The 143112-nt window shown below is 41.4% G+C and overlaps 26 protein-coding genes across 30 annotated transcripts in view; 11 read left to right on the top strand and 15 right to left on the bottom strand.

Moving 5' to 3' along the window:
• igf2bp1 (insulin-like growth factor 2 mRNA binding protein 1) overlaps positions 1–4522 on the bottom strand; it is a 27665-nt gene extending 23143 nt beyond the window's left edge. The window contains exons 1-2 of the mRNA XM_080447223.1: positions 3821–4522; positions 2332–2392 (exon numbers count right to left, since the gene is read on the bottom strand). Coding sequence (XP_080303349.1) covers positions 2332–2392; positions 3821–3995 — 236 coding nt within the window. The 5' untranslated portion in view covers positions 3996–4522. The remainder of the gene's footprint in view (positions 1–2331; positions 2393–3820) is intronic.
• A 16920-nt stretch (positions 4523–21442) lies between these two features.
• Positions 21443–34390, bottom strand: LOC308098720 (uncharacterized protein). 5 transcript variants are annotated; one of them, XM_080447141.1, is made up of 7 exons: positions 34161–34390; positions 32312–32604; positions 30923–31166; positions 29467–29556; positions 27237–27452; positions 26157–26333; positions 21443–24961 (listed from the first exon to the last, which is right to left on the bottom strand). In XM_080447141.1, the coding sequence occupies exons 1-7, from the start codon at positions 34293–34295 to the stop codon at positions 24797–24799; spliced, it is 1320 nt and encodes a 439-aa protein (XP_080303267.1). In that variant the 5' UTR covers positions 34296–34390; the 3' UTR covers positions 21443–24796. The 5 variants fall into 5 exon arrangements, with proteins under 5 accessions (XP_080303267.1, XP_080303268.1, XP_080303269.1 ...); XM_080447142.1 differs by having other exon boundaries at positions 26205–26333; XM_080447143.1 differs by having other exon boundaries at positions 32312–32532.
• A 10916-nt stretch (positions 34391–45306) lies between these two features.
• Positions 45307–45618, top strand: LOC308098784 (histone H4; the record flags this gene model as incomplete). Its single annotated transcript, XM_080447215.1, has 1 exon — positions 45307–45618. The coding sequence occupies one exon, from the start codon at positions 45307–45309 to the stop codon at positions 45616–45618; it is 312 nt and encodes a 103-aa protein (XP_080303341.1).
• Positions 45619–48161: 2543 nt separating this feature from the next.
• On the top strand, positions 48162–50042 carry LOC308098716 (transketolase-like protein 2; the record flags this gene model as incomplete). Its single annotated transcript, XM_080447136.1, has 1 exon — positions 48162–50042. The coding sequence occupies one exon, from the start codon at positions 48162–48164 to the stop codon at positions 50040–50042; it is 1881 nt and encodes a 626-aa protein (XP_080303262.1).
• A 1310-nt stretch (positions 50043–51352) lies between these two features.
• On the bottom strand, positions 51353–51763 carry LOC308098758 (histone H3.2; the record flags this gene model as incomplete). The annotated part of the gene is made up of 1 exon (XM_080447189.1): positions 51353–51763. One exon carries the CDS (start codon positions 51761–51763, stop codon positions 51353–51355), a length of 411 nt encoding a protein of 136 aa, XP_080303315.1.
• Positions 51764–52613: 850 nt separating this feature from the next.
• On the bottom strand, positions 52614–52997 carry LOC308098763 (histone H2A-like; the record flags this gene model as incomplete). The annotated part of the gene is made up of 1 exon (XM_080447194.1): positions 52614–52997. One exon carries the CDS (start codon positions 52995–52997, stop codon positions 52614–52616), a length of 384 nt encoding a protein of 127 aa, XP_080303320.1.
• Positions 52998–54448: 1451 nt separating this feature from the next.
• LOC308098747 (histone H1-like) lies at positions 54449–55060 on the bottom strand (the record flags this gene model as incomplete). Its single annotated transcript, XM_080447178.1, has 1 exon — positions 54449–55060. One exon carries the CDS (start codon positions 55058–55060, stop codon positions 54449–54451), a length of 612 nt encoding a protein of 203 aa, XP_080303304.1.
• A 1934-nt stretch (positions 55061–56994) lies between these two features.
• LOC308098775 (histone H2B-like) lies at positions 56995–57369 on the bottom strand (the record flags this gene model as incomplete). Its single annotated transcript, XM_080447206.1, has 1 exon — positions 56995–57369. The coding sequence occupies one exon, from the start codon at positions 57367–57369 to the stop codon at positions 56995–56997; it is 375 nt and encodes a 124-aa protein (XP_080303332.1).
• A 13790-nt stretch (positions 57370–71159) lies between these two features.
• LOC308098755 (histone H3.2) lies at positions 71160–71570 on the bottom strand (the record flags this gene model as incomplete). The annotated part of the gene is made up of 1 exon (XM_080447186.1): positions 71160–71570. One exon carries the CDS (start codon positions 71568–71570, stop codon positions 71160–71162), a length of 411 nt encoding a protein of 136 aa, XP_080303312.1.
• A 1244-nt stretch (positions 71571–72814) lies between these two features.
• Positions 72815–73198, bottom strand: LOC308098762 (histone H2A-like; the record flags this gene model as incomplete). Its single annotated transcript, XM_080447193.1, has 1 exon — positions 72815–73198. One exon carries the CDS (start codon positions 73196–73198, stop codon positions 72815–72817), a length of 384 nt encoding a protein of 127 aa, XP_080303319.1.
• A 1185-nt stretch (positions 73199–74383) lies between these two features.
• On the bottom strand, positions 74384–74995 carry LOC308098746 (histone H1-like; the record flags this gene model as incomplete). The annotated part of the gene is made up of 1 exon (XM_080447177.1): positions 74384–74995. One exon carries the CDS (start codon positions 74993–74995, stop codon positions 74384–74386), a length of 612 nt encoding a protein of 203 aa, XP_080303303.1.
• A 1654-nt stretch (positions 74996–76649) lies between these two features.
• LOC308098768 (histone H2B-like) lies at positions 76650–77024 on the bottom strand (the record flags this gene model as incomplete). The annotated part of the gene is made up of 1 exon (XM_080447199.1): positions 76650–77024. One exon carries the CDS (start codon positions 77022–77024, stop codon positions 76650–76652), a length of 375 nt encoding a protein of 124 aa, XP_080303325.1.
• An 18833-nt stretch (positions 77025–95857) lies between these two features.
• Positions 95858–96232, top strand: LOC308098772 (histone H2B-like; the record flags this gene model as incomplete). Its single annotated transcript, XM_080447203.1, has 1 exon — positions 95858–96232. One exon carries the CDS (start codon positions 95858–95860, stop codon positions 96230–96232), a length of 375 nt encoding a protein of 124 aa, XP_080303329.1.
• A 1677-nt stretch (positions 96233–97909) lies between these two features.
• On the top strand, positions 97910–98542 carry LOC308098741 (histone H1-like; the record flags this gene model as incomplete). The annotated part of the gene is made up of 1 exon (XM_080447172.1): positions 97910–98542. One exon carries the CDS (start codon positions 97910–97912, stop codon positions 98540–98542), a length of 633 nt encoding a protein of 210 aa, XP_080303298.1.
• Positions 98543–99723: 1181 nt separating this feature from the next.
• Positions 99724–100107, top strand: LOC308098761 (histone H2A-like; the record flags this gene model as incomplete). Its single annotated transcript, XM_080447192.1, has 1 exon — positions 99724–100107. One exon carries the CDS (start codon positions 99724–99726, stop codon positions 100105–100107), a length of 384 nt encoding a protein of 127 aa, XP_080303318.1.
• Positions 100108–100978: 871 nt separating this feature from the next.
• LOC308098791 (histone H3.2) lies at positions 100979–101392 on the top strand (the record flags this gene model as incomplete). Its single annotated transcript, XM_080447222.1, has 1 exon — positions 100979–101392. Exon 1 carries the CDS (start codon positions 100982–100984, stop codon positions 101390–101392), a length of 411 nt encoding a protein of 136 aa, XP_080303348.1. The 5' UTR covers positions 100979–100981.
• A 14400-nt stretch (positions 101393–115792) lies between these two features.
• On the top strand, positions 115793–116104 carry LOC308099387 (histone H4; the record flags this gene model as incomplete). Its single annotated transcript, XM_080448129.1, has 1 exon — positions 115793–116104. One exon carries the CDS (start codon positions 115793–115795, stop codon positions 116102–116104), a length of 312 nt encoding a protein of 103 aa, XP_080304255.1.
• Positions 116105–118112: 2008 nt separating this feature from the next.
• Positions 118113–118487, top strand: LOC308098771 (histone H2B-like; the record flags this gene model as incomplete). The annotated part of the gene is made up of 1 exon (XM_080447202.1): positions 118113–118487. One exon carries the CDS (start codon positions 118113–118115, stop codon positions 118485–118487), a length of 375 nt encoding a protein of 124 aa, XP_080303328.1.
• A 6217-nt stretch (positions 118488–124704) lies between these two features.
• LOC308098748 (histone H1-like) lies at positions 124705–125316 on the top strand (the record flags this gene model as incomplete). The annotated part of the gene is made up of 1 exon (XM_080447179.1): positions 124705–125316. One exon carries the CDS (start codon positions 124705–124707, stop codon positions 125314–125316), a length of 612 nt encoding a protein of 203 aa, XP_080303305.1.
• Positions 125317–126755: 1439 nt separating this feature from the next.
• Positions 126756–127139, top strand: LOC308098404 (histone H2A-like; the record flags this gene model as incomplete). The annotated part of the gene is made up of 1 exon (XM_080446740.1): positions 126756–127139. The coding sequence occupies one exon, from the start codon at positions 126756–126758 to the stop codon at positions 127137–127139; it is 384 nt and encodes a 127-aa protein (XP_080302866.1).
• A 904-nt stretch (positions 127140–128043) lies between these two features.
• LOC308099030 (histone H3.2) lies at positions 128044–128454 on the top strand (the record flags this gene model as incomplete). The annotated part of the gene is made up of 1 exon (XM_080447567.1): positions 128044–128454. The coding sequence occupies one exon, from the start codon at positions 128044–128046 to the stop codon at positions 128452–128454; it is 411 nt and encodes a 136-aa protein (XP_080303693.1).
• A 6161-nt stretch (positions 128455–134615) lies between these two features.
• Positions 134616–135033, bottom strand: LOC308098788 (histone H3.2; the record flags this gene model as incomplete). The annotated part of the gene is made up of 1 exon (XM_080447219.1): positions 134616–135033. Exon 1 carries the CDS (start codon positions 135024–135026, stop codon positions 134616–134618), a length of 411 nt encoding a protein of 136 aa, XP_080303345.1. The 5' UTR covers positions 135027–135033.
• Positions 135034–136245: 1212 nt separating this feature from the next.
• Positions 136246–136629, bottom strand: LOC308098341 (histone H2A-like; the record flags this gene model as incomplete). The annotated part of the gene is made up of 1 exon (XM_080446651.1): positions 136246–136629. The coding sequence occupies one exon, from the start codon at positions 136627–136629 to the stop codon at positions 136246–136248; it is 384 nt and encodes a 127-aa protein (XP_080302777.1).
• Positions 136630–138116: 1487 nt separating this feature from the next.
• Positions 138117–138728, bottom strand: LOC308098750 (histone H1-like; the record flags this gene model as incomplete). Its single annotated transcript, XM_080447181.1, has 1 exon — positions 138117–138728. The coding sequence occupies one exon, from the start codon at positions 138726–138728 to the stop codon at positions 138117–138119; it is 612 nt and encodes a 203-aa protein (XP_080303307.1).
• Positions 138729–140554: 1826 nt separating this feature from the next.
• LOC308098774 (histone H2B-like) lies at positions 140555–140929 on the bottom strand (the record flags this gene model as incomplete). Its single annotated transcript, XM_080447205.1, has 1 exon — positions 140555–140929. The coding sequence occupies one exon, from the start codon at positions 140927–140929 to the stop codon at positions 140555–140557; it is 375 nt and encodes a 124-aa protein (XP_080303331.1).
• Positions 140930–142578: 1649 nt separating this feature from the next.
• On the bottom strand, positions 142579–142890 carry LOC308098779 (histone H4; the record flags this gene model as incomplete). The annotated part of the gene is made up of 1 exon (XM_080447210.1): positions 142579–142890. One exon carries the CDS (start codon positions 142888–142890, stop codon positions 142579–142581), a length of 312 nt encoding a protein of 103 aa, XP_080303336.1.
• Positions 142891–143112: the final 222 nt, after the last annotated feature.

Genomic DNA, 143112 nt, shown 5'->3' with positions numbered 1-143112 from the left:
TAATTTGCATACTGGGCATTATTAAGGCACACGTCACACAACAATCACTGACAGCGCATTATTTCTCGCTCGGCGTTGACGCAGCGAGGAAGCCTGAAAATTAACCACTTTTTATCCACATATATGGTCAAATTCATTTAAATCCCCACTACTGCGTAATGACTGTAATCCACGATATACTGCGAATTATTCAAAGGCAAAACACGAGTTCGTATGGAGGGAATACGTGTTCATTTCAGCCTTTACGTTGATCACTATTAGGCTACTATGGCGGACACGCATGTTGTGCCCCAATGGCGGCATAATGGAGACGTGTGCACAAGACTGACTCCCCCTCGTATCTGTGCCAAAGGTTAAAGACATGGATGCTTTTCCATAGGTTGAGACTGAAACAGATCAGGTCTAACTACCTTTAGAAGTGAACAACAGAGATAGCAGTGGTTCTCAACCTGTGGGTCAGGAACCCCCCCCCCCCCACACACACACACACACAACATGATTGTGTTTCTTTGGGAGGGGTGGGGGGGTGTCTCCAGATGATAGTTAAGCGACAATTTAAGGACTTTTAAGACCTTTAATACTTCCAAAAAAGAAAGAAAGAAGACCATTACCTACCGCATCAGAAGTAATCAACAAACTGGTCAAGCATTGGCCAAATTGCCAAATGATACAAGGAAGAAGCAAACAGAGGCAGATCTACAAGCTCGTTGTGAGCTTATCAGCTATTTTCACAATATTTATCTGTGGAACCAAGTCAAATAAAAATCTAAGCCTCAACTCATACAATTCCAAGTGCTTGTCAGGGTGGGGGGGTCCCCAGTTCAAAATGATTATTTGTGGGGGTGGGGCGTCCCCAGTTCAAATTTGATTATTTTGGGGGTCGCTGCCTGAAAAGGTTGAGAACCACCGAGCTATAGGACTGTGTCGATGAGGTAGGCCTACTCCTTCACTCTCGTGGCTCAAATTAAATTGGACAAAAAAGTCACCCTCTGAAGCCTCAATTACCTCGTCAATCAACATGACGTTGGAAAAGAGTAGCCCTACATAACACGATAGATGCAATCTCATATAAGCAAGTGTTAGGCTATAATGTAGGCCTGATATTTATACATGAGGCCCCCAGTGTAGGCTATTCTACGATTATTGGTATCCTGATATATATAAATAATGGCTATAATTATATAACCACAATAGGCTTATTTGTTTATTTAAAAACGTAGTCTAAGATGATAATGATAAAAATAATAATTCAAATTAAATTAAATTAAATACACTCCTGGCCTTTTACAATCAATTGCTTGAAGATTTGAAACTCGTGTGTTTTATCTCAACATTTCAGATGACACCACTACCAGGTTTACATTGCGACCACATATATTTAACCAAAGCAAGAGAAAAATAGGCCTATATACAATTAATTGAAATACCACATTAGGATCAGTGTTCATTTAAAAAATATATATATAAATACATATATACGTTCATAATCCAACAATAGACCAAACACATGCAATGGAGTCAGGAGCGGTAGAATGGAAACGCAACGTGTCTTAACAAAATGTAAACGTAGCTACTAGCTAGGCCTACTGGTAGTTTTAGACCACACAGATACTCCTATCAAAATCACACAATTTGTATTGTTGTTTCAACGCAACTATGAAACCCCACGATGTTAAAGAACGTGGAGATTTTCAAATCACAGAAACAAACAAACAAATAAAATTTAAAAAAAGGCAGCAAGGATAAGGGACATAATGGGGACTTACAGGCCTGCACATTTAGCATGTGCTAATCATGTGCATAAGTTACAATGAACATTATTAAGGCCCATATCTCCTTGGCAAATGGATGAAAAAAATGTATTTTGTGATTAGGCCTTATAATACGAGGAAAGCTGAAAGCTATACAAGCAGTATCAAAAGGCACGTGACGTGCCATTTGTGACACAACTCAGCACACTTTGGAGTCGACAAAAGTTGAGGGCCACACACACACACACACACACACACACACACACACACACACACACACACACACACACACACACAAAGAGAGAGAGAGAGAGAGAGAGAGAGAGAGAGAGAGAGAGAGAGAGAGACCAGCAACACTGGAATCCCAAACTATTTCGAATAAAACGTTAAAGCACCAACAGGACACGATCCACACATTATACAGTATAGCTCAGTGTTAACAACACTGAGGATTTTTAATGTGTGATATATTTGCACAGTGAAACATTCATTGCTCTATTAGCTCCATACGTGGAGGGTCGATAGATTATTGAGATGCAACAACTAGCCTACATAGGGGTGGTTGGAGGGGTTTAAGTACCTTTGCTTCTTGGGAACCGAGTGCTCAACTTCAATGCGTTTCCCGTGGAGCTCCACTTTACCTGAAAATAATTTTAAATAAATAAATAAAATGGGCAAAAACAAAAGAGACATTCATCAGACTGTTATGCTATTACATAGCATATACATGCTATAACTATGTTATAACTATTCACCAGCTAAAGGCCCTCAAGCTGAAGGTATAGGCTATTTGTTTTTGAATTCTCATATCGATTAACTGTTGAGGATCATATCTTTAACTTTGTCGTGTATAAATACACTGTTTAACCATGAAGAGACATGGGAATAAAAGCAGACCAAAACACTATAGATTAGCCGAATCCAGTCCAGGGAGGCCTAACTGGGGGAAAAAAGTAACCAAACTGGGCAACAAACTCCTGAAAATAGCATACACCCATCCCTACAACAGCTCATGTGCCATATCTGCAACAGTTATACCAAATAGCCTATCTTTCCAACTTGCATGCCATATCGACTTTGTTATAACGTTGACCTATGTTTATTGTAAACACTTATAAATTATTTGTAAACCACTCGTCATGGAGGAGCTGTGAGATGTGTGTGTTGAGTGCTTGTTAGAGTGAAAGCCTTGGGATCCTGAAAGCAGAAAGCAGCTAGAGGAGGCCAGCATGGCGACCTTGTCTCTGTGTGTAGGAGCACACACATCACATGTAGCATGTGTGTGAAATCAGGAAAGTAGCTACACCACCAACACATTATTCACACGGTGGAAATGTAGGCCTACTGGGGGTGGGGTGTCTTATTATAAAGCTTGTGACCTGCGTGCTTCGGGGGTCGAGGAGGCCTGGCTTTTGTAAACTGTACAGTGTGAAATATCTATATTTATATCCATAACGTATATCTTTGTCATAGTGGACTGCCGGTTGAAAGGGGGAGGGGTACCGAGATTCATACATCACTGGGTTGCTTGCAAAGCCTTCTCTCCACCTAAAGACAGTGTGGGGCTGATTCGATTAGCAGCAATAACACTTTATGTGCCCATTCTATAGACAGGGATTAATCTGCATTATACAGTTGCAAATGCACCAGGCACGTCTGTTTGAATCGAACGTGTGTAGGCTATAGATGTTAGGAATATTGAACCGTTTTTGTCACTAACGTGGCTTGCTTACAGTCAGTGTGCTATACGTTTATACACTATCTCTGTCCCTCCCCCCTGCAAAAGTTGAGTAGATCTCTCTCTCCCCCACTCTCTCTCTTGGGCGTGTAGCTCTACACATATCTACCGATTCATACCGTTTGAATTAATCATGGGATAATCATTTGATTGTCCATAGACTGAGAAGGACACATAGCCTGCTCATGTCCTGCACTAGGCTACAGCACACAGCTCCACCGGCATGTGAATGTTAGGCTACTTCCCCCCAAATGAATGAAAGTATAGCTGGAGGTTGAGGGGGCTCGCCTCGCCTCGCCTCGGTTCTGTTCTGTTCAACAACTTCACTCACCAGAAATCGCCTCAATAGCCTTCATCGCCCATTGATCGTCCGGACAATCCACAAACGCATAGCCTGTTTTGATGAGAAATTGTCCGGAGAATGGGATGTTATGTTCCTCAAAGGTTTTGCATAAGTCCTCGTTAGTCACGCCAACGTGCAGGTTCCCAATGTATAGCTTGTTCATGGTGAAAAATAATGAAAATGTGTTTTTTAGTCCAAGCCCAGAAAGGAGGAAAAAAAAAAAGACTGAAGGAGAAAATCAAAGCCAAAGAACAAACTTTCCTGTCCTGGTTTCGTTAATAAATGCAACAAGATGTTGTCACTATGAAGCCCCAAAGACAAGATCTAGTAAAATCACGCTTCAGATATTATCCACAGAGCGAGAAAATAAATGTAAAAAATGTAAATAAAATAAACGAAAAAGAAAAAAAAACGAAACGAAAAGTAAGTGACTGATCCTCGAAATCAAAACTGCAAACCCAAAACAATATTTAAAAACTGTTAAAAGAAAAGCCCGATGGGGGGGAAGAAAGGAAAAAAAATAATGTATTTTTTCAATAAATCCAGTAAGTTCGGAGGCTGATGAGCAGAATAAGAAATTAAAAGATCCGTGGCTTGCTTGCAGCTTGTCCCCAGCAGACGGGAAGAGAAGCCTGCCTTGCTGGTCTAACTGTATCGCACTGTGGCGGTGGAAGGTGTGGGTCTGACTGGGCGGACTGGGTTGTGACTGGGCTGACTGGGCTGGGGGTGGATCTGATCTGACGGCGGTGAGTCTGCTGGAAGAGTGGGAATAACTATGGCGGGATCGGGGTCGGGACGGGTCGGGAGAAATGTCTCTCTCTCTCTCTCTCTCTCTCTCTCTCTCTCAGTGCTTGACGCCGCCCCTCAACCGACTAAAATTCACGTTTTTTTGTTTGCAAAGAGGAAACCACGTGGTCTATATAGAGTAGGTTAGAGAGAGGAGGAGGAGGGCAGCCCCCTCTTATTCGAGGGTATTCACCAGATGAGTGTGTGTGTGTGTGTGTGTGTGTGTGTGTGTGTGTGTGTGTGTGTGTGTGTGTGTGTGTGTGTGTGTGTGTGTGTGCATGCGTGCGCGCGTGAGTATGTGTGTGAGGGTGCGCGCATGCATGTTTACGTGCGTTTGCGCGCGCGCGCACACACGCACGCGCAAGGCGAGCCCCCCATTCCGTGGCCGAGCTATACGCGCGCCCTACTGTAGTACTGACTGTACTCGTGCATGGTGGGTGTGCAGTTCAGTGTGCCGTGCGCGCTCCACCGTGGCTTTTATGCAACACGACGTAGAACCACACATGCGCCGAACTCCTTTCTTGCTCGTGCTTGGTGGTGGTGAAGATCGGTCATTTATTTGAAGAAGAAGTGGTTTCCTTGATTTTGAAGCCGTGCAGTGACATGCATTTTGTATTATATATATATATATATATATATATATATATATATATATATATATATATATATATATATATATATATATATATATATATATATATATATATATATATATATATATATATATATATGGCTTGATTAGAGGCTCAAACCAATAGCCCACCACACTGGACCCACAACAAGTCCCATGTCGACGGGCGTATACGGTATTTTTGGGGCCGTATAGGCGGGGCAAATACGCCATACATTCAAATGACACCATATGCCTTCGTAGGCGTATAAGCACAGCACACCACCCACCCCCACCCAGCCGAGCCTTCCCCGCCCCCAGCGATGAATATACATGAATGTATCAAAGAATGTATCCGTCATGATGTTACATAAATGACCTGGTGAACCTGTGACAGTTTAGAACGCTGGAACAAAGGTTCAGGGGCCGTGTACGATATATTATAACTCTATGGCCGTTTACCACTCATTAAGGCTATATCGTAGCCCCGACACAGACACCACAACACTCTGTAAACCAGTGGTTCCCAAACTTTTTAGCTCGAGACCCAAACTAGTGAAAATAGCAGATCTACAAGCTCACTACTTCCTATAACATGTGTTATCAATCATTAAAACAAATGTGTTTTAATGTATTCTTGGAATTCTTTGGAAAATTCATTGCTTTGTTTTTTTTATTCATAAAAAAAAAAAAACATATATATAATTTTAATGTTTTGACATTTACTCGTGACCCATAACAATTGGTCCGCGACCCAAAGATGGCTCCCGACCCAGTGTTTGGGAAACAGTGGCCTTTAAAGTTTTTGGGTGCAGCAGCGGGCTCTGCTCTGCCATGCTGGGTGGGAGACTATAGGCTATATAATATGGGCCCCACCCGGTAAACAGAACCTCTCGTTTCTTCTGTTTCATCATATTTCTCTGTCTCCAGTGCAGAGGAAATGACAGCATGGCGCAGTCGCTAGGTTACTGCACAACACAGGCAGGCAGACAGACAGACAGACAGACAGGCAGGCAGGCAGAACATTCTCAAAATGGAGGCAGTGCAGTCAGTGCACAGGCCGCTGTCTGTCTGCATGCTTCTCCCACACAGTATGGAAGTACTGCGGATCTTTGCACCACCATGTGTGCCCATATATACGCCTTTGTGGTTTGAAATACGTGCGGGGATTTCTTTCTTTTAGCACAGTTCTCTCCGCTTATGACTGTCAAGGTTTTGTAGCCTGGTTGAACCCGCCTGTTGGGAACGTGGCAACTCTGGTTGCGCCCGCCATGGTGCACAAAATGTCTCCTGCACTCAAAATGGAGCCAAACAACCACTTGTCAACCCGCTCACAGTGCTTTGTGCTCCTCATTCAGGAAATGTGGAAATATGTGTATGCGTGTCTTTGGGAGCGCGTTGTTTGTAATAAACTCACTCTGTGACCATAATCCCTTGTTCATAAGCCTTTAGGGTCATCCACAACATGCGCAATTAACTTTTTTGAATCATTATGATTTTTGGTAAATTGCTCACATGACATGTTCCTCAAGAGATGACAAAAACATGATTTTTTTGTATTATTTTTTATTGGGCCCCACTCCTTGGGGGTATTTTTTGTCACTGTATATTTGCACATACGTGACTAATACCCTATACATACAGTTTATTGGCTGGTCTATCTAAATGCAACATTGGATATATTGAGCGGATTCTATAGGAGCCCAAATATAGGCCTACTAAGCTGACAGCAAGGCCCTCATGAGATTATTGAAACTATAGTCAATTAGTGACTATATAACTTACTGCCTTCTGGTTATAGTGTCACAAAGTTGACAACATATTTATGTTATTACATCCTTATGTCAGACTTGTGAAATAAATAAATACATGTTATGGTAATGCAATGTGCAATGATATGCAAGTTTAATTGTACCCATATCATATTTCAACAAGGTAATTCAAAGTGCCTTATATTAAATATTAAGCATTAAGACATGACAAACATATTACTATGCAAGAGGCAAGAAGACCCCCCCCTTCCCTCTCTCTCTCTCTCTCTCTCCCTCCCTCCCTCTCTGACCTCTTGCACACTTACACATACATTAAACTTTAGGGAGCTGGTGAGGTCATAGGGTCAAGTGACCACATACATTGCAACACATCTTTACAAATATTAGAATATGATACAATTCCCAGAATCTCTCCCTCTCTCTCTCTCTCTCTCTCTCTCTCTCTCTCTCTCTCTCTCTCTCTCTCTCTCTCTCTCTCTCTCTCTCTCTCTCTCTATTATAGCACCCCACATAACAAGACTAGAGTCTAAAAGATTTGCTATGAGGGAGCATTAATGGCAGAATTGGTGGTGTTCGTAGCATTATTGTATAGAATCACATGAAGGAGGCACTGCAGGAAAGGCCATGGAGTCAGAATCAGCAGGTTTCCATCTACCTAAGAAGAAAAACAAATACATTATGAGATACCCTGTGTACAAAGTTGACATTTTAAGCTGAGGGTGCGGTGCTATAGAGGAGCGGCCATTTGGTCATTAAAGGCTTCATCCTCCGGGGAGCATGAATGTGCTTGACAAGTTAACAAGTTGTTAAGCACATGAAACTTGTTTGTCTCATCCTCGAAAATGAGATGGTGCATCTCAAGGGGTTCATCCTTCTAATAAATGTATTATATATCATATATATGTCAATCAGCCAATTAGATTTGGGTCACCAAAATCTCTAGGGTTCATCTTCTGCGGATCAGAATTGGTGTCACTATTCGGGAAAAGAGAAAAAATAGGAACCTAAGTTCCAAAGTTATTATTTTGTTTACAAACTCTTATTAATACTTTTAATAGGTTAAATATTTTTCTACAACCTCAAAACGCATTGCAATGTTGACATGCTGTGAGCTTGTAGATCTGCAATCTTTGCTACTTGTGTGCAACACTATCAAAATACAAAGTATTAAACATTGCATTCATTCATGGAAAAACATTTAAAAAAAAGATGAAATATGGAGGTAGCCTACAAGGTTTCTGCCTGACATAAATGTGTAGCTCATTTATTCAAGAAGTGTTGTCAGGTCACCAAACTCTTGAAGTCCTTTTCGTATGTCTCTGTAACAGACATAATTATTATTATTCTAAAATTCATTTTTCACTTGATTTCAACAAAGGATCAGTTGGAAATCTTTATGAGGGGAGGTTAGAGATGTTAACAAAATGTGTGGCTAATAGCGCTAAAAGTGGTTATTTGGCTCATCATAGGGGAATATATTTGGTGCTATTAGTAGGCCTATCCTATCTTAAAGATGTTATAAATCAAAATTTGTCCAATGGTGCTATATTAGTGGTTCTCAAACATTTCAAGGACCCACAAATTCATATTTTCTTTGGCCACGGCCGGGATCCCCATCTGAAAATGTGTTTTTGCTGGAGAACCTCATACGTAAGCGAAGCTATTCTTAAGTCAGTGCTTGATTTGATGGACCTGAAGCGTCTCCCAGAGGGGCAGCAGGTCAAACACATGATGTCCAGGGTTGTCTGCTGGCTGGGTCTTTCAGTTTATGATGGCTACTCTACTGAGGCAGCGAGAGCTGAGGATGTCCTCCAAAGAGGGCAGCGAGCAGCTTCTGGGGCGGCATTGAGGACCCTCTGGAGGACTCTCCTGTCTGCTGCCGAGCAGCCGGCAGAGATGCAGTCGTACGGCAGATAACTCTCGATGGAACAGCAGTAGAAGGACACCAGTGGAATCAGAATCAGTCACATCACAGGTTTACAGGTGTAAAACAGTGGGTGAAATCGATTTTTTGTGCAAGCTCCAGCTTTTTGGGGCGGCAGTGGCTCAGGGGTAGAGTGGCCGGGTAGAGTGAACTGGAAAACCGCAAGGTTCCCGGTTCGATCCCGGGGTGGGGCGCTCCCCTAGAGTTAGTGTCGAAGTGTCCTTGAGCAAGACGCTGAACCCCTAATTGCTCCCGATGAGCAGGTTGGTGCCTTGCATGGTTTCCTCCGCCATCGGTGTATGAATGTGTGTGTGAATGGGTTAATGGCACAATCAATGTAAAGCGCTTTGGATAAAAGCGCTATATAAATGCACCATTTATAACAGAAACGATGGAGCTTCTCCTCTAGGTTGTTTTTTCCGTAGGATCCTCAGGAAGAATAGTGTCACTACTGAGGTGGTGCTGAGATCTTCCATGATGTGTGCTTCCCCAGGATTCTGACATCAGCGACCCATTCCACACAGTCCCAGTTGTTGTGCCGTGGGTCTGTTCTTCTGGAAGTCTATTATGAGTTATTTTGTTTTTGTGGAGTTCAGTTCATATTTTAGTACATGTTTTTAGTTTTGGGCCTTTTTGAGTTATGGCCTCTTGACAAGCTATGTTTCTTTTCTTAAACAAACCCTTTCCAGGATTTTTGACAAAAGTTCAAATGACTTCCTCCTGGATGATAGTTAGCTGCCTGAAATGTATTTGAGTTAAATTAGTTATGTAATATGATGAATTATCATGGTTCAGAGAATACATCAAGACCTGGAATAATGACTTCCATGTGTAATGGATATCTCTCTCTCTCTCTCTCTCTCTCTCTCTCTCTCTCTCTCTTCATTTTCCTACCACACTTCCTAAAAAACACTACACTACACTGTGTGTGTGTGTGTGTGTGTGTGTGTGTGTGTGTGTGTGTGTGTGTGTGTGTGTGTGTGTGTGTGCGTGTGCGCACGTGTGTGTGTGTGTGTGTGTGTGTGTGTGTGTGTGTGTGTGTGTGTGTGTGTGTTGGGGGAAGGGTGATGGCAGTAGGTCAGAGGTTGAAGGGGGGGTTGGGGTTAACCTGGGCGGGAACGCAGACAGAAGGGAGTGCTGTGAGTTTTCTCGGAATCCCAATGTTTCTCCTTCCAATTTCTATTGTTGAAACTTTCCGGGCTATTCTATCACTTGCCGCTTCACAGGTGATGCTTGAGGGATTTTGTTTCAATTAGTTGTCGAGGACACTGCGAGCATTATACAGTGGTGGGAAAAGTACTCAAATTTTTTACTTAAGTAAAAGCATCAATACTGCAATGTAGAAATACTCTGTTACAAGTAAAAGTCCGGAATTCTAAATTTACTTGAGTAAAAGTACAAAAGTATTGGTATCAAAATGTACTTAAAGTACCAAAAGTAGAAAGTACTCATTATGCAGAATGTCCCATTTCACAAGTTTCCAAATAAAATGTATACAATTTTTTAAATATTTGGAAAATAGCAGATCTACAAGCTCATGCGACGCATTGTGAGCTTGTAGATCGGCTATTTTCAAATGGCCCAAATATATATATGGCTGAAGTGGGTAATGTATGTTTTGTAATATTAATCCAAATCTACAAAGTTTTCAAAGAAATGTAGAGGAGTAAAGGTACAATATTTGGATCCGAGATGTAGTGGAGTATAAGAAAAAGTATTGGAAATTGGAAATACTCAAGTAAAGTACAATTATCTCAAAATGTACTTAGTTACTTTACACCACTGGCATTATATACAGCAAAATAGAAGTTGAATACATGAGCTCATGGGAAAAGTATAGGTTGGTGGGAAGTTAGTTCTCTGAGGAAAGCAGGAAGAAAGCAAAGCTACACACAAAGATAAGAGAGGAGCTGTTTGTGTCACTGGACCAAACTGTACCCAACACAATAACCTGGCCTGTGCCATGGGCCTGTGCCACACACACACACGCACGCACGCACACACGCACGCACGCATGCACGCACGCACGCACACACGCACACACACGCACACACGCACACACCCATCCGAAACATCCCAAAAAACATCCAACATGAAAGTGACTTCTTGCAACAATAAAGAACAATTAACCATTGTTAGAAAACCACCAAACCCCTAGAGCTGAAGTCTCTTTTGTTGTGTAAACAAGAAGCAGCAACACTGCATGAGGTGTCAGTTGTACTGTTACTGTTATATTGTAATAGGACTCCACCCCACACAGACAACACACAGCTGGACGACTGCAGAGGCCATCTTGTAACAACCACCTGTGTTTTAATATTGTCTGTCGTCTCTCGTTTGTCTGGTGTGTGTGTGTGTGATGGCTCATATCACTCCACGGGCAGTTATATTTACATTTTGTGATTCATTCATTATTTTAATTCATTCTTTCATTATTTTTTGCCATATAGCTTTTTAATCCCTTTGACGCAGTTTTCTAGGTATGAAACTTTCTCTACAAAGTACTCTACTAAGCAAATAAATACAACTCATATAAAATGATCTGTGATCTAACCGTGATGCTCTTGAGGTTCTGATTCTGATTTAACTTAAAAGTGTTTGTGGATTCTATATACACATCATAGCAGTGCTGAGGTTTGTATTGTTATGGAATTGATATTCTTATTATTTTTAAGATTTACATTCCAACAATGACATCAGATCAGAATAAGCAGAGTAAGCTTCAGTGGTTTTACTTAAGTAAAAGTATCAGTACTGCAATGTAAAAAATACTCTGTTACAAGTGAGAGTTCGGTATTCAAAATTGACTTGAGTAAAAAGTGCAAAAGTATTGGCATCAAAATGTACTTGAGGTACCAAAAGTAGAAAGTACTCATTATGCAGAGACATTTTCAATTAGCCAAAGTTTAAATAGTTTGTTTTATAATAATAATCCAAATCTACAAACTAACTAGTAGTAACTATAACGTTTTCAAATAATTGTAGTGGAATAAAAGTACAATAACATTGGAAACACTAAAAGTACCTCAAAATTGTAGGCCTAAACGTAATTAGTTACTTTCCACCACTGGTAAGCTTTGACTGTAATCATCATACAACAAGGTAAATAGTCACATTATCACATGATTTAATGCAACTAAATCAGACAGCATTTTAAATGATGTAAGCCAGAGGTATAATGCCTCCTATTGAACTCCACTGTTGGTTTGTTCAGATTGAATTCCATTTGTTGAGCTGCATTTGACCGAGTGCACTTTTGACAAAAGGATTCTTTTCATGCAACAGTAAATAAATACAATTAAACTCTGGGTCAACTTTGAAAAGTAGATTTCAAGTATCTGAGAAATGTTATGTGCAAAACAAATATAAATTATGATTAATCAGAACTTCATCAGTCATCTAGACTAATTTAGCATGCAACATCACATGTGCGACAATATTACCACTGATGGAGGAAATGTGGGAAGTGAAATACCAGTACCTTCTAAACCGGGGTTTCTCAAAGTGGGTGCTGTGACGCACGTCCAGGGGTGCCGCAGAATACTTTGATAATATTTGTAATTCATCAATCATTTCAATCTAACCCTCTAGTAAAACAGACCTGAGTTGCACTGAACTTGGTGCATTCTTTTTCGATCTACACCAAATCTCTATCACCTAAAATAGTCGATCTAGATATTGTTGGAAAATGTTCCCCCCAGAATAGGGATGCTGGGGTTCAAGTTGTTAAACGTCTAGTATAAATTACTTTCAATCCGTCCTAATGGAAATGGATATTCTCTCAAGTTTTCCTTATGACATACAGTACTGTATCTTAGGTGGAAAGACGTATACATTTACATACCATAGTATGACATAAATGTAAGGTGCTATGAGGTAACAATGTAATTCAAAACAAATGTGACAATGTAAGTCAAAGCAACACATTCAGTATTACATTTTAACACAACAATGTGCTACTAAGTTAATCAAGAATGGGCAGATTAGAAACCACAAGTGCATTGGCCTACAAGTTCAGGAGAGCAAACACACCAACGAAACACATGACAAACATAGATCATTATGGATCTGAAGTTAGAGAGGAAACAAGCTGAACCTGATTTCAACACATCCTGAATCAGCTCTTTTAGTGTCAGAGGGAGAATGTGTTTATTCTGCCTGTTTCTCAATCATATTCATGGCCAGAGAGGTGTCACTAAAAACAAGAAAGGGTCTTGCAACTCAACAGCATGCAGCAACAGAACAAAGTTTTCTGTCTGCTGCTAAGTTGGAGCATTTTAAAAGTGAGCTGTGAGACCCCTTCTTGTTTTTCATGATTCTACTGTCATACAGTTTGGCTCAGCACCAAAAATGGAGGATGTGCTTATGTTTGTCAGAGAGACATCACTGCCATTATGTGCCTATGTCTCTCTCTCTCTCTCTCTCTCTCTCTCTCTCTCTCTCTCTCTCTCTCTCTCTCTCTCTCTCTCTCTCTCTCTCTCTCTCTCTCTGTGTGTGTGTGTGTGTGTGTGTGTGTGTGTGTGTGTGTGTGTGTGTGTGTGTGTGTGTGTGTGTGTGTGTGTGTGTGTGTGTGTGTGTGTGTGTGTGTGTGTGTGTGTGTGAAATACAATCAATGTGATCAGACCATTGCTCTAATGTAACATTGGCAGTGTTTTTCGTTGTTGTGTAGCATTGTATTGCATTGTGTGTTTGTTAATTTAATTGTATAGTTATATAAGTTAACCTTGTGTGCAGTCCATTGACATGCAGTGCCACTCTAAAGCAAATGTCCACTTTGAATCTTAAAATATAATAAACATCATTCTGGGCTTATTAGCACACCCGAGTTAAAAACTACATGAACAGCTTTCTGGCTAAAAATATCTGTTTTATTTACTCTATACCACTGAAAATTTGACACACACACACACACACACACATTTGAAGCAAACTTCTTAGTGTCCTCTGCCTCTAGTTTCTGGTGAGACTGTAACAATAGATTTGAGATGCATGAAAACCCCTTATGTGATTCAAATCTGACACATAGTGCACAGAATTGATTAGTAAAAATAAATAAAAAAAAGTCAGAAATTACCAAAAGGCTGCAACTTTATAATTCTGTAAAAGTGATGTTCACTGAAAACAAAACTATTAGAAAAGCTTTCAATATGATGAAGTGAGAAGATTATGTATATATTTTTTAGGTTAACAACTGTCCCATTTAGTGGTTATAAGGCAGAGAGAGATGGAACACAAACTCCCCAAAAACAATGATAAAGATTTTTAGACTTGCATGATGCATTATTTTCTTTTATTCACCCATTTATTCTCATAAAGCTCTCTCCAATCACTTTTGTCCACCAGGAATTTTCTTTAGAACCATTTTCTTTTTGAGAAAACACTCTTTACTCACTCATAAGGGTTTTGCAGAAACACAATTGAGGTTAAATCTAACAACTGTCTTTCAAACTGATTCAACTGAAATGGAGAAAAAAGTCAAAAGACAAATCATTGCAGGAGTCAGATGGAATTAACCCTATTCAATGAAAACTTTAGGTCTTTAACATTGCTGATTACACTAAACACATGTGAACATGTCAACTCTATTCATTTACGTATGCAACTTCAAAACATTTTTACAATAGGAAGATGTATAAAAACACACATAGGCCTATCAAAAAACAGGCCAGCTGAAAAGAAACAGAACAATATAAACAAAAGACAGTCATGTGTTATTAAAACGAGCAAGCATGTAGCATGTTAATGTTTTGAAGTTTGTTTAGATAATGAATTTAACTTAATTTGATCGGGTTACAATAGCCTACTGGGGTCTAGCAAGCAGGCATTAATTACAACAGTTGAATTTGGAGCGGGTGTGTGGGAAAAAAAAAAAAAACAGGCAATCATTTGAAAAGAATCTACTCGTTTGTGAATCGGGCGATGTTTGAAACTCACCAACGGAAGAGAGAGAGAGAGAGAGAGAGAGAGAGAGAGAGAGAGAGAGAGAGAGAGAGAGAGATATGAAGAGTGGGGGGATTTCCCTTTAGAAACACTGCCTGTGTGTGTGTGTGTGTGTGTGTGTGTGTGTGTGTGTGTGTGTGTGTGTGTGTGTGTGTGTGTGTGTGTGTGTGTGTGTGTGTGTGTGTGTGTGTGTGTGCACGCGCGCGCGCGCGTGCCTGTGTTAATGAGCAGCCTACCATTTCAATGAGTGTCAGTAACAAGAAATAAATACATAACCGAGTTCATGCAGAGTTCCAATCGGCAGAGGTTTCATGCAGGGTTCTATAAGGATACACACACACACATATACATACAGCTGTGTGTGGGTGCATTTAAATGTGTATTAATGTGTCATTATGGTGTGCTTAAGGACAGTGTGGTGTATTAATGTGTCATTATGGTGTGGTTAAGGACAGTGTGGTGTTCATCAGCTCCGTGTATCTCTCCTCCACGCCCTACTCTCTCTCTCTTTACTGTCTGAGCCACTACCGCCTCCAAGTGGTAAAGAGCTGTTATTGCACCACGTCCCCAAAGTCCGATGTATAGCGGAATACTGACCTGTGTATAACATAACCGGATATTATAATGCTACACTGGACACGTATATTTTAACCATTTTAGAATCAAAATAACCTTTCCTTTTTGGACAAAGTTTGTCTGGATGTTGTGAGCTATTTCATAGAGAAGCTCAAAATGACCTCGGCTTGCGGCTCAAATGATTTCTAATGTGGCCTGTATAGGCTTATTTTATATAACACTCAAACATGGTTATGAAGTGTTATGATTTTTCACTGGGAGATGTATTCGTTTTTTTATCCATAAAAAAAACGATATTTAACTATATTTAGTATCATAATTAATAATTAGTCTCATTATAGCCTATAATAAGACTAACGATTAATTATGATAGGCCAGCTAGGCCATAATAATTATTTTTTTGTTGGACGTATATAATTGGAACAAATCAAAGGCTCTCAAACCCATGCACCGTGCTTCGTTTTCCACGGAGGCCCAAAACATCAGCGCCATCGAAAAGGCGAATGATTTTATATCAGTATTCTGTACAGATTCTGGTCAAATGACGCAACAGCATTGTTGTGCATATTAATTGCCTTTGATTGGTTTCCATCTGAAGAGCGGTGCGCGTCGCCACGTGTTTACAGATGACCGGACAGAATGTGAAGAAATGGCCCTTTCATTTCCTTTACAGTTGGATTTCCCAAAGCGCGCACGACACGAGCACGCTGTTCCGGGGATTTTATGATAGGATCGGGATAAATGGATTTTACTTATTAATTAATGTGCAATTTAGCCTGGAAAAAAACGGGATATGATACTCATACCCTTTGGATTCATTGATAAATAGGCCTAATTGGATAATTTGTCCCAAAATAACTTTTTATTTCTATGGTTATTTTTTTTAATCGTATAATAATAATGTAATATTAATAATATCACCAAGCACAAACAAAAAAACTATTCTGAGCATATAAATATTTATTTCCCTTTCGTCAGAGCCTGAGGGTTAAGGTTGGGTTAGGTTATTGACGGGTCATTTGCTTCTCCTTTTAACGATTATAAACGTCAAAGCTAAAATACAATCAATGCACGTAAAATTGAAGACCTAGCCTAATAGTCTAAGACACATTCTCAAAGGTTTGGTCTGCATTTATAAAGACACATATTTAGCCTGCCTGATTAATTCCATTAGCTCGGAGAAATGTGCTTAAAAGCTAACAGAAAAGGTGGAGACATTATGCAGGCCATCGAATCGATCACTCACCAAGTTAAAATTTAAACTTGGTGAAAGATAATATTATTGTATGTCTTTAAATAGAATAGAAATAAGCCCTCACGGCTTTTTGTGTTATCCTTTTAGCAGCACCATTGTATAATCGTACCCCTGACTGTATTCAAAATCTGTCAATAAAGTATTCAATCAATCAATCAATCAATCAATCAATCAATCAATCAATCAATCAATCAATCAATCAATCAATCAGTCAATCAATCAGTCAATACATAGGACCGTGGGAAGACGGTGGGGGTTGACCACTGCACTCCATTACTGCAGGCACCCACGGTCAGCAACACTGCTCTTAAATTAAATTATCCATGCCGAGATCAGAAACATCTATCAATCAAAATCAGCGGAGATTAAAACGGCTGCTATCTAGAAAGATTAAACATTTAGGCCATAGGGTAGGCTATACTCTTCATTTGGCATTAAGACAGATACAATTGCATATCTCTAATAGTCAGGCTGCATAAACACTATTCACCCCACGCACAGGTAGGTTTACCATAACTGATCCACAAAACAAAGTACTGAAATTATAATTTCACAAACGATCAAAACATGCTACTGCACAATTGCAAAAGAATGCCATGACATGGCAATTAAGTTTAATCAAATGACACAAAACAGGCAACTGCACTCATCACATGTCTGGCTATTGCAACAAACAGCTCCAAAGGCCATTGCACAGTGCGCACAATGATCCAAGGCTTGCAAATAGACACATGACAAGTTCTACAAATGAGTGTCATTAAGATGAATATTTAATTTATCTGACTGCTGCATAATTAACCATTACTGTAAGACCTGCCGCGGGGCGAGTTGTTCAATCATAGAGCCAAACATGGGGATGAAAGCACTCATTGTCGTATCATGTATGTCCAATGAGTTCAACATGTACATGTCAGATGAGATGTCACTGTGGCAGTGGTGGGAAAAGTACTCACATGTTGTATCAATACTGCAATAGAAGAAGAAATACTATGTTACAAGTAAAAGTCTGGAATTCAAAATCTACTTGAGTAAAAGTACAAAAGTATATTGGTATCAAAATGTAGCCTACTTAAAGTACAAAAGTGGAAATTATGTCCCGTTTCACAAGTTTTCAAATGTATACAATTATTTTGAAAATAGCAGATATACAAATGGCCGAAATATATATAGGGCTGAAATGGGTAATGTATGTTTTGCATTAATAATCGAAATCTACAAGTAATTAGTAACTAAAGTAGAAGTATTGAAAATTGGAAATACTCCAAGTAAAAATGCCTCAAAATTGTACGTACAGTACTTGAGTAAATGTAGGCCTACTTAGTTACTTTACACCACTGCACTGTGGACAGGTGACCGTGAGTCAGTGAAGTTTCCAGGCTACGCAAAGCAGAAAAAGGTTCGCTCGGCGTCAGATAAGACGACAGAGATGGGTAGCATTGTTGCCATGTCGGCTTATTATAAGCGACTTTGGGCTTATTTTTCTGTAAAGTTGCTTGTAAATATTGGTAGTTGAAGGGTTGCGTTTTTGGGGGCTTGTTTCTAAAGTGTTCTTGCTTATTAAGGCTTGCTTCCAACATTTTTAATTATTTAAACCAGTGGTTCTCAAATATTTTCATGAAAATGTGCTAGGGAGCATTTGTGTTGTTAGAATGTTTCAAAACATATTCCAAATGTCTAGGAATACAAGCCCAAAATGAAGCAACTTGCTTCTTTTTGGGCTTGTCTTCCTAGACCTGGTTGCTTATTTCTCTCACAAAATATGGCAACACTGATGGGTAGATTGAGCACATTACGCTCCAAGCGCACTTGGGGCCGAGTTGCCATTCAATGCCCATGTAAACAGGAAATGCACCTGATCCGACATGCATTGGGTGGGTTAGTGCATTATTATTCACATTGCACTAAATCCTCCCCAAACAAACCATTTTTAGATCAACAACAACAGACACATTGTGCAAAAAACTGTGTGAGCAAGACAAACATGGTTATTTACAGATGAGTGCAGTGATTGATTGATTGATTGATTGTACATTTGTTTTTAGTTGTCCGTGTTCATGGCTCTGACAGGCTGCAGGGAAAAGGCTCTTCCTAAGCCTCAAGGTTTCGAGACACCTCAAGTGAGAGTGAGACACCTCAAACGCTTACCAGTATGCATCATCACAAACAGTCCTACTGGGGTGCTCTTTGTCCTTCATAATCCTTTTAGCCCTATCCAAGCAACTTATACTGCCATGTGTCCTGCAGGAACTAGAGGGAGTTCACTGTGGTGTGCAGGGCTGACCTCACCACCTTCCACAGATCCTCAGAGGCAGAGCAGCTATGATGATGATGGCCCCAGGATGCTCTGGTGGTAGTGGAGTAGCAGTCTTTTAGGACCTTCTGTGTGGACTTGAATTTCTCATCTGCCTGAGGCCGGCACAGGCATTGTATCGCCTTCTTTGCCACAGCCTCAGTCTGTGTGTATTCTGCAGGTCAGGTCTTCAGTGATGTGCACCCAGAGAGGTTGTTGAAGCTGCTCACCCTTTCCACTAGTTGCCTGTTGATCAGGAGGGGCATGTAAGACCTCTGCCTTTGTGCACAGAAGTCCACAATCATCTCCTTGGTCTTGACGATGATCAGGAAGAAGCTGTTTTCCTGGCACCAACACGACAGCCCTGCCACCCCACCTCCTCCAGATAATATGCTACCCTGTCATCGTTTAAGTTTGGGCCCATGTGTCGTCAGCAAACTTGACGATGGTGTTTGAACTGTTTCTGGTCACACAGTTGTGGGTGTAGTACAGCAGAGGACTTGGGCAATCTGTGGGGGCTCCTTTGCTAAGGGTGTGGGTGGCAGAGGTGTGGCTGCCCACCGTTTACAGTAGCACCTGGAGTCTGGCAGATAAGAAGTCCAAGACCCAGTAACACTGCAGGGTGTCCCAGATCAGCCAGTTTGCTAGCCAGTCTAGTGAGTGATAAAGGCAGAGTTCCCTGTTGTTGTCGAGGTGGGAGAGAGTGGGATGCAGGACCTGGAAGATGGCGTTGTCGGTGGATCTGATGGTAGGCAAACTGCATTAGGGATGCTGGGGAGAGAGGAGCAGATGTGGTCTTTTACTATGCCTCTCAAAGCATTTCATGACCACCGAGGTCAGCCCAACCGGGGAACAGCTGGGGAGGTGATCTTTGTAGCCTTTGTAGCCAAAACCTTTTTGGCTCAGGCCACCCCTATACATAACGTTTTCATCCATGGCACCCCTGAATTACATTGATAGTAGCACCTTACATGCATGCTCAAGTCCGCTCAAGTCCGTTTTACTCAGTATAGAGAGTCTAAGTGGTATTGATAAATTCCAACTTAGTATTCTGCGGCACCCCATGACTTGCGTCACGGCACCCACTTTGAGGAACCCTGGTCTAGAATGATAGTTTGTGAAAATCCGTGAAAGTGCAACACCGTATGATAATTTGTATTACATTATAACATGATAGTTCATGATAGTCTGATAGCTTAAAGGGGTATTTCACTTTAAAACACCACTTGCTTTTTTTTGGGACAGTTTTTAAGTTTTTTTTTAAATATATTGATATATTTGATGTTCATTTTTAGATTAGATAGATTATGATGGTCTATGATAGTCTATCATCAGTGATATTCTATTATAATCTATGAAAATGTTAATCCAATAAGACATCACAACTTGAAAGTGTTTTGAGTTAATATAGCAGTTGCGACCCATGAACCTATGTGTCTCTGCAGACCATGGGATCAGATCCATCTCAGAGAAGATCCTTCAGAGCATAATCAATTCTGTTAAAAAACAGCATGGATTATGCTGTTTTCAGAAGCTATGACGCTCACATTGTCAGATGTTTATGCTCTATAAAGAACAACAGTAGAATTTATTCTGGATGGCTTTTGAATTCAAAGTTCAAGGTACTGCACAAGGAATTATCATGTAATAAACTATATTAGTAGTTTATTACATGAGATTATGGGCGAAGTACATTAAGCACACAGGTTGGTGGTCAAATAGTTAATTACTTGGTGAAAGCATGCAGGCATCTCTCTCTCTATATATTTTTTTTAAATACAGTAGATACGGTAAGAAGAAAGCTTTTGCCAGAGCCAAGCTGTACTAAAAAAATAAATAATTACCAGGCCTGCATGATGTGGCATCTCATTCTATAACATTCAAATTGATACAACAGATAAGGCCAAGGGGTGAACAGCATACTCATGTCAATGTAACATGATGACATATCACAATGCAGGTCATTGAAGTGCACATAACAGGACTTTTAACAGTGAAATAGAAATGATTCTACAACACTGTCACATAGCACATGCACATTAAGACAAGTAGTAGCAACATTGATAACAGTGGAATTATGGTACTCAAAGTTTTCTTTCCAGGATCCTGATTACCAGTGGTGGACGAAGTACTGAGATATAGTACTTGAGTACAAGTAGAAATACTCCTTACCAAGTAAAATATTGCACCAAAAGTAATGTATAAGCACAGAGTACTAAGAATGGCCCATTTCAGAATACATATTTGTATGTGTAGCTAATGTTGCAGCTGGTAACGGAGGTGCTGGGAAGTATAGATGTATTTTCTAAGATGATTCAAGTTTACAGAAAGGACAGAAATAAATGATCTCTGTAAGGAATCCAAAACACTGGAGAGTTCATGAACTAATTTTAATGTAAAATTGATATCCTATTACAGAATAAACTGAATTGATGAGACAAAAACCAACACCAGTAGTGATAATAATAAAACATTTTATTCGTATAGCACTTTTCTAAATACTCAAAGACACTTTACAAGGAGAAAGAAAGCAAAAAAAAACAAAAACAAATAAAACATGTGAATAAAAATAGAAACGACTTTAAAAAGAGAATACAATGTCAGTAGAACTGGGGGTGTTTCAAGAAACAGGGCTGCCAAAGTTAGCAAGATACATTTTCATAACAATTCTTAACTCGTGAAACGTAACATCATCTTTCTTTTGGATTTCATAATACACCGTTTCCTCTTCATATAGACAAAAATGTTTTTTTCCCCTCCCCCCTTTTTTTTCTTAAAGGATTATCAAGCTAACGATGTATACCTGCTTGGTGAATCTGTCAGGTGTGAACTAAAATCATCCAGGCCAGGGAGCAGTGACACAGGCAAGAGGTTTCTACAAGGGGGTATCGGGGCGAGGGAACCCAGAGCCATGGACAGGAATTGGCCATAAGAAGATTCAGGAAGCAGCCATGTTGTCACCTGGCTCACAGTGGTTGCTAAGCAATGTGTGGTTCCCGTTTGTAGAGCCCGATTCAAACTTTGTCGCATATCGAAAACAGCCGACCTACGAGCTCACAACGCGTTGTGAGCTCGTAAGTCAGATGTTTTCGGCGTACGATGGAGCTTTTATTAGGCTCAAGTCAGAATGTTGTACATGTGACCATACTCACCCTGCAAATATCATTCACAATTTCACCAATGCTGCTCTGAAGAAAATTGCTGCAGTTTTTCAGAACAAGAGGATGGAATTTGGTTGGTTTTAATATGAAATGTTATGACTAGTTGTGACTTGACCAGGCTTGACTTTTTAAATGCATTAAAAGCATTCACTGCAGTTTGTGTTTGTAAGGCAGTACCGTGTTGATATGAAGGGGCATCGCCAACAGAGCCTGACCAATAATGTTTGGCCAAAAAAATGTCTTTTTTTTAAAGACATCACTATCAGCGACTATGAAGCCAATGTGCCCCAGTTTTAAGCACTTTCAACCAGGTGCCCGTATTTTGGGCATGTCATTATAGGCTAGGGCCTAAGTGGTAAAAAATAAAAATAAAGTTCTGTGATGAACTGTTTCACATTTACTCGTTTGCTTGTTCATTGTGTAATTAAAGTTAAATGTTCTTTTCATATACTGAAGTTTAATAATATATGTACATAATTTAAAAGTTGTATCAAAAAGTTATTTGTCTATTTTTATTTGTTTGCTTATAAGTTAAATGTTCTCAAAGAGAAACTTTAATCAAATCAACATTTTTCAAATTGCCATAAAGATTTTGCACTTTAACAAAATATCAGTCGACATATCATAATCAATGGTTTAGGACTCTAAAATTGGGACTGGACCAAAAAAGAAAGGATTGACGTCGGTCGGCTCTAGTAGCCAATATGATATGGAATTTTTGGGCACATTTCTTGACGAAAAGTACTGTGAAATAATATGGAACACAACAATTATTGACACTCAGCTCCAGTAAGGCTTATACTGGACTCCAAATAAACTACTAACAGCAATAACAAGCTATAGGTGAAATGACGGTTAAACAAGCTGTGTTTTAACAACATGGCAGCTGCTGTACAACCTGACCACTCTGACCAGCGGCTCTGGGGCGGCTTGACTTGGTTTTAAAGATGTCCTTTTTTTTTTTAAATATTGGAAAAAAAATAAGCAGGGATTTAGTCTAGTAGCTCATCTGTGTTTTGAGAACGCACTTAAACCAAACAGTGCTGAACATATATTTAGAACGGTTAAATAAAATTAAAAAAATAAACCAGAGAGAATGAGTTATTTCCATTGTGGTCCTTTGTGTTGTCATGAGGGGAGGCTGGGTGGAGGCAGAGAGAGACAGAGAGAAAGAGGATAGTGTGTCAACCATATAGTCGCAACATTCCTGGTTTGATTCCAACAAGAGACCTGTGTTGTATGTCCTTCCCCTTCTAAATGAATCAAAAATGGTCAAACATATTCACAATGTCCATTCTGGAACTGGTTTAACGATGTCCATTCTGGAACTGGTTTAACGGAGGAAGCGAGAGCAGGGACCCAAAAAACAACAACCTACAGTTCTTTCCTTACTAAGATCGAGCTATCTGTCTCGAGGAGTTTCTTCTTGCTTCCTAAACCAGAGAGGGAATTTAAGGCATAATCTCACAGGATGCTTCTTTATCATAATCAAACGCTAGGAGTGACTGGGTGTCAGTAATGTAGAGGACAAGAGCGTAAGGCTCATTACATTAACAGTAATTCTCTTTGCTTGTCAATACCAACTGTGTAACACAATGTAAAGTCTCTCCTCTGTAGCGATTTGATAGGTCGGTTGATCTGAGGGTGACAATGTTCTAATTGAGTGCACCTAGAACACTTAGCCTTATAAACTTGAGACGTGTTGTTTGGATACGAAACCGCTGGGGGTAAAAAAAGATCAATTCAAAGAAGTGCCCTAAGTGATTGTGAGCTACAAGAGTTTCAGTTGCTGCTTGTTGTCTGAAACAGACCGTCAAGCTACCTCTTCACCATCTCCCCACAGAATCCCCCCCCAAGGAGACGAGGTCTCACGGACAGAAAGACAAGTTTAGGGGACATACATGTTTTAACTTATGTTCAGTACAGTACATGGCATAGATCATACATGAGGATCAAGGCAACGCTTTGTTTTTTTTTGTTTTTTCCTTTTTTAACCTAACTACTCAGTTACTCAAAGTCAACTATTTTGTCAACGGTTCTGTCTCTGTTAAACAACTCTCTACAGATGAAACTTTCAAAAAGGAGGAAAAGAAAACAAAGAATGCAACATGTCATGGAGGAATCCCAGGATGTTAGCGCTAGGTTGAACGACAGGAAGAGTGTGTGTGTGTGTGTGTGAGGGGGCAGAACTGTTATAGCCTAGCTTTCTGAAAGCAGTTTCAGATGCGGCCTTTTATGACATGACCAGCAAGTCCAACTGAAAGCAAAGGTACTGGGATTTAACTCGACTCCCACCAAGGAACTGGGGGCTACGGCTCCTCTACGGCACTGGTTTCCAACAGCCGGTCCACTGGGTATTGCTGGCTTTCTACACTATGAGTTCCATAGCATTTAGCTGGGTTTCTAGTCATACCAGCTGTCCAATCTGGACTGAGGACAGAGGGTCAAATGGTACACTTCCTGAGAGGACTGAAAACGAGTAATACCAGTGGTACCTGAGCCACAGGACTGGGACACGACTGCTCTAAGGTGGTGGGTGTTATGAGGGGTGGAGGACTAGAAGAGGTGAAGATGATGATGGTGTTGGTGGTTTACAAGGTTCAGGGTAGAGGTGGGGTTGGTGGGCGGGACTTGGGGCTCATCGAGGACCTCATTGGTTGTAGAGGGAGCGTTCCCAGGGCATTCCCTGGATGGTGCGAGGCACCGGAGACGGCTTGAGCGTGGGCGCCCCGTTGGGGTGCAGCGAGTGGCTGATGGGGTTGATGGAGGTCAGAGGTCGCTGCGGGGCCAGAGAGAAGGTGTCCTGGTGTTTAGGCTGGAGAGAGAGAGAGAGAAAGATTGTATACTAGGAGCAGGTATATTCAGGTGTGATAATGAAGTGGGACATAAGGAGGGAATTGGAGTAAAGCAACAGGAGTGAGATGAAAAGAGTTTCAATGAGAAACAGAAAGAGGGAAAGAGGAAGTGAATGAAAGAAGAACGCAAAGTGGTAGGCGTCAGTTTAAATTGTATTATTGATGAGAATATTGCTTATTGTATTTAGATATGGGAAGAGAGCGCAGAAAATGAGTAAAACAGTACAGAGCGAGAATGACTCTTAAGGGAGAAAGTAGTAGAAAAGACACCAAAGAAAACAGAAAGGAGTAGTAGCGACTAGGGGTGCAAACGTGTAGTCAAGTAAAACGTTCAAATTAATCACTTAAACTTTAAGCCTTATTTTATATTTTGTCGTATGGTGATGTCATGTGGCAAACCTAGCTGACAAGCCAACATCATGTCACAATGCGTTTTGGGGGGGAATGTATTGTCTAATCAATTCATCCATTGTTTCTGACCTGACTGACATACTGCATGTATCTTTATCGCCTCACTTCTCTGAAAGTCTATAGTCTAAATTCTAAAATGCCATGACCACTTTCCCTTGGCTGAAGATATATGTAATCTGTGCCAGGTAAAATATAAGTGTTTCCTACAATTACGTGGGCCGATTTCTTGCATCCCTAGTAACAGAGAAAAAGAGAGATGGGGCAAGACAGAAAGTGCATGATGCTAGATTAAGGTCAAAGACTAGCAGATGTTTGAGTAGGAGAGGTTAGGTTTAAGTATAGTCTGAAAGCCAGCAGCACTATGCAGGGTTACACAATTCCGAGGCAACTGTAATTTATTCTAGCTTTTACAATACTGATCCCATAGACATTCCCATGTCACTGTTCCACTTTGACAGCTTTTTTATAAACGAAAAGGCCGGATTTTGATGCTGTGAACCATGTGTTCACACTATTTGAGGAAGAATCAATGAGTGATGAATGTCTCTGAGCTCCTACCATTAGCATCCAGACAGACAGGAATACAGAGGGAGAAGCAGCTAGGAGTTAGTTCGCTAGTCAGGAGATAGCTAGCTAGTTAGGAGTTAGTTACGATAACTAACTCCAAACCAGCTAGATAACTCCCATCTGAATCCATCTAAGGCGGCGGGTTGCATGTGAGGTGAGGGTTTCCCCTCTTCCTACCATGGGGTTGCTGGCGTTCAGCCTAGTGTAAGGCGACATCTCCTTTACCTCAGGAACCAACGGTTGCAGGAGGGAGTAGGAGGAACCAGAGGAGGAAGAGGAGTGTTTATTGGATGAAGAGGAGCTCCTCATGCTCTGCTGGCTGGCCTGGCTCTGAGAGGAGGAGCTAGAACGGCCCTGAGTGCAGAGAGAGAGAGAAGAGATTCAGTCACTTCAGAAGCTGAAGAACAGTAGAACATCAACTACTGACATACACAGCCAGTGCCGAATCCCACTTTCATTCACTTTATTTAGATGGCAATACAAATTAAATGTTTTTAAAGACATTTTTAATAACATTCTTTGATCATTATTTCAACATTTGTAAACACTGCTAACAAGAGATCTCCGCTTTTTCATATATTTGTCATTACTCAAATAACCTTGTAAGTAATATTGTCCAATAAGCTGCAAATATATTTTCTGCATTGCATTTGTGTCAATAGAGTACAGAAGTCCTGACGTCACTCGTTCATCCCCCGGTTCGTAAAGTAATTTCTCTATGGAGAATAACATTGGGTCATCTTAGAATCGTCTCATAAGAATTGTGGTCCAAAAATAAACAAACTGTCTCTGCGATATTGTCAGGGAGCTGGCTCTGTATCGTTTATGATAGTCAGTCACTTATTTGATACAGTCTGTTTCTGGCAAAAAATTAACTAATTCGGTGGAAGTAACATTAGCGTTTTCTCACCGTCATTTGATGCTTCATATCCATAAGAGCCAAACCGCCGGGGTCATTTGTTTATTTTTGCAACACAGTTCTTATTTGATGCGATATTAAAGACGTCTATGGGGATTCAGAACGGGGGTGGAAAACCGCGAACCAGGTAGGATGTGTAAATTACGTCAGACTTGGGTGCTCTATAAAAACTTCAATCAATCAATGCACACTTGTGAGTCTGTATGTGTGTGGGGTGTTTGTTTGTACTTTGTATGTGTCATCTGTGTGTACTTATGCAATTGCTCTACCCCCCTTAGGTACCATGACCTTCAGTTACAACATGTAAAACCACCTTAAAACAACCTTCCGTTCTGTACCTGGTGGGGGTCAGGGATGGTGTTACTAGCCACGCCCCCTCCCTGGGACATTGGGGACACACAGTGAGGGGGCAGGGGGTCCTGCTGGCCATGGCCTCCGTGTGACTGCTGTTGCATCATGGGCGCTGTAGTGTTGTTCTGTTGCTGTTGCTGCTGCTGCTGTTGTTGTTGTTGATGTTGGCGGCGATGACCGTAGTTGGCGCGACGACTGCCAGACTGATAGAGTATGGTGGGTTGGAGGGCATAGGAGTGCAGTGATATAGTTCAGAGAAAAGAGATGGGGGGAAAAGGTATGCCAGAGAAGGAAGGAGAAGAGGGCAGTAGGACAGGGAGGAGAGAAGGGCATACGATAAAAAAGGACAGAAGGAGAGAGGGGAAGGGAAGGAGGGAAAGAGATAAGTTATATATATGATATATTCCGACACTCGTAGCAACAACACTGCTAATAAAGCATGCTGAGCTGAACAGTGGACAGAAGAACAGGAAGTGACAGATGACAGACGAGGAGTCCTCAGGAGCTCTGGTTGGTTCACTTATTGGACGTCTGGATGATAATAGCCAATTACGCAGACCATTTAATTAATTATAGCTGGAATGGGAACAATTATAAGGACTCGCTGTCCTGTCTTCCTCACTACCGCCTCTCCGTCATGGTGGATGGACTGAGTAAGCTGTGCAAACACACACATACGCACACACACACACACTTTTGTTTTTAACCCACAATTTGTTTATTCTTTCTCAATTTGTTTATTCTGTGTCGCTCCCTAACAAGCTTATCACATAAACTTAATCTGAACCTACTGGTAGGCCTAACCTTCACCTAGTCCAAAATAAAAATGAAATCCTTGTTCAGCTCTCATCACCCAGACAGTGCTGGGTGATATGACTTCACTAGAACATATTAATATTTACAGACGATTGCCGACGTTCACGTTTTTAATTATTAGCATACAATGTAGCTCATATATATATATATATATATATATATATATATATATATATATATATATATATATATATATATATATATGACACACTGATTAAAGGCGAAGCAACAAAAAGATAATTTTTTTAATCGCTTTCCATGTTAGGAAAAGGTGAAAATTATAAGAGAAAATATTGGATTGTTCATCTAGCTCAAACATATACTAAACATCAATGACATTAGAGAACTACTGGACTGATGCTCAGACATATATTAAAGTGGCCTTAGTTTTTAAGTACCTCTACCTTACATCCACGTATATTGCTGGTATTAAATATATCAACATCAAGAAACATTGATTATAGTTTGGTTGATGTATAAATACATCCAACAGCCTGAGTTTTGTTTGCCATTATCACCATTTTCGTTTAAATACTTGGGCAACAAGTACTGATAGAAGCAGCTATTTAGACATATGCTGGCTAGAAATGTACGTATATTCGTTACTTGTTCACATATAGTACACTATTACCTAGATGCATGCTGTTTGCTTGCCCATAGATGCTAAGTATGTTATTTAGATAGCATGTAATTAATTTATGTTAGGTTTGATGTTTGCATGGTATCCTAGTTACTTTGTAGAACTGAATTGTTTTCTTGGCACTCCATTTACTTGACCACTTACCCTGTAGTTTGTTGACTAGATTACATGCCGTTTACTCCAAATCTTGTTCCAGTCACTCTGGATAAAAGCATCTGCTAAATGCCTTAATTGTTTCTATAAAGGCTGAACCTGAGAGAGATACCAGGAAGTGACAAACAGTCATGATTGGAGCCACAAGTCAAAGTCTGTCACTTAATGATTGGAAAGCCGGGGTACACACCACCATGTTGGTGGAGTGGAGACAGAAGGTAGAATTTCTTTAAATCATAGTTATCTGTTCCTTGTTTATTTTCACTAACAGCTCTATAAAATCTCCCAGCACACAATAGAGTCATCTCATCCGACTCATTATATCGATAGAACTTAAAGATTACTAGTATTACAAACTGTACCGAGGAGGGAAACAAAAATCACTTTAGACTCTTGTCCTGTAGGACCAGAGGAGGATAAAGGAAAGTTTTAATAGAACTATCTCTTAAATCTCATCTCTAAACCCTAGTCCATAAGAAAAATGAATGTAGTGAACACGTTACTGTCCCCTACATTCACAACTACTGTTTGATCTGCTGACGGAGTCACAGACATACACACAAACAACCACACACATCCACCAGTGGGTCAGCCGTGCTCACACCAACCTGGTTCTTTATGGCGGCGGGGCAGCGATGCTGAGCTAGATCCAGCATGGTTCTGTAGCTCTTAAAGCAGGACGGACAGCTGAACCGGTTCTTATGAACCCAGCACACACAAACGCACAAACACACACACACAGGCACACACACAAAGTTTGAGTTACTATACTTGCGAGTACAATTCCACGGGGGTTGTATATGTATTTATTCCCTAACCTCTAAACCCTGACACTTGCCCTAAACTTAGCCTAACCCTAATTCTAACCCTGACCTCCTAAACCATGTTTACTTCGAGGAACAGCCCTCTCACAGATGGAGGATTGTGGATGGACTGTCCTCGTGAGGACGGAGGGTACAGTGGTTGAGGAGATAGAATTATAAGATTAAGTGTGATATTATGTGCACGTGCTTCCACAGAGACACTGCCCCACTCTCACACAACCCCACAAACTTTTGGTTGGAACTCAACCTTTTCGCACCCTCGTCACATCAAGTGGTGATTTTCAAGTCTCCAATCAGATTTCAGTGATGCCAAATCAAAATTTTAGAACAGATATTTTTCTCGGACTGACAAATGTACAAGCCGCATATTATATTGGCCAAAAACACAACTCTGTGCACCCATACCAACAATTCCATTGCATTACCTCACTCATTCACACACTCAACCAGCCTGAACGACTAAGTATGCATAAATATTGAATTTCCACAATAAACAGAATTAAAGAACGATAACATGCTGTCGATACTGAAACACTTAATTGCATTTCATTTAGCATGCACATGGTGCTGAAAAGCATCATCAGTCTGATAGAAACACCAAGAGTTAAACCATTATAATACATCTGATAATTAGGGTTGGGTGCTGAAATTGTCCAGTACCTACCGGACCAAATAACAACGCATATTTCATTTGCTTCATTTCGGGGCTACTTAAATGCCTGAAGTGTCAATTTGCACCCCGCTTCAAACAGACATAACAGGCAACAGAAGCATCACCGCACATGCAACTAATAAACAAAATAAACTTGCTCTGCCTCTGACAGCAGCATGAAGGCTACCATTACTCAAACACGGTAAAAAATAAAATCAACTCAAGAAATTCCAATACCAGGACGTGCGTCGTGCAATGTGTAAAGGGGGGAACATCCAATTTAGTCTTGTGGCATCAAACACAGGCACAAAGTATCTGGGTCAGCCCTGTAGATAGGTAGATAGATTGCTAAATAGATAGAAGTTAATAAAGAGTGTTAACAGTTAATATAAATAGCATTAACTTATCGGTTCCAGGCACCATTTGAAAGTACGGGTTTAGCGCTTGCATTCGGATGAAACCCAAATGATCGAATGAACCCAACCCTATCTTATAATGATCATTTTCATCATAGACCAGCAGTTAACAGACAGACAAAGGACACCAATATAAAAACATCGCGAATACACCCACCTTCACTCTTCTCACCTGGCTGGAAACATTATTACAGCGGTGCTGGGCCAGCTCCAACATGGTGCGGAAGCTCTTGCAGCAGTTGGGGCAGTCAAAGCGGTTGGGCCCATCATCGTGGATCTTCTGGTGGTTGCGCAGGTAACGAGCAAGCCGGAAGGCCTTGCCACACAGATCACACATGTAGCGCTTCGACCCGTGGATGCGCATGTGGTTACGCAGGGACATGTAGTTTGTGTACGGCTTGGCACAGAAGTCACATCTGTTGGGGAATGGGGATGTGTGTGGTGTGTGTGGTGAAGGGATGTTGGGAGTGTGTTAATGTATGCATGTGTGGATGTGCGGTCAGAAATGGGGGAAGAGAGATCAGAGCAGACAGAATAAGGGGTAAGTCTTAGGGTTACATTTTTCCATTTCAGTAAACTAAGTACTGTACAGCAGTGGTTCTCAAAGTGGAGTCCGGGGACCCCCAGTGGTCCTTAAGGGGGTTTCAGTGGGCCCCCAGCAAAATGAACACTTATTCCCCATTTAATTAAAAATAGCCTATCTACAAGGTTACAATGCATTGCTACAGGAGCTTGCAGACCTGATTTTATTCTTTTTTCACATATCTTTTCTTATGGGGGTTCGTGGCACAACAACTTTTCAAATGGGGGTCTGCAACCAAATGCATACAGGATACATTATTCCTGGTTGTACACTTCCAAATAAAACCCACCTTCACACAATTCACATCATGAATGTCTTACACATTTCAAATTAAGGGCATGCATTAAACCGATTCATGGCATGTATTAAACCATGAATTTAAACAGCTCTAATTCTTACATTGAAACTAGCCACCTTTGTCATTGGTTGAGAAGGTCCATTGGACACAGACACATACTGTACACAGACGTACAGAGATGCGAACATGAATGGATATATATACATGGAGGGATATAAAATGATAAAATGGAGTTGTGAGTGGAATTGCACTGTGCATTATTTTACTTGCGCATAAACCTACAGTGAGTGGGCACGGAAATTCGTATGGAATCAATACTGTGGTTGCCTGATGCCGCGGTATAACTTTACATCCCTAATACAGAGTCTGACAGAGGAAGAGAAGACTGTCACCCTCGTGGTCTATTACATTTTCCGGTTTGGTCTTAGCTCGTCATAACTTTGATAGTCCGTTTTTGTAGTTTTGTGTGTGCGTGTGCGCAGAATGGGCTATTTCTCGTGGAAAAGAACAAGCAATAATTGTAACCCTTTTGTTCTACCAGACTAGAACCTTTTTGTAACAATTTTGATTAGAATGTTCAGTTCTAAAAACTGTAATCTCATGCAAGAGAACATACAACTGTCAGACACGTCCTGTCTATGACAGATCACACAGTCGTCATAGTACCCCTACCCACACACCTGAAATCTCCGGTCCTGTGGGTGAGTTTGTGATTGAGCAGTGAGCTGGCATGCTTGTAGGCGCAGGTACAAAGGTCGCAGGCATACGGCCTCTCATCTGCCTCCATGTCGGCAACGACCGCAGCGGCAGCTGCTGCGGCTGCCCGGGTCTCCAGGCTGAGGCTGGACAGAGTCCCTGACGAGGTGGGCAGCTGGTCGCACCAACTGATGGTTGACGTCGGCTGTCGCAGAGGAGGAAAGGTTGTGTCAATGGAGTGACAGTGTTGCAGTGCGGGAGGTTTTAACAGCATACCCTTGAGACAGGCGGAGGATGAGAATGTGTGAGTCACATATGAGAAACCATAAAAGGAAGACAAAAGGTTCAAATAGTTTCCATAATCACTAAAACCATATATAAATGGTTGCATGTCAAATTGCCTAAATAGCCGATCTAGCAAGTCTGTAGATCAGATATTTTTACCTATTTAGACTTGCCCCAAATAGGGAAGCTAGGGTTCAAGTGGTTAAACTTTACATCTTAGAATAAACAAATGAAGCGCACTACAAAATGGCCTAGTTTTTAAATTCATTGTTCATTTCGAGTGTTCTGCCAACTTAACCAAACAAAACAAAACTTGACTGATGGTTGAACAAAAAACAAACAATTAAATGACGGGCAGCAGGACAGAGCATGAGAGTCACGTCACATTCAAAAAAGGTGACTAGAAAGTAGTGTGTTTGACGCATAATGTCGCAGGCAGTTAATGTTACGGCTGTATAATGATGATGAATATAATGATGAAAGGAGCTCACAGTCTACTGAGCCACAAAGAGCTCTTTCAAAGTGCGGGGCGGCTTCCGCTCCGGTTTCCGGTGAGACAGCCTCATCATGTTTACTTTTCTCCCACTCACTAAAACATCTTCCAGGCCGAACACATTTAAAACACAAAGTTCTGCTTCCACTAATAAAAAATAAATACAAAATAATACCCCCCACCATAAAATAAACATGTTGCATTTTGTGACTTTCCGAGTGGTTTTGAATAACCAGCTCATATAAAATATACATCCTCTGGCCGGTTTGGAGGAGAAGAAAAAAAAAAGCTCGCGTGAGAGCCTGGTCCTCGAGCTAACGTCAAGCTAACGGCTGCATTGTTACCGTTATGAAACAATATTACGTGCTTTTAATTTCCAAACGCGCAGCTCGCGTGTTTTAAACCGGTTCCGACCATAACTAAACCAGAGTGATTGAACAACACTCCGTTTGTGTGACGTGAGAAGCGGTGAATTAACGCAAAGGAACAGAACAAACACAGCCGATTAGCCAACTAGCCAGCCAGGCTAAAGTAGGCCGTGACGACGTTAGCTCGATGCTAACAATGTTGTTCATCGAAAATAACGGCCAGGGGGGTGGAGGAGAGGAAAAAAAACAGCTAACGTTCTTATAGCTGCAAGCTAACATTAACAGAATGATGTTCACACAAACAGATTATTTTCCTTTTTTTTTTTAAAGCGTGCGTTTACATAAACAAATATATATACACAATGGAAGAGGGGGCTTTTAGCTCGGGCTTCATTTATACATCACCGCTGGACAAAACAAAATGACAAAATCTTCCCAACATAAGACGAACGTTGTTTGAAAACTGAGTAAAAGTGTCGACGTTTGCCGCGTCGACACTTTTTTTTCTCCATTAGATAATAACGTCATTTTTAGTCTCGAGCGGAACGAAAGGCGCTCGCTCGCGCGGCGGCGGCTCAATATTTTTAACGGAGGGTTTAGTGTGTTCTCGCAGCGAGGCGGAGCGGCTCGGGGAGAGAGAGAGGAGATGAGGAGGCTGCAGCCTGAGCCAGCAGGAGGTTTTCTTACTCCGGAGTCATTGGGATCCTTCTTCCAGAACAGCTGGGAACAGTGTCCAAAAGATTCCGCCGAGGTCACATAATTCACGCCATTCCTGTCCTGAAAGTCTCCGTGCGCGCCGCCCGCGGTCGTCCTGGCGTACATGTTCGCTTCTTTTGTTGTTTGTGTTCGACTTTATTTTTTTCCCCTCTCCCTCTCTTGGTTGAAAAGAAACAGGGCCGCTTTTGTCGGATACCTCCTCCTCCTTCTTCCGAAAAGAAGAAAAAAAAAAACGTTCTTCTGTTGTTGTGAGTATTTTTGGCGGCTGACAACTCCACCGGGTTAGTTCATTGGCGCCGCCTACTGGATTGGAGTGTGAACTGTGCCCTAACAACAACATAATGTATTGTTATTATATAGTATTATTATCATACGTCATATTATTATGATTATTGTGATATTAATATTAATATCTTGGAAAATAGATCTTAATATACTCAGTGAGTATTTTAAACTTGTTAAATGAAAGAAAGCAAAGTTGACATGTCATGACACCGTCCTATGATGATGTGTATAGATCAGGCTTAAGACACACTAAACTAAATGCTCACTTAAATGTATCATGCTGGTTTGTTTCTTGTTATATCTTCAAAGCGAATGTTTAGGCTATTCCTTCACCTTTTCAGTGGGGTTTTGGGGCTGTTATTGACATGCCCTTTGGCATAGCCATTACATGGCATAGCCATTACATTTCATAACCACAACAAACATCCATATGATGGTCCGCGGCCAAATAGATATTAATTTGGGGGTCCTTGACATGAAAAAGTTTGAGAACTGCACTGCATTATCAGTGGGTAAAGTAAGTACATTTACTTTAAGTAATTTGAGGTACTTTTACTTTACTGGAATATTTCCAATTGTCTATACTTTTACTTCTACTCCACTACATCTCAGAGGCAAATATTGTACTTTTACTCCACTACAATAATTTGAAAACTTTAGTTACTAGTTACTTTGTAGATATAAATTATTACATTATAAAACATACATTAACCACTTTAGCCCTATTTTATTCCTAGGCTATTTGAAAATAGCAGATCTACAAGCTCACAGCGTGTCGTGTTGTGAGCTTGTAGATCTGCTATTTTCAAACATTTAGTACTTTTACTTTTGGTACTTTAAGTACATTTTGATACCAATACTTTTGTACTTTTACCCAAGTGAATTTTGAAATTTTCCGGACTTTTACTTGTAACGGAGTACTTCTACTTTGCAGTATTGATACTTTTACTTAAGTAAAACATTTGTGTACTTTTTCCACCACTGTGCATTATTCAACCCAACCTTGAAGTCAGAACATCTACTCAGCCTGTACCTCGGTTTTACCTACATGCAGGGAGAGCATGTTGTCCAAAAGCCAGGTGCTAATCATTGTGAGCTCTGAACTAAGAGAGCTCTCCAAGGTGGCTTGCTGTTTATATGAGACATCAAGACAGCTGAGTCATATAGGTATATATTGGTACCCTTATAACCCTGCTTTATTACATTTTAACGCTAAGAGCCACTTTTTGCGTGCGTGTGTGCGTGTGTGCGTGTGTGTGTGTGTGTGTGTGTGTGTGAGAGTGAGAGAGAGGGGGGGGCATTGTCTTCCCCATGTGTTTAATTTTTTACTATACAGTGTACTACTGTAGTAAAAGTGTAAGGCACTGTAATGTTGGCATCAAGTCAAACTCCTGAACATCTAGATGCCGGAGATGTTTAGGAGTTTTGACTTGATGCCAACATCCTGTTGTAGTTGTACATCCATCAAACTTTCACAAAGTAGCAGGGAAAACATGACCTGACATCCATCAGAAAGGGTCAATTCAAGACCTCAGTCGCAATAGAATCAGTAGCCAAAACTATGCAGATAACTCTATGAGCATATCGCCTACAAGCAATTGCAATTCATCAGCATGACATACAGACTTATAGAACAGGGGTGGACAACCTTTTTGGGCACATGATCACTTCACCATTCTCCAAGGTGGGGGTGAATACCCATGGTGATAGACGTTAAAAACAACCACTGCTTCTACATCTTATTATAGCTGCTATAGAATATGCTTGCTTTATTAGAATAATACAAGCATAGGATAAGTTTGATTGATTGAATACTTTATTAGTAACACTGAGAATGCATATAATAACACCTAGCAAATAATGAGTCAATTTAAAATGAATAATTAACGGAAAGATACATTCTGACTGCATGGGATTAAAGTTGTTTACACATCGAACAATAATGTATTTGATCAACTCAGTAGCCCAAACGGATCACCTGGTAGATCAAAACGAGGTGTTTGCCCACCATTCAATTTCTGTCTATGAAATTGGTTCTCAAAGTTGGGCCCGGAGACCCTCGAGGTTCCTTGAGGGGGTTCCAGGGGGTTTTGGGATATTTGAAAATAGCCGATCTACAAGCTCACAACGTACCGATTCGCAACGTGTTGTGGGCTTCTAGAGCTGCTATTTTGTATGTCCCTGCATGGCACAAAATCTAATCTTGACATGAACATGTTTGAGAATCACTGGTCTCTGTGGCATCAGCTCTGCAGGCGCTTCCATAATGTTGCTTGACAGAATGCTAAAGCATTACTGAATAATCAACTATATGAATATGAATCAACTACAAACATATCTTCCTGGTAGGTGCAAACATACCTACATTACGACATTCAATTGGCCTACAATGAAGGCATGTGTAGCATTCTTATCTAGAGCTAATAACAAAGGGCAAGATTGGAGAAAACAGCAACAGTGGTCAGCCAACAACATCATCAAAGGTATGAGATGTGTTTACAATGAGCTATGGACTTCAATTCCCATCAGCCTGTTCAACAAGCCTGCACTGCCACCTTGTGGTCATACCACCACACCTTCTCCCGAAGGTTACTGGTTCATTCTACTCTGACACACTTGTTGGGTTAAGGCTACCCTCTTTTGATGAGACTTTAGCCTGCATTACCCCAGTTGTAAGGATGATAACCAGTGTTCTACATTGATTTGTAATAAAGGGAATAACACAAATAATACTTTAACAATGTTTATTCAGGCCTGGGGAGCTTTTACAAATCATGCATGTTTGTAGCTGCTACTACCAAATGCCATTATATAGGACTGGTAAGCAAACCCAGCCTTACACATTACATATTCACGGTGTCCTGTGTCTAACATCTGTTTCTCTCATTGACCAGGCTATATGCGATTCTATCTAACTACTGACTAAGACTTGAGAGCCTTTAATGGCCCGATAAAGAATGATATAATAAACATACAATAAACTATATAGTATGATATATTATGAAAAATCATATTATCACCAATGGACTTGATTTAGTAGTAGATGTGATATTGGTCTGTGTACCACCATCAATATGAAAGAAATATGTAATGTTCATAATAATTGACAGTGTAAAGGTTTCACTAGACTAACTATGGTATATTAGGCTATTCATTCTATTGCAGTACTGTACTCTTAACTCCCTACATATATCCCACAATGATAGTAGCCTAAACGATCCTATATTTTCAGATGTTTTATGTCATGAAATGTTCCATTTAATTGTGTTTAATTGTGTATTTTCCATTGTTATTCTATCTAATATCCACTCAATATCCACCAGTAGTATAGGTTAACAAAGGGTTATTTAATCAATGCAATAGAATAATCACCTTGGCATGTACGGTACACACAAGTTACATAGTCAGGGTATATCATAAATAAATACCTCACAGCAATAAATAAATACAGAGGCCTAAACTATAGGCTAATCCCTTTCACTCACGTATGTGCCTTTCACATGTATTATAATGTCAGCCAATAATATTAACAGTAATCCTTAAAAGTTATATTTGATACATTATATTCAAATTCAAAGTTTTACTTGCAATTTATGCACTGACAACTGGACTGAAACAGACACAGCTGATTAGAACAGTGGTTCTCAACCTTTTCAGGCTGTGACCCCCTTAAATAATCATATTTGAACAGGGGATCCCCACCCTGACAAGCACTAGGAGTTGAAGCATTTTGTTTGACTCTATTCCACAGATAAATATTGGGAACAATAGCAGATCTACTCAAGATGTGAGCTTGTAGATCAGCTATTTTCATAAATGTTTGCCTCTTTCTTATATGATTTGACAATTTGGCCAATGTTTGACCAGTTTTTATAGTATAGTTACACTCTCAGCTGGGTGGGACTACTTTTTTACCTTTAAAAATCTCTTTCCAAAGGGAGGGAGCCCTGGGACACAACAGGCAGCAGTGAAATGTAAAACTCACAAGAATGAAGCAACTCAATAAAACTAAGAATAAATAAAATAAAACAAACCAAAAAAAACATAGCAGATATCAAATAAAAACTATTACCATTACCTGGCAAATATAGTGAGTTTATGTTGTGCATCAATCAATTCAATGCATAGGATAAAGTTTTATGGTACCTGCTCTTGTTTGAATTTTATGACTGTGTGGTGAGACTAGTGACAACTATTATTACTACTGATTGTCTATTGAAACAGTTTGAACACTTTGAAATGGTTTTCCTCATCACCTTAATAGTGTCATTGTCATGATGGCTAAACCAATCAAGTGTTGTTTCTTGAGCTAACTCTGTCTGTCTGTCTTACAACCACTGTTGGATATAAGGGGAAATTTACATCCAATATTTTGCTGAACAAAATCTTTTTATCCTCTTGGCAATGCCACAGTTGATGTATACACGAGCCAATCTTCATCATGCCAGCACATATCATAAACATTACATTTATTTCTATGGTGATGTTTTCCCCATCTGTCATGTTGGGTTGTCCTGCTACACCAGTGGTTCTCAAACCTTTTCATGCCCCCAACTAAATATGTATTTGGCCACGGACCCCCATCTGAATATATTTTCTGCCAACCCCCAAACTACAATACATTTGTGTTGGATTGTTTTGGGGAATAGGCGATCTACAAGCTCACAACACGCCTCATCGCGACACATTGTGAGCTTGTAGATCAGCTATTTTCCAATATATAGGTTTAAAGTGGTTAAGCTTTGATGATATATGAACTCATTTTGCTGGAGACCCCCTGTAACCCCCGCAAGAACCCCTGGGGGTCCCCACGCCCCACTTTGAGAATCAATATGTCCTATACATTTCTATTTAAGGACCTGAAACAAATTACAGTATCAATGTACATACTGCCATTGAACATGCAGTGTGGTCACACCTTTAGCAGCGGAATATACAGTTTAAAACTAGTAAAAAAAACATTATGCAGATGATGCACATCATAACATCCACATCCATTTGTCAAAGAGTTTCATCTTAGGCAGGTTCATTCGTTCTTGACGATTCTGTGAGTAAAACATGAGTTGAAAGATAATTAGAATCTTTGCAAAATGTGCCCAATATTTGAACAGTTTGATGAATACATGTTGGTGTATTAACTTCTCGGGCGTCTATTTGTTTTTAATTCTAGCTTAATAAATGTATCTATTTATCTAAATACATTTTCTGCTTACTGGACATTTACTCAAAAATGGCTTGACCTCAAGATATGAATTACAGTATGGAATAATAATAATAATAATAATAATACATTTTATTTGTAACACTCTTTATATTTGAACCAAATCTCAAAGTGCTACTTTTCAAGAAAAACAAGATTTAAAGATAATTAAAAACAATAATAATTACATTAAAATTCAGATCAATGTCAACTATACACAGCTAGTTTAAAGTTTAAAACAACACACATGGCATCAATATGTCCATCTAGGCAAATGCCTTGTTAAAAAGAAAGGTTTAAGTATTATATAAACAGACAGTATACTTTATACAGCACCATTTTCATAGTCAGTAGATCGCCTGATTACTTCATAGATGCTTGTGTTGCCTAAAGGTAAATAAATACACATTAAAGTGGACAATTATTTTTGTTTTAATTATGCTAATTGTTATCAACGGATGGACTTTAATGGACTTAATTCCAGCTATAAAGTTATAAATTCATGTAGATTCAATTAAATGAGACACGGTTTCCGTTGTCAGAAGACCTTGTGAGAAGTGTCCTTAACCAACATGATTGGTTCAGATTTTATATACTATACCGGTATATGTTAACACAGTCAGATCAAGTACAGATGGCTAGGGTCAAACAATCTATTTATTTGATGTATATTATTTGTTTATATTAAAAAATATATAAAACATTCCACATTCACATCCAGGATATTCATCTCTTTATGAGTTCAGAACCATCATTAAAACAATTAAAAAGGAGTAACTGAGAAATACAACACCAACTTTGTCAACTCTGTAGTAGGCTACCAGTCACTCTGCTGTCCCTCTTTCATATCAAACATTTCATAACAAACTCTCCCGTAAATATCTAGTACCTGTTGGGTTCCAGGGTCAGAATTGCTTGTCTCTCTATATACAAACACATTGAACACAAACACACAAGTAGAATAAAACGAATGTTTGACATTTAACATAACATGTCTGTCGCTAAATCTGAGTAACAAGCAAATTGAATAGATAAAACACGACTACCGTAATTGGTTATATATACACACACACAGTATAATAATATTAAACTGACAGAAATATAATCCTTGTATCTCTATATTTCTTAGCCTTTTTTCATAAATGAATGCACGCTCATTCATGCACAGTGACAGTGTTGCACAAAAGTAATGAAAATAGTAACTACATTGGATCGATTGGAATACAGGTTATTTTAGCTATATCATAAAAAAGAATGGTTTTGGACATATATTATTTTTACTGTGATTTAAAAAAAGAGAATAGATAGAAAATCAATCTTCACCTTGACTGTGTGCATAGGAGAAGCTACTCAGCACTGAAAAAATATTTCATGAGGCAATATCAAGTTAAACATAAATATATGCATTTTAATTATTCAAAAATGTATAAAACATCATAGTCATCTATAGTTGACACAAGTTAAATGATATATCTACAGCATGGTCAAGATCCTACATAAAAAAATACTTCAACATTGATTCAATTTACATGGTTTACAGACTCAGCAGTTTAACACAATTATGTTTTTTGAGTATAACCAAGTATCCCTTCATTGAAAAGGTTCACATAGGCCTATAGAGCCATAAACCTATTCATATCAATAGTGATATACTCGCAGAGGAGCATGCAGGGCAAGATATGACCCATCCTCTCCTGTCATGAAGGACTCTGAGAGAGAGAGAGAGAGAGATGACATTCAATATTTACAATGGGTTTGTATAGGAAAGGGGCGTGTCTGATAGAATGAATATCAAATATCTAAATACTGAATCAAGCAACTTAAAAACTGTCTGGGGGGCTCACAAAAGCCTGAGTAGACGATAAAATCACCTAAAAATGTTTTGAGAGTGAAATATCGCTTTAACTCATGGTTCTTAACCTTTTCAGGCCGTGACCCCCCCAAATATATATATATATATATATATATATATATATATATATATATATTTATATTTATATTTATATTTATATTTATATTTATATTTATATTTATATTTATATTTATATATATATATATTTGTATAGTTTGTTGATCACCTTTGATGCAGTAATGGTCTTTTTTAATTGTCTCCGCCGGAGGCGGAGAGTATGTTTTTGCTTCTTCCCGCTGTGTGTCCCCCCCCCTAGCCAAGCTAACATTGGTCAAACTTCACGTGACACGTGACAATATGTTGTCACCAATGCTTTTGATTGGCTAGCGAGACGCATGACGAAATAAAATCCTATAAATAGGTGTGTCACTTCAAAAAGCCATTTATGATTTTTGAAGTGAGGTAATAATAATAATAATAATAATAAACTTTATTTGTATAGCACCTTTCATGACATGAAATGCAGCTCAAAGTGCTTTACAGAGCAAGAATACAATTACAGTTAGAACCAATTCAACAATAAAGCAAACAAAAATAAAATAAAATAAAATAAAAGCAGTAAAATGCAGTAAAATGCAGTGGCCCTCGCCACTACACAACTACAACACAAATGGATATAACTTAAATGTAGTGACCACTGTCCTCTACAACACAGCTAAAGAAATATCCACACTTCACACAATTGCCAATATTACATGTGTACCTTGTGTACCTTAGTAATATATCTTCACACAATTGTCAATATTACACCTTAGTAATATATTTTCACTTAGTAATATTACACCTTAGTAATATATTTTCACTTATTAATATTACACCTTAGTAATATATTTTCACCAGGTAAGACAGGATCAATCAGTCTTGATTGGAACAGTACCTTCCAGTACAAATCACCCGTCCGTGCGTGTGTGTGTCCCTCTGAGAACACCTAACATTGGTCAAGTTTCACGTGACATCACAATATGTAATATAAATATATAAATAGCTTAGACAGGAACAGTACTTTCCAGTACAAACAGAGATCACAGCTGAGATCACACAATGAAACTAACTCCCATTACGCAAACTGAAGAAGCAGCAAATCATCGTCTGAAACCTGATGAAGAAGCAAAGGCGCAGAAGGCCAAAGCTAAGAAAGCATATTCATCTACAACAGTAACACAGAAGAGGACTATAGAGTTGAATTGATCCCACAACAAGGCCGAAGTCTTAATACTGTAACAATTGGCCACCTTGATCAAATACATTATGTAGCACTAGAGAAAACTGACATAGATCAAATACACCAATCAACTGCTGAAACTGTTCAAGACAATGAAGATGAAGAAGACAGACAAGCATTTGAACAAATCAGTCAATTACGAGGACTCCCATATGACACATTGCTTCAAGAAGAACATTTTTTAGATGCAGACACTACATATTCAGTCGCCCCTGCAGAACACCAAAAACCACGCGCATTCTACCAAGACGACAAGTTTGAAGAGTTGGCAAACCCATCAAAGTAGGCTACCCTTATGGCCGCGGTGGTTTAAAAACAGAAAGAGCAAAAAACATCACACACAGAAAATATTTTAACCAACGCCTTTTGCATTGTGATGGCCGTTTTGCTAAAGACATAGACTATCTCCTGGCAACTCATGGTGGAAGCACAACAAGTCAAAGATCAAATTCAGATATCCCTACGGCAAAGCCGTTTGATTAAAATAGCACGGGTCTGCTGGCGGAGACTTGTGCTCCGAGGAGCACATTTTCTAGTTTTCTTTCTTTCTTTTTTTTCTTTTTCTTTTTGGGCGGTGAAACCGAATAGCCCTATAAATAGGACTATGCACTTAAAAAAACACATTTATGTTTTTTTTAAAGTGAATCACACTCCATTCAGTATTGTGATTAGCTAGCAAGACACCGCCCACTTCACACTGGGTGTGATTTTTGGGCGGTGAAACCGCCCCTATAAGTGAGGTTTGGATATTTGTACAACAAATCCTGCGCTGTGATTGGCCAAAAATGTACCCCGCCTAACCCTGCACCGTGATTGGCCAATCACAGTCTATCACTAGACTAGTCAATCACTAGTCAGGACTGTGATTGGCCAGTGTCACATGACACATGTGCATCCATAACTTTAAAAAAAACATAAATTTGTTTTTTTTAAAGTTATGGTTTCTTCCATCATAAAGAGTGTTTCAATAAATGTATTTATTCTTTGTACATGATTGGTTGACTCCATTCAGTATTGTGATTAGCTAGCAAGACACCGCCCACTTCACACAGGGTGTGATTTTTTATAAGGTATGTGAAATTAGAGAAAAAAAAACTTTATTCAAAATAGACCTGGAAACCTAGCTTGACTGTTTTAATTCAGAGTGTGTTATTCAGAGTAGCCAGTGGGGGTCAGTGTAGGACCAGGGAAAGGTAGACTAGCGTAACCATGATTCAATATCAGTCATCATTGTTTATAACAGTCACCATCATCATGCTGAGTGTTTTTCTAACTATCAAAAACGATGGACTGCTTTTAGACCTGTAAACTGTGTGACAAATAAAACTTACTTTGATCCTGTCAACTTCAGCAGCCAGTGAGTTGCACCTGTAAGCTGTAAGCTGATTGTATGACATTCTGTATAGTAGTGTGTATATCTGTCTGTCTCTTATATGTCATCATGATTTGTGTGCATGGGGATCTCATCTTAAACAAGCTCAGTGCTTAATGAGTCTCCCAGTTTAGTAGACCTTGTATTGTGAATTTGTACTTCCATGCACTGATGTTCTCATGTCTTACTAAATAAAGTACATCAATCAATCAATCAATTGCCTTGATTTTGTCTATTGTGTCATGATCTCTATTGATTTGATTAGGCCTACAGGATAGGATCACAATGCTCTGTGCATTGGCCAGTTCCATAGTTAAACAGACTCTTGAACTCTCTTGACAGGCATTTCAGTTCTGTTGTGGACCTCTTAGAAATGCCTAATAATTCCACAACATTTTCCTACAGAGCCATGTCAAATTATAGGACTGTGGGGTGATCTTAACCAAATGTCAGACTCCTGAGCTGATTCACTTGCATGATGATGGTGTCTAGGGTTGACCACTCATGTGCCACGTCCTCTGGGAGGAGTGGGAAAGCTCCAACTTCGGTCAAAGGGGCCTGTGTATAAGTTGTTGTCAGTGCAAATAAAGTAGTACCGCCTGAATACAAGCACCCACACATCAAATAAAGTAGTAATGTCTGAATACCAGTGCCCACACATCAAATAGAGTAGTACTGTCTAAATACCAGCGCCCACACATAAAAAATAGAGTAGTACTGTGAATCCTAACTGATAGACCATATAGGACTGTAGAATAAAGTTCAATACATTTTATGTCACAAAATAACGCACATTTTTAAGTTGGTGTTTGAAGTCAGAGACCCCAGCTATAATAAACCTGATTAAATTGTGTGGTTCTTCAACCTATAATTTAATATCATATTAGGCGTGTAAACGTTTCAGCTACAACCATGCTCATCAATGTGCAAAATAAGACCGTTGGTGAGAACAAAGAGAGCAGATGGCTGCTATTTTGTAACTGTGTAAATGGGGGAGGGGGTCTGCAGCTTTGGCACCGCCCAGTGCAGAGCAGTCTGCCTGTCTTCCTACACGTCCTCAGAAAACAAATAAAAAGGCATGGCTTCGACTTGGTGACTTACTTCTGCATCTTAAAGTAATAGAAAATGTCAGGCCGCGGCAAGGGAGGAAAAGGTCTTGGAAAAGGAGGCGCCAAGCGCCATCGCAAAGTGCTTCGTGATAACATCCAGGGAATCACCAAGCCCGCTATCCGCCGCCTGGCTCGCCGCGGCGGTGTGAAGCGTATCTCCGGTCTGATCTACGAGGAGACCCGTGGTGTCCTCAAGGTTTTCCTGGAGAACGTGATTCGTGACGCCGTCACCTACACCGAGCACGCCAAGAGAAAGACTGTGACCGCCATGGATGTTGTCTATGCTCTGAAGAGACAGGGTCGCACTCTGTACGGCTTCGGAGGTTAATGCCCACTTGACTACCAACAACCCAAAGGCTCTTTTAAGAGCCACCCACAGTGTCTTTAAAGAGTTTTCTGATAAACGAGGACTAGTCATAGTTAGCATATAGTATTATGAGCTGACTATAGCTGGTCAATATTGCAATTTTACTGCTACCAGTTTGTGTCAGACCAGTAGACCTACATTGCTTGATCTTGTCATAAAAGATCATTATTCCTGCTGTATAAGAATCAATGCAGGAGCCAGTGGTTGTGGAGCCTGATGTGTGGAGCACAGGCAGACTGACCAAGTCACTTCAAAGTATCGGAGCATAGTAATTTACGATTATAGAATAAAATATAATAACATAGAATACAAATGTAAGTAAAACGAACTACAGGCACGTGCCAGAGTTAAACGACCCAAAAAGATAAGACATCTGGGAGGGGGGGTCATATGATTTTAATTAATATATGTTCAAAATGGACCTGACTGCTTATATATAAATATATAAACGTCTGGCTTTGTAGATAGCGTTGTAATTATATTTTCATGTTGGCATTGGTGATAAAGTTTTACAGCTAATAATAATACATTTTATTTGTAACGCACTTTATATTTGAACCAAATCTCAAAGTTCTACATGTTAAAGGAGGAGTTCACCCAAAAAATGACTTATTTTCTATCAATTGCACACCCTATGAAGCCTTGAATCCATGGATTCTTTTTAGTTTTTGTCGCATTCCTAAGCTAATAATTTGATTCCCGTCTCCTACCGGCTAATGTATCCGGTAGGAGACACAAAGTAGATTATTTGTGTCTCCTACCGGAAATACACACGGTCATCAAATTATTGTCTTAGGAATGCCACAAAAACAAAAATAAATCCATGAAATCAAGGCTTCATGGGGTGTGTAATTAATAGAAAATAAGTCATTATTTCGGTGAACTCCTCCTTTAAGAACAAACAATAATAATAGCTGAATATGAATGGGAACATTAAACTGTAGAGGACCAATAGAGCATTACTTAGGCGGGAAAACATTATGCAGAAACAAAGACACTATTGACTCCATTGAGCACCAGCCTCGCCTCACCCTCTGTAGATTACGTAAACAGTCAGTGGCAGTCTCGGCCAATCCTACGAGGGGAGTCGTACACTGTATGTGGGGAAATAGTGTTTGACAGAAACCGGTTTATGTATTCATCTCTAGACTATCTGCTCGAATGCTGTAAGCAAGTGCTATCTACTTTGATGCCATATACAGATTGATATGCGGGCTCAATGTTGATTAATGTGTGTTATAAGCTGAACAGCCATGCATTTATCAAGTGGGGGAAAATTACTCTATCAGTGCTTGACAGAAACCGGCTTATGTATTCATCTCTAGTCTCTAGACTATCTGCAAGAGTAGGCTACTGTAGCAAGTGCTATTTGCTCATCTATTTTGATGCCATGTGATTCTTAATATGCTGGCTGAATGTCGATTAACACTGCAATCTACTGCCCCACAAAGAGCTATGTGCATTAAAATCTCCACACGAAATCTCCTTCCTGTATATACATTCCCAGCCATTTCCTTCAACATAATAGTCAATTGCAGTTAAACTCTGACATGGGTTATAACAATTAATTACCTTAATATTGCACTCTTCCCCTGTACTACATACTTCGATTATAACACATTCTTTATCACTTGTATCCCTTTTTTCTTCAGCAGTGCTTGTATCTGTTCTGCTTCAATATCTTTCATGTCAAGAACTACTTTAGTTGCTTCCACTAAATCCTGAATTTTTTCACATCTTCTTTTCAACTGTGTTCTAGCATTGATGGCGTGGCTGATGAAAGCCACCTTTCTGAAGTATAGCCTACCCTTCATGTGGCATACCACTCTCACTCCTGGTGTGCACTCCTGTCGCCCGTACCTCCTTCAATGCTTCAGCATAAGACATTTTCATTACTATCTTAACTTTCTGAACCTCTCTGGCTTCTCTCTGCACTACACATCCTCCATATGCAGCACTATAATCACCTCCACAAATAGCCATCTATCTATTAATCCCAGGGATCTGTCTGTGTTGTCTATTTGTATTTGTCACTTTATCCCCATATATGGAAATCCAAGCATCAGTCATAGGGGGTCATCCCTATGTTCCCCGGGTTCTATGTTCCCCCACTAAGGTTAGGGTTAGGGTTAGGTTTAGGTTAGGTCCTATGTAATAGACTGTCCCCCAAATGCTGTGAAAATGGGTACTGCCATCATAGTACATAGTACCCACGGAACTGACAACGGCTACTGCACACGCAGTTTGAGGCAATGATTTAGCCTATTCGTTTTTAGACCTATATCTGGCAAAGCCATATATGGTTATTGCATTCCGACCTCACATGTGATTGACTGAGAGGCGTAATCTACGTCACGCCTCGGTGGACAGACTGTGTACTTAAACATTATGTACTTATATACTCAAATTACGTAATCCAGGCAACATAAGCAAACTAACCCAGTAATTCAATCACCTTTTTTAAACTTTTGTCAACTACACACAACAACCCTATATCGAGGACCATGCCAAGCTACATTAAACCAGATGAAAATGTCATTCAGGGGTTGAAGGACATGGCTAACAAGCTAAGGATTCACTCCCTCAAAGCAACATGCGCCTCAAACTCTGGTCACCCCACCTCATGTTGCAGTGCAGCAGAGCTCATGTCTACCTTGTTTTTCCACACCATGCGCTACAAATCCAATGACCCTCGAAACCAGTGTAATGACCGCTTTGTCATGTCAAAGGGTCACGCTGCACCAATCCTCTATGGTGCATGGGCTGAGGCAGGTTATGTGAAAGAGGCTGACCTGCTCAACCTGCGCAAGCTCGAGTCTGACCTGGAAGGGCACCCAACACCTAGACTGGCCTTTGTCGATGTGGCTACAGGCTCCCTGGGCCAGGGTCTTGGAGCTGCATGTGGGATGGCCTACACTGGGAAATACTTTGACAAATCTAGTTACCGTGTGTACTGCCTGATGGGTGATGGAGAGTGTTCAGAGGGTTCCGTATGGGAGGCCATGGCCTTTGCTTCCTACTACAAGCTGGACAACATGGTGGCCATCATTGATGTCAACCGGCTGGGCCAGAGTGAGGCTACACCTCTGCAGCATAACATGGACACCTACCGCAAGCGTTGTGAAGCCTTTGGATGGAACACATATGTTGTAGATGGCCATGATGTCGAGGAGCTGTGTGAGGTTTTCTGGCAAGCCAAGCAGGTTAAGGACAAGCCTACCTGCATTGTTGCAAAGACATTCAAGGGCAAAGGACTCAAAAATATTGAGGACATGGACAACTGGCACGGGAAGCCCATCCCCAAAGAACGTGTGGATGACCTGCTGAATGACATGGAGGATCAGATCCAGGTCCCAAACATCACACTCAAGCCTGAGCTACCCAAAGAAGACACAGCTCCTGCAGACCTCACTGCCATCAAGCTACCTGAACCCCCAGCCTACAAGAAGGAAGAAATGATGGCAACAAGGCGGGCATATGGCATTGCACTGGCCAAGTTAGGCAAGTCAAGCCAAAGGGTAGTGGTCCTGGACGGGGACACCAAAAACTCCACCTTCTCAGAGACCTTCAAGATGGACTTCCCCGACCGCTACATCGAGTGCTTCATTGCTGAGCAGAACATGGTGAGTGTGGCTATTGGCTGTGCCACCCGTGATCGCACAGTTGCTTTCGCCAGCACGTTTGCAGCCTTCTTGTCCAGAGCCTATGACCAGATTAGAATGGCAGCCATCTCTCAGTCCAATGTCAACCTAGTGGGCTCCCACTGTGGAGTCTCCATTGGTGAGGATGGCCCCTCCCAAATGGCTCTGGAGGACCTGGCGATGTTCCGTGCCATCCCAAACTGTACCGTGTTCTATCCCAGTGATGCAGTGTCCACAGAGCGAGCTGTAGAGCTGGCAGCAAACACCAAGGGAATCTGTTTCATCCGTACAAGTAGACCAGACACCAACGTCATCTACTCCCCAGATGAGAAGTTCGAAGTGGGCTTGGCCAAGGTGGTGCGTCAGTCTGACAGTGACCAGGTGACTGTGATCGGAGCTGGTGTGACTCTACACGAAGCCCTCACGGCTGCTGATACCCTGGCTAATGAGGGAAAGAATATCAGAGTCATTGATCCATTCACCATCAAGCCACTGGATGCTGACACCATCGTGGCCAGTGCCAGGGTAACAGGGGGAAAGATAATTACAGTGGAAGACCACTACAAAGAGGGTGGTCTTGGCGAAGCAGTCCTGGCTGCGGTGGGTGAGGAGCCTGACATTGTGGTGATGCGTCTGGCTGTGACTGAGGTGCCCCGCAGTGGAAAGACCCAGGAGCTGCTGGACAAGTACGGCATCAGCGCCCGGCATATCGTCAATGCTGTGCTCCAAATCATTGCCAACTAAGGACGCCCTGCATTCCCATGCTAGCTCTTATAATGTACACTTATCTGGACTGGAACCATGTCTGTTACATAATGACTTGCTTTTTTTCAGCCACTGTTTGTCTGTGTGTTCTCAATGTGTTGGTCCAACTTGTCCTGTGACTTTAACATATCAAACTCCCACACGTAACATAATTGTGAAGCACAGCAATTACTATTATTATTATTAAAAAAAGAACTACCACTTTAAATTCTGTATCCCTATTTTGGGCATGTTCTTAAAAATAGTGAAAGAGATAACATTTTAAAAATGTTTACGGTTAACATGTCTGAAAAACACATGTGTGCGTATGTGTGTGCATAGGCATAGGCATTCGCATGCGTGCTGTTGTCAGATGTAAGAAGTGGGTTGCAAGGACGCAAAAGGTTGGGAACCACTGCTCTAGTGCCATCTTGGGTCTCCAAGTGTGGTATTTGTGATGCAGGAATGACTATAGCCATATTTATGTGGTATGCACTCTTAAAGGCAAGCCACACCAAGTTTTTGTTTTGTTCGTTTTTTGTAAAAGTAGCTAACCTATTTATACTAACGCTCAGAGGTATGGGGTAACACATACAAATCAACTATATATTCATTCATTACACTCCAAAAAAGAGCACTAAGAGTAATAAACAATGCAGGATATCGGGACCATACACACATATTGTTTCTTCAATCACATCTTTTGAAGTTCAAGGACATGGTACATTTTAAAACACTGCAAGTCATGTATAAAGCAAGATATAATCCATTACCAGGATATGTACAAAGCAAATTTTTGGATAAAGAGGGGGGGATATAACCTCAGGGGACAACTGAACTTCAAGAAACACGTGATGAAAACACCTGAAAATAATGTGTATCTCCTCTTAAGGAGTCACCCTGTGGAATGGGTTAGAGAATGAATTAAAATTGTGAAAACATATATAAATTCAAAGTTGGACTAAAAAGATATATTTTCAGGTGGAAAGGAAGAACTTGATTAACTTACTTAATAAAAGCACGAGAAGTGATGTAGTGCCTTATATATAGAATTACATAATTATATAATGACTATTTTATTATAATACAATAGATATTATAGATTTTGCAATTATAATATATACTATTATATTGTGTGTTTGGCAAGTTGACTTGTAATTATTGCTGACTATTGTAATTATTTAACCTTACAGCTTAAGATTTGTCAGGAGTCACCACTGTTATATAAAAACCAAACTACGACCATGTTAGGAACGTTCTTTAAAATAAATATGTGTGGCTCTTAAAAGAGCCGTTTGGTGGTTTGACGTTTAAGCACGTTCTCCGCGGATACGACGGGCCAGCTGGATGTCTTTGGGCATGATGGTCACCCTCTTGGCGTGAATGGCGCACAGGTTGGTGTCTTCAAACAGACCGACCAGATAAGCCTCAGCTGACTCCTGGAGAGCCATGACGGCGGAGCTCTGGAAGCGCAGGTCGGTCTTAAAGTCCTGGGCGATCTCCCTCACCAGGCGCTGGAAGGGCAGCTTACGGATCAGCAGCTCGGTAGATTTCTGGTAACGACGGATCTCCCTCAGAGCCACAGTACCAGGCCTGTAACGGTGAGGCTTCTTCACTCCACCGGTTGCCGGCGCGCTCTTACGCGCTGCCTTGGTGGCGAGCTGCTTCCTGGGGGCTTTGCCGCCGGTGGACTTACGGGCGGTCTGTTTAGTTCTGGCCATGGCTTCTCTGAGTGAAGTATAGAACAGTAATACAAGCACTGGGTAAAATGATGCATTTTATTAGCGCTTCTTGAGACGCCGTCGTTCTCTGATTGGTCAGCGATCAGGAACCTCCTTATTTGGGGAGGTACCATACGTCATATACCGATTGGAAGGGAGCTGCTGTAATAGATAATACTATGAATACTAGTTTAAAGCAAAGTGAAAATACATTGCTGTGTATTTTATGACATGGGGAAAACAAATACATATTTCTCCTTGAATGACATAACAACACATGGATGTGAGTTGTGGTGTATAAGAATCATAATACGGCATATATTGTCTTAATTACATTAAAATGTAACACTCATCCAATTATTAACGTGGTCAAACAAGTGTCAACTTCCAATATGGACAATAACGGCTTTTACTACAAATATGTTTTACTACCTTGCATTTAGGCAGTGAATAATAGGCACTGCAATCCATGCAATGTGGCTCTAACTATAAATATGTAAAGGATATTAAATGTCTGCAAGTACTAAAATGTTTGAAAATAGGAGATCTACTATGAGCTTGTAGATCGGCTATTTTCAAATGGCCTGTGTATAAAATAGGGCTGAAGTGATTAATGTAGGTTTTATAATCAATCTTCAAAGTAACGTTTTCAAATAATCATAGAGTAAAAGTACAATATTTGGCTCCGTTATGTAGTGGGGTAGAAGTCTAGACCGTGTTGAGTCTTATTATGCTGAGTCAATTTATATAAACTGCGCACATACAGACTATATAGAATTCATCTTTGATTTAAAGAGTGGGTGGCTCTTAAAAGAGCCTTTGTGGGGTTTATTAAACGAATGAAGCCGATTTATTTCTTGGCGGCTTTCTCGGTCTTCTTTGGGAGCAGAACAGCCTGGATGTTGGGCAGTACACCGCCCTGCGCGATGGTCACTCCACCCAGCAGCCTGTTGAGCTCCTCGTCGTTACGGACGGCCAGCTGGAGATGGCGGGGGATGATGCGAGACTTCTTGTTATCGCGGGCAGCGTTTCCAGCCAGCTCCAGGATCTCAGCGGTCAGGTACTCGAGAACAGCCGCCAGATAGACCGGGGCGCCGGCACCGACACGCTGGGCATAGTTGCCTTTACGCAGCAGCCTGTGAACACGACCGACAGGGAACTGTAGCCCGGCACGAGATGAGCGGGTCTTGGCCTTCGCCCTGGACTTCCCTCCGGTTTTGCCTCGTCCTGACATTTTTCTACTTTATTTCTTGAGATAGACTACGAAGAAATGTGCTGGAGGACAGGAACACAAAACACTTTATATCTTCAACTCAGTGCTGTCTGTGTGCGCCCCACCAATCATAAATATGAGTGAGAGCGCGGGGTGAGTGTGTATGAGCTCCCCTCCAATCACTACTAGTGGCGTGAACGGTTCCTCCCAGAGAAGGAGGTTCCTGACCATGAATGAGAGCGCGGGCTGACTGTGTATGAGCGCCCCACCAATCAGCACTAGACTCGTGCCGTGATCGGTTCCTGCCAGTCTAAACTGTGGTTCCTCCCCAAACAAGGAGGTTCCTGACCAGTGACCAATCAGAGAAAGACGGCGTCTCACAGTCAATGATCAGTTTTAGACAATTATCAGTCATCTCTTCATCCTTATGGGTGATTTATTTTACAAAGTGTACAATCAGAGACGACATGGTAAATGGTCGCATAAGTAAAGGACAATGATTTGGTGCTACACAGTATAACTTTAAAGCTTTAAATCTGGCATGTATATAGTGCTACTAAAATAACATTGTCAGTATTAGTGGTCAAGCTAAATAAAAAGTACAACTAACCTACATGAACAGGCTGTTGTGACCATTGTAATGATGAACACATTTTAAAACATTACTGGGACTTTAGAGTGACATGTGACAATAGTACATTGTTAATACAATTGTTATAATTAATGTTATTAAGTTGTAATATAATCAAAAGTAAAACGAACTGTTTGTTGAACATAATGCTGTTTCCGTGTGATGTATCAGTATGTAGATATGCCAAGGCTGATAGATTTGATTAAAAAAATAAAATAGTTACATATCGAATATGCATATTTATATTCTCTTAATATCTATTGCCACATTATATTTTGTATATTAATCATATTTTCGCATGTATCACTTCTGTTCTCTCTTGCACATCATACACATATATTGGATAATTATGATTATATATATATAAATGCATATATGTTCGCATGTAATATACATACCAATAAATATTGTTTGTAAAATTACCATATTTGTTTTGTAGACAATCACCCTGATTGCATGGGCAGCCTTATTTATGTATCTAAAACTCACACCCAATGCTTGTAACTGTTGTGATGTCAAAGTAGACTTTAACCATGCTTCTACAAGATCACAACAAATATCAATATACAGGCTTTAGCACTCACGTGGCCTCTTTTGGAGCTAGTTTTCATACACCTTGTTCAGTTGCTTATTTCTCTTGCAAAATATAGCAACATTAATCATTAGATCTCACTGCTGACAATCACATGATTCCCCCCCCCCTTTGCTCAATTGAGTTAATAACCAATCCTAAATGCCAGCGCAAATATTAAAAATTATATAGAAAAGGAACTCTTTAAATAAAGTTGTGGGTGGCTCTTAAAAGAGCCTTTGTGGGGTAAACAGGTTGCTGTATGGACGTTTACTTCTTCTTAGCGGCTGTCTTCTTGGGTTTCGCCACCTTGGGCTTTGCTGCCTTCTTTGCTGGTGCTTTCTTGACGGCAGTGGGTTTCTTCACCTTCTTGGGACTCTTGGCCACCTTCTTGGGGCTCTTGGCTGCTGGTTTCTTCGCAGCTGCAGGCTTCTTTACCTTCTTGGGAGATTTCTTAGCGGCTGCGGGCTTCTTGGCTACTGCCTTCTTGGGGGATTTCTTTGCCGCGGCGGGTTTCTTGGCAGCCGGCTTCTTGGGTTTGACTGCCTTCTTAGCGGGTTTCTTTACCTTCTCTTCGGTCTTCTTGTTGAGCTTGAAGGATCCAGACGCACCGGTACCCTTGGTCTGGAGCAGGGTGCCCTTTGCCACCAGGCTCTTCACGGCAATCTTGACGCGGCTGTTCTTCTTCTCCACGTCGTAGCCACCGGCTGATAGAGCCTTCTTGAGGGCGGCCAGAGACACACCACTCCTCTCCTTGGAGGCGCTCACAGCCTTGACGATGAGCTCCTGGACGCTGGGACCGACCTTCGCGGGCTTGGCCGCGGCCTTCTTCTTGGCTACTTTAGCCGGGGAGGCAGCTGGGGCTGGAGCGACTTCTGCCATTGTCTTCTAGTTGGTGTTTCAGATGCACTAGCCTCGGAAACCCATGCATTTTTTTTTGTTACAAAAAAGAAAAGCCTGGGGGAGCGATGCACGAACGATGGTCTTGGACCTTGTTATCTCCCTACCAATCAGAGTGCAGAGGGGCGTCGCTCTAAATTTGGTGACGTCAGCGTGTTCCGTGCACAGGCCGAGGGGGGGAGGGGAGGGGAGGCGGGGACATAGATTGGTGAATCAATAGGAAGCCACGCACAAATCCAGGCGGCTGTGTTTGGGTCCGCCCTTCAAGACCATGGATTGAGCTCGTAGCCTCAGGCTACAGATGCACTGACTGGACTTAAGTCTTAGTAGAGAATGATGGCGTGGAGGAGGAGGGGGTGGAACTTAAAGGATGTGTGAGAACCATGTAGACTCAACCCACTGGGTCAGTGCTCTGTGTGCTGCAGAATACCGAAGACTTGTGTTTTCTCCACAACTAAAACCAAATAAAATACAGACGGAGAAATGGATTTAAGTCAAAACAACAAATGGAGCAGATAGCAGACAAGTTTCACTTCACAATCAAATCATGTGGAGCGCTGAGGACTCCTGCGTTTTGTTTGGAGACGTTAAAAACCTCACATATACACCATTACAAGGAGAGTAGTTTGCCAGCTTTCCTCTGTCATTTGTCGTTTAAAATAGTTTAAACATAGAATATCCAATTCCCTATTTGCTGCAGATCAAGCTGAGATGTCTGACTTTGGAACAACAGTTAAACAGATCCTCTTTGGCAAAGCGTTTTGTTTTAAATTTCAAACTTTCCAGTGTCTGCAAACACAGTGCTGCTGTTGTCCTTCCCTGTGGCATGGAGACTTATGAGAGGATGGCCAGTTGAGAGCAAGCTCCACTTTTCCAATGGTGCCATTTACAAAACATATGGCATATTACATAATTATTACTTGACATAATTTAACATGTATAAACACAGCACACCATTTATTTACAAGCAATTTACATAGCACATGTATACCCAGATTGCTTCATAATCTATTATAATAGGCAATATGGGTATACAATATATCTACTTTAATTTTATCAAAAGGAATACGGTAGCCAAGGAGCACAGCAGAGGAAAATAAACACCACATGTGTTTCAGTTAAATGTGTTAATGTACATTAGCTGGCCACCACTGACACCTAAATTAACTATGGCAATTAATGCCATGACCAGTGTTCAGCTGTCAAAATGACTGCTGTGAAAGAGGTCTGTGCTACTGCTATAGGTCTAACTTAATATTACAAATGTTGACAGCTAGAATGTTTTGAGTGAAAACGGATGAAGTAAAATAATGTTATCATGCCCAATTTCCTTTTGACTCCATTATGTTTTGGTCTGTTTGCCTATCCAATAGATTAGAGTAAATAACAGAGCAAATTGACATCTAGCCAATACAATCTGTGAAGTACTCTGGCATCAAAATAAATTGATGGGGTTCTGGTAAAATATATATATATACACACACACACACAATATTTAACAGAATAACCCTATGTCTGAATCGACAGCCAATACAGAAGCTATAATCACATTTTAATACACGGCAGTTCAAAATCTTTAGGAACACGCATCTGTAATTAAAGTCTATGCATATTGCATAACCAAATAAATGCAGCACTGTGCACTCTGATGTCTGTCTGCCGTTTATAGGCATTTTACACGAGCCACTGTTGTCATGATTTATACAATTTTTTAAAAACATATCGCTACAATCTGTCAAGCTAAGATATGAATGTCATTACATGTACGGCAGCGTTATCTTGTACGTCAGCAACTCATTTAAAGAAAGTGCTTATGAGCTAAATAGAAAGCTAATTTAAATGATGCGAATCAACTCTTTGTTGAAAAGATGGGTGGTCCTTAAAAGGACCTTTAGGTTTAGGGGAGGCAGAACAATTTACTTGGCGCTGGTGTACTTGGTCACAGCCTTGGTGCCCTCAGACACGGCGTGTTTGGCCAGCTCACCGGGGAGCAGCAGGCGGACGGCGGTCTGAATCTCCCTGGACGTGATGGTGCGGCGCTTGTTGTAGTTAGCCAGTTTGGAGGCTTCACCGGCGATGCGCTCAAAGATGTCGTTGACAAATGAGTTCATGATGCCCATGGCCTTGGAGGAGATACCGGTGTCAGGGTGGACCTGCTTCATCACCTTGTAGATGTAGATGGCGTAACTCTCCTTCCTGGACTTTCTGCGCTTCTTACCGCCTTTAGCGGCTGTCTTGGTGACGGCTTTCTTGGCGCCCTTTTTGGGCGCTGGCTTCGCAACTTCAGGCATTATGCAGTTCTCTTTCAGAAGGATTGGAGAAGATGTGACACACTGGTCGTGTCTCACCAGTATTTATACCAACTCAGATGCAAATGAAGTGTGCGACTCCCAGCACATGATTGGGTGATTCTGCCAGGAGGGAGGTGTCTTTGTTTCTGCTAAATGTTTTCCCGCCTACATGCTCTATTGTCCCTCTAAGAGCAAGAGGGACAACTTATACTATAGGTACATTCAGGGTATAGGCCTATATAATTGAAAGGAATAATAATATGCAACGCTCCCATTGAACATTTCAGTTGTAACACACTTTATATCAATGCAGCACATAATCATCTATTAAGCCAGTCTGTGTTTATCTTGAACATGAAGATACAATAATTACATTATAATTGCAAAGCAGACTATTGCTAGTAACCTCACATGATACTTCTATGACCCATGTCCCTGACCTGTTCTTTTGTACCGTATGATGTCATCAAGTTTATTATAGTTGGGGTTTTCCGACTTGTAAACATGATGGAAATATTACCTAAGGCAATTGACTTGCACCATTGTTCTCTAAACACGATTTGAGGGAAAATAGCTACACATCAGCGTAAGTAAGCATCGACAAGTTGCTTACAACACATCTATTAATATGTGTGGGTGGCACCTAACAGAGCCTTTGGGTAATAGAAGTCAGAGATCTAGCCATGGATCACACGACGGTCGGTTGTCATCACCCTCATGGATGAACTTCAACCTGGTGTTTGCATTTTCTCCCTTTTTGGCCTGTACATCTACATAAACGTTCAAATTTCAAATATAAAGTGCTTACGCCATGACCACGGATGTTACAATTATGTACGGGCCCTCAGAAGTACCCGTGTATTACGTATTGTTCAATAAAGAGCATTTTAATCCGATCGGTGGCCATTTTCTCATAGTTATACAACATAATGTATCAGAGTGCAGGAGCGCTTGCTTCCAAATCGGATTCTCTATTGAAGAGAATATAAGCCTTATTAAACAATTTGAATAAGGCTTATATTTGAGCAGTACATTTAAATAAACAGACGTTTATGACTGTGTTTGTAGTGCTTGCAAAGGAATAGACTCTGTATTGAAAGTGTGGGCGGCTCTTAAGAGCCTTTGGGTTGTTGGTAGATCAAGTCAGCATTATTAACCTCCGAAGCCGTACAGAGTGCGTCCCTGATTAAAATGCTTTTGTATTGGACAGGGCCCGTACATTATTGTAACATCCGTGGTCAATGAGGTATGAACTTTATATTTGAAAGCTGAACGTTTATGTAGATGTACGGACCAAAAAGGGAGAAAGTGCAAACACTAGGTTGAAGTTCATCCAGGACTGTCATAATATATGATAGTCATGTTTCAGGGCTATCAGAGTAAGCTTGCTTCCAAATCGGATTCTCCATTTAATATAAAAAAATATTTTAAATAGAGATTGTATTATATTTGAGCAGTACATTTAAATAAACAGACGTGTATTACTGTTTGTAGTGCTTGCAAAGGAATACTCTGTATTGAAAGTGTGGGTGGCTCTTAAAAGAGCCTTTGAGTTGTTGGTAGATCAAGTCAGCGTTATTAACCTCCGAAGCCGTACAGAGTGCGTCCCTGTCTCTTCAGAGCATAGACAACATCCATGGCGTCACGGTCTTTCTCTTAGCGTGCTCGGTGTAGGTGACGGCGTCACGGATCACGTTCTCTAGGAAAACCTTGAGGACACCACGGGTCTCCTCGTAGATCAGACCGGAGATACGCTTCACGCCGCCACGGCGAGCCAGACGGCGGATAGCGGGCTTAGTGATTCCCTGGATGTTATCTCGAAGGACTTTGCGATGGCGCTTGGCACCTCCTTTTCCAAGACCCTTTCCTCCCTTGCTTTTTAATATACTTTATTGTAATTTATACAGTTTACAAAGTATGCAGGATTACAAAATATCGTATTAAACATTTCAATACATGATAATATACATTAATAAATATTTCAATACAAAAATATAGTGGATTTTTTTTTTCTCTCTTTTTTTCTCACAATGTCAGCTTCTGGTAGAGGAGCAGAATGGCTTTCGCAAAGCCAGGGCTTGTATTGACCACATTTATACAGTATGTGCCATAGTAAGAAATAGACTGAAGGTAAACAAATCAACATACGCGTGCTTTATTGACTTCCAAAAAGCCTTCGATTTTGTCAATAGAGACCTTCTTGCCTATAGATTGATTAAGACTGGTGTAGATGGAAAGTTTTATCAGGCAATTAGCTCACTTTATAGTGCACCACAAGCATGTGTAAAGGTAAATGATGCTTGTACCAACTGGTTTCCCACACCATCAGGAGTGAAACAGGGGGACGCTTTGTCCCCTACCTTGTTCGCTGTATTTATTAATGATTTAGCTAATCAAATCAAACCACTAAATTGTGGAGTCAAATATGGAAGTGAATATGTCAGCATTTTAATGTATGCTGACGACATTATCTTAATAGCAGAGACAGAAGTTGACTTACAAAGAATGCTAACATGTGCAAGTAACTGGTGTAAAAAATGGAGACTTTTGATAAATGAAAAGAAAACTGAAATCATGCATTTTAAAAATCCTGCCATGCGCACAAGTGACTTCCAATTCCAATTTGGGGGATCAAAGTTGAATTATACAAAGTTCTATAAATATCTGGGCTTTTATTTGGATGAGCATATGCATTTTATAAAAGGAACCACTTTATTGACAGAATCAGCAAATAGAGCACTAGGAGGAGTCATAGCTAAAACAAAGATCCTGAGGGATATGGGTTTCTCTACCTACTCCAAACTATACCAGGCTTGTGTGTGTCCAGTGTTGGATTACGTAGCAGGAGTGTGGGGATTTAAAAAATATCCTAAAAGTGAGGCTGTCCACAATAGAGCTATGCGGTACTTCTTGGGAGTACACAAATTTACGCCAACCCTGGCCATCATGGGAGATATGGGGTGGGAACCCAATGAGGTACGGTGGAGTGAGCACATGGTACGTTTGTGGAATAGAATACTGGGGCTGAACACCAATAGAATTGTAAGAAAGGTCTTCGAGTGGGACATTTTGATCAAGGGCGCATGGGCTACGGACATGTATGACATTCTTTTGAGATCAGGGTATGAAGACCATTTTTATAATAAAGAAAAAGTAGAGACTATGGTAATAAAAGAAACTATTTTTCAACAAATAAAGGATAGATGGGCTCTGGATATATGGTGTAAACCAAAGCTCCGTACTTATTGTGACATAAAGCATGTCTATTGTACAGAAAATTATGTATTGTATCATTTGTCAAAAAAGAAACGAAGCCTATGTGCTCAAATCAGGGCTGGCATACTTGGTCTTCATATTGAAACGGGTAGATATGTAGGCACGGTTGAGGAGGATAGATTATGTGGTTTGTGTGATCTTAATGAAATTGAAAATGAAATGCATTTTGTTTTGTATTGTCCATTCTACAACTCTATCAGGCAGAGACTTTTTAATAAGGTAGATCCTAAATATGAACTTGTGTGGTTGGAGGATTCAGAGAAACTGAAATGTCTCTTTCAACATGATATTTTTTCATTTGCTTCATTTCTTGACAAGGCCTGGTCAATGAGGAGGAGGGCCATTTATATGTAAAATGGGATTTTCTTTTTTTTGTTCTTATTTTGTTCATATAAGTACTATACGCATGTTTTATTTAAGTGGTATGTTATAAGGAAGGACGTAATATGAACAGGAAGGACTGTTAATGGACTGTTAATGTCTTGTTTTCTTTTTGTGTAATGTGTCATATAATCCCATATGGGATGGGCCAAAATGGTGGCATGACACGAAAATAAAAATTTCATTCATTCATTTCATTCATTCATTCATTCATTCATTCATTCATTCATTCATTCAGTCAGTAGGTGCCATGGCTTCAGTCTTTTTTCTCTGGAGTCAATTGCCCTTTGTCTTTTCAGTTCAGTTGTGATCTGCCTAAAGACCACATCTCCAGAGATAGGCTCCTGGTGCAACACCACGGCACACCTGGTTTTCCACAATTTGATGATAACGGTGCAAATAATAGTCCAGTAAAAGTCCTGTTCTAAGGCAGACACTTTTTCCTCAAAAACCCCATACATGGCAGCAATGTAATTTATCTTAATTTTAAAACCAATTTGTGGCATTTTCCCCCACACAAATCTAGATCTCGGGCAGTCTACCAGCAGGTGCTCTATAGACTCATCTGCACCACAGTTTAGTATTGGGCATTTAACGGTTTTAACGAAGCAGCTCCACTTGACTACTGCTCGTACTGCTAGTCTCCTCACAGAGACCAGCCACATGACGTCTCTCTTATTCTCGGAGATATTTTTACTACTAATATTTTTTATACACACCCGCTTTTGACTTTCATCAAGATATTTGTAGGGAAAAAATAGTATAATAACCAACTGTTAGCAATTCATATAATTTCTTAAACATTCGTACTTTCGTAGCTGCATCCGGAGGAGTATACACATTTATAATTCTCATTTTTAAGTTTTGATAAAAACAGTCTACTAATAAAATTCTCCCTGGAATAATTTCTCTTGCCCTTATAATTTCAGCTTTACTCTTAAAAAATATGCCTATGCCATCAGCCTTATCTGTACCAATAGACATAATCGAAGTGCCTTTTTCCCATTTTAACGTTACATCTACTATGTCCTCCCGAGCAGTTAGTCGCAATTCTTGTGCGCATATAATATCATAAATAGTGTTGTGCAGTATGTCCATCTTAATCTTTCTATTTTCCATCGACTTGATACCTCTCACGTTACAAGTGATGATAGAGAGTGTAGACATGTTGATATTAGGTTAGTGTCATTCAGTTTCTTTTATATTTTTTGTCAACTTCATTCGCCAGAGGCGACGTGAGTCGCTTCTGTTTGACACTCACATGTGTAGCTCTCGTCGTGTCTTCCTCAGCTGTAGCGGCGAGAGTGAGCTCCCCTCCACTAAAAGCCATCTCACTGCTTCTCGAGTTGCCACTACTCAGCTCATCGCTTGCTGAGTCATACTCGGACTCATCGCCTCGCTCTTCCTGCGGTTGCTCGCCGGTCTCCCCCTCATCCTCCACGCCTGAGGATTCAGACCAGGACGGCAGCAGCTCGTTGACAGCCCTCTCTAGTTGTCTGACAGCCTCCTCCGTCTCCTCCGCTGCTGCGATCTCCGGATGACAGGGACGCTGTTGTCTCCCCACAGCAGCCTCTCTGGCTCTTTCTGCAACCACTTTCATGTTGGCTGCGGCGAAACTGCCGTTCCCTCGTCCTCTTCCTCTGCTAGGCGCGGCTTGTTGTTTTACGACCGCTGCCATCTCACCAGTCACCTGCCGCTGGTTCGCCTCCGTTGTTGTCTCCTCCTCCTCCGCACAAACCGGGCCTGCCTCCTCCCCCGGTACCTCGTCTCTCGGGATCGCCAGTAGTGCAGGCTCCGTCTGCACGGTGCGGCTCTGCCCACTGTCAGCCGACAGTGGGGTGCTGGCGTCGGCCGGTGGCGGCGGTCTGGTGCGCCCCAGTAGACCGACGAAGCGGATCTGCTGCTCCTCGGCTCGCTCTTTCCTCTCTGCTCGTGCCTTGTTGCTGTAGGACTGAGGGCACTGGAAAAAAGAGTGCCCCCTCTCTCCACACAGGCTGCATTCAGCGTCATTAGAACACTCCTTGGCTTTATGGCCCAAAGTCCCACATCTCCAGCACTTCACCTGCGTGCATTCACGGACCTGGTGCTCCGTGCTGTTGCACACAAAACACCGCGTCTGCTGCCCAGGATAATAGATCCGCCCGTTGTATGGGCCCAGGGAAATAGAGCTTGGCAGTGTCATACGTTGGTTGTTTGCATCGTGCTTGAGCTCAACTTTGTACTTCCGTACTCCATACCAGATCCCAAACTGGTCGACTGGCTTGTATGGCTGCTCTCTGACACAACAGTACCGTTTTAGGTACAGCTCCACATCGTGGTCTGAGACCCGGCCGGTCCAGAACTTCACCACGACGTTCACTGTCCCTATATTAACCGAGGATTCAATGGACCAGTCCATCCATGTATTCTGCAGTTTGTCAACATCGTATTGTTCCAGGAAGCGACGGAGTGTCGACTCCTGATAGAAACACAGTTCGAACTCACATCGGTTTGGCAAGGCAATAAATGAATAAATGTCCTTTGCACAGACTAAGTTTGACTTGAATAATAGTTCTTTACCGACATACTCCTTTGTCGGGAGCTCGGCCTCACCCGTATACTTTAGCCTTGCCCAGTTATTGGCAAACTGGGAGCCAAAAGAAGATGCCATAGCTACCTCGAGATTAGCCTCATTAGCCTCGATCAAACATTTCTTGCAGCTAAAGTAACGGCTGAAGACCGCAGACACCACAGGTGCCCACGGCCTTATTTACTGACAAAGTTCAGAACTAGAAATTTCCTCCCTTACCACGACCAGACATATTTGCTTCAGTAGTAGATACAGAAGTGAATCGGATGATTTATATGGTGGCATTTTTCCGGTGTAGGTGACGGCGTCACGGATCACGTTCTCTAGGAAAACCTTGAGGACACCACGGGTCTCCTCGTAGATCAGACCGGAGATACGCTTCACGCCGCCACGGCGAGCCAGACAGCGGATAGCGGGCTTAGTGATTCCCTGGATGTTATCTCGAAGGACTTTGCGATGGCGCTTGGCACCTCCTTTTCCAAGACCCTTTCCTCCCTTGCTTTTTAATATACTTTATTGTAATTTATACAGTTTACAAAGTATGCAGGATTACAAAATATCGTATTAAACATTTCAATACATGATAATATACATTAATAAATATTTCAATACAAAAATATAGTGGATTTTTTTTTTCTCTCTTTTTTTCTCACAATGTCAGTAGGTGCCATGGCTTCAGTCTTTTTTCTCTGGAGTCAATTGCCCTTTGTCTTTTCAGTTCAGTTGTGATCTGCCTAAAGACCACATCTCCAGAGATAGGCTCCTGGTGCCTCGTCCTGACATTTTTATTATGGTGGAAGACACAGAAGTGAATGACTGTAAACTGTAAAGACTTGTTCACTTATATGTGTTCTGAGGACGTAAAAGAGGACAGGAAGACCTCGCTGTGTGGGTGGTGCCAAAAGCTGCAGCCCCGCCCCCATACCAGTCTTAAACCCATGCAGCCACTTCACTCTGGAAGACTCAGACTGGAATGTGTGAATGACCCAGTTTAGCTTCATATGGACACATACACATTTTCTGGTTACTCGACTCCCTTTGTTCTAATACATCAGGGAGAGCAGCTATGTACAATCAGCATTGTTTTCTTTATTACAAATGTATTTGTGAGTAGCTGTTATGCAATAGCAAAGCCTCTCAGTAAGTCCCCACTGAGGAGTTTTGTATTTTTAAACTGGGAATAGTGTATAAACGGTATTATTTGTTGTGTGACGTGCTGTGAGCTTGTATATTGGTGACTTGTAGAATAACCTAAGTATGATGTTGAGTTTAAGTGGTTAAATTACTATTTATGCTATATTAATTAACTAATATTATTGGGGACCCCCTGGCCACATGGTGAGAACCAGAGCTGTAGGCGCTACAGCAGAGGGGGAGGACACAGGTGGGGCTATAGGACCCCACCAGCCTCTCACTGAGTATAAAACAGATGGATCTTACTTCTTCAATTCATGGAGTGGAATGTTCTTTTAATGCAGGGATCTTCAACGTTTTTCAGTCCAACGACCACTTAGCTGAGAGAGAGAGATGAAGCAGGGACCTCATAAAAATATGTTGCAGATTAAACATTTTCATAGATTTCATAGATAGCTTTATAGACTTGTTTGACAGCACTGTCATCAGTGTTTTGCATCAGTGTTTCTGACATTTAACCACTCAAGCCCTCAAGATACTTAGTAAACAAACTTGACCTTTGGCTCTGGTCTGCTCTACATTTGCAGAAAATAGCCGATCTACTAGCTCACAGCGTAAAGCAGTGCGGCACATTGAGAGCTTGTAGATCGGCTATTTTCAGCAAACGTTCTTACCAGAGTATTGCTCTTTGATTTAAGCATCTCACAACATTATGCCTAATTCAGTATAATGCTAATGCACGATGCTATTAATATTGTTATATTGTCCTATTATTTTTCACAGTGGTGTTGTTTTTGTATCCACATATTATGCCTCCTTCCTGCCTGCCTGGCCCTTGTTATTATATATACTATTGTGCCCTATACATTTTCTCAGGTGTATTTTTTTCATCCATGTATCTGGCCTGATTTTCTCTCCATGTATTGTGATTTTATATTAAAATGAATTTCATTCATGTATTTGGGCTGGATTTGCCTGGACCTTAACCATATCCACTGTATCATATGGATATTTCTTCATACATGGGCCAGGCCATTATATTGCCATCAGGCACTTTGAAACCCTCTTAATGATTTGTAATGTTGAATACTGTTACACGTTCACAGTGAGGTTGCCTCGTGCAGAATACTGCACTTCACACCTCATTATTGATCAACTTCAGACATTGACTAATTGAAAGGATTGCCTCTGCCACTCACAGCCTTTTAAAAACCTGCTTAACCTCTGTTCTACATGACTCTGATGAAGATATACACTTGACATCCAAACGTCAGTCACATGTATACTCAACACCTTGTCAATAAAGACGTAATGGTCTGGGATTATCCAGTGATGTATTCCTCTTGTCTGCTGCCGTGTCCCACTCCTGTAATACACTGGACCTGCTGTTAACTCATTGATGCACGGTGGCAGCCTCTTTATTCTGGATCATTATTATTATTATTATTATTATTATTATTATTATTATTATGTTATATTGTATTGCTATGCCTGTTGTACCTGATGTATGAGTGACAAGCAAAATGATTCTAATCACCAAATTGAAGCACATGACGGAAGCCAAGCTAAAATCTAATTTACAATAATAATCTTAAATAATTAATAATACTAATATTACAAATAAGAATGTATGTGAGCTTTAATATCATTCTAACATTAATGACACCCTGGAGGAAGACCCTTGGAATGAAGTCCACATGCTGAGGTCTTCAGCAACAATAATGTTTGTTTGACAAAAGCGAAGCAGGAAAATCGCCACATCACACTGATTATCCACTGAATCAATCTATATAAAATATACAGCTCTTAAAAACAGAAAAATCAAATAACATTGCACAATAAAACTACGAAAATGGTCAACATCATCACAGATATCCTCCACAATACAAGCCAGGTTATTTTGGGAAGAACAATAGGCTATATTGTCAATGTCATCCTATATTGATGACAATGATTTGGTCATATATATGTATTTTCAAAAGACAACAATAAACACAAGGAAAGTCAACTGTTGAGACATGATATCACTAGGTCCTACTCATCAACTGGCCTATATAAATTGCCCAAGATAGTTCAAAGATACAAAATACAACAATACAAAGTAGTTCATCATAAGGCAATAAGTTCAAGGGGCTGGAACCATAGATTTAAAAATAAGGCACATCTAAAGCCATAATAACCTATGAAGGCTGGGAGAAATGGATGATGGGCAAAAAGGCCCTACAGCGATACTCGCTGGAAGATGTTGGTATGACAACAGTATAACATTACATTAAGTAACAGAATCAACATCGTCAAGTCCTTTAGGGGAAAGTATTCGTAATGTACTGGGGCGCCGACATTTATAAGCGCACGCTTATAAATATTATTTCAGTTAATTCGGTTTATTCAGTGGCGATCTGAACCAGGCGATCTGATTTTTTTTTTCACCCACAGTGGGTGCTTTAGCCCCGCGGCACCCACAGTATCGGCGCCCTTGGTAATGTATGTGGCCAATAGGCAGTGGTGGACAAAGTACTCAACTCCAGTACTTCAAAGTCACGTCAAAGTATAGATACTCCAGGTCAAATATTACTCAATTACAAGTGAAAGTTACAAAGTCAAAAAGTATTCAGATGTAAGGATACATGCTTTTTAAAATACCTAAGTATTTTAAAGTACATGATTAATTGATTGATTTATTGCATACATTCCTATTCATGTTTTTTGAAAGAATAAATTAATAATTTATTTAACACTTTTTGAACACTTAGCCTACATTCCAGCAGACGTTAAAGCCTTCCAACAAGGCATGATATAAAATAAATGTATTTTATTTTATATTATATTGCAACGGGCATGATACAATAAGCCTGTTTATAATACTTCATGTACAGATTTCTAACTACAAACTACCTCACAGGGATTGACAATACTACACAGCTAAGACATTAAGACTGGTATGGATCCGTATAGCCTTTAAACCACTGTTTCAATTGGGCTTTGTGAACAGACAATTACATTACAGTTGCCGATTCTGATTAGCTACTGTAAGGCCAAAAATCACTTTGCTTTGAGGATGATAATATTAATATGCAAAATTAAGTAAATGTGTTAAAGAAAAACATTTAAACCTCAGAAGATACAAAGATTGCATGGTCCATTGAATATAATTTCCTTATTGTGAACCTCACAAGAGAAGAAATTGAAAGACTATCGATATTAAACCAATCATTGTAATTGTTAATTATTAAAAAAAATTGAAACATTGACCCATAGTCTACTAATAAAAGCAACTAATGTACAAAATCACCTATTAATTAAGCTTCACTTCCTCACATAAAAGCTGCCTGGATACATTTCACTAAGGCCGGTGTAATAGAAATGTAATCCAAACCAGTGTCAATATAATTTCCCCGTGAAAAAGAGAAATACAGTACAACGTTTTAGCAGTTCACAAACACGGAAGTACTTTAGAATTGTCTCTTCACTCCTTACTTTGTAACTTTGTTTAAATAAGTGCTATACAAATAAAGTTTTATTATTATTATGGAATTTCAGCTTGAAAGCTTGTCTTTAACAAAGAAGAATGTTCCAATAGCAATGCCCAGAAGTCCCAAAGCCAGACCAACTCCAAAGAAGACAGTTGGACTATAACTTCTGACAGTTATGTCAGCGTCTGTGAACAAAATAAGACAGTTTCATCCAGGGTTACTTGCCAACTTTGATCATTAAGATCATGCTCATCAATGCTTTGCTTGTAGAATACAGGTGTTCATTATAACTTAAAGAGAAGTGAAATGATGATTTGGCAATATGAATTCATTTGTTCAGTTGGATATAAACATTTTGAGTTCTCACCCCAGAACCTAGTCTCAGGCTCCTGCAGGGCCTCCTGCTCCACAGTGCATGCATAGATGTCTCCTTCCTGAGGGGTGAAGCGCAGGGTGGAGATGTGACGGAAGGTCCCATCAGGGTTTCCCAGGTATCGGACCATAGAATCGTCTGCAGGGACTTCCACGTCATCCTTAGTCCACTTTACTTTGATGAAAGGAGGGGAAAAGTGGTTGACAAAGCAGATGAGAGTGTTCTCCACCTCCTCCATCACTTCATCTTTGGAGTAGATCACAGTTTCAGGGGCAGCTATAATACCAAATAATACATTTTAATCGTCATGAAATGAAACAGTGTCTCTCGTAACAGTGGATATTCAGTGGACCCCATCAGTGACCTGTTGATAAAAAACAAAAAAACACTTACAGTTGACATAGGTTAAGCCTGATTTGCATCTATGCATCCAAGTCGTTACTCTGTGTCTGCACTCTTCTCTGGCACCCAATGCAGACTGGGAAAGCCAGGTAGGCACAAGGGAGGCATGTGGGATCCGGCTGTCCCAGATGACCTGTCCTTTCTTGAAATCTACATAACCCATCTCATCATCATCCAGAGTCAGATACATTCTAGCATCTTTGTTCTGAAAGCATCCATAGCCAAGGCGTATGACATGAGTTCCTAAAACAGGGTGACATTTTTGTTTTCTTAATGATTTTTGACAATGATGTGAGAATAGTAAACACAGTGCTACAAAGTTTGCCCTGTGTGTAAAACTACTGAACATTGGTGAAATAAGATATAAGCTGAATACTTACTTGCACATGAGCATGTGCAAACAGCCCCGGATAAAAGTAGAATAATTTCCAAATACATGATACGAACAGCCATCTGCCTTCATTCACTACAGTATCAACCTCTCTCTCGTAGCCTGCACTGGAGTGATGCTTTGGGAAAAGGAGGAAGCTAGAGGCCGTTGTGATGCTGACAAACATGAATGTTTTGTTCATTGTTGATGCCAGGGTTAGATGTCAAATTTCCTCATTCTCAGTCACACCACACCATCAAAAATTCTTCCTTGTTGCCATGGGAAAGTGTAAATTACCTTTAAAAGGAAGGTTGCACTCAACAGCAGTGTGACATCAGGTATGTGTTCTTCCATTTACAGTTTCCTCAAATGGACATTTTATTCAGGCCTAATAGTTGTATAGCCTAGATGACAATTGCGTATACCATTGGTTCTCAAAGTGGGGAGTTACAGGGGGTCCCCAGCTAAATGATGGATAGTTAGGAACCAAATGGACCCTTATGGGTCTGTAACTCTGAGAGTGTACAAATGGACCCTATTTGTTAGCTTAATACCTGTCAAACTGGGGGTCCTTCAAATTAAAATGGTTGAGAATCACTGGTAGAGCCACACACACACACACACGCACGCACGCACGCACGCACGCACGCACGCACGCACGCACGCACGCACGCACGCACGCACGCACGCACGCACGCACGCACACACACACACACACACACACACACACACACACACACACACACACACACACACACACACACACACACACACACACACACACACACACACACACACACAGTATTGGACATTTTCAATTGTATTTCGCATTTGACTGCACTACACCCATTACACCAGCATATGTCAATCACGTTACATTTAACTCTGCGGTGATCATTTTCCATGATGGAAACAATCTGATATCACTAGCCTTAAGTGAGAAACGGCTATTATTTATGTATTTGTACCAGTGGTGGAAAAAGTACTCACATTTTCTATTTAAGTAAAAGTATCAATACTGCAATGTAGAAATACTCTGTTACAAGTCAATTTAATATACTTAAAGTACCAAAAGTAAAAGTACTAAAATGTTTGAAAATAGCCGATCTACATGCTCACAACGCCTCGCGATGCGACACTTTGTGAGCTTGTAGATCGGCTATTTTCTAAAAGCCTCTTAAAAAACAGGGCTAAAGTGGTTAAGGTATTATGTTTTATAATATAATAATTTATATCTGCAAAGTTACTAGTAACTAAAGTGTTCAAATAATTGTAATGGAGTAAAAGTACAATATTTGCCTCTGAGATGTAGTGGAGTAGAAGTAAAAGTATTGAAAATCAAGTAAAATACCGCTATATTGTACTTAAGTACAGTACTTGAGTAAATGTACTTAGTTACTCTACAACTCTGATTTGTAAAAATTCCATACAGTAGGCTAGGGGAAGCAGAGATCAATCATGTTATCCGTCTATGCAAAACCTGTGTTCACACCCATTTTTTTTTTTTACCAATTACAAATAAATTTGAATTTAAACACTAATTTCATAAAGGCGTTGATTTGTTTTCATTTACACAAACTTCTTTTCTGTATGTGTCCATATTAGTGCATTTGTGGGGGTTTCATAATAGATAAATAATCATATATATTTGGGGGAGTGAGAGTTGGTCTTCCAGGATCGTGCGGACTTTTTTTTTTTTTTACAAAAAAAAATTATGTTAAATTACAAAATATCTATTAGTGGAAAGGTCTTTAGTAAAGAAGTGGGTGGCTCTTAAAAGAGCCGTTGAGTTTATGATAGTGACAGAGTAGTTTAAGCACGTTCTCCGCGGATACGACGGGCCAGCTGGATGTCTTTGGGCATGATAGTCACCCTCTTGGCGTGAATGGCGCACAGGTTGGTGTCTTCAAACAGACCGACCAAATAAGCCTCGGCTGACTCCTGGAGAGCCATGACGGCGGAGCTCTGGAAGCGCAGGTCGGTCTTAAAGTCCTGGGCGATCTCCCTCACCAGGCGCTGGAAGGGCAGCTTACGGATCAGCAGCTCGGTAGATTTCTGGTAACGACGGATCTCTCTCAGAGCCACAGTACCAGGCCTGTAACGGTGAGGCTTCTTCACTCCACCGGTTGCCGGTGCGCTCTTACGCGCTGCCTTGGTGGCGAGCTGCTTCCTGGGGGCTTTGCCACCGGTGGACTTACGAGCGGTCTGCTTGGTTCTTGCCATGGCTTCTCTGAGTCTGAACGAGGTTGAGAGAGTAGTAATGTAGGAACGGCGCAAACTGCTGCCTTTTATTAGCGCTTCTTCAGACGCCGTCGTTCTCTGATTGGTCAGCGGCCAGGAACCTCCTTATTTGGGGAGGTACCATACGTCACTGGTACCGATTGGAGGAGGGGGATCTCTTACAAACTTCATACTGAGCTGCTGTAATAGATAATACTATGAATACTAGTTTACATTAAAGTGAAAATACATTGCTTTGTGTTTTATGACATGGGGCAAATAAATAAACATTTTTCCTTGAGTGACAAAACAACATGATTATGGTGAATAAGAATTATAAGTAGGCATATCTTGTCTTAATTACATTAAAATGTAACACTCATTAACGTGGTCAAATAAGTGTCAACTTCCAATATGGACAATAACTGCTTTTACTACAAATAATTGTGGATTGAGATCTACCTCAATCCTGGCATTTAGGCAAGTGAATAATAGGCACTGATGTAATCCATGCAATGTGGCTCTAACTATAAATATGTAAAGGATATTAAATACCTGCAAGTCATTACGATCATATAATATGTGGTGGAAGAAGTATTCAGATATTTTACTGAAGTAAAAGTAGCAATACCACAATATAAAAATACTCTGATACAAGTAAAAGGCCTGTGTTCAAAATGATACTTGAGTAAAAGTACAAAAGTATTGCCATCACAATATACTTAACGTACCAAAAGTACTAAAATATTTGATAATAGCAGATCTACAATGAGCTTGTAGATCGGATATTTTCAAATGGCCTATGTATAAAATAGGGCTGAAGTGGTTAATGTAGGTTTTATAATACAATATGCAAAGTAACTAGTACGTTTTCAAATAATCGTGGAGTAAAAGTACAGTATTTGCCTGTTATGCAGTAGACTAGAGTAGAAGTAAAGTATTGAAAATACTCCAGCAAAATAAATAAAAAACATACAAAATAATGCTTCTGGCGATTAGTAGTTTCATTCCCTACCTATGTTGAATGCACTTATTGATAAAAGCGTCTAATAAATGACTAATGCTGGATAGTACATAAATACAGTATTTGGGTTTAATGTATTGGCTTACTTTACACCACAGCATTATGCAGTCAGTTTATATAAACTGTGCACATACGGTCTATATAGAATGGAATAGAATTAATCTTTGATTGAAAGAGTGGGTGGCTCTTAAAAGAGCCTTTGTGGGGTACGTTGAACGCAGATTTATTTCTTGGCGGCTTTCTCAGTCTTCTTGGGGAGCAGAACAGCCTGGATGTTAGGCAGCACACCGCCCTGAGCGATGGTCACTCCACCCAGCAGCCTGTTGAGCTCCTCGTCGTTGCGGACGGCCAGCTGGAGATGACGGGGGATGATGCGAGACTTCTTGTTATCGCGGGCAGCGTTTCCAGCCAGCTCCAGGATCTCGGCGGTCAGGTACTCGAGAACCGCCGCCAGATAGACCGGGGCGCCGGCACCGACACGCTGGGCATAGTTTCCTTTACGCAGCAGCCTGTGAACACGACCGACAGGGAACTGTAGTCCGGCACGAGATGAGCGGGTCTTGGCCTTCGCCCTGGACTTCCCTCCGGTTTTGCCTCGTCCTGACATTTTCCTATTTTATTTCTTGAGATAGACTACGAAGAAATGTGCTGGAGAATAGGAACACGACGAAACTTTTTATATCTTCAACTCAGTGCTGTCTGTGTGCGCCCCACCAATCATAAATATGAGTGAGAGCGCGGGGTGAGTGTGTATGAGCGCCCCTCCAATCACTACTAGTGGCGTGAACGTTTCCTCCCAGAGAAGGAGGTTCCTGACCATAAATGAGAGCGCGGGCTGACTGTGTATGAGCGCCCCACCAATCAGCACTAGACTCGTGCCGTGATCGGTTCCTGCCAGTCTAAACTGTGGTTCCTCCCCAAACAAGGAGGTTCCTGACCAGAGACCAATCAGAGAAAGACGGCGTCTCTCAGTCAATGACCAGTTTTAGACAGTTATCAGTCATCTCTTCATCCTTCATGGGTGATTTATTTTACAAAGTGTATAATCAGAGACGACATGGTAAATGGTCGCATAAGTAAAGGACAATGATTTGGTGCTACAAAGTATAACTTTAAAGCTTTAAATCTGGCATCTGTATATAGTGCTACTAAAATAACATTGTCAGTATTAGTGGTCAAGCTAAATAAAAAGCACAACTAACAAACATGAACAGGCTGCTGTGAATAGGGTCCATTGTAATGATGAACACATTTTAAAACATTACTGGGACTTTAGAGTGACGTGTGACAATATTACATTGTTAATACAATTGTTATAATTAATGTTATTAAGTTGTAATATAATCCAAAGTAAAACTGTTTGTTGAACATAATGCCGTTTCGGTGTGATCAGTATGTAGATATATGCCAAGTTAATTAGGGAATTCATATTGAATATGCATGCACATTTATATTATTTATTATATATATTACCCCCCCCCCCCGATTTTCTTGAAAATAGTCGATCTACAAGCTCACAACGCCTGTGTGCAGGCTTTATCGCTCGTGAGGCCTCTTTTGGGGCTAGTTTCATAGACCTTGTTTAGTTGCTCATTTCTCTCTCAATCTGGCAACATTGGTCATTAGTTCTCACTCCTGACAATCACATAATCCGCCCCACTCTCTTTGCTCAGTTGAGTTAATAAATGTCAGCGCCAAGACATAAAACAATAGAAAAAGGAACTCTTTAAATAAAGTTGTGGGTGGCTCTTAAAAGAACCTTTGTGGGATGTACAGGTTGCTATGTGAATGTTTACTTCTTCTTAGTGGCTGTCTTCTTGGGTTTTGCCGCCTTGGGCTTGGCTGCCTTCTTTGCTGGTACTTTCTTAACGGCAGCGGGCTTCGCCACCTTCTTGGGACTCTTGGCCACCTTCTTGGGACTCTTGGCTGCTGGTTTCTTTGCAGCTGCGGGCTTCTTTACCTTCTTGGGAGATTTCTTAGCGGCTGCGGGCTTCTTGGCTGCTGCCTTCTTGGGGGATTTCTTTGCCACGGCGGGTTTCTTGGCAGCCGGCTTCTTGGGTTTGACTGTCTTCTTAGCGGGTTTCTTTACTTTTTCTTCTGTCTTCTTGTTAAGCTTGAAGGATCCAGACGCGCCGGTACCCTTGGTCTGGAGCAGGGTGCCCTTTGCCACCAGGCTCTTCACGGCGATCTTGACGCGGCTGTTTTTCTTCTCCACGTCGTAGCCACCGGCGGCTAGAGCCTTCTTGAGGGCGGCCAGAGACACGCCGCTCCTCTCCTTGGAGGCGCTCACAGCCTTGACGATGAGCTCCTGGACGCTGGGACCGACTTTCACGGGCTTGGCCGCGGTCTTCTTCTTGGCTACTTTAACCGGGGAGGTAGCTGGGGCTGGAGCGACTTCTGCCATTGTCTTCTGGTTGGTGTTTCAGATGCACTGAACTAAACGCTAAGTAGAGACTGATGGAATAGTGGAGGAGGGGGTGAAACTTAAAGGATGTGTGAGAACCATGTAGACTCAACCCACTGGGTCAGTGCTCTGTGTGCAGCAGAATACTGAGACACTTGTGTTTTCTCCACAACTAAAACCAGATAAAATACAGACGTAGAAATGGATTTAAGTCAAAACAACAAATGGAGCAGATAGCAGACAAGTTTCACTTCATAATCAAATCATGTGGAGCGCTGAGGACTCCTGCGTTTTGTTTGGAGACGTTAAAAACCTCACATATACACCATTACAAGGAGAGGAGTTTGCCAGCTTTCCTCTGTCATTTGTCGTTTAAAATAGTTTAAACATAGAATATCCACTTCCCTATTTGCTGCAGATCAAGCTGAGATGTCTGACTTTGGAACAACAGTTAAACAGATCCTCTTTCCAAAGCGTTTTGTTTTAAATTTCAAACTTTCCAGTGTCTGCAAACACAGTGCTGCTGTTGTCCTTCCCTGTGGCATGGAGACTTATGAGAGGATGGCCAGTTGAGAGCAAGCTCCACTTTTCCAATGGTGCCATTTACAAAACATATGGCATATTACATAATTATTATCATCAGTTTAAAATGTATAAACACAGCACACCATTTATTTACAAAGCACATGTATACCCAGATTGCTTCATAATGGCAATATGGGTATACAATATATCTTCTTTAATTTTATCAAAAGGAATACGGTAGCCAAGGAGCACAGCAGAGGAAAATAAACACCACATGTGTTTCAGTTAAATGTGTTAATGTACATTAGCTGGCCACCACTGACACCTAAATTAATTACAATGCCATGACCAGTGTTCAGCTGTCAAAATGACTGCTGTGAAAGAGGTCTGTGCTAGACTGCTAGTAGGTCTAACTTAATATTACAAATGTTGACAGCTAGAATGTTTTGAATGAAAATGGATGAAGTAAAATAATGCTATCATGCCCATATTCCTTTTGACTCTATGTTTTGGTCTGTATGCCTATAGTATCCAATAGATTAGAGTAAATAGCAGAGTAAATTGACATCTAGCCAACACAATCTGTGAAGTACTCTGGCATGAAAATACATTGGTGTCCCGGTAAAAAATATATATATATATATATATATATATATATATATATATATATATACACACACACAATATTTAACAGAATAACTCTATATGTCTGAACCGACAGCCAAAGCTGAAGCTATAATCACATTTTAATACACGGCAGTTCACCATCTTTAGGAACACGCATCTGTAATTAAAGTCTATGCATTAACTAAATAAATGTAGCACTTCGCCACCGTGCTAGTCTAGATGTCTGTCTGCTCTGTGAATAGGCATTTTACACGAGCCGAAAAATACCAAGGATACATATTTTTTAATAAAATATATTGCCACAATCTGTCAAGTGAAGATACGAATAGCGTTGGTCACTTGGTCATTACATGTATGGCTGTCATCTTGTACTTCAGCAACCCATTACAAAAGTGCTTCTAAGATGAATAAAAAGCTAATTTAAACAGTGCGGATCAACTCTTTCTTGAAAAGATGAGTGGTCCTTAAAAGGACCTTTGTGTTTAGAGCAGACTACCACAGTTTACTTGGAGCTGGTGTACTTAGTCACAGCCTTGGTGCCCTCAGACACGGCGTGCTTGGCCAGCTCACCGGGGAGCAGCAGGCGCACGGCCGTCTGGATCTCCCTGGATGAGATGGTGCGGCGCTTGTTGTAGTTAGCCAGTTTGGAGGCTTCACCGGCAATGCGCTCAAAGATGTCGTTAACAAAGGAATTCATGATGCCCATGGCCTTGGAGGAGATACCGGTGTCAGGATGGACCTGCTTCATGACCTTGTAGATGTAAATGGCGTAGCTCTCCTTCCTGGACTTTCTGCGTTTCTTGCCGCCCTTGACAGCGGACTTGGTGACGGCTTTCTTGGAGCCCTTCTTGGGCGCTGGCTTGGCGGGTTCAGGCATGGTTCTTTCTCATTTGGATGAAGAAAAGAAGTAACGTTGGTCCGGCGTCGCACCAGTATTTAGACCAGGCCAATGCAAATGAGGTGTGCTACTCCCAGCACATGATTGGTGCCACTGCCTACTATGTGACCCACAGAGGGAGGTGTTTTACACTGTCTTTGTCTCTGCATAATGTTTTACCGCCTGCATCTATTTGTCCCGCTAAAATATAGACTAAGGATAAAGTATAAAAACGTTTAGGGTAAATTCATGTTTTAATTGGAATTAATAGTTATATTCCACGCTCCAATTTCAATCCAGACAGCAGTTGTAACTTGTAACACACTTTCTATCGATGCATAATTTATACAGTATAATCAGACAATCACAATTTGGAGGTATTTTTGGGCGGTGAAACCGCCCCTATAAGTAAGGTTTGGATATTTGTACAACAAATCCTGCGCTGTGATTGGCCACAAATGTACCCCGCCTAACCCTGCACCGTGATTGGCCAATCACAGTCTATTCAGGACTGTGATTGGCCAGTGTCACATGACACATGTGCATAGCCCTATATAAGAAACCATAACTTAAAAAAGTTATGGTTTCTTCCATCATAAAGAGTGTTTCAATAAATGTATTTATTTTTTGTACATGATTGGTTGACTCCATTCAGTATTGTGATTAGCTAGCAAGACACCGCCCACTTCACACAGGGTGTGATTTTTTACTTTATTGGAGTATTTCCAGTACTTTTACTTCTACTCCACTACATCTCAGAGGCAAATATTGTACTTCTACTCCACTACAATTATTCGAAAACTTAAGTTACCAGTTACTTTGCAGATACAAATGATTACATTATAAAACATACATTAACCACTTCAGCCCTATTTTATACCTAAGCTATTTGAAAATAGCCGATCTACAGGCTTGGCATCATGACACATTGTGAGTAGATCTGCTATTTTCAAACAGTTTTTGTACTTTTACTTTTGGTATTTTAACAATCGCATTTCATCATGTTCATTATAGCTGGGATTCAAACACAAAGGTGGGTGTGAATTTAATCTGCATTCAACTGTTAAAGTCCTAAAAAAATAACAAATAAAGTCACGTCTAGACTAGACAATATAGAAAAATGCTGGACTAATGGGCCTTGGTTTGCCCATCTTAATATAAAGAGTCTTATAACTATTACATTCGTGTTATATTAATCATCAGCCTGGAATTTATTGCGTGGTTTGCTGGAAGATTTTCACAAGTTCAATGTGCATTGAAGTGAGTTGTACACCTTCAACGTTTACTGTCTTGATAGTCAGATAAAGGAGATTGTGTCAAGACAATGTCCATGAATCAGTTCTCTGTATACTGCAACTGTATACGAGGCAAAGTACTACACATTAATCTAAATATAGGTTTCGCTACCTTAAATTGCTCATATTTGAATAATGGAATAAACTCTGTAAATGACCCCAAGGGACTGTGCTTTTATTTTGTTATTTGGGTTGGTGTGTCAGATCACTCAGGTGCATTGCATTTATGTTAATTTCATGTTTCTGTGAGGAGCTTTTGAGATGCTTTTATTTTGAAGGTTTTTGCTTGATTTGTCACTACTATCACCTGTCTGCTCAGCCAGAGACTCAAATGTTTGCAGCAGCACCAGGGTTAGGTCTGCTTGCTTGACAGTAAAGGTTTAGCCCCCTGCCTAAATGGGCACAAGGTATATGTTCATTTGTTTAAAGTGTGTTCATGTATTTTATTTGTCTAAGGTCTGTTTAGTAATAGTGTTGTTCAATGTGAATGATTGTTTTTGCAATTTGAAAATGTTTAATGTCCAATTGTTTGTTTGTTTTTGTGACAGCTTTTACGTTGTTGGTTTTAAAATAAACCTCATCTAAACCACCAGTAAAAGACCATCTTTGGGCGGGGTACGCTACAAACTCTGTAAAGAAAGTGTGGGCGGCTCTTAAAAGAGCCTTTGGGTTGTTGGTAGAGTAGATCAAGTCAGCATTAACCTCCGAAACCGTACAGAGTACGTCCCTGTCTTTTCAGAGCATAGACAACATCCATGGCGGTAACGGTCTTTCTCTTGGCGTGCTCGGTGTAGGTGACGGTGTCACGAATCACGTTCTCCAGGAAAACCTTGAGGACACCACGGGTCTCCTCGTAGATCAGACCGGAGATACGCTTCACACCGCCACGGCGAGCCAGACGACGGATAGCGGGCTTGGTGATTCCCTGGATGTTATCACGGAGCACTTTGCGATGGCGCTTAGCGCCTCCTTTCCCAAGACCTTTTCCTCCCTTGCTTTTTAATATACTTTATTGTAATTTATACAGTTTACAAAGTATGCATGATTTACATAATATCGTATTAAACATTTCAATACATGATAATATACATTAATAAATATTTCAATACAAAAATAGTGGATTTTTTTTTCTTTCTTTTTTTTCTCACAATGTCAGTAAGTGCCATGGCTTCAGTCTTTTTTCTCTGGAGTCAATTGCCCTTTGTCTTTTCAGTTCAGTTTTGATCTGCCTAAAGACCACATCTCCAGAGATAGGCTCCTGGTGCAACACCATGGCACACCGCGTTTTCCACAGCTGGTTGACCACAGTGACCACCACATTCCAATGGAAATCCTGGTCCATGGCTGACATTTTTTCATGAAATACTCCATACATAACAGCATTATGAGTGACATTTATATTAAAACCAAATTGTGCCATTTCATCCCAAACATACCGTGACCTCTGACAATCCAAAAGCAGGTGTTCTACAGATTCATCATCACTACAAGTTCCAATAGGGCATTTAACAGTTTTTACAAAACAGCTCCATTTAACCACTGCTCTTACTGCCAGTCTCCTCACTGAGATCAGCCACATGACATCCCTCTTTTTTTCAGTGATGTTTTTATTCCAAATATTTTTAATGCACACCTGTTTTTGAGAGTCGTTTAAACCTTTGTAGGGGAAAATGCCACCATAGAGGTCATCACTTAGTTTAACATATAGATTATTACTGGCCATTTCAGGCCAGTCAATATTTAAATGTACAACTTTGTTAATTAAGTCTCCGTACATAATTTTAAAGTAAGGCACAGAGCTCCTTGCACGACCCTTCTTTTTGTTCCAGCTTAATGCCTCACCTATCCACACAGCTCCTCTTTTCATGCTGGCAGCTACATTTTTGCAAAAAGCTATTCTTAGTTTAAGTCCGAGGTCCACATTCCCGAGCCCTCCGTCTTTTTTGCTCTTGTACAACAGGCTTCTTTGTGTAACTTCTCTGGTAGTTCCCCATATAAAATTAACTAATATTTTATTAATTGTTTTTAGTGTCTGGTCCTTAGGAGGAAAAATTGTTGCCAAAAATAATAGTTTTGCCACAATACATGTTTTATGATTAAAATCTTTGTTCGATAGCTACAGTTTTTGTTTACCCATTTCTCCAAATCTTCTTTTATTTCTTTGTCCTTATTCTCCCAGTTTTTCTCATAGCAACTTTTATAACTAAATTGTATGCCCAGAACTCTCATTGTGGTTGTATCTTTTATACTAATTATAGGCCGAGCTTGCCTCCTCCCGAACCAGACACCTTCTGTTTTGTCATGGTTCAGTTTTGACCCCGATACCTCCTCATACAGTGACAGGTGCTCATTAACAATGTCTAATTCTGTCTGGTTTTTAATTATGATGGTGATGTCATCGGCATAAGCCAAGACGACCACCCGCTCACCACCACTAGTTTTTGTTCCTGTTAGTCTTTTGTCGTCTTTAATTCTCCTTAATAATGTTTTAATTGCTAAAATATAGAGGGCTGCCGACAGCGGACACCCTTGTTTGACCCCCCTCTTAATTGCGAAGGCCTCAGTTAAGACCCCATTTACGTTAACCTGCACAGTGGACTCGGCATACAACACCTTAATTATATTAATAAAATCCTGTCTAAAACCATATACTTTTAACACTTCCCACAAATACTCTCTAGAAATAAAATCGAAGGCTTTTTTTTGGTCCAAGCTTACAATGAAGAATTCATCCTTTGCAAAATCACAAGTAATGTCTCTTAAAATTCCCAAATTATCCCACATCATCCTTCCCTTAATAGCACAAGTCTGTTCCTTTTCAATAATCCCCTCCAAGTCGTTATTTATCCGATTAACCACTATTTTTACGAGTATTTTATAATCAACGTTCATAAGTGTAACATGTCTCCAATTATCTAAATTATGTGATGACCCTTTTTTATATATTAGCGTTATAATTCCATGATAAAAGGATGCATTCATTTTGCCTGCCTTGATTCCATCGTTCAGAGCTTTAGTTAGCAAATCCACCAAGTCTTCAGTACAAAACAGGTATAGTTCACTAGGTAGACCGTCTGGGCCCGGTGACTTACCCTTACCTAATTGTGAAATTGCTTCCCGTACCTCGTTTTTAGTTATTTCCCCACCCGCAGAATTAAGGCCAACCCCGCCCAAAGCAATGGAATCTAAAAAGGCGTGCAGCTTTGATTCATTGATAGAGATTTTCTGATACATTTGTTCACACAATTCTCTAATAGTTTCTCTTTTCTCCTTCTCCTCCTCTATCATTTGTCCATTATCATTTAGGATTACACTAATATGTTTATTTTGGAGTTTCTTTTTATATATACTAAATAGATTAATTATATCACACGGACCTTCTGAGTCACCCATCCCTGCCTGTAGGCGAAGGCAATACGATACATCATTTAGTTTGGTCAATTTTTTTTTTCAATTTCAATATAATTCTATTATATCTAAGTTCTCTTTCTCTACCGCCGTTTTATTTTCTTTTGTTTTTAGATTTACAAAATCAACCATCAGCTTATTATACTTTTCATTTTGCTCTTGATTTAATAATTTGGATTTATATTTAAAGAAAAAACTCAGCCGTTCTTTCATTGCTTCCCATAATTCAATATACGATTTAGTGAAGACATTTAAACTTTTAGTAATTATAATTTCCTTTTTTAATTCCGCTAATACATCATTATTCTTTAAACAACTTATATTTAATTTCCAAAACCCTTTTTTTCCCGTTTTTCCACAAATCAGGGATACTTCCACTGCCAGATGATCGGAATTGACCAACGCCCGCGTTTTATACATTATAGGGGTAAAACCTTCAGAGATATATATACGGTCTATCCTCGTTTTTACTTTCTTGTCAAAGCGAGTGAAGGCCACCGCTGTCGGATGCAACATCCTAAAAACATCACTCACCCCACAGAAATCGCTCATTTTTTTAAGAGCCAAGCCTTCTCTGCTTTGCCGGTGACCAACTGGCAAGACAGGAATTCTATCTTTAACGTCTGTATATGCGTTAAATATTTACAATTCTCATTTTTACATTTTTATAAATACAGTCCAAAAGTAAAATTTGCCCTGGGATAATTTCTCATTTTTTTTATAATTTCAGCTTTTCCTTTAAAAAATATACCAACACCATCAGCCATGTCATTGCCTATAGATATTACAGCAGTTCCCCTTTCCCACATGCCAGATACATCAATAATGTCCTCCTGAGTAGTGAGACGCATCTCCTGCGTACATAACACATCACACTCAGTGTTATTAAGAATGTTCATCTTCGTTTTTCTATTCAAAGCATATTTTAGCCCTCTCACGTTACAGGTCATTATTGATAGCTTGGACATGTTAAAATGTTGGTACTATGCAGAGAATCATTTTCTCCTATGTTTTTTGTCCACATTTGCCAGAGGCGACGGCTGTCGCTTCTGGCCATTGTTAACACTCACTTGCCCCTCGCATTGTGGCTCAGGTTCCAGCATTTGCCTCCCTGGCAGCTCTTCTGCAGCCACGGCCAGGGAGGTCTCCTCCCCATCGCTGGAGTCTAACTCGCTGCTGTTGCTTGGCTCCTCACTGGCCGAATCATACTCGGACTCCTCGTCGTGCTCCTCCTGCTGTTGCTCGTCGATCATCCTCTCATCCCCCACCCCGGAGGAATCCGACCAGGGCGGCAGGATGTCTTTGACAGCCTTTTCCAGTTGTTTGACAGCCTCCTCCGTCTCCGCAGCGGCTGCAGCCTCTGGGTGTTGATGATGACGGGGTTGCTGCTGGTTCCCCCCATGAGCAAAGGCCCCTCTGGAGCTGGATGCGGCTTCCATCACGCGGGCTGCGGCGAATCTGCCTCTCCCACGACCTCTCCCAGGCCCTTTGCCAGGTACCTGCTGCCGTTTCACCCCCGCTGCAGGCTCGGCTCTGCCAGGCACCTCAGATGTTACTGCGTCTCCTCCTAGCTCCTCCTCTGCGCTCGGAGTGGCACGGTCTGGCTCCGGCTGCAGGGTGCTGCTCTCCTCCTCTCTGTCCGCCAACTGTGGAGTGGTGGCTCCGCCTTCTCTCGGTGTGGCCAGGTCAGGCTCCGCCTGCAGGGTGCTGCTCTCCTCATCGCCGTCTGCTGGCTGTGGAGTGCTGGCTCCGTCTGGTAGAGTCACTTGCCTGCTGCTCCGCAGCAAATCAATGACTCGTCTCTGCTGCTCCTGGGCTTGAGATTTTCTCTGCTCTCTCGCCTTGTTGCTGTATGATTTGGGGCACTGGAAAAAGGAGTGCCCTCGCTCTCCACAGAGGGTGCACACCGCATCATTCTGACAGTCCTTTGACTTGTGGCCCAGATTCCCACATCTCCTGCATTTTACCTTCTGACAGGCTCTGACTTGATGCTCCGTGCTGTTGCAGATGAAACATCTCACCACCTGCCCCGGGTAGGTAACCTGGCCGTTGTATGGGCCCAGGGAAACAGAGCTGGGCAGAGACACCCTTTGGTTGTTGGCGTCTCGCCTGATGTCCACCTTGTACTTCCGGACTCCATACCAGATTCCAAACTGATCAACTGGTTTATATGCCTGCCCAAGGATATTACAGTACCTTTTCAGATACAGCTCCACATCATGGTCTGAGACCCGACCGGTCCAGAACTTAACCACAACATTGACTGTGTCAATACTGACAGAGGACTCGATGGACCAGTCCTTCCATTTGTCCTCTTGCATGTCAAAGGCATATTGCTCCAGGAAGCGTCGCTTCAAGGAAAAAACATAGCTCAAACTCGCGCCTGTTTGGCAAGTCAATGAAAGAGTATATGTCCTTCGCACTCACAAGATTAGATTTAAAGAGCAGTTCCTTGCCCACGTACTCCCGTGTGGGGGGGTTCTCCTCCCCGGTATATTTCAACCTTGCCCAGTTATGGACAAACTGGGAGGCGAAAGCTGCTGTCATGTTGGACATTTAGCCAGGGCTTCCCTTTCCTCGACCAAAAAGGTCCTTGCAGCTGAAGTATCGGATGGAGACCGCAGACACCACAGGTGCCCGCGGCCTTATTTACTGTCAAAGCTCAGAACTAGAAAATTCCTCCCTTGCCGCGGCCAGACATTTTCGCTTTAGTAGTAGAAGTTACTGAAGTGAATGGATTTAATTGGATTTAAACATGATGGCTTTTTAATACCTGAAATAACAATAAAATCTGCACACCAGAATGCTTCTCCCTTCGTGGGTAGACCTTACGACCTTAAGGTAGTAAGGTCTGAGTAAGAGCCTCCCAGAAACGTTACCAATAAAAATACCCACGAAGGGAGAAGCATTCATTGTCACGGGGCAACCCGTGCCCTATAGACATTAATGAGGAACTTTACATGCACACACTGCACAACTGCTTCCCAATGCATTTACCAGCAAGCCGGCTGGGAACAGTATTTAGTAGTGTTGTATTACATGTGTCCTTATATGGATATATCTGAAGACATTCTAACACTCAGTGACTGAAAGGGTTTTTAGATGTTTATTGATTGACACTGTGGGCAAGTTGAATTGTTTGGGGGGGTCACCTGTCTCTCCTCTGCAGTGCTGGCAATCCTGTTGATTGGAATGGGCCAAGCACTGTAGAGGAGGAGGGTGTGTGTTTATGTTGGTATTATATTTTGTCTTTAGTTAATAATTGGTGAATGAATTGGTGCCTGGGAAACATTGTAATGAACATATTTGACTTACTTCATTATGACATAATTTTGGACAATATCTCACTGGCATTTAGTTTGGTTATCAATTTATTAACTCTAAGCAAAGAGAGGGGGGAATTATGTGATTGTCCGCAGTGAGAACTAATGATCAATGTTGCTACATTTTGCGAGAGAAATAAGCAACTAAACAAGGTACATGAAAACAGCCCCACATGAGCACTAAAGCCTGTACATCGGTAGGCGTTGTGAGCCTGTAGATCTGCTAATTTCAAGAAAATATTGGGGGGGAAAAGCATTGTTTAAGAGACATGGATAAAAACATGTAACAGTCTTGTGCACAGTGCAACAAAAAGCACCAAATGGATGAAAGCCCATTCAACACAAAGACTAGACAGACAACAGCCGCAAGCATTGGGTGTGAGTTTTAGATACATAGATATAGTCCGTGAGCCAGGACCCCAAATATGGGGTCATCAGTACCATCTGGGGGGAATAATTCTCATAGTGATTTTTGGGTAGGTATACACCCCTAGAGCTAGGAAAAATGTGATAGCCTTGCATCGGTGGTAGCTATCTGTGTGTTATCACTCCTTTTATAACCACAAGCCAAAACACAGTTTTCAAAATCCGAATGAAGCATTCTACTTCAAACTGATGGTTATCTCTTATTATTGACCCTCTCTCTCTGAAAAATGGTTGGGATAAAGCTCAGACTAGATATTGTTCAGAAAGGTTGTTAAAATTAGCATATCTAGAATATTTTTCTATTACAGGCAGTGACAACATAGTGACTATATGTGACATAAGATGTACTTCGGTTTTAATGAAAGATGGAACACAAAGGGTTCCTTTGTAAATTACCTAAAGATTTAAAACCATGTTTACATACATAGATTCTAAGGAAATGTATTATGAAATTCAATAAACAGAATATAGTGCAAGTGTGTAAGAAAATATCCAAAATGGACACTAAACACACGCCTGGAAATTTTTTACTTGTAACCGCTTGTCTTAGAATACCTCTGTGTAATACCTCTTTTTTTTTAGGGTTTTCATATGTGTAGAATCCATTCCTGTTTTTTTTTATATCAGGCCAATCATGTCAAAGGTCAGGTCAAGGTTAAATTTGACCTTTCATTCAATTTGTTTTGTGAAAAGTGTCATTAACATGTCACTAGAACTGATATTCATAATAACCTGAATGTAAAATGATATAATCTAACGGCAAATATGTATCTTTTGCAACTACATCTGTATTCTCCAACCCACATCCTGTTCTACATCATCCTTAGAAGTATCCTCCTTATTGACATCACTCCTCATCTGTAGCATGAACATATCATCAGTAACCATCTTCACCAGAGCAGTTACAGTACATCAGTGATGTACTTCTCACTCTCTGTGCCCTACATTGATATTGCACCATGTCACATAGCTCTGACGGTGCTGGGTCACCCTTAGCAATGACAGGAACAGGAATATCCTGGATCTCCCATCCACATTTTGTGACATCAAACGACTTGTCAGGTGGAGCTTGGTGGTCTGCCACTTTCCACAACATCACTTGTAAATGAGCCCACATGTGGTGCAACAGGTTGGTCGGTGTTGGAGGAAGGGCCATTGACTTGTGGCAACCACCTCACCCAGCACATCAGGGTAGCCTGGGAAGTTCCCTGCCAGCAAAGTGTTGTGTGCTCTGATCTTTCCTTTGCCATACATATAAGACTGTCCCATCACAATGCTCCATCTGTACTTTACACTGTATGTCCACCTGATACACCCCAATACACCAACAGGACAAGAACATCAGTTAAATCACTGAGCATGTGTATCACACCCTTTCCAGAGATGGCTGCATCAGGGATATAGGAAATCATGGTGATGTCTGCCTCATCATGACTAAATGCAGTATCTATCGTCAGCACTGAAGGTGTACAACATGCTCAACGGCTTCTGCTTAATGTTCTTACTCTTCATGATGACATCTCATATGGGTGATCTTTCTGTGTGTGAGGATACACCCCAATATTTTATGACCAAGACACACCAGTGCTTCAACTCTCTACTGTTTCTGCACATTTTGGGGAAGGCTTCAGTCCACTCCACTCACATGCATCATGACAGCATCTTTCCTGATCGTTATGGCAGTCTGCTCCCCAGACTGGTGAGCAGAGACAGTGATCTAGAATCCATCATGGTGCTGACAGACAAGGTCTAGCTTAGCCTCTATGGCATGGAGCACATGCATCTTCGGCAGGCACTGGGTTAGATATCAAGCACACTGCACATGGCCAGCACGGAAGAAGTGCTTCAGTCATGTGCTTCATGAGAGAAAAGGTGAAGTTAATGTCAATGTGTCTCCCTGCACATTCAAACTGGTGGATGTGAAGTGTAGGAAGAAGTTGTCTACCCACTGTCAGCCAGTAGGATGGAAATGCGCAGTGTCCAGGTAGGCTACTGCTGTATCTGTTCAAATGTCTTTGGCCAAGTTGAGAGAAACCACTTCAAGAGTGCTGCTGACTCAGGACTGACCACTGAACTTGCCTGTCATGTTCTGCAACCACATGCATTTCCACTTCCAGTGCTGAACCTTGCATCAGTTTTGCAATGCAGCTGAAGAATTACTGTATAACATGCATCCCACCGGGATGCACAATTACATTATAGAGCTTTTCTGGCTGATTCCATACCTGCAAGGTGTCAACAAACGGCTCCATGTCAATTGTGAGGTGAATAGGGCCTACTGTATATGTCAACCAGTGACCATATCTGCTGCCTGCTTGGACACCTGGTTGGACGATAAGGTGCAAGAGAGACCTTGACCTGACCTTTAGCACATAGGCCAAAGACTGACCAGCAAGTGAAAATATAACAGTAGAAATAGATTCTACACCTATGAACGCCCCCCACGCCCCAGGTCCCCATATGAATCACCATAAGTTCACAGATTCCCTCAAACAACTGCAATATTTTGTTGTTTTTAACAGAATTTAGTACAATGGAACATCACCATGGGATGGACACCATCTTTGATTTGGCAATAGATAATTAACTGATGGTAATTTCACTGATTCAGCCATATTTCTTGAACCCTAAAACCTAGTTTTAGACACCAAAACCACCTTTCTAGGTTGAACAGTATCATAAAGCCATTTAAGCTCATGGCAGTCATATTGGACGCCATCTTGAAAATGATGGCTTTACGAGAAATATAATTTCTTAGATTTTATGTTGTTAAGCATGCCTAGACGTACCAGAACCAATTGAAAAACCTTTTGTATATTTTTTGGGGGGGGTTAATAGTTAACCTGACACCGTCAAATGGAAGAAGCTTGCGACACACATTTGTTTCACAGCCTACTTCCCATCTGAGACTCCGGTCGCAGAATCGATGACAGACAGTTTTTCTTTTTTTCAAGCTACTAGGCAGGTGATTGGATGATCCCGCCCCTAGCAGCCGCTGATTGGTTCGGACACGCAGTGTTCGGGCATGCTTACTCCCTGCGCAATCCCAGACCTCCCTGAAATCAAATGCAAATGAGATTTCCGGAGGGAGGGGGTTTACCAGGCTAGTTAATAGTATGTTTTCATAGATTGACCCATGTCATTTTCGCGTAGTGTTATAAAATAAAATGCATGATAGCACCCATAAAGCTACCATTGGTGCAAGGCTATCACATATTTTCTAACTCTAGACATGCATACCTTGACAAAAATCACTATGAGCATTATTCCCCTCAGATGGTACTGACCAACCCCCCTGGCTCACGGACTAATAAGGCTACCCATGCAATCAGGGTGATTGTCTGCAAATTAAATATGGTAATTTGACAAACAATTATATTGATTGGTATGTATATTACATGCGAACATATATATATATATAATCATATGATCGAATATGTGCATGATGTGTAAGAGAGAACATTAAGTGATACATACGAAAATATAATTAATGTAAAAAATAGAAACTCTGCAGGATAGCCAGTACCTCACGAGAAGGGGTGCAGGGGCAGGCGGGTTCCGCTCAACAGGAGGAGTTGGATGTAGGTGTAACTACAACTTCATTGCCACGTTCACAACTACAGTCCCCACAGTGGAGCGTTGTTGTGAGACCTAGACCACCAGTGGTGACAACCAAACTGGTGAGTGTGTTAGCTACTCGGTTTTCCCCTAATATCGATGCGGTTACACCTCGGGATTATTTATTGGAGAAATTGGGTAGTAAGACAGTGACATGTCGTAAGATCGAGTCGCCCCACAGCAGCTTCGGTTCGTTTCACATTACCACTGAATGTAATAATGTTGATATGTTCGATCCCAAACTGTGGCCCGCCCCGCAGGGACGCAGGTCCGCCACTATTTTGAGGCTTGTGGGCCCAAGGCTACTGGCAGCGGGGGGAGGAAGGGGGGGGGGGGTGAACTGAAGTGCCTAGGTACACCTGCAGTTCTGCTTGAGAGCCAGTCTGCGTCTACATCTGTGGGTGATATGAATACACTAATCTCTCTATGGACATCTGTGCTGTGTCTTACAATGTGCAAGGGCTGCGTGTTGGCCACAGTGACGCTGATAAATCATGTTGTGTTGTTGCGGACAAACTGTTGGAAGGATGTGACGATTTGTGTGTCCAGGAGTCTTGCGTTCTTGGTTAAACAAGAATCGACCTCCGAAGTTTTAGTGGTATGAGGGAGGATTCCATGGGGAGTTGCCACTCTGTGGAACAAAAAACATGACCAGTTGACCTAGATTGGGAGTTGACTGGGCTATTGGGATAGAGCTGTACTGTAATGGTAAAACGTTAATAATTGTGAATGTTTATACACCTATGAGTGCTATCAAAATGAGGATGACTATTTTTTTAATCTTCTGTATTGGTTTTCCCTGTATATAGCCTCTTATATGCATTTGGTGATCTGACTTGTTTCTGTTGTCCTTAATTAATAAAAAAAAACATTGATCAAAACAAATTAAAAATGAGGATAAGTATCTCAGTAGAATGGCATTCATTATGTATTTTATTCAGGATAATCCTTCCACCTGCATCTATGTTGTCGGTGACATGGATGCTGATGTAACTGATGCGAAATCTTTATTTGGTAATCATTTAATGGATTTCTGTTCAGACAGTGGATATATTTTATCTAGCAAGGTATGTTTTTACCTGAGAATATTTCTACTTATATCAGCGAGGCTTGGCACACTACTTCCTGGCTTGATCACTGCCTCTGTACAGTAGATGCTCATGACTATTGATACAATGGAAATAGTTTATGATCTGGCTACCACTGACCACATTCATACACCTCATATGAATACAGGCAATTTACCTGTGTTGCCTGTGGATAACAGCATGAGTGCTGGGGAAATAGATTGGTCTAAATTGACCAACAAAGATCTGGATAAATAGCACAGCAATACAATTATAACATACTAATAATAATGATGATCCAGTCTGCCTCCGTGCATCAAACAGTCAACAGCAGGTCCACTGCATTAGAGGAGTGGGACACAGCAGCAGACAAGAGGAATAAATCACTGGATAAGCTCAGACCATCAAATGTCTTTATTGACAAGGTGTTAAGTATACAGGTGACTGACGTTTGGATGTCAAGTGCATCTTCATCAGAGTCATATAGAACAGAGGTTAAGCAGGTTCTTTAAAAGGCTGTGAGTGACAGGCAGTCCTTTCAATTAGTGAATGTCTGAAGTTGATCAATCATGAGGTGTGAAGTGCAGTATTCTGCACGAGGCAACTTCACTGAGAACGTGTAACAGTATTCATCAAGCTTACAAATTATTAAGAGGGTGTCTGATGCCAAAATAACGGCCTGGCCTATGCATGAAAAAATATCCATGCAATTTTGTTTATGCTTAAAAAGGTAAAAAGAAAAAATCCAGCCCAAATACATGAATGAAATTGAAAAATCACAATACATAGAAATAGGGGCCAAGAAAAGCCAGGCCAGATACATGGATGAAAAAAATACACCTGAGAAAATGAATAGGGCATAATGGCAGAATAAAGATTTATCACAATACATAGAAAATATTAATAATAATAATAGGAGCCAGGCAGGAACAAGGCCTAATATGTGGATGCAAAAACAACACCCCTGTGAAACAGGACAATATGGCAACATTAATGATAGAATAATGTTTTGAATATAAGCATTATACTGTTGTGAGATGCTTAAATCAAGGAACACTATTCTGGTGGGAACATTTGCTGGAAAAAAAATGCTGATCTACAAGCTCACAATATGCTGCACAGCTTCTCGCTCTGAGCTTGTAGATCGGCTATTTTCAGCAAAGAGGTTTTGTAGAGCAAAAAAAGAGCAGACCAAGTACAGGCCCAAAGGTCCAGTTTGTTTACTACGTTTCTGTGTCCCCCCCCCCCTGCTGTAGCTCTTACAACACTGGTTCTCATTGTGTGGTTCCAGGGGGTCCCCAATAACATGAGTTAGTTAATATAGCATAAATATCAGTTTAACCACTTAAACCCAACATCATACTTAGGCTATTCTACAGGTCACCATTCTGCAAGCTCACAGCACGTCACTGTCCTGTAGCAGCTACAGCTGAGGGAAGTCACAGAGTGGGGCTTTAGGCCTACTAGTGTAGTCGGGTCAAGCCTCAGGACCAGCAAGTCTTTATTACCATAGAGCAGTGGTTCTCAACCTGGGGGTCGCAAGGGGTCCCCAAATAATTTGGAGGGGTCACCAGATACTTTTCTGAATTTTCCAAAACAAATAATACAGTTTATACGCTATTTGTAAGCAAGACAAAAATGCTTATATGTTAAATACTTGACTAACTAAAATTGTACATAGCTGCTCTCCCTGTTGTATTAGAAAGAAAATGTTTATGTGTCCATATGAAGCTAAACTGGGTCATTCACACATTCCAGAGTGAAGTGGCTGTGAATGGGCGTAAGACTGGTATGGGGCGGGGCTGCAGCTTTTGGCATCGCCCACACAGTGAGGTCTGCCTGTCGTCCTTTACGTCCTCAGAACTTAGATAAATAGACAAGTCTTTGTGTACATCAGACATTCACTTCTGTATCTACTACTGAAGCAAAAATGTCTGGTCGTGGCATTTTACATTTTACATTTTAGCTATAAACCCTCTATTATATAAGATAAAAAATGATAATAGGCTTGCAGGTGTAAAAACTAGTGGTGGAGAGCGGGTTGTTGTTTTGGCCTATGCCGACGACATCACCATCATAATTAAAAATAATAAAGAGTTGAATATTATAAATGAGCACTTAGCACTATATGAAGAGGTTTCAGGTTCCAAATTAAACCACGACAAAACAGAAGGTGTCTGGTTTGGGAGGAGTGAGACAAAGCCACATTTAAATATAAAGGACACAGAAACTATGACAGTTCTGGGGGTTCAGTTTTGTAATAATTCCAGTTATGAAAAGAACTGGGATTGTAAAGATAAAGAAATAAAGGATGAATTAGAAAAATGGGAAAATAAGGCATGTTGTTATGGAACAAAGATAATAATTATAAAAACATATGTTTTGGCAAAACTGCTATTTTTGGCAACTATTTTTCCTCCTAAGGACCAGACACTGAAAAAAATAAATAAAACAATTGTTAATTTCATATGGGGAACCACTAGAGAAGTTACAAAAAGAAACCTATTATATAAGAGTAAAACATATGGAGGCCTTGGGGCTGTGGATTTGGGACTTAAACTAAAAATTTCCTTTTGTAAGCACATAGCATCTGGTTTTAAACGAAGGGCTATATGGATAGGGGAGGCACTGAGCTGGACCAAAAAGAAGGGCCGGGCAAGGAGCTCAGGGCCTTATTTTAAAATTATGTATGGTGATCTGTTGTCAAACTCTGCACACTTAAATATTGACTGGGTTGAAATGTCAAGTAAATGTATATATGGTATGATATGTGATGATTTATATGGTGGCATTTTTCCCTACAAATATCTTGATGAAAGTCAAAAGCGGGTGTGTATAAAAAATATTAGTAGTAAAAATATCTCCGAGAATAAGAGAGACGTCATGTGGCTGGTCTCTGTGAGGAGACTAGCAGTACGAGCAGTAGTCAAGTGGAGCTGCTTCGTTAAAACCGTTAAATGCCCAATACTAAACTGTGGTGCAGATGAGTCTATAGAGCACCTGCTGGTAGACTGCCCGAGATCTAGATTTGTGTGGGGGAAAATGCCACAAATTGGTTTTAAAATTAAGATAAATTACATTGCTGCCATGTATGGGGTTTTTGAGGAAAAAGTGTCTGCCTTAGAACAGGACTTTTACTGGACTATTATTTGCACTGTTATCATCAAATTGTGGAAAACCAGGTGTGCCATGGTGTTGCACCAGGAGCCTATCTCTGGAGATGTGGTCTTTAGGCAGATCACAACTGAACTGAAAAGACAAAGGGCAATTGACTTCAGAGAAAAAAGACTGAAGCCATGGCACCTACTGACATTGTGAGAAAAAAAGAGAGAAAAAAAAAATCCACTATTTTTGTATTGAAATATTTATTAATGTATATTATCATGTATTGAAATGTTTAATACGATATTTTGTAATCCTGCATACTTTGTAAACTGTATAAATTACAATAAAGTATATTAAAAAGGCAAGGGAGGAAAAGGTCTTGGGAAAGGAGGCGCTAAGCGCCATCGCAAAGTGCTCCGTGATAACATCCAGGGAATCACCAAGCCCGCTATCCGTCGTCTGGCTCGCCGTGGCGGTGTGAAGCGTATCTCCGGTCTGATCTACGAGGAGACCCGTGGTGTCCTCAAGGTTTTCCTGGAGAACGTGATTCGTGACGCGGTCACCTACACCGAGCACGCCAAGAGAAAGACCGTTACCGCCATGGATGTTGTCTATGCTCTGAAAAGACAGGGACGTACTCTGTACGGTTTCGGAGGTTAATGCTGACTTGATCTGCTCTACCAACAACCCAAAGGCTCTTTTAAGAGCCGCCCACACTTTCTTTACAGAGTTTATTCCATTATTCAAATATGAGCAATTTAAGGTAGCGAAACCTATATTTAGATTAATGTGTAGTACTTTGCCTCGTATACAGTTGCAGTATACAGAGAACTGATTCATGGACATTGTCTTGACACAATCACCTTTATCTGACTATCAACACAGTAAACGTTGAAGGTGTACAACTCACTTCAATGCACATTGAACTTGTGAAAATCTTCCAGCAAACCACGCAATAAATTCCAGGCTGATGATTAATATAACACGAATGTAATAGTTATAAGACTCTTTATATTAAGATGGGCAAACCAAGGCCCATTAGTCCAGCATTTTTCTATATTGTCTAGTCTAGACGTGACTTTATTTGTTATTTTTTTAGGACTTTAACAGTTGAATGCAGATTAAATTCACACCCACCTTTGTGTTTGAATCCCAGCTATAATGAACATGATGAAATGCGATTGTTAAAATACCAAAAGTAAAAGTACAAAAACTGTTTGAAAATAGCAGATCTACTCACAATGTGTCATGATGCCAAGCCTGTAGATCGGCTATTTTCAAATAGCTTAGGTATAAAATAGGGCTGAAGTGGTTAATGTATGTTTTATAATGTAATCATTTGTATCTGCAAAGTAACTGGTAACTTATGTTTTCGAATAATTGTAGTGGAGTAGAAGTACAATATTTGCCTCTGAGATGTAGTGGAGTAGAAGTAAAAGTACTGGAAATACTCCAATAAAGTAAAAAATCACACCCTGTGTGAAGTGGGCGGTGTCTTGCTAGCTAATCACAATAGAGCGTCGCAGTTCCCGCCCACTTCCTGTTTTTATTGGTGCCGGAAGAAAAAACTCAATGCATTTTTCCATTGATATTTCCAAAAATATTTATATCTATTAATTTAAGCCTCAAATCAAGCCATCATGACATGACATGAATCATGACCATAAACGTTTGATTCTGTGATTTTTTTTTTGTTGAAAACGGCAAAACAAAGGGTATTTATTAAATATAGTATATCATATAATTAAATATAAAATAAAAAAAAATCACAGAAAAAAAAGTTTTATGGTCATGATTCATGTCATCTCGTGATGGCTTGATTCGAGGCTTAAATTAATAGATATAAATATTTTTTGAAATGTCAATGGAAAAATGCATTGAGTTTTTTCTTCCGGCACCAAAAAAAACAGGAAGTGGGCGGGAACTGCGACGCTCTATACTGAATGGAGTCAACCAATCATGTACAAAAAATAAATACATTTATTGAAACACTCTTTATGATGGAAGAAACCATAACTTTTTTAAGTTATGGTTTCTTATATAGGGCTATGCACATGTGTCATGTGACACTGGCCAATCACAGTCCTGAATAGACTGTGATTGGCCAATCACGGTGCAGGGTTAGGCGGGGTACATTTTTGGCCAATCACAGCGCAGGATTTGTTGTACAAATATCCAAACCTTACTTATAGGGGCGGTTTCACCGCCCAAAAATACCTCCAAATTGTGATTGTCTGATTATACTGTATAAATTATGCATCGATAGAAAGTGTGTTACAAGTTACAACTGCTGTCTGGATTGAAATTGGAGCGTGGAATATAACTATTAATTCCAATTAAAACATGAATTTACCCTAAATGTTTTTATACTTTATCCTTAGTCTATATTTTAGCGGGACAAATAGATGCAGGCGGTAAAACATTATGCAGCGACAAAGACAGTGTAAAACACCTCCCTCTGTGGGTCACATAGGCAGTGGCACCAATCATGTGCTGGGAGTAGCACACCTCATTTGCATTGGCCTGGTCTAAATACTGGTGCGACGCCGGACAAACGTTACTTCTTTTCTTCATCCAAATGAGAAAGAACCATGCCTGAACCCGCCAAGCCAGCGCCCAAGAAGGGCTCCAAGAAAGCCGTCACCAAGTCCGCTGTCAAGGGTGGCAAGAAACGCAGAAAGTCCAGGAAGGAGAGCTACGCCACCTACATCTACAAGGTCATGAAGCAGGTCCATCCTGACACCGGTATCTCCTCCAAGGCCATGGGCATCATGAATTCCTTTGTTAACGACATCTTTGAGCGCATTGCCGGTGAAGCCTCCAAACTGGCTAACTACAACAAGCGCCGCACCATCTCATCCAGGGAGATCCAGACGGCCGTGCGCCTGCTGCTCCCCGGTGAGCTGGCCAAGCACGCCGTGTCTGAGGGCACCAAGGCTGTGACTAAGTACACCAGCTCCAAGTAAACTGTGGTAGTCTGCTCTAAACACAAAGGTCCTTTTAAGGACCACTCATCTTTTCAAGAAAGAGTTGATCCGCACTGTTTAAATTAGCTTTTTATTCATCTTAGAAGCACTTTTGTAATGGGTTGCTGAAGTACAAGATGACAGCCATACATGTAATGACCAAGTGACCAACGCTATTCGTATCTTCACTTGACAGATTGTGGCAATATATTTTATTAAAAAATATGTATCCTTGGTATTTTTCGGTATGGCTCGTGTAAAATGCCTATTCACAGAGCAGACAGACATCTAGACTAGCACGGTGGCGAAGTGCTACATTTATTTAGTTAATGCATAGACTTTAATTACAGATGCGTGTTCCTAAAGATGGTGAACTGCCGTGTATTAAAATGTGATTATAGCTTCAGCTTTGGCTGTCGGTTCAGACATATAGAGTTATTCTGTTAAATATTGTGTGTGTGTGTATATATATATATATATATATATATATATATATTTTTTTTTTTTACCGGGACACCAATGTATTTTCATGCCAGAGTACTTCACAGATTGTGTTGGCTAGATGTCAATTTACTCTGCTATTTACTCTAATCTATTGGATACTATAGGCATACAGACCAAAACATAGAGTCAAAAGGAATATGGGCATGATAGCATTATTTTACTTCATCCATTTTCATTCAAAACATTCTAGCTGTCAACATTTGTAATATTAAGTTAGACCTACTAGCAGTCTAGCACAGACCTCTTTCACAGCAGTCATTTTGACAGCTGAACACTGGTCATGGCATTAATTGCCATAATTAATTTAGGTGTCAGTGGTGGCCAGCTAATGTACATTAACACCTTTAACTGAAACACATGTGGTGTTTATTTTCCTCTGCTGTGCTCCTTGGCTACCGTATTCCTTTTGATAAAATTAAAGAAGATATATTGTATACCCATATTGCCATTATGAAGCAATCTGGGTATACATGTGCTATGTAAATTGCTTGTAAATAAATGGTGTGCTGTGTTTATACATTTTAAATGATGTCAAGTAATAATTATGTAATATGCCATATGTTTTGTAAATGGCACCATTGGAAAAGTGGAGCTTGCTCTCAACTGGCCATCCTCTCATAAGTCTCCATGCCACAGGGAAGGACAACAGCAGCACTGTGTTTGCAGACACTGGAAAGTTTGAAATTTAAAACAAAACGCTTTGCCAAAGAGGATCTGTTTAACTGTTGTTCCAAAGTCAGACATCTCAGCTTGATCTGCAGCAAATAAGGAAGTGGATATTCTATGTTTAAACTATTTTAAACGACAAATGACAGAGGAAAGCTGGCAAACTCCTCTCCTTGTAATGGTGTATATGTGAGGTTTTTAACGTCTCCAAACAAAACGCAGGAGTCCTCAGCGCTCCACATGATTTGATTACGAAGTGAAACTTGTCTGCTATCTGCTCCATTTGTTGTTTTGACTTAAATCCATTTCTCCGTCTGTATTTTATCTGGTTTTAGTTGTGGAGAAAACACAAGTGTCTCAGTATTCTGCTGCACACAGAGCACTGACCCAGTGGGTTGAGTCTACATGGTTCTCACACATCCTTTAAGTTCCACCCCCTCCTCCTCTATTCCATCAGTCTCTACTTAGCATTTAGTTCAGTGCATCTGAAACACCAACCAGAAGACAATGGCAGAAGTCGTTCCAGCCCCAGCTACCTCCCCGGCTAAAGTAGCCAAGAAGAAGACCGCGGCCAAGCCCGTTAAAGTCGGTCCCAGCGTCCAGGAGCTCATCGTCAAGGCTGTGAGCGCCTCCAAGGAGAGGAGCGGCGTGTCTCTGGCCGCCCTCAAGAAGGCTCTAGCCGCCGGTGGCTACGACGTGGAGAAGAAAAACAGCCGCGTCAAGATCGCCGTGAAGAGCCTGGTGGCAAAGGGCACCCTGCTCCAGACCAAGGGTACCGGCGCGTCTGGATCCTTCAAGCTTAACAAGAAGACAGAAGAAAAGGTAAAGAAACCCGCTAAGAAGACAGTCAAACCCAAGAAGCCGGCTGCCAAGAAACCCGCCGTGGCAAAGAAATCCCCCAAGAAGGCAGCAGCCAAGAAGCCCGCAGCCGCTAAGAAATCTCCCAAGAAGGTAAAGAAGCCCGCAGCTGCAAAGAAACCAGCAGCCAAGAGTCCCAAGAAGGTGGCCAAGAGTCCCAAGAAGGTGGCCAAGAGTCCCAAGAAGGTGGCGAAGCCCGCTGCCGTTAAGAAAGCACCAGCAAAGAAGGCAGCCAAGCCCAAGGCGGCAAAACCCAAGAAGACAGCCGCTAAGAAGAAGTAAACATTCACATAGCAACCTGTACATCCCACAAAGGTTCTTTTAAGAGCCACCCACAACTTTATTTAAAGAGTTCCCTTTTCTATTGTTTTATGTCTTGGCACTGACATTTATTAACTCAACTGAGCAAAGAGAGTGGGGCGGATTATGTGATTGTCAGGAGTGAGAACTAATGACCAATGTTGCCAGATTGAGAGAGAAATGAGCAACTAAACAAGGTCTATGAAACTAGCCCCAAAAGAGGCCTCACGAGCGCTAAAGCCTGCACACAGGCGTTGTGAGCTTGTAGATCGACTATTTTCAAGAAAATTGGGGGTGGGGTAATATATATAATAAATAAATATAAATGTGCATGCATATTCAATATGAATTCCCTAATTAACTTGGCATATATCTACATGCTAATACATCACACCGAAACGGCATTATGTTCAACAAACAGTTTTACTTTGGATTATATTACAACTTAATAACATTAATTATAACAATTGTATTAACAATGTAATATTGTCACACGTCACTCTAAAGTCCCAGTCATGTTTTAAAATGTGTTCATCATTACAATGGACCCTATTCACAGCAGCCTGTTCATGTTTGTTAGTTGTGCTTTTTATTTAGCTTGACCACTAATACTGACAATGTTATTTTAGTAGCACTATATACAGATGCCAGATTTAAAGCTTTAAAGTTATACTTTGTAGCACCAAATCATTGTCCTTTACTTATGCGACCATTTACCATGTCGTCTCTGATTATACACTTTGTAAAATAAATCACCCATGAAGAGATGACTGATAACTGTCTAAAACTGGTCATTGACTGAGAGACGCCGTCTTTCTCTGATTGGTCTCTGGTCAGGAACCTCCTTGTTTGGGGAGGAACCACAGTTTAGACTGGGAGGAACCGATCACGGCACGAGTCTAGTGCTGATTGGTGGGGCGCTCATACACAGTCAGCCCGCGCTCTCATTCATGGTCAGGAACCTCCTTCTCTGGGAGGAAACGTTCACGCCACTAGTAGTGATTGGAGGGGCGCTCATACACACTCACCCCGCGCTCACACTCATATTTATGATTGGTGGGGCGCACACAGACAGCACTGAGTTGAAGATATAAAAAGTTTCGTCGTGTTCCTATCCTCCAGCACATTTCTTCGTAGTCTATCTCAAGAAATAAAATAGGAAAATGTCAGGACGAGGCAAAACCGGAGGGAAGTCCAGGGCGAAGGCCAAGACCCGCTCATCTCGTGCCGGACTACAGTTCCCTGTCGGTCGTGTTCACAGGCTGCTGCGTAAAGGCAACTATGCCCAGCGTGTCGGTGCCGGCGCCCCGGTCTATCTGGCGGCGGTTCTCGAGTACCTGACCGCCGAGATCCTGGAGCTGGCTGGAAACGCTGCCCGCGATAACAAGAAGTCTCGCATCATCCCCCGTCATCTCCAGCTGGCCGTCCGCAACGACGAGGAGCTCAACAGGCTGCTGGGTGGAGTGACCATCGCTCAGGGCGGTGTGCTGCCTAACATCCAGGCTGTTCTGCTCCCCAAGAAGACTGAGAAAGCCGCCAAGAAATAAATCTGCGTTCAACGTACCCCACAAAGGCTCTTTTAAGAGCCACCCACTCTTTCAATCAAAGATTAATTCTATTCCATTCTATATAGACCGTATGTGCACAGTTTATATAAACTGACTGCATAATGCTGTGGTGTAAAGTAAGCCAATACATTAAACCCAAATACTGTATTTATGTACTATCCAGCATTAGTCATTTATTAGACGCTTTTATCAATAAGTGCATTCAACATAGGTAGGGAATGAAACTACTAATCGCCAGAAGCATTATTTTGTATGTTTTTTATTTATTTTGCTGGAGTATTTTCAATACTTTACTTCTACTCTAGTCTACTGCATAACAGGCAAATACTGTACTTTTACTCCACGATTATTTGAAAACGTACTAGTTACTTTGCATATTGTATTATAAAACCTACATTAACCACTTCAGCCCTATTTTATACATAGGCCATTTGAAAATATCTGATCTACAAGCTCATTAAAATGACCACGTTAATGAGTGTTACATTTTAATGTAATTAAGACAAGATATGCCTACTTATAATTCTTATTCACCATAATCATGTTGTTTTGTCACTCAAGGAGAAATGTTTATTTATTTGCCCCATGTCATAAAACACAAAGCAATGTATTTTCACTTTAATGTAAACTAGTATTCATAGTATTATCTATTACAGCAGCTCAGTATGAAGTTTGTAAGAGATCCCCTCCTCCAATCGGTACCAGTGACGTATGGTACCTCCCCAAATAAGGAGGTTCCTGGCCGCTGACCAATCAGAGAACGACGGCGTCTGAAGAAGCGCTAATAAAAGGCAGCAGTTTGCGCCGTTCCTACATTACTACTCTCTCAACCTCGTTCAGACTCAGAGACGCCATGGCAAGAACCAAGCAGACCGCTCGTAAGTCCACCGGTGGCAAAGCCCCCAGGAAGCAGCTCGCCACCAAGGCAGCGCGTAAGAGCGCGCCGGCAACCGGTGGAGTGAAGAAGCCTCACCGTTACAGGCCTGGTACTGTGGCTCTGAGAGAGATCCGTCGTTACCAGAAATCTACCGAGCTGCTGATCCGTAAGCTGCCCTTCCAGCGCCTGGTGAGGGAGATCGCCCAGGACTTCAAGACCGACCTGCGCTTCCAGAGCTCCGCCGTCATGGCGCTCCAGGAGTCAGCCGAGGCTTATTTGGTCGGTCTGTTTGAAGACACCAACCTGTGCGCCATTCACGCCAAGAGGGTGACTATCATGCCCAAAGACATCCAGCTGGCCCGTCGTATCCGCGGAGAACGTGCTTAAACTACTCTGTCACTATCATAAACTCAACGGCTCTTTTAAGAGCCACCCACTTCTTTACTAAAGAGACCTTTCCACTAATAGATATTTTGTAATTTAACTTTTTTGTGTAAAAAAAAAAAGTCCGCACGATCCTGGAAGACCAACTCTCACTCCCCCCAAATGTATATGATTATTTATCTATTATGAAACTCCCACAAATGCACTAATATGGACACAAACAGAAAAGTTTGTGTAAATGAAAACAAATCAACGCCTTTATGAAATTAGTGTTTAAATTCAAATTTATTTGCAATTGGTAAAAAAAAATGGGTGTGAACACAGGTTTTGCATAGACTGATAACATGATTGATCTCTGCTTCCCCTAGCCTACTGTATGGAATTTGTACAAATCAGAGTTGTAGAGTAACTAAGTACATTTACTCAAGTACTGTACTTAAAAACAATATAGAGGTATTTTACTTGATTTTCAATACTTTTACTTCTACTCCACTACATCTCAGAGGCAAATATTGTACTTTTACTCCATTACAATTATTTGAACACTTTAGTTACTAGTAACTTTGCAGATATAAATTATTATATTATAAAACATAATACCTTAACCACTTTAGCCCTGTTTTTTAAGAGGCTTTTAGAAAAAGTGTCGCATCGCGAGGCGTTGTGAGCATGTAGATCGGCTATTTTCAAACATTTTAGTACTTTTACTTTTGGTACTTTAAGTATATTAAATTTACTTGTAACAGAGTATTTCTACATTGCAGTATTGATACTTTTACTTAAATAGAAAATGTGAGTACTTTTTCCACCACTGGTACAAATACATAAATAATAGCCGTTTCTCACTTAAGGCTAGTGATATCAGATTGTTTCCATCATGGAAAATGATCACCGCAGAGTTAAATGTAACGTGATTGACATATGCTGGTGTAATGGGTGTAGTGCAGTCAAATGCGAAATACAATTGAAAATGTCCAATACTGTGTGTGTGTGTGTGTGTGTGTGTGTGTGTGTGTGTGTGTGTGTGTGAGTGTGTGCGTGCGCGTGTGTGTGTGTGTGTGTGTGTGAGTGTGTGCGTGCGTGTGTGTGTGTGTGTGTGTGTGTGTGTGTGTGTGTGTGCGTGCGCGTGCGGTTGTGTGTTTGTGTGTGTGTGTGTGTGGCTCTACCAGTGATTCTCAACCATTCTAATTTGAAGGACCCCCAGTTTGACAGGTATTAAGCTAACAAATAGGGTCCATTTGTACACTCTCAGAGTTACAGACCCATAAGGGTCCATTTGGTTCCTAACTATCCATCATTTAGCTGGGGACCCCCTGTAACTCCCCACTTGGGAGAACCAATGGTATACGCAATTGTCATCTAGGCTATACAACTATTAGGCCCAGGCACGGACTGGCACAGAAAATCGGCCCTGGCATTTGTGATCTCCACCGGCCCATAGCGGGGGTCGGCCGCGCGCGGAGCGCCCGGGCGCCGAAAAATTGTGGTTAATTGGCAAAAAATTGCTTGAAATTTTGTTTTTTGGTGACTTTATTTCGGTTTTAATGTTGGCCGCGGCCCCAGACTGCCCAGCCCTTCTGGCATCTGCCAGAAGTGCCAGACCGTCCAATCCGGGCCTGATTAGGCCTGAATAAAATGTCCATTTGAGGAAACTGTAAATGGAAGAACACATACCTGATGTCACACTGCTGTTGAGTGCAACCTTCCTTTTAAAGGTAATTTACACTTTCCCATGGCAACAAGGAAGAATTTTTGATGGTGTGGTGTGACTGAGAATGAGGAAATTCGACATCTAACCCTGGCATCAACAATGAACAAAACATTCATGTTTGTCAGCATCACAACGGCCTCTAGCTTCCTCCTTTTCCCAAAGCATCACTCCAGTGCAGGCTACGAGAGAGAGGTTGATACTGTAGTGAATGAAGGCAGATGGCTGTTCGTATAATGTATTTGGAAATTATTCTACTTTTATCCGGGGCTGTTTGCACTTGTATTCAGCTTATATCTTATTTCACCAATGTTCAGTAGTTTTACACACAGGGCAAACTTTGTAGCACTGTGTTTACTATTCTCACATCATTGTCAAAAATCATTAAGAAAACAAAAATGTCACCCTGTTTTAGGAACTCATGTCATACGCCTTGGCTATGGATGCTTTCAGAACAAAGATGCTAGAATGTATCTGACTCTGGATGATGATGAGATGGGTTATGTAGATTTCAAGAAAGGACAGGTCATCTGGGACAGCCGGATCCCACATGCCTCCCTTGTGCCTACCTGGCTTTCCCAGTCTGCATTGGGTGCCAGAGAAGAGTGCAGACACAGAGTAACGACTTGGATGCATAGATGCAAATCAGGCTTAACCTATGTCAACTGTAAGTGTTTTTTTGTTTTTTATCAACAGGTCACTGATGGGGTCCACTGAATATCCACTGTTACGAGAGACACTGTTTCATTTCATGACGATTAAAATGTATTATTTGGTATTATAGCTGCCCCTGAAACTGTGATCTACTCCAAAGATGAAGTGATGGAGGAGGTGGAGAACACTCTCATCTGCTTTGTCAACCACTTTTTCCCTCCTTTCATCAAAGTAAAGTGGACTAAGGATGACGTGGAAGTCCCTGCAGACGATTCTATGGTCCGATACCTGGGAAACCCTGATGGGACCTTCCGTCACATCTCCACCCTGCGCTTCACCCCTCAGGAAGGAGACATCTATGCCTGCACTGTGGAGCAGGAGGCCCTGCAGGAGCCTGAGACTAGGTTCTGGGGTGAGAACTCAAAATGTTTATATCCAACTGAACAAATGAATTCATATTGCCAAATCATCATTTCACTTCTCTTTATGTTATAATGAACACCTGTATTCTACAAGCAAAGCATTGATGAGCATGATCTTAATGATCAAAGTTGGCAAGTAACCCTGGATGAAACTGTCTTATTTTGTTCACAGACGCTGACATAACTGTCAGAAGTTATAGTCCAACTGTCTTCTTTGGAGTTGGTCTGGCTTTGGGACTTCTGGGCATTGCTATTGGAACATTCTTCTTTGTTAAAGACAAGCTTTCAAGCTGAAATTCCATAATAATAATAAAACTTTATTTGTATAGCACTTATTTAAACAAAGTTACAAAGTAAGGAGTGAAGAGACAATTCTAAAGTACTTCCGTGTTTGTGAACTGCTAAAACGTTGTACTGTATTTCTCTTTTTCATGGGGAAATTATATTGACACTGGTTTGGATTACATTTCTATTACACCGGCCTTAGTGAAATGTATCCAGGCAGCTTTTATGTGAGGAAGTGAAGCTTAATTAATAGGTGATTTTGTACATTAGTTGCTTTTATTAGTAGACTATGGGTCAATGTTTCAATTTTTTTTTATAATAGTCTTTCAATTTCTTCTCTTGTGAGGTTCACAATAAGGAAATTATATTCAATGGACCATGCAATCTTTGTATCTTCTGAGGTTTAAATGTTTTTCTTTAACACATTTACTTAATTTTGCATATTAATATTATCATCCTCAAAGCAAAGTGATTTTTGGCCTTACAGTAGCTAATCAGAATCGGCAACTGTAATGTAATTGTCTGTTCACAAAGCCCAATTGAAACAGTGGTTTAAAGGCTATACGGATCCATACCAGTCTTAATGTCTTAGCTGTGTAGTATTGTCAATCCCTGTGAGGTAGTTTGTAGTTAGAAATCTGTACATGAAGTATTGTAAACAGGCTTATTGTATCATGCCCGTTGCAATATAATATAAAATAAAATACATTTATTTTATATCATGCCTTGTTGGAAGGCTTTAACGTCTGCTGGAATGTAGGCTAAGTGTTCAAAAAGTGTTAAATAAATTATTAATTTATTCTTTCAAAAAACATGAATAGGAATGTATGCAATAAATCAATCAATCAATCATGTACTTTAAAATACTTAGGTATTTTAAAAAGCATGTATCCTTACATCTGAATACTTTTTGACTTTGTAACTTTCACTTGTAATTGAGTAATATTTGACCTGGAGTATCTATACTTTGACGTGACTTTGAAGTACTGGAGTTGAGTACTTTGTCCACCACTGCCTATTGGCCACATACATTACCAAGGGTGCCGATACTGTGGGTGCCTCGGGGCTAAAGCACCCACTGTGGGTGAAAAAAAAAAATGTGTTTTTTCATTTTTTTTTTCTTCAAATCAGATCGCCTGGTTCAGATCGCCACTGAATAAACCGAATTAACTGAAATAATATTTATAAGCGTGCGCTTATAAATGTCGGCGCCCCAGTACATTACGAATACTTTCCCCTAAAGGACTTGACGATGTTGATTCTGTTACTTAATGTAATGTTATACTGTTGTCATACCAACATCTTCCAGCGAGTATCGCTGTAGGGCCTTTTTGCCCATCATCCATTTCTCCCAGCCTTCATAGGTTATTATGGCTTTAGATGTGCCTTATTTTTAAATCTATGGTTCCAGCCCCTTGAACTTATTGCCTTATGATGAACTACTTTGTATTGTTGTATTTTGTATCTTTGAACTATCTTGGGCAATTTATATAGGCCAGTTGATGAGTAGGACCTAGTGATATCATGTCTCAACAGTTGACTTTCCTTGTGTTTATTGTTGTCTTTTGAAAATACATATATATGACCAAATCATTGTCATCAATATAGGATGACATTGACAATATAGCCTATTGTTCTTCCCAAAATAACCTGGCTTGTATTGTGGAGGATATCTGTGATGATGTTGACCATTTTCGTAGTTTTATTGTGCAATGTTATTTGATTTTTCTGTTTTTAAGAGCTGTATATTTTATATAGATTGATTCAGTGGATAATCAGTGTGATGTGGCGATTTTCCTGCTTCGCTTTTTTTAGTCAAACAAACATTATTGTTGCTGAAGACCTCAGCATGTGGACTTCATTCCAAGGGTCTTCCTCCAGGGTGTCATTAATGTTAGAATGATATTAAAGCTCACATACATTCTTATTTTTAATATTAGTATTATTAATTATTTAAGATTATTATTGTAAATTTGATTTTAGCTTGGCTTCCGTCATGTGCTTCAATTTGGTGATTAGAATCATTTTACTTGTCACTCATACATCAGGTACAACAGGCATAGCAATACAATATAACATAATAATAATAATAATAATAATAATGATAATAATAATAATAATAATAATAATAATAATAATAATAATAATAATAATAATAATAATAATAATGATCCAGAATAAAGAGGCTGCCACCGTGCATCAATGAGTTAAAGGGATACTTCACTTTCACATAAAATAAACATTTAAAAAATATATTAAAAATAAATGAAAAAAGTAATGGAAAATTCATGGCCCCCTCACGCATTAGAGTGTCCTACTAATGTGTGAGGGGGCCTTTATTTTGCCATAACTTCTTTCATTTTTTTTTAATATATTTTTTTAATGTTTATTTTATGTGAAAGTGAAGTATCCCTTTAACAGCAGGTCCAGTGTATTACAGCAGTGGGACACGGCAGCAGACAAGAGGAATACATCACTGGATAATCCAAGACCATTACGTCTTTATTGACAAGGTGTTGAGTATACATGTGACTGACGTTTGGATGTCAAGTGTATATCTTCATCAGAGTCATGTAGAACAGAGGTTAAGCAGGTTTTTAAAAGGCTGTGAGTGGCAGAGGCAATCCTTTCAATTAGTCAATGTCTGAAGTTGATCAATAATGAGGTGTGAAGTGCAGTATTCTGTACGAGGCAACCTCACTGTGAACGTGTAACAGTATTCAACATTACAAATCATTAAGAGGGTTTCAAAGTGCCTGATGGCAATATAATGGCCTGGCCCATGTATGAAGAAATATCTAAGGGTTACTTCCGTAACCCCGGTTTTGTAAATTGCGAACGAGTTGTTCACATATGGGAAACAGCGCCCTCTGGCGATGATATAGAAGCTTCACATTCACTCCCTCAGGGCCAAACCCTTTTTGGCCCGATGGGTCTTCCGTCGCTTTCCGGTAATCCACTCCCGAAGGTATTATAGGAGACCGGAATGCGGAAGTCGTTCTCTTGATACACCAGCTTCCTTCTGCCTACGGTGAAGCAAAAAGAAGGGTGTTTCTGTGAACAACTCGTTCGCAATTTACAAAACCGGGGTTACGGAAGTAACCCTTAGTTTTGCTACATTGCTCTCTCGTTGTTCACATATGGGAGATATAAACCCCCGGAATGTATCTACAAATCGAGATACCACAATACCTGCCCCAGTACCGGGCGCCAGGGCCCCGCCCCCCGTGGCCCTCAGCACCCAGACGCCATCAGACCCACCGGGTCTGAGGCAAGGATCAGGAAAGTAGGGCCCTGACAACCCATTGTCAGCCCTAAGATCTAAAAAACATGCACAGCCTGTCCATCTTAGTGGAGGGCCCTAACAGACCGAAGTCCGCCTTACTGACCTAAGGCCCGGACTTCGGCCTATGACATACTAAGCACAAGGGCATGAACAGATCCTACATCCGTTCTATGCCCCTACCCACCTTCAGGTGGAAGCCACGCCCAGGACTGCGAGCGCCGAGGAAGACGCCGCCACGTCCAGGCTAGAAAAACAGCGAAAGTCAAGGAGACTACCAACTCGCTGTCATGTAGACGTCCTGAAAGACACGCCTCTGCAGAGGGCCCAGGACGTCAACACCCCCTAGGAGGCACAAGGGCATGAACCGACCTTAGGTCTGTTCCATGCATCTACCCCACCGTCAGGTGGAAACCGCGCCCAGGACTGCGTGCGCCATGGAGGGCGCTGCCACGTCCAGGCCAAAGAGAGCAGCGAAAGTCGAGGTAGACGACTAACTTGCTGCCGTGTAGGCGTCCTGAAAAACACACCTCTGCAGAGGGCCCAGGACGTCGACACACCCCTAGTAGAGTGCGCTCTCAGGCCGTCAGGCACTGGGGCTCCGCTACTAGTGTATGCCAGGCGAACAGCATCCAAAAATCCACCGGGAAGGCGTTGACTAAGCCACCGCCTTCCCCGTGACCGGGGCCCCAAAGAAACGAACAACCGGCTGGGTCGGTTCTGGACACACACCCCCAGGGCCTTCACTGGCCAGAGACAGTGCAGCCTCCGATCCTCCTCCGGGCAACCGGAGGCAGGTGAAAAGCCACCACCTCAAGTAGGCTTTAACCACTGCTAGGTAGTCTTGGGGACAAACGCCGGGTTGGGTTTGAACCTCCAGCGAACCTCATGCACTCTGGAGTCACCGAGAGGGCACGAATATCGCTCACCCGTTCCGCTGTCAACAGCGCAACCAGGAGTACCGTTTTGAACGTGAGGAACTTTGGTTCCTCCGTCTTCAACGGCTCAAAAGGAGGACGAGAGAGTGAGTCGAGCACCAGGACCAAGTCCCAACGCGGCGAACAGGGACCTTGAGACAGGATGTGCACGCAGCGCACTTCATGAACTGGCCCACAAGGGGCTGTTTTACGCGGTTTTCCCCTCGAAGCCAACCGTGGCTCACTGAGAGCCGCCAGGTACCCTTCGATCGTGGAGAAAACGTTTCCCAGATCCTACCTATCCTGTAGTAAGATCAGGACGTCTGCGACCGAAACCTGGAGCGGAACCACGCACAGCCGGGGACCGTCCCAGATACCATTCCTCGCACACGCCCTACTTTGTCCCGTAGAGAGACCTAGTGGAGTGTGCCCTAGCGGCCTGAATAGTATCCGCTAGTGGTGGAAAAACAGTCATTTCAGCGAACGAACGACTTTGTCCACGTTCACGGCAATGAATAGTTCAATTGACTCGTTCACGTCTAGTGTAAAAAAACGCCCTCGTGGGAGCGTTTTTGTTTTCTACGTCGCACGACGCACGTACAGCCCAACCTCCCGTCCTATAGCGGGGGAAGGGGATGGGGGCATGCACTATAGTGTGAACGTAACTGTCCCAGAAAAAGAACGAACTCGTTCACATTCACGGCAAGGAACTAGTTATTTTGAGCGAGTCGAACCTGAACGATACCCCACTGGTAGCCACCATTCTAGGTGGAAAACCAGTCGCAGTCAAGTTTTCCCTCCACGGGCCAGACCCACAATTCCTATTTCAGCGGGTCTGGGATGAAAGGTTTCGCCCCTCGCCTGCTGTCGCGGATCCCTGCGTAGCGGGAGGGGCCAAGGTTGCTCGTAGAGGAGGGGAGATCTCCCCGATCTCCAGGAGCCCCATACCGGAGCCACCAGCAACGCCACCAAGCCTTGGAGTCTGATCCGTTCCGGAGTGGAGTGGATCAGTTCCAGCGGAGGGCACGCATAAGGCAGCCCCCCCGGCCATTCGTGCGCCGGGGCGTCCAGTCCAGAGGAGCCTGCTCTCTCATTGAGAGGAACAGCGAGCAATCTGCGTTCTCCTCCGAGGCAACTAGGTCCAGATCTGGTCCGCGACCCCGGTGCGGAAACCAATCTGAATAAAAGTCTCGCCTCTGGACAGAGGATCGGTACCCCTGTTCAGAAGGCCAAGTACATGAGAGGCGCTGATTGATTCCAAGTGTGCGTAGCACCACAAAATCAAACCTACGTGCCAGACTGTTCAAGGCAGGAGATCTCGGACCTCCTTGCTTGTTGGTACAGGCCATGGTCGTGGCATTGTCCGTCCTGACCTGAACGTGACGTCCACTGATGTGGGGCTCAAAGTGTTTTACCGCCAAAAAGGACTGCCATCAACTCCAAGCAGTTAATGTATGCTGTCCTCATGCTGCGGTTCCACAGACCCCTGGCCGTCCGGCCCCCGAAGGTGGTGACCCACCCTGTGAGGCTGTCATCGGTGGCGATCGTCATTCTTGAGATGATCCTCCCTACAGGGACGCCCTCCGACAGGAAAGGAACTACTTTCCCTTGTTGGAGGGACTGCATGCATGCCGCGGACACTGTCACACGGCAAAAAACCTGAGGGAGCCCAACCAGAGAGTCCGCATCTAGTGCGATACCTATAAGGTAGCGTGATGGGACTGGGTGAGCACATACTTCGTGCACATCTCACAGTTCAGTGTGAAACCCGGGGAGGTCAGGTGCGACACCACCCGTCTATGGTGATGACATGCATCCTGAACGCGAGTCCGCACTCAGCAACCAATTGTTCTATGTAGGTTGCGATTTTCATGAACATCCTGGGACTCAAGACATTTCAAACGTGAGGACCAGGTACCTGTACACACGACCCTCGAACTCGAAGCGCAGGATTTTCCTGTGCGGAGGGTAGATAGGGATGTGGAGAAGGGCGTCCTTGAGATCTAGTGAGCTCTTAGATCCAAGATAGGACGTAGCCCCCCCCCTTTCTTCTTGACCAGGAAGTATCTCGAGTAGAAAACGAGCCGGCTTTCTCCTGGTGACACTGTCCTTACGGCGTTCTTGCGTAAAGGGAGGCAGTCTCCTCTCGCAACGTCACCGCCGCTTGACCACTAGCGTGTAACAACAGTGCTCTGTTGGACATGGGTGGTCTGGTCTGGTCTGGTCTGTTTGGTTACTACTATATGTCTATGAAATTAATTCAAGGACCCCAACGGAAACAAGTCCGCAAGGACTTTTTTTGGCCGGACCTTTTAGACAAAAGCATTATAAATGTACTGTGTTTTACATTCTTTTGCCTAATAAAATTTTCAATCAATGGTTGAAAAAGCAGTATGTACCGCCAAACAGTTCATTTCAGTGAACGAACGATTTAATTCACGTTCACGGCAATGATTTGTTCAAAAGATTCGTTCAAAGAATCGTTCAAACCGCCAACAGTTCATTTCAGTGAACGAACGATTTAATTCACGTTCACGGCAATGACCAAAGATTCGTTCAAAGATTCGTTCAAAGATTCGTTCAAAGATTCGTTCAAACGATTCGTTCAAACGATTCGTTCAAACGATTCGTTCAAACGATTCGTTCAATGATTCGTTCAAGTTCGGTAGCGCTTCCGGTCCCAGTGGGGACTAAGGGGCTACTATGTGCATGCAACCATGTGCATCTGATCCCACTAACATGACTGCACAATGCACAGTCGCAGGAGGAGTTAACCAATCCGCCTGTCATGTGTGCGGTGTGCTGGGGGGGCATGAACGAAATCGTGAACGTAACGGTTCCAAAGAGTGAAGAGTGTCCGTTCGTTCACGTCAGGCACTAGTTCTTGTGAAAGAATCGATCATAACCGACACATCACTATACTGTCCACTCGTGTGTGACAACAAAGCTCTGTTGGACATGGGTGGTTTTGTGGAAACTGCGGCCTGTACCCCCGTGCTCTCATATGAAGCACCCACGGGTCGGCGTTGCATTCTTTGCATCGCTCGATGCGGAGTGACAAAGGATTTGGATGGGTTGTTATTAATGTCGGGCGTACGTCGCACACACACACATCTGTGTGTGTGTGCGCGGCCATTTTGAGAGCCGCCATCTTGGCTGTACTCGTTGGCCCGGCAACCGTGCTTGTTGTAACATGTGGGCTCGGGTGCGTCGCCATTTTCGAAGGTGCCACGTGTTTGCCCACGGCCAATTTCTGTTTTGGCACGTGTTTTCCAATGGAGGCAGCCATTTTGGCCACCTCCGCCGACAATACAACAACGTATGGGCCTAAGTCTTACCTTACGGCTCTTATTTGGTGGACCAAGGAAAATTTTGACGTGACCCGTGTAGCATGTGACGGTTAAGGCCCGTCACTACGCCTACGTTCCGTCCAACGACCACCAACCGTTGGATGATGATCGTTGGCTCATTTTCATTTCAGATGTAAAACTTACTTGTTGCAATTTGTTTCTTAATACGCAAACACTTGTCATAGAAAAAAACATTCTGAGCAACAATAACATCGGACACAGATACATGCACGTTCAAGTAACTTGTACTTCTGGAGTGTGTGTGTGTCGGGACTTCTTCCAGGGGCTAGAGGAACGATCCTTCGCCGTTTCCGCTGGCTCCAGTGAAGACTTTGCTGTATTTCGTTGCGATTCCATGTTTTTAATACACAAACCTTGGTCATGACAAATAATCGAGCAAACAACAGCAGGGGGGCACAGAGGCATGTAAACTTGTACCCTGATATGTGTGTGCGTGTCGCACAAGTGCATGCACATTCACGTTGTTTAGTGGCTCGGGGTGCAACTTTCTGTCGCCGTTAGCTCCGGTGAGGATCTCGTCCTCTTCACACATTGACAACAATAACAGCAGGAGACACAATAGCATGCACACTCAGGAAATCTGCTCTGGCCTGTGTGTGTGTGTGTGTGTGTGTTTTGCAAAATCTTCTTTATAGCATACACAGTCAGACGATCTGCTCTGGCATGTGTGTGTGTATCTTGCAAAACATTTTTCCTTCAAGGCATGCACAGTCAGACAATCCGCGCTGGCACGTGTGTGTGTGTGTGTGTGTGTGTGTTTTTCAATCTTCTTTCTTTCGGTGCTTGGCGAGCGATCCTCCGTCGCGTCTGCCAGCTCTGGTGAAGATCATCTCTTTATCCGGCCACTTTATCCAGGTGCAAACCCCTGTCTGGGAGCCTCTCTTTGGTGGGATTTGGAAGGCGGGGGAGGCGGTCGCTGTCCCTCCGGTCGTGCTGCTCGCCTCTGGTTGGCAGCGGGTGGGGCGGAGGAAGACTGGGAAAAGCAACTGGACCTACCTGCCGGATCTGTGGTGAACCACCGTACCCTTCCGTGGGTGACGCACAAAACCGAGTACTCTACCAGCCCATCCTGTGGAGTATTAGTTGAGAAAAATCTCCTGTGTGAGGCGTCGCATCTCAGCTAGCGCTGGTATAGCGGCGTCTCCGGTCTCGAGTTGCTTTTTAAATTACACAGACACTTACTTTGTCATGGAAAAACATTTCGAGCCACACAAACAAAGGAAACACATAGGCATGCACATTCAGCCAGATCTGTACGCTGAAGTGTGTGTCGCGGCTTCTTCCAGGGCTGGAGAGCCTAAGGGAAGGTGGCGAGAACTGAGCCTGGTGGTCCACGATGGCGCGTGCGTCATGGTAGACTGAGTGTCCCACTCATCCAGGGGCTGGGAGCAGGAACGGGTGTCGCGTCGTCGCCGGGGGGGAGGAGAGATCCACGCTGGCTCCCCGGTCGTGGCGATCGGCGGTAGTGTTGGGCTCTCGTCGAGCCATCGTAAAGGACGTAGGTGGCTAGGCTAGGCTAAACTAGGCCAAGCCACTGAGCAAGCTAGAGGCCAGGCTAAGCTAAAGGCTAGCTAGCCAAGGTAACTAGTGTGGTTAGTTTAACGTCCGTAGAATGCTGTGTTTTCCTCATCCGGAAAAGCACAGCGGGGATAGGAGGGAGAGAAGGAGGTCTGGGGAACTCTGTGGACCGAGAATCCGACCAGTCGCTCTAGAGTTTTGATGACCCGCAGATCTCGTTCTATTGTAGATTTGTCGTGAAGCTCCTTCACCGTAGGCAGAAGGAAGCCAAGAGGACGACTTCCGCATTCCGGTCTCCTATAATACCTTCGGGAGTGGATTACCGGAAAGCGACGGAAGACCCATCGGGCCAAAAAGGGTTTGGCCCTGAGGGAGTGAATGTGAAGCTTCTATATCATCGCCAGAGGGCGCTGTTTCCCATATGTGAACAACGAGAGAGCAATGTAGCAAAACCATATGATACAGTGGATATGGTTAAGGTCCAGGCAAATCCAGCCCAAATACATGAATGAAATTCATTTTAATATAAAATCACAATACATGGAGAGAAAATCAGGCCAGATACATGGATGAAAAAAATACACCTGAGAAAATGTACAGGGCACAATAGTATATATAATAACAAGGGCCAGGCAGGCAGGAAGGAGGCATAATATGTGGATACAAAAACAACACCACTGTGAAAAATAATAGGACAATATAACAATATTAATAGCATCGTGCATTAGCATTATACTGAATTAGGCATAATGTTGTGAGATGCTTAAATCAAAGAGCAATAGACCGCCGAAGTCTGACGTCATTTACACATCCTTTGTTTGTCTACCTGGTTCGCAGTTTTCCACCCCCGTTCTGAATCCCATAGACGTATTTAATATCGCGTCAAATAAGAACTGTGTTCCAAAAATAAACAAATGACCCCGGCGTGTTGACTCTTATGGATATGAAGCATCAACTGACGGTGAGAAAACGCTAATGTTACTTCCGCCGAATTAGTTACATTTTCGCCAGAAACAGACTGTATCAAATATAAGTGACTGACTATCATAAACGATACAGAACCTCCTCCCTGACAATAACGCCGACACGCGGTGTTTATTTTTGGACCACAATTCTTATATGAGACGATTCTAAGATGACCCAATGTTATTCTCCATAGAGAAATTACTTCCGCAAACCTGGGGATGAACGAGTCACGTCAGGACTTCGGTGCTCTATACTCTGGTAAGAACGTTTGCTGAAAATAGCCGATCTACAAGCTCTCAATGTGCCGCACTGCTTTACGCTGTGAGCTAGTAGATCGGCTATTTTCTGCAAATGTAGAGCAGACCAGAGCCAAAGGTCAAGTTTGTTTACTAAGTATCTTGAGGGCTTAAGTGGTTAAATGTCAAAAACACTGATGCAAAACACTGATGACAGTGCTGTCAAACAAGTCTATAAAGCTATCTATGAAATCTATGAAAATGTTTAATCTGCAACATATTTTTATGAGGTCCCTGCTTCATCTCTCTCTCTCGGCTAAGTGGTCGTTGGACTGAAAAACGTTGAAGATCCCTGCATTAAAAGAACATTCCACTCCATGAATTGAAGAAGTCTAAGATCCATCTGTTTTATACTCAGTGAGAGGCTGGTGGGGTCCTATAGCCCCACCTGTGTCCTCCCCCTCTGCTGTAGCTCCTACAGCTCTGGTTCTCACCATGTGGCCAGGGGGTCCCCAATAATATTAGTTAATTAATATAGCATAAATAGTAATTTAACCACTTAAACTCAACATCATACTTAGGTTATTCTACAAGTCACCAATATACAAGCTCACAGCACGTCACACAACAAATAATACCGTTTATACACTATTCCCAGTTTAAAAATACAAAACTCCTCAGTGGGGACTTACTGAGAGGCTTTGCTATTGCATAACAGCTACTCACAAATACATTTGTAATAAAGAAAACAATGCTGATTGTACATAGCTGCTCTCCCTGATGTATTAGAACAAAGGGAGTCGAGTCACCAGAAAATGTGTATGTGTCCATATGAAGCTAAACTGGGTCATTCACACATTCCAGTCTTCCAGAGTGAAGTGGCTGCATGGGTTTAAGACTGGTATGGGGGCGGGGCTGCAGCTTTTGGCACCACCCACACAGCGAGGTCTTCCTGTCCTCTTTTACGTCCTCAGAACACATATAAATAAACAAGTCTTTAAAGTTTACAGTCATTCACTTCTGTGTCTTCCACCATAACAAAAATGTCAGGACGAGGCAAGGGAGGAAAGGGTCTTGGAAAAGGAGGCGCCAAGCGCCATCGCAAAGTCCTTCGAGATAACATCCAGGGTATCACCAAGCCCGCTATCCGCCGTCTGGCTCGCCGTGGCGGCGTGAAGCGTATCTCCGGTCTGATCTACGAGGAGACCCGTGGTGTCCTCAAGGTTTTCCTAGAGAACGTGATCCGTGACGCCGTCACCTACACCGAGCACGCTAAGAGAAAGACCGTGACCGCCATGGATGTTGTCTATGCTCTGAAGAGACAGGGACGCACTCTGTACGGCTTCGGAGGTTAATAACGCTGACTTGATCTACCAACAACCCAAAGGCTCTTTTAAGAGCCACCCACACTTTCAATACAGAGTATTCCTTTGCAAGCACTACAAACCGTAATACACGTCTGTTTATTTAAATGTACTGCTCAAATATAATACAATCTCTATTTAAATTTTTTTTATTAAATGGAGAATCCGATTTGGAAGCAAGCTTACTCTGATAGCCCTGAAACATGACTATCATATATTATGACAGTCCTGGATGAACTTCAACCTAGTGTTTGCACTTTCTCCCTTTTTGGTCCGTACATCTACATAAACGTTCAGCTTTCAAATATAAAGTTCATACCTCATTGACCACGGATGTTACAATAATGTACGGGCCCTGTCCAATACAAAAGCATTTTAATCAGGGACGCACTCTGTACGGCTTCGGAGGTTAATAATGCTGACTTGATCTACCAACAACCCAAAGGCTCTTAAGAGCCGCCCACACTTTCAATACAGAGTCTATTCCTTTGCAAGCACTACAAACACAGTCATAAACGTCTGTTTATTTAAATGTACTGCTCAAATATAAGCCTTATTCAAATTGTTTAATAAGGCTTATATTCTCTTCAATAGAGAATCCGATTTGGAAGCAAGCTTACTCTGATAGCCCTGAAACATGACTATCATATATTATGACAGTCCTGGATGAACTTCAACCTAGTGTTTGCACTTTCTCCCTTTTTGGTCCGTACATCTACATAAACGTTCAGCTTTCAAATATAAAGTTCATACCTCATTGACCACGGATGTTACAATAATGTACGGGCCCTGTCCAATACAAAAGCATTTTAATCAGGGACGCACTCTGTACGGCTTCGGAGGTTAATAATGCTGACTTGATCTACCAACAACCCAAAGGCTCTTAAGAGCCGCCCACACTTTCAATACAGAGTCTATTCCTTTGCAAGCACTACAAACACAGTCATAAACGTCTGTTTATTTAAATGTACTGCTCAAATATAAGCCTTATTAAAATTGTTTAATAAGGCTTATATTCTCTTCAATAGAGAATCCGATTTGGAAGCAAGCGCTCCTGCACTCTGATACATTATGTTGTATAACTATGAGAAAATGGCCACCGATCGGATTAAAATGCTCTTCATTGAACAATACGTAATACACGGGTACTTCTGAGGGCCCGTACATAATTGTAACATCCGTGGTCATGGCGTAAGCACTTTATATTTGAAATTTGAACGTTTATGTAGATGTACAGGCCAAAAAGGGAGAAAATGCAAACACCAGGTTGAAGTTCATCCATGAGGGTGATGACAACCGACCGTCGTGTGATCCATGGCTAGATCTCTGACTTCTATTACCCAAAGGCTCTGTTAGGTGCCACCCACACATATTAATAGATGTGTTGTAAGCAACTTGTCGATGCTTACTTACGCTGATGTGTAGCTATTTTCCCTCAAATCGTGTTTAGAGAACAATGGTGCAAGTCAATTGCCTTAGGTAATATTTCCATCATGTTTACAAGTCGGAAAACCCCAACTATAATAAACTTGATTACATCATACGGTACAAAAGAACAGGTCAGGGACATGGGTCATAGAAGTATCATGTGAGGTTACTAGCAATAGTCTGCTTTGCAATTATAATGTCATTATTGTATCTTCATGTTCAAGATAAACACAGACTGGCTTAATAGATGATTATGTGCTGCATTGATATAAAGTGTGTTACAACTGAAAATTTCAATGGGAGCGTTGCATATTATTATTCCTTTCAATTATATAGGCCTATACCCTGAATGTACCTATAGTATACGTTGTCCCTCTTGCTCTTAGAGGGACAATAGAGCATGTAGGCGGGAAAACATTTAGCAGAAACAAAGACACCTCCCTCCTGGCAGAATCACCCAATCATGTGCTGGGAGTCGCACACTTCATTTGCATCTGAGTTGGTATAAATACTGGTGAGACACGACCAGTGTGTCACATCTTCTCCTATCCTTCTGAAAGAGAATTGAATAATGCCTGAAGTTGCGAAGCCAGCGCCCAAAAAGGGCTCTAAGAAAGCCGTCACCAAGACAGCCGCTAAAGGCGGTAAGAAGCGCAGAAAGTCCAGGAAGGAGAGCTACGCAATCTACATCTACAAGGTGATGAAGCAGGTCCACCCTGACACCGGTATCTCCTCCAAGGCCATGGGCATCATGAACTCATTTGTCAACGACATCTTTGAGCGCATCGCCGGTGAAGCCTCCAAACTGGCTAACTACAACAAGCGCCGCACCATCACGTCCAGGGAGATTCAGACCGCCGTCCGCCTGCTGCTCCCCGGTGAGCTGGCCAAACACGCCGTGTCTGAGGGCACCAAGGCTGTGACCAAGTACACCAGCGCCAAGTAAATAGTTCTGCCTGCCCTAAACCCAAAGGTCCTTTTAAGGACCACCCATCTTTTCAACAAAGAGTTGATTCGCATCATTTAAATTAGCTTTTTATTTAGCTTATAAGCACTTTTTTAAATGAGTTGCTGACGTACAAGATAACGCTGCCGTACATGTAATGACATTCATATCTTCGCTTGACAGATTGTAGCGATATGTTTTTAAAACATGACAACAGTGGCTCGTGTAAAATGCCTATAAACGGCAGACAGACATCAGAGCACTAGACTTTAACTACAGATGCGTGTTCCTAAAGATTTTGAACTGCCGTGTATTAAAATGTGATTATAGCTTCTGTATTGGCTGTTGATTCAGACATAGGGTTATTCTGTTAAATATTGTGTGTGTGTGTATATATATATATTTTACCAGAACCCCATCAATTTATTTTGATGCCAGAGTACTTCACAGATTGTATTGGCTAGATGTCAATTTGCTCTGTTATTTACTATAATCTATTAGGCAAACAGACCAAAACATAATGGAGTCAAAAGGAAATTGGGCATGATAACATTATTTTACTTCATCCGTTTTCACTCGAAACATTCTAGCTGTCAACATTTTTAATATTAAGTTAGACCTATAGCAGTAGCACAGACCTCTTTCACAGCAGTCATTTTGACAGCTGAACACTGGTCATGGCATTAATTGCCATAATTAATTTAGGTGTCAGTGGTGGCCAGCTAATGTACATTAACACATTTAACTGAAACACATGTGGTGCTTATTTTCCTCTGCTGTGCTCCTTGGCTACCGTATTCCTTTTGATAAAATTAAAGTAGATATATTGTATACCCATATTGCCTATTATAATAGATTATGAAGCAATCTGGGTATACATGTGCTATGTAAATTGCTTGTAAATAAATGGTGTGCTGTGTTTATACATGTTAAATGATGTCAAGTAATAATTATGTAATATGCCATATGTTTTGTAAATGGCACCATTGGAAAAGTGGAGCTTGCTCTCAACTGGCCATCCTCTCATAAGTCTCCATGCCACAGGGAAGGACAACAGCAGCACTGTGTTTGCAGACACTGGAAAGTTTGAAATTTAAAACAAAACGCTTTGCCAAAGAGGATCTGTTTAACTGTTGTTCCAAAGTCAGACATCTCAGCTTGATCTGCAGCAAATAGGGAATTGGATATTCTATGTTTAAACTATTTTAAACGACAAATGACAGAGGAAAGCTGGCAAACTACTCTCCTTGTAATGGTGTATATGTGAGGTTTTTAACGTCTCCAAACAAAACGCAGGAGTCCTCAGCGCTCCACATGATTTGATTATGAAGTGAAACTTGTCTGCTATCTGCACCATTTGTTGTTTTGACTTAAATCCATTTCTCCGTCTGTATTTTATTTGGTTTTAGTTGTGGAGAAAACACAAGTCTTCGGTATTTTGCAGCACACAGAGCACTGACCCAGTGGGTTGAGTCTACATGGTTCTCACACATCATTTAAATTCCACCCCCTCCTCCTCTATGACATCTGTTAAACTGTTGTGAACCATTGATATCTTGAATGCTCTTATGCTGACGTCATATCATTGTCATCTGTCAATCACAATCAGTAGGGGTTGTACTAACACAGCTGGTGCTAATAAAGAGATCACGGCTTGCTCACTCGTGAGATTCAGTCAGTGTCATGTGAACTGCATGCAAGTGTGTGGCGTCTTTTATTCCTCCGTATAGTCCAAGGCTATCTAGACCTTTGCTGGTATGGCTGCTGCGCCAACAGGTTATGGGCCCAGAAAGGATTTTGGAAGCCGATGGAATCGTTTGTGCTTTGACGGAGATGAGAAAAACTACGAGTTGTGGGAAACAAAGTTTCTTGGCCACCTGCGTCTACAAGGCCTGAAGAGCACCATATTGAAAGCGCCCGAGCCTGGCGACGGCGGGGACGAAGAGGATGCAGAAGAGGCCGCGGTAAGAGCCGCAGAAGACGTTGATAAAAATGAAGAAGTCTACGCTGAACTTATTCAATTGTTGGACGATAAAAGTCTGTCTCTGATCATGAGAGATGCAGCGGATGATGGGAGAAAGGCGTTGAAGATTCTGAGGGATCACTACGCAGGTAAAGGAAAACCGCGTGTGATCAGCTTGTATACAGAGCTTACGTCTCTCCAGAAATCTGCCAATGAGAGCATCACAGACTATATTATTCGAGCAGAGACTGCCATCACAGCACTGAGAAATGCAGAAGAGATTTTGAGTGACGGTTTATTGATAGCTATGATTCTGAAGGGGCTGCCAGAGTCATTTAAGCCATTTTCCATCCACACTACACAAAGTGACGAGAAGATCACCTTCGCCGAGTTCAAGACGAAGCTGAGGAGCTACGAGAGCACTGAGAAGTTCAGTGGAAGCTCAGTTGACGACAGCGTGATGAAAGTAAGAGGCAAAGACTTTAATGTGAAGCTGCTGTCCTGTTATAGCTGCGGCCAGAAGGGCCACAAGGCCCGTGAGTGCAAGGCTCAGGCTGCTGGTCACAGGGAACAACAGAGACAGTGGTGCAGTTTTTGCAGAAGTTCCACGCACAGTGATGCAAACTGCAGGCGGAGAGGACGACGAGACAACGTGAAACAGGCCATGGATGAAGAGGACCGCGACGACGACCACCACCACACATTCGCCTTCAAGGTACGCCAGGTGGACAGCGACCCGGGCGGTGGACTGAAGCAGAGGGGGCTTATGGTCGACACCGGTGCTACATCGCACATAGTGACCGACATGAACAAATTCAAGGACTTTGACGAGAGTTTCGAGCCACGAAAACATGTCCTGGAGTTGGCTGATGGAGTGAGGGCCTCTGGCATAGCGCTGAAGAGAGGTGCTGCAAAAGTTTGGCTGAAAGACAATACGGGTCGAGAGGTGGAGACGATGCTGACGGGGGCGCTGTACGTCCCATCCTTTCCCCAAGACATTTTCTCGGTCAAAGCAGCGACAACCAAGGGAGCCACAGTCATATTCAAAGAAGGACAGAACAAGCTCATTCACGAGAACGGTACGACATTTGACATTAAGGTGTACGATAGATTGTTTTATTTAAACACAGTTAATGATGATAATGTTGATGAATGTCATGGGTGTTTTGATATCAAAACTTGGCACGAAATTCTAGGTCACTGTAACTACGAAGATGTGTTAAAATTGCAAAATGTCACTGAGGGTATGGCAATTAAAGGCAAAACTGATACATCTAATTTGACATGTGAAGTGTGCACAAAAGGTAAATTTGCTCAGAGCAGGAGCAGAGAGCCAGATGAAAGGGCAAAGGCTGCACTGCAACTTGTACACACAGATTTGTCTGGACCTATAGATCCTACTGCTAAAGATGGGTTCAGATACACATTAGCTTTTACTGATGACTATTCAGGAGCAGTTTTTGTTTATTTTTTGAAATCTAAGAGTGACACAGTCAAGGCTACTGAGAAGTACATTGCTGACGTTTCACCTTATGGCAAAATCAAATGCATAAGATCGGATAATGGTACAGAATATACTTCTGGTCAATTTCAATCATTGTTAAGTAAGAATGCCATCAGACATGAGACCTCAGCTCCTTATTCACCCCATCAGAATGGGACAGCTGAGAGAAATTGGAGAACATTATTTGAAATGGCAAGATGCATGCTAATTGAGAGTAACCTACCAAAAGAGTTGTGGACATATGCAGTTATGACTGCTGCTGTCATTCGAAATAGGTGTTTCAACAGACGTGTAGGACAGACTCCATACTATATGTTGACAGGAAAGAAGCCTAATCTTTCAAAAATGAGAACATTTGGGTCACCATGCTATGCTTACAAGCAAGACAAGAAAAAGTTGGATTCAAGATGTGAAAAAGGTATTTTTGTAGGGTATGATAAGAACAGCCCTGCTTATTTGGTGTTTTATCCTGACACAGGAAAAGTACTCAAAAATAGGTTGGTCAAATTCATCACCAAGAGTGTAATTGAGAGTCAGACTCAAACAGAGCAGGAAACATGTGATGAAGATTTCAGTATAAGGAGAGCTGTAAACCACCTACCAAAAATTGTAAAGGCAAATGTAATCCCAAAAGAGTCACAGGAAAATGAGACTGAGATTTGTGATAACATTCAGACAGGTGAAGGCCAAAGTAGCCAGAGTACATCTTATCCACAAAGGGAAAGGAAAACTCCTCAATATTTAAATGATTATGAGTGTAAAGTAAAATCTGATCACCAAGAAGAGCTAACCCTTGATTATTGTTACAGAGTTATTTGTGATGTGCCCCAAACAGTGCAGGAGGCTATGGCATCACCAAATTCTCAATTATGGGCTAAAGCTATGGAGGAGGAAATTGATTCACTGAGAGAAAATGACACATTTACTCTGACCACACTGCCAGAAGGTAAACATGCAGTGGGGGGCAGATGGGTTTACACAGTGAAAGAGAACCCAGTAAAAACATGCAAAGCCAGGTATGTAGCAAAAGGCTATAGTCAAATTTCTGGTATTGATTATAAGGAAACCTTTTCTCCAACTGCAAATATGACATCTGTACGTAGTTTAATGCAAATCGCAGTACAACATGATTTAGAGTTGCATCAAATGGATGTTAAAACAGCATATTTACATGCTCCGATAGATTGCGAGTTGTATATGGAACAACCTGAAGGATTTGAGGTTAAGTCAGAGAAGGGGGAGAAACTGGTCTGTAAACTTAACAAATCACTGTATGGTCTGAAACAATCAGGACGGAATTGGAATAAAATGCTCCATGATTTTCTAAGTGAAAATGATTTTATTCAAAATCCGGCTGACCATTGTGTTTACAATAAACTAACATCTAAAGGTGAACAGATTATTTTGATAATCTGGGTTGATGATCTTATCATTGCAGGAAGCAACAGTCAAACAATCAAAAATGTAAAAGAAATTTTGGGAGCCAAATTTAAGATGAAAGATCTTGGCAAACTTAAGAACTTTCTAGGCATTGATTTCACACAGACAGATGGTGAAATAAAGATGAACCAGAAAAGGTACATCATGAAAATTTTGCAACGGTTTGACATGTCTGACTGCAAGGCAAGATCGACTCCATGTGAGTATAAACTAAAATTTGACAATGAAGGTGAATCTGTTGATCAAAAGAGGTATCGTGAAGTGGTAGGCAGCTTGATCTATGTAATGACATGTACTAGACCTGATCTAAGTTTTATTGTCAGTAAGTTGTCTCAACACTTATCCGAACCAAAAGAACAGCATATGGTAACAGCAAAACATGTGTTAAGATACTTGAAGGGAACTGTAGACCAGGAGTTGTGTTACAAGAGAAGTGATTCAAAACTAAAACTTGTTGCATATTGTGATGCTGATTGGGCAGCAGATCAAAATGACAGACGGAGCACAACTGGGTACTGTTTTAGTCTATGTCAGACAGGACCTGTTATTTCCTGGAAGTCTAAGAAACAGCCTACAGTTGCTTTATCCACATGTGAAGCAGAATATATGGCATTGGCAGCTGCTACACAGGAAAGTTTTTATCTTGTGCAGTTATTAAAAGGAATGGACAATGGAAATGATTATGCACCAGTAACAATCTTTGAGGACAACCAAGGGGCAATTGCTTTATCAAAGAATCCTGTGTGTCGTCAAAGGTGTAAACATGTTGACATCAAATATCATTTTGTTCGATCTGCAGTTAGTGATGGAAACATTATTATCGAATACTGTCCAACAACAGAAATGGTTGCTGATATGTTAACCAAACCTGTAACAAAGGTCATGATTGAAAAGTTTATGTATTTTATTTTTGGTGTTGAAGGTTAAAATGAAATTGAAAAGAAAAAAAAAGAGTTGTAAATGTATGTCAAAAGGTTTTGTCAGAATAAGATCAAGTGGGGGTGTTAAACTGTTGTGAACCATTGATATCTTGAATGCTCTTATGCTGACGTCATATCATTGTCATCTGTCAATCACAATCAGTAGGGGTTGTACTAACACAGCTGGTGCTAATAAAGAGATCACGGCTTGCTCACTCGTGAGATTCAGTCAGTGTCATGTGAACTGCATGCAAGTGTGTGGCGTCTTTTATTCCTCCGTATAGTCCAAGGCTATCTAGACCTTTGCTGGTATGGCTGCTGCGCCAACAACATCTGTCTCTACTAAAACTTTAGTTCAATCAGTGCATCTGAAACACCAACCAGAAGACAATGGCAGAAGTCGCCCCAGCCCCAGCTGCCTCCCCGGCTAAAGTAGCCAAGAAGAAGACCGCGGCCAAGCCCGTGAAGGTCGGTCCCAGCGTCCAGGAGCTCATCGTCAAGGCTGTGAGCGCTTCCAAGGAGAGGAGCGGTGTGTCTCTGGCCGCCCTCAAGAAGTCTCTAGCAGCCGGTGGCTACGACGTGGAGAAGAAGAACAGCCGCGTCAAGATTGCCGTAAAGAGCCTGGTGGCAAAGGGCACCCTGCTCCAGACCAAGGGTACCGGTGCGTCTGGATCCTTCAAGCTCAACAAGAAGGCTGAAGAGAAGGTAAAGAAACCCGCTAAGAAGACAGTCAAACCCAAGAAGCCGGCAGCCAAGAAACCCGCCGCGGCAAAGAAATCCCCCAAGAAGGCAGCAGCCAAGAAGCCCGCAGCCGCTAAGAAATCTCCCAAGAAGGTAAAGAAGCCTGCAGCTGCAAAGAAACCAGCAGCCAAGAGCCCCAAGAAGGTGGCCAAGAGTCCCAAGAAAGTGAAGAAGCCCGTTGCCGTAAAGAAAACACCAGCAAAGAAGGCAGCAAAGCCCAAGGCGGTGAAACCAAAGAAGACAGCCGCTAAGAAGAAGTGAACGTCCACACAGCAACCTGTCTAGTTTACCCCACAAAGGTTCTTTTAAGAGCCACCCACAACTTTATTTAAAGAGTTCCTTTTCTCATATATATATATATATATATATATATATATATATATTATTTTATATATTTGCGCACATAGGATTGGTTATTTACTCAATTGAGCAAAGAGGGGGGGGGGGTCATGTGATTGTCAGCAGTGAGAACTAATGATTGATTTTGCAAGAGAAATAAGCAACTAAACAAGGTATATGAAAATTAGCCCCAAAAGAGGCCACATCAGGCCACAAAGCCTGTATTGGTGTTGTGATCTTGTAGATCTGCTATTTTCGAGAAAATCTTAATGGCAAAAAGCATGGTTAAAGTCTACTATGACAACATCACAACAGTTACAAGCATTGGGTGTGAGTTTTAGATACATAAATAAGGCTGCCCATACAATCAGGGTGATTGTCTACAAATTGAATATGGTAATTTGACAATGATATTTATTGGTATGTATATTACATGCGAACATACATGCATTAATATATATATATATATATATATATATATATATATATATATATATATATATATATATATATAATCATAATGATCCAATATAGGTTTATGATGTGCAAGAGAAGAGAAGTGATACATGCAAAAATATGATTAATATACAAAATATAATGTGGCAATAGATATTAAGAGAATATAAATATGCATATTCAATATGAACTATTTTATTTTTTTAATCAAATCTAACAGCCTTGGCATATCTACATACTGATACATCACACAGAAACGGCATTATGTTCAACAAACAGTTTTACTTTTGATTATATTACAACTTAATAACATTAATTATAACAATTGTATTAACAATGTACTATTGTCACATGTCACTCTAAAGTCCCAGTAATGTTTTAAAATGTGTTCATCATTACAATGGACCCTATTCACAGCAGCCTGTTCATATTGGTTAGTTGTACTTTTTATTTAGCTTGACCACTAACACTGACAATGTTATTTTAGTAGCACTATATACATGCCAGATTTAAAGCTTTAAAGTTATACTTTGTAGCACCAAATCATTGTCCTTTACTTATGCGACCATTTACCATGTCGTCTCTGATTGTACACTTTGTAAAATGTAAATCACCCATTAGGATGAAGAGATGATAACTGTCTAAAACTGGTCATTGACTGAGAGACGCCGTCTTTCTCTGATTGGTCTCTGGTCAGGAACCTCCTTGTTTGGGGAGGAACCGATCACTGCACGAGTATAGTGCTGATTGGTGGGGCGCTCATACACAGTCAGCCCGCGCTCTCACTCATATTTACGATTGGTGGGGCCCACACAGACAGCACTGAGTTGAAGATATAAAAGGTTTCGTGTTCCTATGTACTAGCACATTTCTTCGTAGTCTAACTCAAGAAATAAAGTAGAAAAATGTCAGGACGAGGCAAAACCGGAGGGAAGTCCAGGGCGAAGGCCAAGACCCGCTCGTCTCGTGCCGGGCTCCAGTTCCCTGTCGGTCGTGTTCACAGGCTGCTGCGCAAAGGCAACTATGCCCAGCGTGTCGGTGCCGGCGCCCCGGTCTACCTGGCGGCTGTTCTCGAGTATCTGACCGCTGAGATCCTGGAGCTGGCTGGAAACGCTGCTCGTGACAACAAGAAGTCTCGCATCATCCCCCGTCATCTCCAGCTGGCCGTCCGCAACGACGAGGAGCTCAACAGGCTGCTGGGTGGAGTGACCATCGCTCAGGGCGGTGTGCTGCCCAACATCCAGGCTGTTCTGCTCCCCAAGAAGACCGAGAAAGCCGCCAAGAAATAAATCTCTATTCGTTTGACAAACCACACAAAGGCTCTTTTAAGAGCCACCCACTATTTCACCTTAAGAGTCTCTTTCACACCCTGTGCATGTTTCAAACACTCATCCCGGTGATATTAATTTAAAGATAGCAGTTTATTTCTATTGCACTGGGTTAATAAAATCACTAATCGACTAACATTACAGAACATATCTAGCATAAAAGGATCAAGTAGGTGAATGAACACTCCCATCTAGTGGCCAATAAGGGGCATGTAGGCAGGCAACCTCTAGTTGTCAGTCTTCATTAATAATCTCGTTGGTGTGGGACTATAGTTGCCAGTTAGTGACGTACTCTTCACCTTTCATAATCAAAATATAACTATTTTCCAATATCCGCAAACGTCAGCTCATTAGATTTGTGATTGTATGATTAACGCAGATTCTTAACTGCAATAGAAAAAGGTGCATTATTATCTTTAACTCAATATTTTCATCGGGATGAGTTAAATTGAAACAACATTGATTGCAGGGAGTGGAAGAATCTTAGGGTGAAACAGTGGGTGTCCCTTAAAAGAGCCTTTTGGTGGAGTTCGTTTAAAACGAATGATTCATTTCTTGGCGGTTTGGAGCTAATACATGCAAACGGGCGCGCGTTTGAGTCCGGAACATGAGTCCCTGGCTCATGTTCAACTTAGTACTGTCTGTGAGCGCCCCACCAATCACATAAACGAATGAAAGCGCGGTTTGAGTATGTATGCGCTCCCCTCCAATCAGTACTAGTGGCGCGAGCGGCTCCTCCCAAAGAAGGAGGTTCCTGACCAGAGACCAATCAGACAAAGACGGCGTCTCAGCGCCGCTGTAATAAAACCAGCATTTTGAATGTGTCTCAGCACAACTCTTAACTTCGCCTTGCTGAGTGAGAAAAATGGCAAGAACCAAGCAGACCGCCCGCAAGTCCACCGGTGGCAAAGCCCCCAGGAAGCAGCTCGCCACCAAGGCAGCTCGTAAGAGCGCGCCGGCAACCGGTGGAGTGAAGAAGCCTCACCGTTACAGGCCTGGTACTGTGGCTCTGAGGGAGATCCGTCGATACCAGAAATCTACCGAGCTGCTGATCCGTAAGCTGCCCTTCCAGCGCCTGGTGAGGGAGATCGCACAGGACTTCAAGACCGACCTGCGTTTCCAGAGCTCCGCCGTCATGGCTCTCCAGGAGTCAGCCGAGGCTTATCTGGTCGGTCTGTTCGAGGACACCAACCTGTGCGCCATCCACGCCAAGAGAGTGACCATCATGCCCAAAGACATCCAGCTGGCCCGTCGTATCCGTGGAGAACGTGCTTAAACTGATCTATCACTGCCCGAACCCCAAAACGGCTCTTTTAAGAGCCAGCCACTTATTTATTTAAAAGATTTTTACATTCCATAAGCACAGAGACTGAGGGAAGTAAATTAATGTAAAGCTAGTCAGTTGGCAATAGCCTACAAAGCACTTGTTAAAAAATACGGTGTGGCTAGTCAGGGTTATAATATCTATCTATAATGCAGGGCATAATATAACTTATAAATGCTTATGTATATGAAATATAACTTCAGTTAAGATAGTTATAATGTGCTGTTCCGCTGAGCATATAATGCATTATAACCAGCACTTATAATATCTCAAACATTGTCATGTCATACATGATTATAAGCATTTATAACGAGTGTTATAATGCCTTATAAGCGCAAATGCATTATAGACATGACCTTTAAGTAAAGTGTTAACAAAATATCTGCAGCAGCTTTGCTCTGGAAACCCAATACCCCCCAAATGCACACAACATACATGTCATGTAGTAGCTATATCATTTTTTTCCCATATAGATTTACACAATTATTTATATCAATTATTTTAAGCCTAGAATCAAGCCATCCAGAGTCCTGGTGAATCATGACCATAAAACATTTTATTCTGTGAAAAAAAATGGAATATGTAATTATATGATAATACTATATTTAATAAATACCTTTTTTTTTTTTTTCACAGAATTAAATAAATATTTTTGGAAATCTCTATTGGAGTGGAATGCCCTATTCAGCATTTGAGTCCTATCAGTGTCTTTTTCTCCCACCAACATTAGTAGCCTAATAATCTAGACTAGTATTACACTATTACCATATAATTAATATTCTAAACAATAACACAGCCATATTTTTTTTTTTTTTTTTTTTTTTTAACCTGGCTGGAGTTTAATACTTTGTGTTTGGTTGTATTGTTTTGTTTGTTGTTATGAGTTTGTTTGGTTGAAGTGCTTGTAGTTGTTTTATTTTGTTGTGTTTTTTCAATTGTGTTTAGGACCCCTCAAAATCAAGATGTTTCTCTAGATAGACCTGTTGCTGCGGCTGTTCACCCTTAAAAAAAAAATCAAGAATATAACTGAAGAGAGTGCGGATGTTCCTTTATTTTATGTATTATCAAGAATCTGCACCCAGTTAATCCAGAGAGACAAGATCCCCTTGAGTAGAGCACGCCTTCTCCTGACGGTAGTATCCGGGTAGGAGAGTTGTCCTCACAGCAAGCTTATTTAACATGATCATTTTCAAACTTGTACCTTCACAGCACAGTGTCACAGAAAAATGCACAGCGGTCACATCACACTGATTATCCACGATCCAAATCTGAATCAATCTATATAAAATATACAGCTCTTAAAAACCGAAAAATCTAATACAATTTGCACAATAAAACTACCAAAATGGTCAACATCATCACAGATATCCTCCACAATACAAGCCAGGTTATTTTGGGAAGAACAATAGGCTATATTGTCGATGTCATCCTATATTGATGACAATGATTTGGTCATGTATATGTATTTTCAAAAGACAACAATAAACACAAGGAAAGTCAACTGTTGAGACATGATATCACTAGGTCCTACTCATCAACTGGCCTATATAAATTGCCCAAGATAGTTCAAAGATACAAAATACAACAATACAAAGTAGTTCATCATAAGGCAATAAGTTCAAGGGGCTGGAACCATAGATTTAAAAATAAGGCACATCTAAAGCCATAATAACCTATGAAGGCTGGGAGAAATGGATGATGGGCAAAAAGGCCCTACAGCGATACTCGCTGGAAGATGTTGGTATGACAACAGTTATAACATTACATTAAGTAACAGAATCAACATCATCAAGTCCTTTAGGGGAAAGTATTCGTAATAATGTATGTGGCCAATAGGCAGTGGTGGACAAAGTACTCAACTCCAGTACTTCAAAGTCACGTCAAAGTATAGATACTCCTGGTCAAATATAAGTGAAATTTACAAAGTCAAATTTCTACTTGAGTTTAAGTGCTGTAGTATTTGCTTTTAAAAATATTTAAAGTATTCAGATGTAAGGATACATGCTTTTTAAAATACCTAAGTATTTTAAAGTACATGATTGATTGATTGCATTCATGTTTTTTGAAAGAATAAATTAATAATTTATTTAACACTTTTTGAACCAGACGTTATAGCCTTCCAACAAGGCATGATATAAAATAAAATGAATGTATTTTATTTTATATTATATTGCAACAGGCATGATACAATACGCCTGTTTACAATACTTCATGTACAGATTTCTAACTACAAACTACCTCACAGGGATTGGCAATACTACACAGCTAAGACATTAAGACTAGTATGGAGAGGGCACGGTGGCGCAGTCGGTAGCGCTGTCGCCTCACAGCTAGAAGGTCCTGGGTTCGATTCCCACCGGGGACGCTGTGGGCGCGTCTTCTCCTCCGCGTCATCAACGCCCATACCCTAGGTGGGGTTGGCGAAGGGGCCTACTCTGTGTGGAGTTTGCATGTTCTCCCCGTGTCTCTCAGGGTAGTTAATACCCTCACAAAAACATGTAGTAATCCTGGTCGCTATACCGCCTCCCCCCATGACAGCAGGTTGGAATAACGTGTTCCTTCCACGCGCTACGTCCAACCAGGGAAACTCCTCCCTGTCAGGTGACAAGAAGGTCAGTTGGCTCTCATGCATTGAAGGAAGCATGAGCTCGGCCCTGGCCTCCCTAGGCTGGTGAGGTGTAGCGCCCAGGATCACTTAGACAATTGGCACCGGGTGAAAAATAAGGGTTACAAAATCGTGGGATAAAAATTATTTAAAAAAAAAGAATTAAAAAAAAGACTAGTATGGATCCGTATAGCCTTTAAACCACTGTTTCAATTGTGCTTTGTGAACAGACAATTACATTACAGTTGCCGATTCTGATTAGCTACTGTAAGGCCAAAAATAACTTTGCTTTGAGGATGATAATATTAATATGCAAAATTAAGTAAATGTGTTAAAGCAAAACATTTAAACCTCAGAAGATACAAAGATTGCATGGTCCATTGAATATAATTTCCTTATTGTGAACCTCACAAGAGAAGAAATTGAAAGACTATCGATATTAAACCAATCATTGTAAATGTTAATAATAAAAAAAACTGAAACAATTGACCCGTAGTCTACTAATAAAAGCAACTAATGTACAAAATCACCTATTAATTGAGCTTCACTTCCTCACATAAAAGCTGCCTGTATACATTTCACTAAGGCCGGTGTAATAGAAATGTAATCCAAACCAGTGTCAATATAATTTCCCCATGAAAAAGAGAAATACAGTACAATGTTTTAGCAGTTCACAAACACGGAAGTACGTTAGAATTGTCTCTACACTCCTTACTTTGTAACTTTGTTTAAATAAGTGCTATACAAATAAAGTTGTATTATTATTATGGAATTTCAGCTTGAAAGCTTGTCTTTAACAAAGAAGAATGTTCCAATAGCAATGCCCAGAAGTCCCAAAGCCAGACCAACTCCAAAGAAGACAGTTGGACTATAACTTCTGACAGTTATGTCAGCGTCTGTGAACAAAATAAGACAGTTTTATGATAAAACTGTCTTATTTTATCATAAAATAAAATAAGACAGTTTACCCTGGATAAAACTAACCCTGGATAAAACTTTTATCCACGGTTACTCTCAGTTATGTCAGCTTCTGTGAACAAAATAAGACAGTTTCATCCAGGGTTACTTGCCAACTTTGATCATTAAGATCATGCTCATCAATGCTTTGCTTGTAGAATACAGGTGTTCATTATAATATAAAGAGGAGTGAAATGATGATTTGGCAATATGAATTCAGGGTTTCCCAGGTATCGGACCATAGAATCGTCTGCAGGGACTTCCACGTCATCCTTAGTCCACTTTACTTTGATGAAAGGAGGGACAAAGTGGTTGACAAAGCAGATGAGAGTGTTCTCCACCTCCTCCATCACTTCATCTTTGGAGTAGATCACAGTTTCAGGGGCAGCTATAATACCAAATAATACATTTTAATCGTCATGAAATGAAACAGTGTCTCTCGTAACAATGGATATTCAGTGGACCCCATCAGTGACCTGTTGATAAAAAACTAAAAAACACTTACATTTGACATAGGTTAAGCCTGATTTGCATCTAGCATCCAAGTCGTTACTCTGTGTCTGCACTCTTCTCTGGCACCCAATGCAGACTGGGAAAGCCAGGTAGGCACAAGGGAGGCATGTGGGATCCGGCTGTCCCAGATGACCTGTCCTTTCTTCAAGTCTACATAACCCATCTCATCATCATCCAGAGTCAGATACATTCTAGCATCTTTGTTCTGAAAGCGTCCATAGCCAAGGCGTATGACATGAGTTCCTAAAACAGGGTGACATTTTTGTTTTCTTAATGATTTTTGACAATGATGTGAGAATAGTAAACACAGTGCTCCAAAGTTTGCCCTGGGTGTAAAACTACTGAACATTGGTGAAATAAGATATAAGCTGAATACTTACTTGCACATGAGCATGTGCAAACAGCCCCGGATAAAAGTAGAATAATTTCCAAATACATGATACGAACAGCCATCTGCCTTCATTCACTACAGTATCGACCTCTCTCTCGTAGCCTGCACTGGAGTGATGCTTTGGGAAAGGGAGGAAGCTAGAGGCCGTTGTGATGCTGACAAACATGAATGTTTTGTTCATTGTTGATGCCAGGGTTAGATGTCGAATTTCCTCATTCTCAGTCACACCACACCATAAAAAATTCTTCCTTGTTGCCATGGGAAAGTGTAAATTACCTTTAAAAGGAAGGTTGCACTCAACAGCAGTGTGACATCAGGTATGTGTTCTTCCATTTACAGTTTCCTCAAATGGACATTTTATTCAGGCCTAATAGTTGTATAGCCTACATGACAATTGCGTATACCATTGGTTCTCAAAGTGGGGAGTTACAGGGGGTCCCCAGCTAAATGATGGATAGTTAGGAACCAAATGGACCCTTATGGGTCTGTAACTCTGAGCGTGTACAAATGGACCCTATTTGTTAGCTTAATACCTGTCAAACTGGGGGTCCTTGAAATTAAAATGGTTGAGAATCACTGGTAGAGCCACACACACACACAACCGCACACATGCATGCGCACACGCACGCACACACGCACGCACACACACACACACGCACACGCACACGCACACGCACACGCACACACACACACACACACACAGTATTGGAAATGTTCAATTGTATTTCGCATTTGACTGCACTACACCCATTACACCAGCATATGTCAATCACGTTACATTTAACTCTGCGGTGATCATTTTCCATGATGGAAACAATCTGATACTAGCCTTAAGTGAGAAACGGCTATTATTTATGTATTTGTACCAGTGGAGGAAAAAGTACTCACATTTTCTATTTAAGTAAAAGTATCAATACTGCAATTTAGAAATACTCTGTTACAAGTAAAGTTAATATACTTAAAGTACCAAAAGTAAAAGTACTAAAATGTTTGAAAATAGACGATCTACATCGAGCTTGTAGATCGGCTATTTTCTAAAAGCCTATTAAAAAAACAGGGCTAAAGTGGTTAAGGTATTATGTTTTATAATATAATGTATATCTGCAAAGTTACTAGTAACTAAAGTGTTCAAATAATTGTAATGGAGTAAAAGTACAATATTTGCCTCTGAGATGTAGTGGAGTAGAAGTAAAAGTATTGAAAATCAAGTAAAATACCTCTATATTGTACTTAAGTACAGTACTTGAGTAAATGTACTTAGTTACTCTACAACTCTGATTTGTACAAATTCCATACAGTAAGCTAGGGGAAGCAGAGATCAATCATGTTATCCGTCTATGCAAAACCTGTGTTCACACACCCAGTTTTTTTTTAACAAATTGCAAATACATTTGAATTTAAACACAAATTTCATAAAGGCGTTGATTTGTTTTCATTTACACAAACTTATTTTCTGTATGTGTCCATATTAGTGCATTTGTGGATAGATAAATAATCATATATATTTGGGGGAGTGAGTTTGTCTTCCAGGATCGTGCTGACTAGTTTTTTTAAATTACAAAATATGCATTAGTGGAAAGGTCTCTTTAGTAAATAAGTGGGTGGCTCTTAAAAGAGCCGTTGGGTTTATGATAGTGACGGAGTAGTTTAAGCACGTTCTCCGCGGATACGACGGGCCAGCTGGATGTCTTTGGGCATGATGGTCACCCTTTTGGCGTGAATGGCGCACAGGTTGGTGTCCTCAAACAGACCGACCAGATAAGCCTCGGCTGACTCCTGGAGAGCCATGACGGCGGAGCTCTGGAAGCGCAGGTCGGTCTTAAAGTCCTGGGCGATCTCCCTCACCAGGCGCTGGAAGGGCAGCTTACGGATCAGCAGCTCGGTAGATTTCTGGTAACGACGGATCTCCCTCAGAGCCACAGTACCAGGCCTGTAACGGTGAGGCTTCTTCACTCCACCGGTTGCCGGCGCGCTCTTACGCGCTGCCTTGGTGGCGAGCTGCTTCCTGGGGGCTTTGCCGCCGGTGGACTTACGAGCGGTCTGCTTGGTTCTTGCCATGGCTTCTCTGAGTCTGAACGAGGTTGAGAGAGTAGTAATGTGTAGGAACGGCGCAAACTGCTGCCTTTTATTAGCGCTTCTTCAGACGCCGTCGTTCTCTGATTGGTCAGCGGCCAGGAACCTCCTTATTTGGGGAGGTACCATACGTCACTGGTACCGATTGGAGGAGGGGATCTCTTACAAACTTCATACTGAGCTGTTGTAATAGATAATACTATGAATACTAGTTTACATTAAAGTGAAAATACATTGCTTTGTGTTTTATGACATGGGGCAAATAAATAAACATTTTTCCTTGAGTGACAAAACAACATGATTATGGTGAGTAAGAATTATAAGTAGGCATATCTTGTCTTAATTACATTAAAATGTAACACTCATCCAATTATTAACGTGGTCAAATAAGTGTCAACTTCCAATATGGACAATAAATGCTTTTACTACAAATAATTGTGGATTGAGATCTACCTCAATCCTACGCAAGTGAATAATAGGCACTGATGTAATCATGCAATGTGGCTCTAACTATAAATATGTAAAGGATATTAAATACCTGCAAGTCATTACGATCATATAATATGTGGTGGAAGAAGTACTCAGATATTTTACTGGAAGAAGTACTCAGATATTTTACTGAAGTAAAAGTAGCAATACCACATTATGAAAATACTCTGTTACAAGTAAAAGGCCTGTGTTCAAAAAGTAAAAGTACAAAAGTATTGCCATCACAATATACTTAACGTACCAAAAGTACTAAAATATTTGATAATAGCAGATCTACAATGAGCTTGTAGATCGGATATTTTCAAATGGCCTATGTATAAAATAGGGCTGAAGTGGTTAATGTAGGTTTTATAAGTAAAAGTACAGTATTTGCCTGTTATGCAGTAGACTAGAGTAGAAGTAAAGTATTGAAAATACTCCAGCGAAATCAATAAAAAAAAACTACAAAATAATGCTTCTGGTGATTAGTAGTTTCATTCCCTACCTATGTTGAATGCACTTATTGATAAAAGCGTCTAATAAATGACTAATGCTGGATAGTACATAAATACAGTATTTGAGTTAATGTATTGGCTTACTTTACACCACAGCATTATGCAGTCAGTTTATATAAACTGTGCACATACGGTCTATATAGAAGGGAATAGAATTCATCTTTGATTGAAAGAGTGGGTGGCTCTTAAAAGAGCCTTTGTGGGGTACGTTGAACACAGATTTATTTCTTGGCGGCTTTCTCGGTCTTCTTGGGGAGCAGAACAGCCTGGATGTTGGGCAGCACACCGCCCTGAGCGATGGTCACTCCACCCAGCAGCCTGTTGAGCTCCTCGTCGTTACGGACGGCCAGCTGGAGATGACGGGGGATGATGCGAGACTTCTTGTTATCGCGGGCAGCATTTCCAGCCAGCTCCAGGATCTCGGCGGTCAGGTACTCGAGAACAGCCGCCAGATAGACCGGGGCGCCGGCACCGACACGCTGGGCGTAGTTGCCTTTGCGCAGCAGCCTGTGAACACGACCGACAGGGAACTGGAGCCCGGCACGAGATGAGCGGGTCTTGGCCTTCGCCCTGGACTTCCCTCCGGTTTTGCCTCGACCTGACATTTTTTAGCTTTATTTCTTGAGTTGGACCTCGAAGAATTGTGCTGGAACACTGGCACACGAAAGCTTTTATATCTTCAACTCAGTGCTGTCTGTGTGCGCCCCACCAATCATAAATATGAGTGAGAGCGCGGGGTGAGTGTGTGTATGAGCGCCCCTCCAATCACTAGTGGCGTGAACGGTTCCTCCCAGAGAAGGAGGTTCCTGACCATGAAGGAGAGCGCGGGCTGACTGTGTATGAGCGCCCCACCAATCAGCACTAGACTCGTGCCGTGATCGGTTCCTCCCAGTCTAAACTGTGGTTCCTCCCCAAACAAGGAGGTTCCTGACCAGAGACCAATCAGAGAAAGACGGCGTCTCTCAGTCAATGACCAATTTTAGACAGTTATCAGTCATCTCTTCATCCTAATGGGTGATTTATTTTACAAAGTGTACAATCAGAGACGACATGGTAAATGGTCGCATAAGTAAAGGACAATGATTTGGTGCTACAAAGTATAACTTTAAATCTGGCATGTATATAGTGCTACTAAAATAACATTGTCAGTATTAGTGGTCAAGCTAAATAAAAAGTACAACTAACCAACATGAACAGGCTGTTGTGAATAGGGTCCATTGTGATGATGAACACATTGTAAAACATTACTGGGACTTTAGAGTGACATGTGACAATAGTACATTGTTAATACAGTTGTTATAATTAATGTTATTAAGTTGTAATATAATCAAAAGTAAAACGAACTGTTTGTTGAACATAATGCCGTTTCCGTGTGATGTATCAGTATGTAGATATGCCAAGGCTGTTAGATTTGATTAAAAAAATAAAATAGTTCATATTGAATATGCATATTTATATTCTCTTAATATCTATTGCCACATTATATTTTGTATATTAATCATATTTTCGCATGTATCACTTCTGTTATCTCTTGCACATCATACACCTATATTGGATCATTATGATTATATATATATATATATATATAAATGCATATATGTTCGCATGTAATATACATACCAATAAATATCATTGTTTGAAAAAAAAATTTAAAAAAATACCATATTTGATTTGTAGACAATCTGCATGGGCAGCCTTATTTATGTATCTAAAACTCACATCCAATGCTTGTAACTGTTGTGATGTTGCCATTAAGATTTTCTCGAAATTAGCAGATCTACAAGATCACAACACCTATCAATATACAGGCTTTAGCACTCATGTGGCCTCTTTTGGGGCTGGTTTTCATACACCTTGTTCAGTTGCTTATTTCTCTTGCAAAATATAGCAACATTAATCATTAGATCTCACTGTTGACAATCACATGATCCCCCCCCCCCTCTTTGCTCAATTGAGTTAATAACCAATCCTAAATGCCAGCGCAAATATTAAAAATTATATATATATCTATGAGAAAAGGAACTCTTTAAATAAAGTTGTGGGTGGCTCTTAAAAGAGCCTTTGTGGGGTAGACAGGTTGCTGTGTGGACGTTTACTTCTTCTTAATGGCTGTCTTCGTGGGTTTCGCCGCCTTGGGCTTTGCTGCCTTCTTTGCTGGTGCTTTCTTAACGGCAGCGGGTTTCGTCACCTTCTTGGGACTCTTGGCCACCTTCTTGGGGCTCTTGGCTGCTGGTTTCTTTGCAGCTGCAGGCTTCTTTACCTTCTTGGGAGATTTCTTAGCGGCTGCGGGCTTCTTGGCTGCTGCCTTCTTGGGAGATTTCTTTGCCGCGGCGGGTTTCTTGGCTGCCGGCTTCTTGGGTTTGACTGCCTTCTTAGCGGGTTTCTTTACCTTCTCTTCGGTCTTCTTGTTGAGCTTGAAGGATCCAGACGCACCGGTACCCTTGGTCTGGAGCAGGGTGCCCTTTGCCACCAGGCTCTTCACGGCGATCTTGACGCGGCTGTTCTTCTTCTCCACGTCGTAGCCACCGGCGGCTAGAGCCTTCTTGAGGGCGGCCAGAGACACGCCGCTCCTCTCCTTGGAAGCGCTCACAGCCTTGACGATGAGCTCCTGGACGCTGGGACCGACTTTCACGGGCTTGGCCGCGGTCTTCTTCTTGGCTACTTTAGCCGGGGAGGCAGCTGGGGCTGGAGCGACTTCTGCCATTGTCTTCTGGTTGGTGTTTCAGATGCACTGAACTAAAGGCTAAGTAGAGACTGATGGAATAGAGGAGGAGGGGGTGGAACTTAAAGGATGTGTGAGAACCATGTAGACTCAACCCACTGGGTCAGTGCTCTGTGTGCAGCAGAATACTGAGACACTTGTGTTTTCTCCACAACTAAAACCAGATAAAATACAGACGGAGAAATGGATTTAAGTCAAAACAACAAATGGAGCAGATAGCAGACAAGTTTCACTTCATAATCAAATCATGTGGAGCGCTGAGGACTCCTGCGTTTTGTTTGGAGACGTTAAAAACCTCACATATACACCATTACAAGGAGAGGAGTTTGCCAGCTTTCCTCTGTCATTTGTCGTTTAAAATAGTTTAAACATAGAATATCCACTTCCCTATTTGCTGCAGATCAAGCTGAGATGTCTGACTTTGGAACAACAGTTAAACAGATCCTCTTTGGCAAAGCGTTTTGTTTTAAATGTCAAACTTTCCAGTGTCTGCAAACACAGTGCTGCTGTTGTCCTTCCCTGTGGCATGGAGACTTATGAAAGGTGGCCAGTTGAGAGCAAGCTCCACTTTTCCAATGGTGCCATTTACAAAACATATGGCATATTACATCATTATTACTTGACATCATTTAAAATGTATAAACACAGCACACCATTTATTTACAAGCAATTTACATAGCACATGTATACCCAGATTGCTTCATAATGTATTATAATAGGCAAAATGGGTATTCTTTAATTTTATCAAAAGGAATACGAGGGAAAAAAACACCACATGTGTTTCAGTTAAATGTGTTAATGTACATTAGCTGGCCACCACTGACACCTAAATTGATTATGGCAAATAATGCCATGACCAGTGTTCAGCTGTCACGCTCATGCATATCATGCTTATGAGGTCTGATCACTCGCTATATGCGTAAGACTACACAATGTGTGTATAGGTATATACTATATATAGGCCTACTCATTAATAAATTACCCTACTATAGTTAAAGTGCTCACAATCACCCATTGCATAGACAGATCTAAACATCACATCATAATTTATAAATGCTAAGTTTATTTAGAGTGTTTACATGGAACACAGACTGTAATCCATTTTAGGTGTTTTTTGTTTTACTGTGTACTTTTTAAAGGTGTAAATATAAGGTCCATTCTGCCATCTTATGGCAAATATAGTTGCTTGTTTTTTTTTGTAAGCGTCATATGGTTCATGAAATGCGCTAAATAAATTCAAGCTATCATTATAGCGAGTCCAGCGATTTTCCACTAGATAAAAATACTCTTGGTGTCCACTACATTGTTTTAAGTCAAGCCTGGTTACATCAAGGTCTATTTTGAATGAAGGACAATCAGCAGAAACGACTCCAGTCAAAATCAAGACAATCAATGGGACACTAGAATATGCAAAAGAACCCTCATGGGGGGTAAAGTAGGCTACTCAAATTCTATTATGGTACAAGAAGCCTACTGTAGGCTATTTTTTAACAGTAGGCTACCTACAATCCATAATTTTATTTTTGGCCGTGTACTGTTTATCTAGGCTCTCTTAACATTGATCATTTAGGTATTTATATTTGACCATTACAATGGATAATTAAAACATTTAAAGCCAAGAAATATAGTTCAAGAACCGCTTTTGTGATCAGTTCAAATGGGGGGGGGGGGGGGGGTGGTACCTGACAGTCAAGTATTTCTAATAAATAGCCGAAGTAGTTCAAATTAAAATCTATATGGATATGCCCTTTCTTGATAATATGGGTGGTCCTTAAAAGGACCGTTGTGTTTAGAGCGGACTATGTAGTTTACTTGGCGCTGGTGTACTTGGTCACAGCCTTGGTGCCCTCAGACACGGCGTGCTTGGCCAGCTCACCGGGGAGCAACAGGCGGACGGCGGTCTGAATCTCCCTGGACGTGATAGTGCGGCGCTTGTTGTAGTTAGCCAGTTTGGAGGCTTCACCGGCTATGCGCTCGAAGATGTCGTTGACAAAGGAGTTCATGATGCCCATGGCCTTGGAGGAGATACCGGTGTCAGGGTGGACCTGCTTCATCACCTTGTAGATATAGATAGCGTAGCTCTCCTTCCTGGACTTTCTGCGCTTCTTACCACCCTTGGTAGCGGTCTTTGTGACGGCTTTCTTGGAGCCCTTCTTGGGCGCTGGCTTGGCAGGTTCAGGCATGGTTCTTTCTACGAGTGATGTAGTGAAGATGTGTTTCTAAACGGGCGTCGCACCAGTGTTTATACCAGGCCAATGCAAATGAAGTGTGCGACTCCCAGCACATGATTGGTGCCACTGCCTATGTGACCCACAGAGGGAGGTGTCTCTTTTTCTGTACACTGTCTCTGTTTCGGCATAATGTTTTCCCGCCTACTAGGGATAAAGTATAATAAACATTTAGGGTAAATCTATATTTAAATTGGAATTAATAGCTCTGTTCCACGCTCCAATTTCAATCCAGTTGTAACATACTTTTCTATCGATACATAATTTATACAGTATAATCTAGTCAATCCACTAACTGCAGACTATTGCTACTAATCCGAGATGATACTTCTATCTGATATAAATGAAGTAGATGGTTTTACACATTCCCGTATGGTCTAGCGGTTAGGATTCCTAGTTTTCACCCAGGCGGCCTCGGTTCGACTCCCACTATGGGAACTTATTCCAAACTGAATCAGGGAGCATGACATGGTGCTGGCAAGTGAATGTGAATTTCATCTGCGTTCAAAAAATAAGTATACCACGGTCAAATAAAGTCACTCTCTGCACTAGACCAGGGGTCTTCAACCTTTTCAGACCAGGGACCCCCAAACTGATGGGGTGATGGAGCAGGGACCCCCTATCTCGTAGGGTAGGGGGTAGGCCACCACATATATCGTATATTTATGTATAAAATTGTGTTTTATATGTATAAACATGAACAAATGGTTGCCTGGAGCCTGACATAGAACCTCATCTCGGAGCTGTATAGCGGAGTGAGAGGTTCTTTATGGAGCTAGGCGGTGTGCTGCCCAACATCCAGGCTGTTCTGCTCCCCAAGAAGACCGAGAAAGCCGCCAAGAAATAAATCTACTTCATTTATCCAACAAACCCCACAAAGGCTCTTTTAAGAGCCACCCACTGTTTCTATATAAAGAGTTACTACAGTCCACATTACTTTGCAACAACATTATTAATATTTGTATTGCATCAACACAATATATGTGAATAAGCTTAAGTCGTTCAATGATGTCATTGTACAATGCACCAAATATGCACGCTGAAAGTATTGGTGTGAACGGTGCTACATTTAGTCTTGTCCATGACACCGTAATCTGTATTACTAGTCCAGCAACTAAAACGTGCAGTACACCTCCCAACCGGTAGGGTAATTGAAAGCACTATGGAGGAAATACGGAGAAAATGGCCAAAAATCTGATTAAAATGCTTTTTATTGGACAGTACAGACGATAAAAGTACTTCGGACGGCCCGTATATTATTGTAACATCCGTGGCCAATGAGGAATGAACTTTATATTTGAAAGCTGAACGTTTATGTAGATGTACGGACCAAAAAGGGAGAAAGTGCAAACAAACACTAGGTTGAAGTTCATCCAGGACTGTCATAATATGATAGTCATGTTTCAGGGCCATCAGAGCGGGCTTGCTTCCAGAAGATATTCTCCATTGATATAATAAGGCTTATATTTGAGCAGTAAAATTAAATAAACTGACGTTTATGACTGTTTATAGTACTTTCATAGGAATACACTCTGTATTGAAAGTGTGGGCGGCTCTTAAAAGAGCCTTTGGGTTGTTGGTAGATCTAGATCAAGTCAGCATTATTAACCTCCGAAGCCGTACAGGGTGCGTCCCTGTCTCTTCAGAGCATAGACAACATCCATGGCGGTCACGGTCTTTCTCTTGGCGTGCTCGGTGTAGGTGACGGCGTCACGGATCACGTTCTCTAGGAAAACCTTGAGGACACCGCGAGTCTCCTCGTAGATCAGACCGGAGATACGCTTCACACCGCCACGGCGAGCCAGACGGCGGATAGCGGGCTTGGTGATTCCCTGGATGTTATCACGAAGCACTTTGCGATGGCGCTTGGCGCCTCCTTTTCCAAGCCCTTTTCCTCCCTTGCCACGCCCAGACATTTTGCTTCAGTAAAAGATACAGAAGTGAATGACTCTACTACTCAAAGACATGTCTATTTATGTGTGTTCTGAGGACGTAAAAGATGACAGGCAGACCTTGCTGTGTAGGCGGTGCCAAAAGCTGCAGCCCCGCCCCCATACCAGTCTTACACCCATGCAGCCACTTCACTCTGGAATGTGTGAATGACCCAGTTTAGCTTCATGGACACATACACATTGTCT

This window comes from Gymnoscopelus braueri (genome assembly GCF_963280865.1).
Source record: "Gymnoscopelus braueri genome assembly, chromosome: 13".
Classification (NCBI taxonomy): domain Eukaryota; kingdom Metazoa; phylum Chordata; class Actinopteri; order Myctophiformes; family Myctophidae; genus Gymnoscopelus; species Gymnoscopelus braueri.
The sequence above is the reverse complement of the archived record's forward strand: the minus strand, read 5'-3'. Positions and strand labels throughout refer to the sequence as shown.

Excerpts from the sequence above, each read along its gene's own strand:
- LOC308098720 (XM_080447141.1), bottom strand. The coding sequence starts at position 34,295 with ATGTACGCCAGGACGACCGCGGGCGGCGCGCACGGAGACTTTCAGGAC. Across the intron at positions 32,605-34,160 it reads AGGATCCCAATGACTCCGGA|GGTATGCTGTTAAAACCTCC; the intron begins GTAAGAAAACCT and ends GCCTGTCTCAAG. Across the intron at positions 31,167-32,311 it reads CACAGGACCGGAGATTTCAG|ATGTGACTTCTGTGCCAAGC; the intron begins GTGTGTGGGTAG and ends ATTCCCCAACAG.